Below are 144179 nucleotides of genomic sequence, written 5' to 3' on the forward strand. Positions count from 1 at the left end.
CCACGCTCCTGCCTCCCAGCTGCCCCTCCCTCCCACTGATACTGAGGCTCTGCACGATCGTTGGAAGCGCTGTGACCGTCCTGCCTCCTCAGAAGCGGTCGCTCCTTCACGCTGCTCCCTGCCAGACCAGTGGTATCGTAGCGCTTCTGCCAGACTGCTCATTGCCACTGAATTAATTAATTGCGCACTGCTTACTGCTCATTATTGTGCCTGTAAACTGCTCGCTTTGCATTTTCGTAGCGCTTTACCGCTAGACTGCTGTGCATTCATTTTATATTTGTGCTCTGCTCGCTTTGCCTGATTTAAAGTAATTTAATTATTGGGCCCGTGCATCTGGACAGTTATTAGCGTTTATAAGGCTGTGCCCCCAATCTCGCCCTGTTTCACTTTTGGCTTGCTGCCATCTTGTTGATTGTTGTTGTGCCTTGATCCCAGCCCGACTCTCCCCCACGCTCCCGCCTCCCAGCTGCCCCCCCAGCGGTCACGCCCAATGCGCACCGAAGGTGGGCCAACGGTAAGCCCGTCTACGCCCGTCCGCGCCTGGACCGCGCCCAGCGCCAGACCCCCTGGCCCCCGCAAAATCCAATCCACCCGCATACCGTACGACGCCGCGACCCTCTCAGCCCTTAACCCCGGCCGTCCCCCAGTCTGCTACCAAGCCGCCCCAGGACACACCCATGGACCCTTCACCTGCCACTCCTGCAAGTTTGTATGCATCAGAACCCACACCAAATCCTCAAACTCCAAACAGAGCTCCGACCCTAACCATCTGAGGTGCATCCTGCTCAACACCCGCTGGGTCCACAGGCACGCCACTCAACTTTGGAACCTACTCAACACCACATCGCCGGATGTCGCCTTTCTTACAGAAACATGGGTGAACGCCTCTTCAGAACCCGACATAGCAATAGCCATCCCGGACGACTACAAGATCATCCGTAAGGACCGCATCAACCAAACAGGAGGAGGCATCGCCATCGTACATAAGAACACCATCCGCATCACGACCAGTTCCGATGATAACCTCGCAGCCGCCGAACACCTTCACGTCCAGATCCACACCGACCCCAAGACCACACTCAGAGGCACCCTCATCTACAGGTCAGCAGGACCCCGCACACAATTCTGCGAAGACATCACTGACTTCATCAGCCCACACACCCTCCCCTCCAAGGACTACATTCTACTGGGAGACCTCAACTTCCACCTGGAAAAGAACAACGACAGCAACACCACCACCTTCTGGACAACCTCGCCAATCTCGGACTCAAACAACTTGTTGACACCCCCACCCACTATGCCGGGCACACGCTCGACCCAATCTTCACCTCCAGCAAGCACATCTCCTTCAATCACACCACAGCTCTCCATTGGACGGACCACAGCTGCGTTCACTTCAACTAAAAAAAGACTACAACCCACAACCACCCACAACCAATTCCCCGCAGAAACTGGAACAAAATCACCCCCGACCAACTCTTCACATCACTACACCAAAACCCTCCTCCAAAATCATCTAACCCAAACCTTGCAGCCATCAACCTCTCACAATGGATCACCCACAGCGCTGACGAATTAGCACCCTTGAAAAACCATCAAATCAAACAAGGTAGCAAAAAAGCCCCCTGGTTCAACGATGACCTTAAGAAATCCAAGAAGCTCTGCCGCACCCTCGAGAAAACCTGGAGAAAAAACCCAACAACTGACAACATGACCACCCTCAAGAACGCCACCCGCAAACACCACCAACTGATCCGTTCCACCAAGAAATCAGCATTCAAGGATCGACTCGACAACAACGCCCACAACAGCAAAGAACTATTCAACATCGTCAAAGAATTTACCAACCCCGCCACCGGCACCAACGACATCACTCACTCCCAAGCCCTCTGCGACTCCCTAGCCTCATTCTTCCACAACAAAATCGCTGACATACATAACAGCTTTGAAAACCAGCCCGAAGACCAGTAAACCCCACCCACCTACGAACCAAAATCCCCCTCCAACAATCTTTGCACCTGGAACTCAATAACCACTGAAGACACCATCCGCCTGATGAACTTCATCCACTCAGGAGCACCAACCGGCCCATGTCCCCACCACATTTTCCACAAAGCAGACTCCATTATCGCACCCCATCTTCGAGACGTCATCAACTGCTCCCTCAACTCCGCTACCTTCCCGGAAAGCTGGAAACATGCCAAACTCAGCGCCCTCCTGAAGAAACCCACAGCAGACCCCACTGAACTTAAGAACTACCGCCCCATCTCGCTCCTCCCATTCCCAGCCAAAGTCATTGAGAAAGCAGTCAACAGTCAGCTCGCCGCCTTCCTCGAATCCAACAAATCCCTCGACCCTTCACAGTCCGGCTTCCGAGCCAAACACAGCACTGAGACAGCACTCATCGCAGCAACAGACGAAATTCAAACTCTACTGGACAACGGAGAAACAACCGCCCTTATTCTACTTGACCTCTCCGTAGCCTTCGACACTGTCTGTCATAGCACCCTCATACAACGCCTCAGCAACGTCGGAATACAAGGAAAAGCATTGGACTGGATCATCTCGTTCCTCGCCGGAAGAATCCAGAGTGTCCGCCTCCCCCCTTTTAAATCTGAGGCCACCGAAGTCATCTGTGGCGTACCACAAGGTTCATCACTCAGTCCCACCCTCTTCAACGTATACATGAGCCCCCTCACATCCATCGCGCGCCAACACAACCTCAACATCATTTTCTACGCAGACGACACCCAGCTGATCCTCTCCCTCACCAAAGACCCAAACACCGCCAAAACGAACCTACACAAAGGGATGAAAGAAGTAGCCGAATGGATGAAGAACAGCCGTGTAAAACTGAACTCGGACAAAACGGAAGTCCTCATACTAGGTTCATTCCCCTCCGCCTGGGACGACTCATGGTGGCCACCGGCCCTGGGAAACGCACCCATTCCTATGGACCACGCACATAACCTAGGCTTCATCCTGGACTCCTCCCTCTCGATGACCAGACAAGTTAACGCCGTCTCATCATCATGCTTCAATATCCTACGCATGCTCCAAAACATCTTCCGTTGGATCCCCACCAAAACAAGAAAGACGGTCACCCACGCACTGGTCACAAGCCGATTGGACTACGGAAACACCCTTTACGCCGGAACCACAACCAAACATCAGAAAAAACTTCAACGCATACAAAACGCCTCAGCCAGACTCATACTAGACATCCCCCGCCAAGCTCACATTTCTGGCCACCTGAAAGACCTCCACTGGCTCCCCGTCAACAAGAGAATTACGTTCCGTCTCCTCACCCACGCACACAAAGCCCTCTACGACCTAGGACCTGAATGCCTCAACACACGCCTGTCCTTTTACACCCCCACCCGCCACCTACGTTCGTCCAATCAAGCCCTCGCCGCAATTCCACGCATCCATAGATCCACCATGGGAGGAAGATCCTTCTCCTACTTAGAGGCCAAAACATGGAATTCTCTCCCCGCCCACCTTCGCCTTACACAGAACCACCTCTCCTTCAGAAAACAACTTAAAACTTGGATATTCGATAAGTAAAGCACCCCCCTCCCTCAAGCGCCTTGAGAGCCTCTGGGTGAGTAGTGCGCTATACAAATTCAAAACTTGAACTTGAACTTAAAGAGGAATCACCCCTTTGGTGTAGCCATGGAGACCCAAACAGGAATGGAAGCACCGAAGAAGAGACCCTCTCGCTGCAGGAAGGACGTGGAGACCAGACTAGAATCCAGGTGAGGAAGAAGGCTAACGAGCGCAAGCACAAGTGATTGGGTTTCAACTGTTTTTATGGAGTTCTTGAAGGGTGGGGTTCTTCAGTTGGAGAGGGAAGAGAAACGTGGCTCACATGTTTTAACTGCTTAACCAGACCGGTGCAGATTATGAAAATTAGTTCTTGGCTTGACAGCGTGACCTTTAAACATATGCACCATGAATTTGCATATTAGAAACAAGCACAGGAAAGTGCAATGTTTGTAACCAGACTTTGGTGCAAATGACTGGGGCAACATAAAACAAGCATAAGTAAATACAATGATCCACTTAGCTTTTTAGTACACACAATGGAGCCTTACTGATATTCTACAGATTAATAATTAAACAAAGGCAATTGTAACAACTATTCCACAAAATACACAACCATAGCATGACTATAAGATATTCTTTTGACACAGTGTCAGGCTGAGCTATGTTCCTTGTACAAACCCTAACAGTCGCTCCCCTCAAAGGCCGTCTTACAAGATGGGGTTTCTGTGGAAATCCCAAATTAAACTGTCTCACCAATCTAGGAGCGTGAACGAAAGATGCTGGTTCCCAAGAATTCTCCTCAGCATGATAGCCTTTCCAAGCTATCAGATAATACAGTTTACCTTGAATTCTTTTGGCATTGAAAATACGTTGTACCTCATATTCTAAATATCCATCAATATGGATAGGTGGGTGTGGCGGTTCAGATCTTGTTTCAGGATTGTAAGGTTTTAACAAGGAGACATGAAAGGTGGGATGCATAGAATATTCAGAAAGTAAATCTAGCTGTACCTTAACTGGGTTTATAATTCATTGGGAAATGGTCCAACATAACGTGGTTGTAATTTTCGGGGACCTACCATATTGAAATTTTCGGTAGAAAGCCAAACTTTATTTCCAATTTAATAATCTGTAGCGACATTTCTGTCCTTATCTGCTTGTTTTTTCATTACTTCTTTGTAATTATTTAAATGTCTTGTTGCCTTTTCTTGAATGTCTAATAAGTGATTGAGACGTTCTGTGACAGCTGGTGTAAAAGAAGAAGTTATCATTTTGGGTAACTCTCTTGGATGGTAACCATTTAGAAAATAAAATGGTGTACATTGTGTAGCTCAATTTACATTGTTATTATAAATAAATTCTGCTAGTGGCTATGCTTTATCTCATTCACTGGGAAATTCAGCCATTAAGCAATGTAGTGTTGGTAGTAATGTTTGATTTGTTCTTTCCGTTTGACCATCGGTTTCTGGATGGAAGGCTGTAGAAAGAGCTATGTCCATCTGTAATTTTTTACCCAGATTTATCCAAAATTTAGAAGTAAATTGGCTACCTCTAGCAGACACAATTTTGGTCAGCAAGCCAAGCAAACCCACTATTTCCTTGATAAAGATGCTAGCAAATTCTACTGCAGTTGGGAGTTTGTGTAGAGGTATAAAATGTGCCATTTTAGATAAATAATTCACTACTACCAAAATAGTTGTATACTTATTTGCTGCAGGCAGAATAGAAATAAAATCTAAACTTATAGTATGCCAAGGAGTTGGAGGGGTTGATAAGGATGTATGACATTACAACGCATGCTTTTACCACGCATGCTGTTACAATGCAGTTTTTACAACGCATGCTGTTAAAACGCATAGCGCTTTGGGGTGCTGGATAGTGAATAGTTTAATTTACTAATCCAACTGCAGTCCCCATGGATAGTAGGGAAGGTGTTGGATAGTAAATTAAAACTATTCCCTATCCTAGAGCCCCCCCAAGTGCAATGCGTTGTAATGGTTTTCGTTGTAAAACCTGTGTTGTAAATGTTTTGTTGTAAAGGATGTTTCCCGTTGATAAGGGCTGCAGAAATCCAGTTGCGGCTTTACGTGAAGATTTATTCCTAGCACAAATAGGACAGGCTGTTACATAATTTTGAAAGTCTGTGATTATTGAAGACCACCAAAAATGTTTCTTACAATTTTCTAGAGTTTTCTGATATCCTGGATGACCTGCTAAGGCTGAATCATGATGCCATGCTAACACTGTTTTTTTTGTAATAGTGTGGTTGGTAGATATAATAAAGAGTTATGATAGAATAAAACCTCTTGGATTTAATTTTTTGAAAGTTTTGCCCATTCTTGTGCATTTAACTTAAGATTTTCTGATTTAACTTACGTCATGAAATCGTTTTGTGTAATTAGGGCCAACATTTTCTGTGGAGGAATAATTGAAGGACCTGTTTCATCTTTTTTAGATTCAGTAGTTTAACAGTTGCTTGATAAAATATCTGATTGCACTTGTTGTGACCCTGGCCTATAAGTAATCACAAAATCAAAAGCACTAAAAAAATGTAAACATCGCATTTGATGAGGTGTGAGTGCCTTTACAGAACTAATACATTGTAAGTTCTTATGGTCACTAAATGTGGTTACAGGATATTTTGCTCCCATTACATGATGTCTTCATTCAGTGAAAACTAGCTTAAATGCTAAGAGTTCCCTCTCTGCCACTGTGTAATTCTCCTTGGCGGGGAGTGATTTTTTAGAATAAAATGCTACAGGATGTAACTGTCCATCCTGATAATCTCTTTGTGAGAGAACTCCTCCAACTGCCATTTGTGAAGCATCCGCTTCTACAAAAAAAGGAAGATCCGGATCTGGTTGTCTTAATAAAGGTGCAGAAGTGAATTTCTTCTTTAACTGAGCAAAAGCTTGGGCTGCCTGATCTGTCCAAGAGAATACTTATCCTTTCTGTAAAAGATTAGTAATGAGTACCACTGTCTCTGCAAAATAAGGTATAAATCATCTATAGAAATTTTCGAAGCCCAAAATTTTCTGCACTTCTTTTACTGATATGGGTTCTGGCCAATCCTCTATAGCGCTCACTTTTTTTGGATCCATCATGAATCCTGCTGGGGATAGACAATATCCAAGAAACTCTACAGTGTCTGTATTAAAGATACATTATTCTAATTTTGCAAATAAATGGTTTTCTTAATATTTGGCAAGGACTGCTCTTACTTGATGTGTATGCTCTTCTTTGGTCTTAGAATAGATGAGTATATCATCTATGTAAACTATTACACAGATATATAGGAATTCATTCAATACTTCATTTATAAAATATTAAAAGGCCGCAGGGGCATTACAAAAGCCAAAGGGCATGACAATGTACTCAAACAAACCAAATTTGGTTCAGAAAGCTGTTTTCCACTCATCATGCTCTTTGATTCGGACTAGATGGTAAGCCCCTCGTAAAGCTAACTTGGTGAATATAGTTGAATGGCGTAGTTGGTCAAGGAGAACTGGAATTAATGGCAAAGGATATTTATTTTTAATTGTAGCTTTGTTTAATCCGCGATAGTCTATACATGCGCGCATGCCACCATCATGTTTGGGAATGAAAAATAGTGGCAAAGAAACAGGGTTGTTGAGCGTCAAATGAAACCTGATGCCAATAGTTCATCTAAATAGGTTCTCAAGTATTTTGTTTCTTCTTCTGAAAGAGCATAATTTCTACTGCTAGGTAGTGGAGCCCCAGGTATTAAATCTATACGGCAACCTTATGATCTATGTGGTGATAACGTACAAGCTTTTACTGGGTCAAAGACATCTTGAAATTCTTGATACTCAAGCAGAATTCTAGGAGATGGTGTTATTGTATTGGCACCATCTACAACGGTCATGGAATCATTATGTGCTTCTTGATAACAACATGTTCGACAATGAGAGGAATGTAAAGTTACTGTTCGTAGGGTCCAATTTATTTTAGGATTATGTGTTGTCAACCAAGGTACACCTAAAATAAGACCAAATGTAGGTGTATTAATTAAATCAAAACGTATTATTTCAGTATGACCATTTTGACGTACCATAGTAATAGGACACGTCTTTTTTGTTATCAATCCTGAAGATAATGCTGAACCATCAAGTGCACAAACTGATTCTGGTTGCGTTTTCCACTCTAGGAATATGTAATTTTTGACCTAACTTAATATCCACAAAGTTAACCGTAGCTCCAGAATCCAGTAAGACTGGTACAGAATGTCCCAGTTGAGTACTGATAATTAAAATGAACTGAATAACAAAATGTCGAGGAATACGGGTCACTGTGTTTGCTAGATATTGGGAGATCTGGGACTTTTTATTTCTCGTACAAGCGATCTCCGTTCTTGAATAGTTTTTTTAGTTTTCCTTCTACGGCGGACTCATCACTAAGGGCCATATGTATCAAGCCTTTTTCGATTCGCAAAGGCCGAAATTCGGCGAATTCCGGCCTTTGCGAATCGCTAAAGGCTGTTTCGCATTTTTTGATATGTATTTAACAATCGCATCATAAGGAATCGCATAAATTTGCGATTCCTTATTTTGCTATAGCATTTAAGAAATCCCAATTTTGCAATTCCTTAAATGCTATGTATGAAGCATTTTTCTATAGTGAATTAAGCTTAAGAAATCGCAATTTACCACCAACTTTCAATTGGTGGTAATTTGTAAATTTGTAATTTGTAAAAATGCACAAATTGGCATTTTTGAATGTGGCATGTGACGCACATAAATGCCCATAGGGCATGTATGTGCGCCATATGCACACACATGCTGATTTCAGGGGTGCAGCAGGGTGTCCTTGAGACACCTCTGAACCCTTGAAATCAATCTCATTTTGCAATTAGCAAATTGCGAATCGCAAAATGAAATGCATTTCACAATCATTCCTATGGGCCTCCTGGCGACTCACTTTTGCAATGACCATCAACAAAGCACAAGGACAATCGCTGCAAGTGTGTGGACTACATTTGGAGAATCCGTGCTTATCACATGGACAACTGTATGTGGCCAGCTCACGCATCAGAAAAACTTCTGATTTATTCGTGTACGCACCAGACGGAAAAACAAAAAAAACGTGTATCCACAAGCACTCAAATAAATAAACAGAATTAAAACAACACTTTAAAATGTTTTCCATATTAAAATGAATAAGTTTCAATAAAAATGACACAATGTAAATTGAATGTTATCATAACAAGTTTCCTTAAATTTCCTTTCTTCTTAGATTGCAGCAACGCGTGACCGGTAAGCTAGTTGACTAATAAAACTATTAAACTTGATACTATCTCCAAAGAAACGTTCTGGTGCAGATAAAGGCACAACATTTGGAACTGCTGCTGTGACTTGTACTTGCGATGCAGTTGCTTCCGATGCCATGAACGTATTTGAGGCCTTAATCCTGACTCCTGTTTATGCAGAACTTTTAAAAGCGGAGGGAAAAGGGGCTTCCCATAAAGATTCTCTAGGTTTATATCGCACCACCTCCTGACGCAATGTCAAGTTTTCCTGTTTTAACTTACCTATTTCTAACTGCATTTGTTGTAACATCAAGGTTACTGAATTATTCCTCTCTACATCTTCAACTAGAGCATGTGCCATGGCTTTGGCCATCTATCCTGTCTTCTTCCAAGTCCATATCTCTCAAGGAGAACTTAAATTGTGATGAAGGCTTGCGCTTCTGTTAACCTTCACTCACCTGAAATCCAGGTTGTTCAACTTGAGAGATGAGAAGTTAATTCTCTTCTGCCCCTAAAAACCTATACCCGCCTGACTGAATTTACAGCGCAGTCTGACAAGAATAGATCTCCAGGGGAAGGGGGAAAATGGGACAACATAATAAACAAAAAGAAACACTCCACTGGTTTTAACTTCACTTGACGCCACTCTTTTCTTTTGTTCAGAGTTTCAGGTACTCTTGCGTCTGTGAGCTGACATCTATTTAAATACACAAATGATTCACATTAACTTGTAAACATTTGATATTTAACAATCTAGGCAACCAGTGAACAACAATCAAGAAGGATTTTAATAAGTGGAAGGGAAGTAAGCTACAACATTGATTATTAAATTCGACAATTTATTAAACATTAAAAAGAACAATATCGCATTACAAATTTAATATGTATATTAAAAGGTGTTGTTTTTAGACAATCTAGACTTAAACAACATTGCATCAATCACATTACATGAATCACATTACATATACAAACACATATAGAGTTAAAAAACAAGAGGCGGCAGATTGGTACTCTACGCGCGTTTCGGCGACCAGCGCCTTCTTCTTCTGACCAATTTTGTAAGTACTGCAAGGAAATGAAATTTAAAATATAAATGGTCATTATATTATGACTATTGTGAATAGGAAGGTGATTTTTAAGCTACTGTAGAATCTGTAAACTGTCTTTTAAAAAAAAAAAAAGTTATTTCCAATGTGTGTAATCTTTTCTTTTATGTATATTTACTTTTTTAGAAATTTTTGTGGCTGGTCGCCGAAACGCGCGTAGAGTACCAATCTGCCACCTCTTGTAGTAATAATAGAGATTCAGAGTGACTTAGCACTAAGAGGTTGTTATGTAGCTGGGTCAACATTTGGGGCCCGATGTAGGTCACCCAATACCGGTCGGTAACGGCTGAAAATCGGTAATTTCGTCCGTTACCAACCGGTATCTGGAAAATGAGATGTCGATGTAAAAAATTTACCGAATCGGAAAATATGAATCGGTAAAAATCCGATTCTGTATTTACCGATTTCATATTTCCCGAATCGGTATATACCCATTCCTTATTTACCGAGTCCTTATTTACCGAATCGGTAATTAAGAAACAGTAAAAAAGGCCCATCGAGATGTAGGAAAGGCCAAAAATACAGATTTTCATGAAATTCGGTATTTAATAGTCGGTATTTACCATGGACTGAAAGCAGGTGGTAACCAAGTGCAGGCTATAAAAAAGGGCCCGAAATGCAACAGTGTTGCAAGAATGGCGGCATCCTTTGTGATTGTGAGGCGACAAAGGCTACAGGCAGCAGGAGAGAGGGCCTGGCTAATGGAGGTCTACAGACATAGGATCACCATATTCCAACTGACTGAGCCTGAGATACTGCAGAGGTACAGGCTCCACCCCAGAACCATCCTGGACTTAATTTGGGACCTCCACCCATACCTGGATCACCCAACACCCAGGGCCCATGCCATCCCACCCCATGTGCAGGTGCTGTGTATTCTAAACCTGCTTGCCTCTGGGAGCTACCAGAGTGTGATTGCTGCACTTGGTGGTGTATCCCAGAGCTGCCTGTCCCCTTTATTCAGGAAGTTCCTGGATGCCATGACGCAGAGAATGGAACATTACATCCTGTTCCCTGACACACCTGCGAAACTTGCAAAAACGCAAACTGACTGCTATGGACTGGCACACTTCCCACATGTGATAGGCTGCATAGATGGCACCCATATTCCACTATGCCCACCTGCAGCCACTGAACACATCTACGAAAATTGTAAGTCAACACACTCCATCAATGTGCAGGTGATATGCAATGCTGCCATCATCATCACTGACATAGTGGCCAAATATCCAGGGACTCCTACATATTCCAGAACAGCGGAATACACACATGTCTTGTTGCTGGAGATTTTGGTGATGGATATCTGCTAGGTAAATAAGTGTAACACACCCTGATATGAATGGCAGATGTATGTGTCATGTGTATGTAACTCATGGACCTCTCATTCTCTCCTAGGCGATAGTGCATAAGCCCTGCGTTCCTTTGTGCTCACACCATACCTCAATCCAACTAACAGAGCCGAAAGGCGTTACAATGTGGCATACAGGTCAACTCGCAACGTAGTGGAGCGCACATTTGGACTCCTCAAGAGCAGGTTCCGCAGCCTCCACAAGAGTGGAGGAGCACGACAGTACACCCCATCATGTGTTGCAAGATTATAGTGACCTGTGCCATGTTGCACTATCTTGCCACCAAAGAAGGCACAGAGGTGGAGGTGACACATCACGAGGACATTGATGATGACCAAGAACATGTAGACCCACAAGCAGCAGGAGCAGCAGCCACAGATGGAAGATTGAGACGGACAGAGATTACATGTCGATATTTCTAGGTAATGTATGACACACAGACAGGAATAGTGTTTGACAATTATAGTTTAATATTCACTACATCTGTAACATAATAGAGAAGCCATTGTCCTTAAATGTCCATGTGCACGACTGCGTGTGCTCAGTTGCCGTGACTGTGAGCAGTCCTGTGCATTTCTGGCAATGTTCAATGCTTACGCCCACACACTACATTCTGGGATTGACGTGATAGGGATTACAAATCTTGGCTGGGGCCTGACTCAGCATTGCTGCGCCTGCCGCTCCTGCGCACCTCTGGTACAGGTGTGCTGGAGCCACTCCTGCTGGTGGACCCCTCTGGCTCCTCCACACCTGTGTCACCAGCATTGCCTGTTTGAGTTGTGAGCATCTGTTCCATCGCAGAGGTCACTCTTCCCATGCCCCTTGTCAAGTCTGTGCAGCAGTGCACAATTCCATTCTGCATGGAAATTGAGCGGCGGCACAGTAGGGATGTGGATGTAGCAAATCTGTTTAGTGCCTTGGACTGCTGCCGCATATACTGCCGCTCCCTGCGACGCTCAAGTTGATCCCTGTCCAACTTATCAGACAGTACACCCATGTAGGTAGAGATGTCTGACATCCCCTTGGAAATTGCCTCCAAACTACAGGCAATGTGGCCTATTCCCTTGTCAATGTTTGTCATTTTGTTGCTCATGCTGCGCACCTGCCTATGCACGGCCATCAGTGCCTTGGCCTGCACGCTCTGTACTTTGACCATTGCGGCCTCCAGGCCACAGAATACGCTCCCACCTTACTGCCCATCGCCAGCCTCACGTGCCCTCCTGCCAAGGACACTGGTGCGCACAGCGCCAGCACTAATCTGTGATCTGGCCTTGTCAGCCACAGGTGCAGTTGTCTGATCTACAACATCATCCTCCTCCTCATCAGAGGTTTGCAGGATCCTCTGAGGGGGCACATCAGCCCTACTTGTCCTTTCCTGCATGGTCGACCTGGAAGTTGGTTTGGGTGTAAGTGGTGTGCTTTCCACCTGAGGAGAGCCAAACAATAGAGGTGATAGCGGGACAGGTGTTGAGGCTCGGTCTGGTGTTGAGGCTTCCTGGGTTGTGTTGTTGCCTCCTTCTACAGCGCTATGACCTTTGCTTTGTTTCTCCTTCTCACTTCTCTTAGTTGCTCGTGCCCTCTCCTCCCTTGGTGGTACTGAACTGCGTAAGGACTCTCCTGTGGAATGAAATTGACATAGTGTCAATGTTGTTGTTCACCTGTGTGTACTTCTTAAATAAATACTTTACACACCTTTGCCTAATGTACATTGTGTGTTTGGAGATTTGTGTGGCATGCCTTGCTGAGTCTTGTGGTGTATGCATTGCATGTATGTACTCATGACTACGTCTCCCATGATGCATTGCTGGCCCCATGTATGAGCTGTTCTGCAGTGTCATGACTCTACACAGTGGGGTACGGGTTCAGGGTAATAGTTGTGGATTAGGGTACATGCATCTTACTTTTTTTCTTTGTTGCTCTGGCTGTACTGTCCAGGTCTCCAATCCCATGGATGCATTCTGGCTTCAGGGTTGTTTCAACAAGCTCCTCCATCTCAGAAAGTTTTGGTGCTTTGCTCCTACCACCTCCTGTCACACCAGCATCCTTTTTTTGGGCAGCAATCTTCTTTTTGGTTATGATGCGCAGGTCATACCATCGCTTTTTAATGTCCTCGATCTCCCGGTGTGTCACACCAATGCCATTGACTTTGCCCTGTATGCCAAGCCATATGTTCCTCTTCACAGACTCTGCAACATGCAGAGACTGTCTTCCAAATATTTGGTTGTGGTGACTTACTATTTCTTCTACAGCCACCTGCAGTTCTGCTGGGCTGAACTTTATCTTTCTTTTGCGCTCCCCACCATCCTTTTGCCCTTCCTGGGACTCCATTCTGTAGCACTGATTGGCTCTGGATGCTCAGCTCCTCTCACCTCAGCTCAATTGTTTGTTCAGTTGCTGTGCACCTGCATCGGTGTGGCCACTCCCAGGTACTGGGGAGGGGTGCTTCATTCTGATTGGTTGGATTCTCTGGGCCTTGGTTGTGGGGTGTGTAGGGTGTTCCTGATTGGTTGGCAGGCTCACATGTCAAATTTCAAACTGCCGTTTCGGTATTTTCCGAATCGGTATATTCCGAATCAGTGAATTCCGATTCAGTAAAATCCGAATCTGTAAAACTCATTCATTCCTAGGGGCCTCCTGGCCCATAGGTATGAATGGGTTTTACCGATTCGGAATTTACCGGTTCGGAATTTACCGATTCGGAATATACCGAATTCAGATACCGAGTCATTCCGAATCAGTAAATTTTACTGATATTTTACCTACATACCATTTTCCGATTCTGAATTACCGATTCGGTATGTGTCGGTATTTAAGAATCGGAAAATACAAATTACCTACATCTGGCCCTTGGTCTTTGAAACTAATGACCGTAATACCAGAATGTTTTGCCACATAATGGGTGAATGTTGGTGAAGGACAGTATTATGTGTTACTACGCAGTAATATCCTTTGTTCTTTGTACAATTGATATGGCAATGTGTCCTTTGCTTCACTATTTTGTTTTTCTTGTTACAGATAACGGGTCCCAAAAAATTACTGGTTGTGCCTCCACGGGTAAATCCGTGAGTAAATCACCACTTTTTTTATATTCTCACACTAATATCCTCACGGCTGGGTGCGCATTAGCGCGCGCATTCCATTGGAGGTTCAACATCAAGGTCCTGACGAATGCTGAGCGAATCTAGCTGATTAATAGAAACATGTTGACCATCTTTTTTGAGGACCGGTGTTTTCAATTATAAAACTCAGCCAGGTCCCATCTCACCTGTTTTTAACCCATGCCGGTTGGACTCTTTATAAAGTGATTGGAAGTCACAGCTAGGCATTTTTAAATTTCACACACACTTAATTGGTTTTTCACTGTTATCACACACTAAGAACCAGCTCCACTGTAAACAGGCATAGTAGCACACTGGGGGGATATTCAATCCCTTCAGTGGGAACCCAATGATGGAGCATGTCACCAACCAGGTTGTTGAGTGAGGGTTCTTTTAAAAGATTTTGTTTCTTTTTCACTCGGTTATGTGGTTTTTGTTCTGTGTTCCTCGTTTGATCTCCTTTGGAGGTGAAATGGTAGGAATTTATTGATATTTTTTTGTTCATCACTCTTTTGTTGTTATATGACTGTTGATCCAGGGGGTACAAGAGTGATCGTCTATACCCTGACTCTCTATTTGTTTGAATTAGTATTCGGCAAAGCACAGCTGCGAGAGTATATTTACAAACAGTTCACGCTCCTTGTTTTTACATAATCAACAAAAAATGGAAGACATAGGCCTTTCTTTCTCGAAAGAGGAGGTGGATGCCCTGCTGGGGGATACATCCCTCTTTGCTGATCCTCTATTGGCACAAGCAATTTCACAAACGAGCGACTGGGAGAAACTGGGAGACCTTAAAAGAAGTCGCATAAGAGCCATTCTGCATGGCACTATGTTGAAAGAATATTTGACTAATAATGCTGCACCCAAAGGGTTATTGGTGACTAATGCCCCGAGAATATTCCTGGACGATGCAGTGTTTCGCAAAGAATGGGCGCAGATTGCATAGCACTGCGCCCGGGATTGGGGTATTCTAATCATTAAAACTGAGCTGCGTCTTTCCGAAGCCTTATTATTAGAAATTCAAACAACTGAGGCTCATTTTAAAGCTACCCTCACAGGTTATAAAAAGAGGCTTGACGAACTTAATAAAGAACAAAATGAGTATAAGGAAAACCTAGCTCAATCGAAGGCCCAGAAATTACAGGAAGACCTGAAACGCTGGTCCTATACCCGTGTCTACCCCTATGCTAGTCCTGAATATGTACCACCAACAGTGACTAACTACAATTCAGATTCCTCGGTGGACTCTAATACCAGTGGGTCTAGCGCAGGCAGTACCAACAAAGGTAACAGAGGGAGAGGACGAGGTAGAGGATGTGGTCAACAAGGTTTTCCCTATTTTCAAGGGTGGCAACCACATATCCAACAACAAGGGTTAGCTCCGTATCAACACAATGCTTACCAACCTCCATTTCCCCCAATGATGGGAGGGAACCCAGCATTTGCCCCGCAACCCCATTTCCATCAGAACATGTATCCACAGCCTTTTTTAGGCAGGGGCCGACGAGGCAGGGGGAAACAAAAGGGACCCAACCAGGTCCACTGGGAACAACCGGAAACAGTGGGGGACAATACGAGGAGCAAGACGGCGGAGCAAAGAGCAGGCCCAAGCAATGTGAGAGCCTAGTGACGAATCTGTCCTTATGCATTTTGAGTCCAGCAGAAAAAGCAGTCCTGGAGAAAGGTCTGGGTTTTATACCCACTCCTCGCTTGGACCGGTTCAAATTACAATGTGAACTTAGTGAGTTTTTTCGGAAACTCCGTCTAAAAAGTTTTTTTGAAAATAAGGAGAATGATCAGCCTCATATGAATCAGAGTGATACAGCCTTCAAATTAAAATCATATTACACTCCTCCACCCCATATTATACCACCTGAGATTTTAGCCTTTGAGCAAGCTGCACTCCATGGGGTGGAAGCTCTAGAGGACCCAATCCCATACAAGAACTTGACAGCGAATGAACATCAAGTGATTCATTTATTACAACAGAACACAGAAATCGTGATTAAGAGTGCCGACAAGGGCGGAGGCATAGTGATTCAGGAAAAGGTGGATTATGACCGTGAGTGTCAATGGTTATTGAATAATAAGAAGAACTATGTCCTCCTAAGAGAAGATCCCTCTGACGACCTTCGCAATGAGATCTGCGAATTAATCTCTACAGCTGAAAGGGATGGCCTGATTTCCAAGCGTGAATCTGATTTCCTAATGTCCTCAGATGGGAAAGTACCCTATTTTTACACATTACCAAAAACTCACAAGAATGTTCTTCCTCCTCCAGGACGACCAATAGTTTCGGGTATTGGTTCCTTGTTAGAACCTCTCTTGAAATATTGTGATTTTTTTTCTTAAGCCAATCATACAGTCTACAACGACCTACATAAAGGATACCAAGAGTCTTTTAGCCATGCTACGGACCATCAAGATGCAGGAGGAACCATGTTTCCTGGTTACACTCGATATTGAAAGCCTCTACACCTGTATACCACAAGATGAGACCATAAAGGTGTTAGCAGAAGCCCTAGAGCAGGCCACCTGGAATTTCACGACTACTCGATCATTTGTGGTGAATTGTGCCACTCTGGCACTTAAGCGTAACTTTTTTGGATATGAAGGCAAGATCTATCTTCAAGCAACAGGTACATCGATGGGTAACACATTTGCCCCTTCGGTTGCCGGACTGTATGTTTACAGTTTCGAGAATAAATTCATTCTGGCTCCTGACAACCCTTTTGCATCCCACATCGTTCTATGGCAACGTTACATAGACGATGTGCTCATGGTATGGAAGGGTGAAGAGGATACTCTTTTCCCTTTTTTTGACTGGATCAATACCTGTGATCCCCACCTGAAATTTACATGACATGATCATGCGAAAGACAATATCACCTTTCTGGACGTGACCATCAGTAAACGGGAAAATCTGATTCAAACAAAAACCTTTTATAAACCGACATCTAAGAATAATTTATTGCATTTTTCCAGTTTTCATCCGCGTCCTTTGAGGGAGAACCTTCCTTTTTGACAATATCTCTGCATAAGGAGGAACTGCAGTGAAAAGACTGATTTTAAGATACATGCAGATGACCTGACAAAGAAGCTGGAATTACGAGGGTACCCAAAGAAAATCTTAAATAAAAGCAGAAAGAGAGCCACCAACCAGCATAGGGATGCTCTCCTTGATTCTCATCCTAAAGAACTAACATCAAAGGTACCATTAACATGTGTAACCACCTACAATCCATTATCTAATGCAGGGAGTCGTTGCATCCAAAAACATTGGAAGATCATAACAAGCAATAAACATGAATGGGGAAAACCCCTGTTTTCCTACAAAAGAGCTATGAGTTTGAAAGATTCATTAGTGCACACACGCCCAGTTAAACATCAAAGAAGACAAGAAGCAACTGTACTAAATTCATGGGGGCTCCCAGCAGTAACGGGCCACTTCCCATGTGGGAATTGTAGTGTTTGTCACCTAACTTCACACACTTCACACATGCTTTTCTCCAATCTTGGGAAGGGATCAACGCTTATGCCTTCACTCCATTCACAATGATTCAAAGGCTTCTTCAGAAACTGAGACAAGAACAATCCTCAATTGTTCTAGTAACTCCGTTCTGGCCATCTCAAGCGTGGTTCCCAACAGTTCTGGGACTAATGTACGATTTTCCGTTCCTAATTCCTCCTCTGAAAGATCTTCTCACAGACACAGACGGTCAAATTCACCCTCTTATACAGACAGGGAATTTGAACCTTCTTGCCTGGAAGGTGTCACGAGATCTAACGATCTCGCAAGACTTTCGTCAACAGCTTCACCTCTCCTTGGAGAGTCGTGGGCCCCTGGGACTCATTACAGGTACAACAACATTTGGAAAGTCTGGTCACGTTGGTGCTTGGAAAGGGACTTGGATCCCGTGGAGGCACTTATTGTTGATATAGTCAATTTTCTCGGAGAAGAATTCGATAGAGGATTAAGTTACAGATCTCTCAATTGTTTTAGATCTGCTATTTCTGGTGGACACTCTCTAATAACAATAAAACGGTAGGTACAAATCTTATTATTTGGAGGAATTTTTAAGAGTATTAGACTTAGAAGACCTCCTCGACCTAGATATCAATCTTTATGGGATGTTAATTTAATTCTCTAGCTTTTCTGTAGTTGGCCTGTTAATTCTCTTCTTAGTAGGAAGAATCTTTCAATTAAACTAGCTACTCTTCTTTGTTTAATTTCATGCAGGAGAGTCTCTGATGTTAAAGCTCTTGATATTTCTTACAGATCTTATAATATGTTCGGAGTTAAATTTGAAATACATAGAATAACTAAGACTATGTCTGATTCTATTTTCTATCCTCGCTTTGATAGTTGTACTAAACTCTGTGTTGTTCAATGTATGAAAGAATATGACGTTAGAATGAATTCTCTTCGTCCTTTGGACGTTTCTCAATTACTCATTTCTTTTGTTAAACCCCACAGAGGAATTTCTTCCCCCTTGCTAGATGGGTTAAGACAGTCATGAAGCTTGCTGGAATCAATCTGAATATTTTTAAGCCGCATTCTATTAGAGGCGCAATGGCCAGTAAGTCTTTCTGGTCAGGTGGTAAGATAGATGATATTCTTAAAGCAGCTGATTGGTCTAATTCTAGAACCTTTGCTCATCATTATTGCAAACCTGTGTCTCATATGTCTGATGTTGTGTTACATGGCTACCAACATGCATAATGGTAGCCTCTGGTCTTGTAATGAAATTGCGATTCTCCTATTAACATGACCAGAGAATCTGGGTTTCATTAAAGACACGGAGGCTAACATTATCCCTCCCACCCTTTCCCTGGGTGGTTGACTAAATGATTAAATATGCTCTTTTCTTTACAGGAAAAGTTGGTTATATGCTTATTTATTTTCTGCTGACAATCTTTCCATTCGCAGAAATGTGCTTTCATAATGTTGGGATTTATTAACATCCTTTCTTTCCTTTGCAGATAATCTTTCTGGATGAATTTTCCATCTTTTGGATCAGTCATAGATGGATGATGTTTTCGGTGTATTCTTTCTTCTTCTTCTTCAATTTTGATGTTACTCTGAGTTTATTGGACTTTTCCTTTCCTTTGTCACCACATTTAAAAGAGGCTGATTGCCTAGTGATACATGCTATTGTTGGTTCTTTTGTATTCTAAGTTGGAACTTTTGCTTTGTGACATATGTGGCTATGCTTGGACTGCATTAAAAGTTGTATGCATAATGTTGGCCTCCTTGTCTTTAATGAAATCCAGATTCTCTGGTCATGGTAATAGGAGAATCACAATTCTTCCATGTTTTTAAGAGTAATCGTAACCTGCCACGGTTCGTTACATTTTATCTGTACAGAGCGTGCACTGATACTATAATTATATTGGCTCAGGCATGGGTGTTTTCTTGAGTATATTTATTCACTCAGCCTGAAGATACAAATGCGAGATTCACGTCGCAATAAACTCGCTCCTTAATAATAATAGAGATTCAGAGTGACTTGGCACTAAGAGGTTGTTATGTAGCTGGGTCAACATTTGGACTTTGAAACTAATGACCGTAATACCAGAATGTTTTGCTACTATAATGGGTGAATGTTGGTGAAGGAAAGTAATTTGTGTTACTACGCTGTAATATCCTTTGTTCTTTGTACAATTGATATGGCAATGTGTCCTTTGCTTCACTATTTTGTTTTTCTTGTTACAGATAACGGGCCCCAAAAAATTACTGGTTGTGCCCCCACTAATATCCTCACGGCTGGGTGCGCCTTAGCGCGCGCATACCACCGGAGGATCAACATCAAGGTCCTGGCGAATGCTGAGCGAATCTAGCTCATTAGCAGAAACATGTTGACCATCTTTTTTGAGGACCGGTGTTTTCAATTATAAAACTCAGCTAGGTCCCATCTCACCTGTTTTTAACCTATGCCGGTTGGACTCTTAATAAAGTGATTGGAAGTCACAGCTAGGCATTTTTAAATTTCACACACACTTAATTGGTTTTTCACTGTTATCACACTTTAAGAACCAACTCCGCTGTAAACAGGCGTAGTATCACACTGGGTGGACATTCGGTCCCTTCAGTGGGAACCCTATGATGAAGTATGTCACCAACCAGGTTGGTGAGTGAGGGTTCTTTTAAAATATTTTGATTCTTTTTCACTCGGTTATGTGGTTTTTGTTCTGTGTTCCGCGTTTGATCTCCTTTGTAGGTGAAATGGTAGGAATGTATTTATATTTTTTTGTACATCACTCTTTTGTTGTTATATGACTAGCCTTACTGATATTCTACATATTAACAATTAAACAAAGGCAATTGTAACAACTATTCCACGAAATACACAGCCATAGCATGACTGTAAGATGTTCTTATGACACAGTGTGAGGCTGAGCTATTTTCCTTGTACAAACCCTAACATCCAAATTTGGATAAAGCAGGAAATCCTGAAGATGCAAGGAAGCCACCAACGGAGCCACCACCTTGATGAACACTCACAGCGCAGACCTCAGGCTGAAAGGCAGGACCCCAAACCGAAATGACGCCCCTGAATGCAAAACTTCAGGAACCGACGAGAGCTATGGTGAATTGGGACGTGATAGTAAGCATCCTAGAGATCGAGGGTGCACAGGAAATGGACTGGAAGAACCAACAGAATCACCCGCTGAAGAGTATCCATTCGTAAAGGCAGATGAACCACTCATTTGTTCAAAGCCTTCACATCCAGGACCAGCCTGAACCCCCCCTCCCCCCCCATCACTTTGGGAACCTGGAAAATCAGTAAGTAAAATCCCCCCACATCTCCAGAGGAGGAACATCCTGAATTGCCCCATTTTGCAAGAGAGACTCGACCCCCAAAGACAGATTGGACCTTTTGGCCAAGCAGGAAGGCCAAGGAGTCGGACAAATCCCTGAGTCCAGAGAAGGCTCCGAGAATTCGATGACATGACCCTGATGAATAATCTCCAGCACCCACACGTCTGAACAGGACTGTACCCAAGCCGTCAGGAAGAACCCCAGCTGACTTCTGAACAACAATCCAGGATCCGCAGCCATACAGTCAGGAACGAGGCTTGGGAGGTGGGGACTTAGCCTTCCTGTCCTGACCCCAACCAGAAGAGAAGTTTCCATGGCCCTGGAAAAATGTTAACAGCGGGAGGATGGAAAGAAGAGTTAGGATTAGAGGAAATGGTTGCAGCCGAGGATTGCTTAAAGGAAAAAGAGTGATTTTTCTCTTTAAATAATTTATGCAATTTTCCTTCCAACTCCTCCCCAAACATCATAGTCCCTTGAAAAGGCAAGCGTAAGGCACAAGCCTTTTAAGCGGAGTCAATTTTCTAGTCCTTCAACACTAGATAGCAGCGGACAGCCACACCCGCTCCACTGGAAAGGGCAGAGGCATCCACCATATTGAAGGAGACATCAGAGAGGAACTCCACCTGTCTTTCGATATGCTCCAAAAGCGCAGAACAGTTGAAAGCATCATCCATCGACTGATACAGATCGTTGGTATCGGAAATCAGAGATTGAGCCACATAAGTATCATAAATTCCAGCCCTCAGAGCCAAATGAGAACTAGAGTACACTTTCTTATGGGAAGCACCCACCTTTTTATCGACAGGATCTTTAAGCACTGCATCCTCGGCCAAGGAAGCCCGACTCACAAGACTGCCACAAATGAATCAATAGGAATAGAGTCAGGTAGTTCCTTTGACATATCCGGAACAGGGTAAATTTGCCATAAACCGTGGAAGCATGATACAGTCGGCATCCTTCCATTCCCGCTTCAAGACCTCCCGGATGTAAGTATAGACAGGGAACATTTCAGCAGCAGAACTTTGAAACTGTCATAACAAGGAACCATCGGATGTGCTAGAAGGCTCCTCGTCAGGAAAGCCCAAGTTAGACTTGACATGTTTGAGCAATTTGGACAACATATCCCTGACAATGTACCTTCCTCTTATGCTCCACACCCCCATCCATTCTGCCTCAGAATCAGAAGAATTTGAGGAATGAACTGGCAGAGAACCCTACAACTCTTGCACAGTCTCCTTGATTAAACGTTTGATCCTAGCATCGTCCTGCTGCGCTCAGACCTGGCTGGAGAAGGGGATGAAGAGGAAGAGGAGGCAGGGCCGGCCCTAGGCATGTGCAAAGTGTGCACCTGCACAAGGCCGCCAAACCCCAGGGGCCGCCACGACGAGGATCGGATCGGAATGATCTGATAATCGTGGCAGTGGCTGCCCCCTGGCAGGATTTGGTGGCCTCCGGCTCCGACCCGGCTAGCAATGGCACAGCGTTGTTCAATCTTGTTGTTAGTTTCACTTTGATTTGGGTCCCAGGGCCATCAATCTTAGCCCACTACCAATGACCGTATGACGTGATGGCCCTGGGACAGCCCCCGCGCTGTGTGCAGTGCGGAACTGCACACCTCTGCTGCCGCTCTGACGCGTCATGGTGGGTCACGCTCCCGCGCCAGGGAGAGTGGGATCAGTCATTATCCAGCAATTCGCCCAGTTATAGCGAGCATGTGCCTTCTATTCACGTCAGGAGACAGTCCACAACTCGAATGCATGCTTCGAGGTCATAAGAGACTGCCGGCGCGCATCTCTTCTAGGTCTCACACAAAGTCTACGTCATCGTCTATATTCGGGATGAAGTTAACGATAGCTCCTTCTCCATCTTCATCAAGTGACAGTCTTCGGGTGACGAGTCACCTGAAACCTTTTTCTTGTCTGCTTGCGAGGTAAGAGAGTATCGAGTTGGGGCTGGCAGAGGAGCGCGAGGGAGGATACGTGAGGTAGATATCCGTTTCAAGCTAGGGGATTAGCACACGGGTGCCACTCAACAGCTATACATCTCTAGCTGTGCCACAAAGCCCAGATGGCGCGCGTAAACACAATTACATCACTGCTGAAAATGGAATCTACCTCAGACTTGCTTTCACGGGGAGAGACAAGCCTATATTTAATTTCTAGCCAGCACGAAGGTCGTCATCGCTTGACACGAAGACCACTGTAGATAGATTCCAACGGCGTAGACATTGAGATGCACAGCAAAAAAAAGATAAGTTGTTTGGAGCTGGTGAGGACAAGGTGTTGAAAATGTGCTGGTGATTTATATCCCTTGCAGCAGATATGGTAGCATTGGGAGTATCATTACAAGTGGAGAATTGCAATCTGTTTTCGTAAGAAAAACTAATTGAATAATTAATGCACCTTCCAATAGTTACGAGTGGGTTAAACAAATAAAAGTCTAGAGGTTTGGAGGGATTCCAAAGAGTCTTCAGAGCTTTACCAGACTTCCAAAAGCCAATGGCCAATCAAAAGCCCACTGCTTCCTTAATCAATGTTTCTTTCGCACGGTCTTCCTGACACATAAATATGACGTAATGCCCTCAGTATTCACTGTAAGAAATTAAGTTACCCCAATAATATTTTACATTTTAAATTTATTTTTTTGCTAAATTCCGTAGGCTTGAGGCTTCTATTCAATATTTGGAAATAAGCAGCTAACAGAATGAGCGACAATAATTTTATACTATGCGAAAGGGGATTAGTTGAAGCGAAACTGCCCCCCCCCCAAACACCCACACCCTTTCTTACCCCTTACCTTATGCACAGGTCCCCCTATAAATGTTCAACCTACTTACAGCAGGTGGTAAATGTATGTGGCAAATCCACATGGAATATGGGGTTCCTTGTGATTTAATGGCTGGAAAAAACGACCTCACGCACTGAGGGGCATATCATCTAGAAAGTGAGTTAAAATTATCGCCGCTTTAGCGGCAGAAAACTGTCCCTAAATCGGCAATGATGGGCTTGATAATACGCCCTTGAGAATTCCAATAGAAGCCCATGTTCACAGCAGAACATGGGCTTCTATTGGAATTCTCAAGGGCCTATTATCAAGCCTTTTTATATTATACGGCATTTTATAAAGCGCGAACAGCTACCTCACAAGGAGGCGTCCCGGCGCTAAAGAACAGGTTTGACCACGAGGACTAGGGTAATAGCGCCTAGCACGGTTGGGTGAAAAGCCAGGTCTTTATCATCCGCTTGAAACAGAGCTCGGAGGGGGCTTGCTGAAGCGCTGGGGGCAGGGCGTTCCAGAGTGTCACCACATTAGCCGAGAAAGTTCGCCCTCCTAGCGGAGCCCTTTTGACTCGTGGGACGGCAAGCTGAACGCAGCAATTGGAACTGAGAGAGCGAGCCTGGGTATATCTCGGCAGCCGAGTTTTCAAGTAATTAGGACAGGTGCCATACAGAGATCTAAAGGCCTACGTGAGTGCCTTGAATTTGATTCTGCTGGCTACTGGTAACCAGTGAAGTGACAGAAGATACGGAGAGACCGAATGCTTAAAGGGGATCCGCATTAACAGTCTCGCAGCCGCATTTTGGACCAGTTGTAATCGTTGAATTAGGTATTTTGGTAAGCCCAGATAAAGGCCGTTAGCGTAATCCAGCCTAGATGTCACTGTGGCATGGATTACTGTTTTTCGGAAGCCCTCTGGTAGAAGTCGCAGAATCTTACGCAGATTCCTCAGCTAACTCAAACAGCAACCAACTACTTGCTGGATGTGCGAGGCAAAGGACAAACTGTCATCACACCGCACCCCCAGATTTTTTGCCGTTTGGCTAGGTGAAGGGGCCTGTCCCATCTCCGCTGGCCACCAAAGCTCTGAGGGTAGAGGGGGGCCTTTGCCAAAAAAGATCACTTCCGTTTTGTTTGCGTTGAGTTTTAATTTGTTTGTATTCATCCAGCATGCAACATCTTGGAGACAGCCCTTGAAACTCAAGAAGGACGCCTCCAACACCTCTGAATATGGAAACACCAATTGGGTGTCGTCGGCATATGAGATTGCCTTAACCCCCCAGTTGGCAATCAACGTACAAAGTGGAGCCAGGTAGATATTGAATAAAAGGGGGCTGAGTGCCGACCCCTGAGGGACGCCACAGCTGAGGACTTTGGGTGCTGAAGAGACGGTCCCCAGCGCCACCTTCTGTGTTCTCTGAGTCAGATACGATTGTATCCACCCCACTGCCTGGTCCTGGATGCCTATCTCAGCCAGTCGCATCAAGAGTCTAGCGTGGTCAACCGTATCAAAAGCGGCCGACAGATCCAGGAGCACCAGCATCGCTGAGCTTCCTGAATCCATCGACCACCTCACTGACTCTGCCACCTCAATTAGTGCTGTCTCCGTGCTGAAGCCGAGTCTAAAGCCTGATTGCGTCTCATGCAATATCTTATTATCTTCAATGAATTTACTCAGCTGGCGCTGGATTATTTTCTTAAACATTTTGCCCGGTGCTGCCAGCAGAGAGATCGGACGAAGATTTCTGAAGTCCTTGGGATCCCCATTTGGTTTTTTCTTGAGCGGGAGGAGAGTGGCATGTTTCCATATGTTCGGGAACACCCCGGAGGAGATGGACATATTCCAAATCTGCTGTATTGTGGGGGCCACAAAATCAGCTATGGTGCTCCAGAGTTTAGGTGGACAGGGGTCATCCGGTGACCCTGACTTGCAGCGACTTAGTTCTTGCATGACCACACTCAGGGATATCGCCTGGAATTGTACTAAAGTTTCAAAGCCTCTTATCTCCACTTTAGTTTTCTGAATTTGGAATGGCCTAATTGCGGGCCCTTTTGTTTAGATTTCTTTTTTGGGTGGACAGTGGTGCAACCTGGGGTTGCTGCATTAATCTGAGCAGGGGCAGAGACATGCTGTGGAAGCTGTACTGACCTTGGGTCAGTAAAACCCAGGGGATACTCATGTTAGGCCACAGGCACTACTGCTAGTGTCACTGGGTAGTGGTAACTCAGTTTCATTGTTGAACATTAAAAGAAGGCGACTTCAGGCAGGATAGAATTGGTGCTCACTAGGCAGGTCTTACTTTTGTTCTTGGATCTGACTATGTTGGCAGCACAAACTTCATATCTACAGATGTTGGATTTGTCTTTGTGGATCCTGGCTTGTTTGGCTCATTTATTGTTAAAATTACTTTCACCTCATGATTTGTCCCTCTTGGACATAAAAGATTAACCATTGGTGTTGGCAGCAAGGTAAGCAGGGTCGGCCCTAGGCTGGGGACTGCCTGGTAATGGCATTTTGTTTGCTTTGATACTTGCACACGTGCCACCATTGCCTTTGCCTACGAACGTAACGTTTGTTCTTGTGCTCGAGTGTTAACCATATATTGCTGTATTATACCTCCTCTAATTATACTTTGTTTTCTCTCGAGCAGGCTTCACTTTAAAATAGTTTATTGCAGGGGATTAGACTGTAGACACCTAGATCTTTGTTTACCCAAAAATTCCAAAGCATTGTAGCTGTAAGATAACTTTGGTGGTGAATACACTTGCTGGCGACTGGCGAGATCTGTGTGCAGTCTAGTTACAGGCCGGCCTCAGTCACTCATACAAAGTATAAAGAGACAGAGTTAAATGTGATGTCCCAGCTGCAAAGTGAAGGATGCACCATGCAGGTCACAGATTTGTATTTTACGTAGGAAGCTCAGCGAGTTACTGCTTTCATCATTGCAGACATTCTTTAGTGAGATAGGTCTCAGTTTACCACCTTGTAATATACCTGCTTAATGAATTATGAACCATCTTTAAGGAATTGCATGGATGGTAACTGCAAGGTATAAGTTTAGAAACAGTGCTTTTTCCTCAGTATTTCATTATTCCGGGGCCCCCACCTACGCTCCCTGCACAGGGCCACCATGAGCCTAGAGCCGGCCCTGGAGGAGGAAGAGGAGGAGGAGCGCTCCCTATGGTAGCTCTTTCGTGTATGCTTGGCCATGACAGAAAATCAAGTTCACCAGGTACAAAACAGGACCAGGAACCACAGGTGTCCAGAGCCCGGTAAACCAAAGTGGGAGCCCCTGAGACAACCCGCAGAGACTTCCAAATAGCACTACACGCTTGCAACGGTAAATTGACGGCAATCGAACACCAAGAAACACTAAAAAAGGAATCCAAACAGACCGCAATGTGGACTTACGGAAGCCGGCTCCTAAATGAAATCCCCGATGGAGACCGGCACAGCAGCACCTGACTTCCGGTCCCGCCTGCAACTGAGAAGTCAGGCCTCGCGACCTGGAAGAGGTCCCAGAACCAGCCACCATCCAGTGGGAGAGAAAAGCTCCGCCTCCCGACAAGCCCGGCAACCCGGGAGGCAAGAACCAGGACACCTGCGGCAATACAGCCTGAGGAACTCCTTCAACTCCCCCCAAGCCAGGCAGGGAGGGAGAGGAAGCAGCGCCAGCACGATCTCACTGCCCGGCAGCAAAAACATAAGTCAAAACCCCGGGAACGTCCTAGCTCCTGCATCGTCCCCTAGACAGAGAAAGAAGAACAGGTGGAATGCTGGGATGGGTATGCTTATGTACTCCCAAAGGAAGGGGGTGGGGTAGGGCCAGCATTCCTTTGGTTTTTTTTCTGTCGATGAGATAGGTTATCTCACTTTGAAAATAAATGGGATGAGGACAGGAGGGACTTGAGGTTAATTTGGGGCTTGCTTGTGTCTTACCCTGACAAGGAATGTGGTTTCACCTTGACCAGGGCTCACACCCCAGTCAATTTCTCACAAATATGTTCTGAAAGTATTTGCTTACGCTGATCCCATGGTCAGTCACAAAGGCATCCACATGTGGCCAGACGATGAGAATGATGACGAGAAGCCCCATTTAGCTCTCAAGGACTTAAAAGCCTTGTAGACAGATGCTCGGTTAAAGACCTCAGAATCTTGCTTCTTGTCATCAATCTCGGGGTCCATGCCTTTTTGAATGACCATGGGATCAGTATCAGTATATAATTTCTGAACATATTTGTGAGAAGTTGGCTTACCAATTGACTGGGGTGTGAACTCTGGTCAAGCACCAACCGCAAACACTATAAATATGACAGGACATACCTGGATAATTTTGTTTGTGATTACCTATTGTCATCACAATCCTGTATTAGGAACAGATCCATTCTTATTGTTTATTGGCTCATTATACATGTTCTATTCATTTGCTTGTCCAATTTGATATCCTGATATCATATACTTGCTACAAAGAAATCTCATTTGGAATGTTTTATGTGCATGAATATTTTGTCAATAAATCAGTCTTTTGTGCCACCAAATTAGGTTTTGATTGGATTTACTAAAAGGTGGTTTGTGTTCCAGACATTAATTGAATACTGTTCCAAATATTGGGTTGTCCTGAGTGGGTGTGTGAGTTACATCATATGTGTGCATCTGTTGAAGCCGTTGTAGAATGTACGGATACCGGGTGCCCTTGTGAGAGTTTTTAGACCACTTTTAGGTTGGTCTTTGTGGTTGTGAGGGTTGGAAGGCATCTTTGATTGACGGGAGAACATCGCCTCATTAATGCACTCTGCTTGAGACTATTTATGTCCCGTTCTGTTGGTGCGGCTCTTTGAATTCGTTTTAGTAGGTGACTCGCTCTTTTGGTATTCAAAACCTTTATACTGATTTCGTTTATGGTGATTCATTGCTCAAAAACAGGGTCATGGAGCCTGACAAGACTGAAACAGTTTCCTTTTTATCTGCGAAAGATTACTCTAGTGTGACTGTTGTTGCTTAGCACGATTATTATGATTTGAAATATACTCATTAGTGAATTTTAAAGAAGGATTAAAATTAATTAACAGGAAAAAAGTAGGATATGCAGAGGAACACACACCTACGTCCTACCCGGGCCACTCCAAACCTTTTTAAGAAGTAACCATTGACAAATAACAAGTACTACGCCCTTCTCAAGCGCCAAACCATGTTCCCTCCCACCTTCTCATTCGTATTCTTAAACTAGCGTCGTCAGTGTTCGAAGTGGGTTTGGATCGGAGCTGCACGATGTGCTTCAACTGCAGTGTAAGGCGGGGAGTGTTCTGTGCTGGGAAACATAAGGCGGGCAAACAGCTAAACAAGCCTTCTTGCCAGTGTTCCTGCTTACTTGAAAGAAGTGTAAATATTTACGGGTGAATCTGCCAATGTAAAGGGAGTTCGGATGCCGGTGTTGGCTTCAACTAATGGAATCACTTTACACTTCCTGATGACACAGATTTATTATTTTAGAGTGGTATTGGAAAGGAGTTACCTGCGAAGCTGTGAAGCGTGTTTTATAAAGGCCCGTAATACTTGTGTGTTATTTTATATGTACATACATGAAGATGAAAGACCTAAACAAGTTACAGAATATTTTGATTTTTTTAGCCACCCTTTTAACCCTGCCCCGAAACTTACTCACCCCTCCCCCATTGTGCCCAGCATATAGGGTCCCTTATATTTTTATGCATGTCGACCGCTGAGCGTAATCATCTGGCAGTGAGGAGAGAGGTCCATTTAAGGTAGGTAGTTCAATGCATCTAGTGTATTAATACAGTCCCTTAAATGGCAAGATCCAGTTGTGTTATGAGTTATAGTCTGTATGGCTGCAACACGAGTTATGGGTTGGATGGCTAACCTTAACTGGCCAATTTCAATGTGGTTTCGGTTTTCAGTTATCAGTTGTGCTTTATGACCAACCACAGTAGGTTCTTTTGGTACCGAATATGGGAAGCATATATCTCCCCATCATGGGATGGTTAGAGGATAACATTACACATTTCATGGCCTTGGATTGGGCTCGGCGAAGCATGCGGTGATGAGGGCTTGTTACAATGGAAAAGGTCTGATTAGGATGCGGTGCCCATGGAGGCCTGTAAAATTGTGTTATTAATTAGACTGATCTCGAGCTATGCCTGAGCTGGAATCTTACAGTTGAGAGTTTTTTAGCTCCTGTAAACAAGGTTCATTTAGATGATTTGATGAATATATGTGTATTTTACAAAAGCTGCAAGTATTGAATTTGCCACCAAAATGTAAGTGGTTAACTTATACAATAGCCTTCAATTCCCTTGTGGCCACTGTTCTGGTTGTTGCCAGCAGTTACAGCCTAAAGACAGCTGGAGTCGACAAAGAGAAATATAAGCCCATTTTCTTCAGGTCTACTTTAAATGTTGTACAGACACGAGACACATACACAGGGGATCACATGGGTATGCATTTGTAGTACAAGTACATTTTCAGTCGCATGACAGTTCTGGCTTTGCCAGGCTATGCTGTTCATAATACTGTGTTGCCTGAGACAGAGACAAGGGGTGGTTGTGGTGTATAATCCTTCCCTCAAATGATGGTGCAGATACTCAAGGTTGCTGGAACATAACTTAATTTATTTCGGAGAGGGAGCGCTTATCTCTCGTAGCTCACAGTCCACGATCACCGTCGCGCTAGCCTCTCCCATCAGCCTTAGCGGTACCAGATGGTGCCCCGAACACTAGACTGCGACACCACGCATCTTCCCCCTTAACAACAACAAGGAGGTAACTAAACAGTACATGTAAACTTTACATTTACAATGTGTGACGAACATTGCGTCTACAAATTGCATAGGCCAGGAGGCGCCCCAGCGGCTACTTATCGCAGAAACTGAGGACAGGAGAGAGAGAGAGAGAGATTGAATCACTGTGCAGTGGTTGCTAGGTAGTAAAGAAGGAGGGAGTGGTTACATGTCAAACTTGCTGTACCCTATGGGTAACACCACTGCCCTGCTCATGCAGGTGCGTGTGAGGGGAACCCCTGGTTCGTGTGCTTCCCCTGTGTGGAAACTGGCCTCACTGGTGCTACCCTCCAGGCCCCTGTCATTTGAGGTGGAAGCCTCTTGCGTAATGTCTGGGTTGTGAGTGTTGTTGGTTTCTTGAGGTGGAGTGTGCTGTGTGGCATCAGAATTATTCTTCTCTACTGTGGCACCAGCATCATCCCCTTCTCCCTCTTCACATCACTCCTCGGTGTACCTCTGACCAACCCGTCTATGTCGTTGGCAGGCTCCCACCCAGTATATCAGGTGCTGGTGGCGGGAAGGTCCTTGTTCCATCCGATGACTTTGTTGTACTTGGTCATTCTGCTTTGCGACCACACCTTGCCGGCGCTCAACAAGGCGGAGCGGGAATAAAGTTCTCTGACTTGCAGAGGCTTGCTGAACTTGCTGTCTCCCTTCTTGTCCAGAGTGCCAAGTTTCACCCTGACCTAATCCCCCGTTGCTAGGGAGACTTCTCGCACTTCTTGACTCTTATCATAGTTGTCTTTGTAAACTTTCTGGGCCTTCTTATGTTATGTTATGTTATTTTTACTTATACCGTGCACAGCTGCCCCAGCGAAGGGGCGTCCTGGCGCTTTGACAAGGCAAACACAACACAACACCGACAGAAGGAAAAAGGCCACAGGAATAGCATGAGAGCTAAGCAAATAAGAAGGTCTTGATAGGACGTATAAACTGAAGAAGGTCATCAATGGCCCGAATATGAAGAGGAAGGGAATTCCACCAATTCGCCCCTAGCACTCGAAAAGAGCGGCCACCAACTCTACTCAGCCTAAAGCGCGGAACCACAGCCAGATTCTGACCCAGGGATCTGAGGGTTCGCGGGGGTACATAAGGTGTCAACAGATTCTCCAAAATTTGGGGAGACGTACCCTTAAGGATTTTAAACGCAAGGCAGAGAACCTTGAATTTGATCCTCTGATTTACAGGGAGCCAGTGGAGAGAGTGCAAGGATTTGGAAACCGAGCACCGCCTAGGCAGACCTATCACCACTCTGGCTGCAGCATTTTGAACTCGCTGCAGCCGGATGAGTTCTGACTGATTAATCCCAGCCAGAAGCGAGCTGGCATAGTCCAGCCGGGACAGCACTGATGCTTGAACCACCAGTTGTCTGGTGAGGTTCTTTAATTTTGACTCCATCTTATATTTGTCATCAATTTGTGTTGCCTTTACACAGACTGCTCTATTCATGAAGTATTTCTGCCCTTTAAACTGCAACGTGTAGAAAACCCCCCTCTGTCCTTGCTTTGAAAGCAATCTTAGACACTAGCTGACCTAACTGCATACAGACATGTTCTGCCATTACTGATTGCCTTATAAGTGCTGTAATTGATTGACTTATGGGTTGGGCAGAAACTCGACGTAAGGGGGACATTCTGGTTACATGATGTTTTTCTATTGGCTACTATTTTGCAGATCTTGTATGTCCATATTAGGTATTTTGTATGCTTGCAGAAGCTAGGACTGCCCCTTTCTTTGATGCTGAGTTTGTAATTCTGAACATATAAAAGGCCTCTGTGTTTTGTACTTTTTAGACTGCCTCATTCAATTGCTAAGGCAGTTGGATGACGTGGCCTCACTTATTAAATTTAATAAAGATGTCTTTTGATATTTCAGCTTCTGTGCCAAGTTCTTTTGTATTAGTGAGACCCCTGAGAATGAAGATTTCAGTTCTTCACTGGTGGGGGCATCAAAAAATTTGAGAATAGGTCTGAGTCCTCTGATAATGCCATAGCAGGAGGCCGCCACCTTCTTGGTGTGACAGATGAAACGGAGGGTCGGGTCAAGCCAGACCCCAAGATTTTTTATCTCCGAAACTGGAGAGGGGGTCACACCTAGTTCAGAAGGCCACCACTTGTCACCCCACAGCCCTGCCTGCTTGCCGACCACCATAACCTCAGTCTTCTTGGTATTTAACTGGAGACAGTTGGCGTTCATCCAGTTGGCCACTGCCCGTAAACCGTCACAGAACCTGGGAGCCTCCATATCTGAGTCCCCACTCAGAGTGACCGCCAGCTGCGTGTCATCAGCGTATGAAACCACCGTCAAGCCCCATTGCTTGATGACCGCAGCCAGCGGCCTCACGTAAAGATTAAATAGAGTGGGACTCAACGATGAACCCTGTGGGACCCCCAGGTCTAACGGATAGGATTTGGACTTACCAGGTGGAATCGCAACCTGGAATGACCTTTCTGCAAGAAAAGACCGAAACCAGCATAGGGCAGAGCCCTTGACACCTACTTCCTCAAGTCAACTTCTGCAGGTTGCTTCTGACTACTGCTGGGGACCATTTGCTCTCAAGCTTCAGGTTCATACAAACGTGGTTGTCACAAGTGAACGTTTCTCTTCCTCGTAGGATCTTGAACGGGCTGTATCCAATCAGGGTGGGTGTGATGTTCCTAACTTCTGCTTCCCAGCTCTTACCCGCACTGATGGCTGAACGGAACCCATGATCACCCGGTTAAACCGTTCAGTGAGGCCATTGCTTGTGGGGTGGTACACTGGGGTGTGATTAGCCATGATTCCATTCCTCCTGATGGATGCATTCCACTTCTCCGAAGTAAATTGGGGGCCATTGTCATAACTAACACATATTTGGGTGTCCCCCAAGAGTCCAGAATAGGGCCCAAAATGTCAATTGACAATTCCTCCCTGGGGTTGTTAGGAGTGGAGAATTCTCCCATAGGAGGCCTCAGCAAGGTCACTGACTGGTCTGCGTTGGCACAGTGCTCACATGCTCTTACGTACTTCTCACCATGGTCGCCAATGGCCGGCTACCAGTACGAATGTTTTATTCTTCTCTTGGACTTCACGATTCCCAGGTACCCTTCATGCAGGATGCTGAGAATGCGGTCCCTCAGCTGTATAGTGGGAATGACTTGGTCAACTCTCAGTAAAAATATGGCGTTGTCACTGATGGACAATTCGTCATGCACCTCCCAAAATCTCCTTAGGTTGTCTCCCATGTGCCTCTTCTCAGGCAATCCTTGCACAGCAAAGGTCTTCACTTGTGGGAGTTGAGAATCCTCATCGTAGGCTGTCTCCCACTCTTGTGTACTGATTACGTTCTCTTGGTCTGTCATGAAGGCTACGGGGTACTCGTACCATTCAGTGTGTGTGAGTGCCCCTTCCAGGGCCGCAGAGCGGCTAAGGTAATCCACCACCTTGCTCTCATACCCTGGTAGGTACTCAACGTCATAGACGAAATCCAATAGTCTGAGGGTCATCTTGGCGATGCGATGGATAGCACTGGCATGTTCACTGGATGTGAGGACTTTGATCAACGGTTTATGGTTTGTTCGGAGAGTAAATCAGGAGCCCGAGAGGTACTAGCGAAACTTCTTCATGGCCCAAACGGATGTTATCGTAACAACAAATAATACCTGGGGGTCCTAGAAGTGATAGTAAGTCAGACAGGATGGATCACGAAACCAAAACTACGCAATAGCACCAGTGAGAGTTTCATGCAAGATAGTGACTATAGGCCTAGTAAAGGCTCAAGAGCAAATGGAGAAAAATTTTCCCATCAGAAGCCACACTGTACCGCCCTCTTTCTCATCATTTGGGTTCTCCTTGCCCAGGAGACAAAACGGCCGGTCAGATGTTACCGTGACCGATGAAAGTGGCAAGTGGGTTTGTATGTACAAGAAATAATAGTGGCTACTGAAAAAAGCAGTGTATAGTGATTAGGGTGAAAAGTGAGGGGTAATAATAAAATTAGGTGAATTGGGTAGAGAAACAGAATTTATTAGAATCTCCCAATCCCTAAGATTAAAACGCAGGTGCAAGTGCAGGTTTGAAATAATAACCGCACCAAGTGGTCAACATGTTTCTGCATTACATTGAACAGAGTTTCAAATGCATTCTTCAGGACCTAGTTGGAGTAACACTACTGCTTTATATAAAAAAATGAAACAATATCACCTGAAAGTCCCAGGTGTACTCAACCGTATACCAAATATGAAGGTTGAGAGGCTTCACCCCACCTGGCTGCAGCGCAGGTATAAGGAGCACCGCTCTCTCCGTCGGTGTCTCCTGGCAGTCGTCTGTACTGTCTGGGGAGGCGCCGGCGATTGTCCAAAACGGATGTTAGCCTTTCCTTCTCGATGACGCTGAGTTTCTCCTCGTTAGGAGCAAGAGAACGGGATGTGAAGCTTACGGTGGTTTCCATGCTTTCAGTGGACAGTTGGGACAGGACAGCACCTAAACCTTTCTCACTGGCGTCCGTCATCAAGATGCTGGAAGCCGAGCTGTCGAATCCATGCAGGGGAATTGCATCGCAAATGTCCTTCTTGAATTCCTCATTGGACTCCGGCGTCCAACTGAATGTGCTCTTCTCCTTCAAGATTTGGCATTAATTGTGTGTTTTAGGCACGAAATTCCTGACGAATTTGCTGTAGAATTCTGCTAATCCCAGAAATGAGCAGACTTCGTCCTTGCTTTGTGGCCTGGTTGCGGATCTGATGGCCTCCACATTGGCTTTCTTTGGATCTATCCCAGTGTGACTAATCTCATGCCTCAAATATGTGATGGTAAGTAAACTAAATCTGCATTTATCTAGTTCCGCCGTGAGGCCGTTCGCAGACAGTTTCCGTAACACTGCTTTCAGTTTGTCATTGTGCTCCCGTTTTGGGTTTCCTTATGATAAGTATGTTGTCTTGGAAATATAAGAAGTCGCTGATATCCTTAAACAACTTGTGCATGAGTTTTTGGAAAACTGCCGCTGCTGATGCCAGGCCATAGGGCATTTGCCGGAATCTGGACAGCCAAAGGGAGTGATGAAGGATGTTGACTACCTTCATGAGGGATGGAGCGAGATTTGGTGATACGCCGCTGTGAGATCTATCGTGGAGAATCAATTTACTCCTTTGGTTTGAGCCAACAATTCATTAATTCTGGGCAACGGAAATTTGTCCACGGTTATGTTTTTATTCAGTTCTCTAAGGTCTATGCAAAGACGCACCTTCCCACTTGGTTTCTGTGCCACAACCAAGGGTGCCAACCATTCCGCACTTTCGATAGGTTCTATTATGCCATTCTCCTCCAAGCGCTTCAGTACAACTTGCACTGCTTCTCTGCTATTTAAGGGAATATTCCGGACTTTATGGCTGACTGGTATGGCACTTTCCTTGAGTAATATCTTGTGTGTGAACTTGGAGAGATTTCCAATTGTCCCGCCAAATACTAACGGAAACTCTTCTTTCAGTTTTTCCTCTTCAGACACAGGTGGGTTATCGATCATGAGTACTTGTGTGGCCCCACTGGGGTTGATCTGGATGCCCAACGCCCCCTGGTCAGTACACCGCAGAACAGAGGGTCCCTTTTCTGCAACGTACAGTTTGCCTAAGGAGTCCCTCCCATTGAACTCAAATTTAAGCTGCCAGAACCCAACCATGGGGATTTTCTCTCCCGTGAAGGTGACAGGATGTACCTGTCAAGAACTTCCCGTCGGAAATAGGAATCCGGCACATGGAAAATACGGACTACAAATCCCAGGAGGCTTAGCGGGTAATGTTATGTAAACAAAAGTCCCGTTACATAAATTTCAGTAAACACGCCCTATAAAAGGAGGAACTCAACAGAAGAACACTGTCGGATATTGTGTTTACACCGACGTACCTGCTTCATGGAGAGCAGCGTCCCGAAGAGGTGATTCCGTCAGGCTTGATCGGAGGTAGGTCGAGTCGTTACTCACTGGCCGTGTCTTGCCTGGTATACCCTGTTCTTGTCCCGGAAGCTCTACCGGATACCATTGAGCGTAGCCCTGACTCGGCTGAGTCTAGGTGTCTTGATCCGTGTGTTGGTTGGAGCCGTAGCTCCCAGCACGAACCGTAATCCCGGACTACTACCTGTAACGCACACCAGGAGGTGTTTTCCGCGTTACGGTTTAGAAAGTCCAGAGGATCGATCGAGCGGCTGCTCTCGATCCCGGTGCATACGAGGAAGAGGTCGAGCGGCTGCTCCCTTCAGGTAGAGACCCCGGCTGGGTGTTTCCCTGTCTCCTCTGCACTACATCCCTCTGCGTACCCCTCACAGCATCCCGATTGGCATTTTCGGCCAATTCGTCTCTGCCCTCTGTTGGCTTACGCCGGGACCGGCGTAATTGCAGAGGACGGTTAGGAACAACTGAGCTGTGGGTTGGTAACGTGGAAAGACTGGAGGACTCCAGTAAACCTAACTTTCGTTTCCTTATTTGTATCATTTTACCTTTATTAAATAACTAAAACGTACACAAGTGGTTGCGTCCTCATGTCGTGTCTGTTCACGATCCTGAGACGATCAGGACGTTACAAAATATCCGACCTTTATAACATTAACTGTCTCCTGGTCGAGATACAGACATGGCAACACTTGATGATGTACTTGCTGCCCTAGCTGCGGTGCAAATTGAATTGGCAGCCTCCAGGCAAGAAACAGCTGATGTAAAGGCCAGATTGGATGCCATACAATTGGACCCGCACACACCCAGCGCCACCCTCACCAACCAAAACCCGGCGGTAGTTGTGGAGATGACGGTGGCCATACCCTTGGCTACTCCGGAGAGATACAGTGGGGACCCCAACACGGTACAGGTATTCCTCACTCAAGTGGCACTGCATCTATCGTGTAAACCCAAGGCGTTTCCCACCAGTCAGGCACGGGTGGCTTTCCTTATTTCCTATTTGGCTCGAAACGCAGCTCAGTGGGCCGTGCCTCTGGTGAGCAGAGACGACCCTATCCTATGTGACTGGGGGGCTTTCCGCGAAGAATTTCTGAAGGTCTTTGATCGAAGGGCCGACTCGTATACGGCGGACCGTGAAATGCTTGAGTTGAGACAGGGATCCAACGACCTGGTACAGTATCTCAACGCTTTCTGTAGGTTGGTTGCGGAAACCAAGTGGCCTCTTGCCAAACAAACGGCGGTCTTTCATCAAGGGCTGTGCGATGAGCTCAAAGATGCCGTGGCTCATATTGATCCCCAACCGAAGACGTGCAAAGGACTCATCAACCTAGTCTTACGGTTGGAACATAGGCTAAATGAGAGAAAAGGGGATCATGGAAAAAAGGGAAAGGCTCTTCCATCTTATGTGACAGTGGGAAGCCCCGAACCCTCCTCAGCCTCCAAGGGAGAACCCATGGATATTAGCGCGATACGAGCCAGTCTCACTGCCACATAGAAAGAGTCTCGCCGTAAACAAGGGTTGTGCCTGTATTGTGGCAAAAAAGGCCACTACGTACGTGAATGCCCTGCCAAACCTAAAACCTCACGTTACAGACCCAACCGGTCTGTTTCTGCCGTGGTAGATGTACCGGCGGAAAACTAGAGGACTCCCAGACCAACGAAGGGGCATCTCGGAGTCACGCATCCATCCCTTCACTATCCAACTCTGTCACAAGAGGACAGCGACATCTGTTTCTTACGGTGCACGTGGGAGTGCACGACCAGTGGATACCCGTTGTGGCCATGGTGGATTCAGGGGCCACGGGCCTGTTTATGGACTACAACGAAGCAAGTCATCTAGGACTAGTGCTACTTCCCAAGGATGTACCCGAAGACGTCTATGCTGTAGACGGAAGGCGATTGGTGACGGGGCCCATTGGGCAACACACGGGGGTGTCCCAGTGAAATATGGAAGAACCATTTGGAACAAATCGACTTCAACATCATCCGAGCCCCCCAATATGGTGTCATATTGGGATTGCCGTGGCTACAGAAACACAACCCCTCGGTGGATTGGCCGACACATCGCATTGAGATGACGTCCCCATATTGCATCCTGCATTGTGGAATGCGCCCCGAATCCCCTGCTGTAGAAGTAAACGGGAGACAGACGGTGGCTACAGCTGCTGAGAAAGATGTGGCGCTCCCTCAGCACTATCGAAGTTTCGAGGATGTCTTCGATGAAGTCAAGGCCGAGGTACTCCCGCCGCATAGACTATTCGACTGTCAAATCGACCTGGTGCCCGGAGCGAGCGTTCCCAGTGGCAGGCTGTACGCCCTGACGGAACAAGAAAACGTGCATCTCAGGGGGTACCTGGATAAACTCCTCAAACTAGGGTTCATCCGTCCATCGAAGTCCCCGGCGGCCTCACCCCTCTTTTTTATCCCGAAGACCAACGGTGAACTAAGAGCCTGCGTGGACTTTAGGGCGTTAAACGCCAATACCATAAAAAAAACGATACCCTTTGCCACTCATCAGCGTTCTGTTGGAGCAAGTCAAGAAAGCTCGCATCTACACCAAGTTGGATCTTAAGGGGGCATACCATCTCGTGCGCATGCGAGACGGGGACGAGTGGAAGACCGCCTTTAAGACCAGGTTCGGTCTTTTTGAGTACCTCGTCATGCCCTTCGGCCTTTGCAACGCCCCTGCGGCCTTTCAGTACTTTCTGAATGAGGTGTTTAGAGATGTGCTGGATATATACATGGTCGTCTATATCGACGACATCCTCATCTACTCATCCAACGAGGAGGACACATCCACCACGTCTCTACGGTACTCCAAAAGCTGAGGGACAATATGCTGTTTTGCAAACTCAGCAAGTGTGACTTCCACGTCACATCTGTGGAATTCCTCGGGGTCATGCTGAGTCCGGACGGACAGGAGATGGCGGAACGCAAGATCAGGGCGGTAAAAGAATGGCCGGTGCCTCAAGGTGTCAAAGATGTCCAGAGTTTCATTGGCTTCGCCAACTTTTACAGGCGGTTTATAGATGGCTTTTCCGGGTTGGTGGCCCCGATCACGCAGCTGCTGCGGAAGTCCAAAGACTTTGTCTGGTCCCAAGAAGCTAATGCTGCCTTTGAGGCCCTGAAGAACGCCTTTGGTAAGGCACCTATCTTGGCTTACCCTGATCCGGATCTACCCTACGTGGTGGAGGCCGACGCATCGGATGTGGCACTGGGGGCCATCCTGTCCCAACGAAATCGGGACAGTGGGTTGCTTCATCCAGTGGCGTACATGTCACAAAAACTCAACGACGCCGAACGCAACTACCACATAGCGGAGAAAGAGCTTCTAGCCATTAAAGATGCGTTCACCGAATGGAGACATTGGTTGATGGGGGCCAGGCATGTGGTGACGGTGTATACGGACCATCGGAACCTGCAGTTCATGACAGCGGCAAGACACCTTTCGCCCCGGCAGTTGAGGTGGATGATATTCTTTGCTGGGTTCAATTTCCACATCACGTTTCGGCCGGGTACTGAAAACAGGAAGGCAGACGCCCTGTCGCGCCAATCTGCGGTTAAAGAACCGATGCAGGTTTCCGAACATTCCATCATCCCCCCTCAGATGGTGTTGGGGGTTATCCAGCCAGATACGTTCCTGAGGGGAATCCAGAGAGGGATCCAGTCATTTGCTTGGCGAAGGTGGCTCCTCAGTCACAAAGAATGGCAGGTGAAGGATGGGATACCCCTGAAAGGCAGGTGCCTACTGATATCCACGCCGAGGTTACGGAAACAAGCATTCGTCTGGTGCCATGACTCTCCATGTGCAGGACATTTGGGTTTTGAAAAGACGATGGCTAGCATGGGACGACAATTCTGGTGGCCCTCCATGAGAGCGGATGTCAGGCAATGGGGACAGGCATGTCCTACATGTGCCACCATGAAGACCGATCACGGCAGACCCAAGGGGCTCCTCCGTCCACTTCCGACCCCGGATAGGCCATGGGATAATATATCACTTGACTTCGTGGTAGGGCTACCGGTGGACCAAGGGATGACAACGATCCTGGTGGTTGTGGACTATCTAACGAAGATGGGACACTTCATCCCCTGCAAGAGAGTCCCTACAGCAGGCGAATTGGCGACGCTACTCCTGAAGAATGTGGTACGACTACATGGATTGCCCGGGGTTATAGTGTCAGACACGGGGGTCGCAATTTACGGCGAAGTTTTGGAAAACTTGGTGCACGGCGCTGCACGTCAAAACTGCCCTGTCTACCAGCTACCACCCTCAAACGGATGGACAGACTGAGCGCCTGAATCAAACGCTCAAGCAGTACCTGCGATGCTTTGTGGACCAGGGTAAGGAGGAATGGGTTGACTTGCTATGGGTAGCGGAGATAGCTTACAACAATGCCACTCACAGCTCCACCCAGTCATCTCCTTTCTACAGCAACTATGGCCAGCATCCCAGGTTCTTGCCTTTTCTCCATCCCCTCAAAGAAAGCAGGATTCCCGCCACGGCGGAAAGGGTAGCACGCATTAAGGACGCCCTGATGCGCTCAAAGGCTGTCCTAACTGAGGCCAAGAAAAGGTACAAATCCACGGCCGATAGGAAGAGAAGGCCTGGGCCACTGTACCGTACTGGGGACTACGTCTGGATATCCACAAGGAACATGCGATTTCGGAAGAACAGTGTGTTCCATCCCAAATTCATGGGCCCCTATCGTATTACCAAATGCATCGGTCCTGTGAATGTGAAGGTGTGTTTACCCCAGTCGTTGCGGATACACCCGGTCTTCCACGTTTCCTTAATCAAACCAGCAACCTCCAAACAAACCGAGGCGCCTAGGCCGATAGGTGTGGAATCAGAAATAGAATACGAGGTATCGGGTATTCTAGCATCCAAATGGCGTAGGGGCAAGCTGTGGTACCTGGTGGCTTGGAAAGGCTATGGCCCGGAGGAACAATCGTGGAAGCCGGCTGAAGGTGTCCAAGCCCCACGCCTGGTCGCCTTGTTTCATCGACGGTTCCCTTCCAGCGCTGGCCCCGTGGGGAGCCGCTGAGAGAGGGAGGATGTACTGTCAAGAACTTCCCGTCGGAAATAGGAATCCGGCACATGGAAAATACGGACTACAAATCCCAGGAGGCTTAGCGGGTAATGTTATGTAAACAAAAGTCCCGTTACATAAATTTCAGTAAACACGCCCTAAAAAAGGAGGATCTCAACAGAAGAACACTGTCGGATATTGTGTTTACACCGACGTACCTGCTTCGTGGAGAGCAGCGTCCCGAAGAGGTGATCCCGTCAGGCTTGATCGGAGGTAGGTCGAGTCGTTACTCCCTGGCCATGTCTTGCCTGGTATACCCTGTTCTTGTCCCGGAAGCTCTACCGGATACCATTGAGCGTAGCCCTGACTCGGCTGAGTCTAGGTGTCTTGATCCGTGTGTTGGTTGGAGCCGTAGCTCCCAGCAAGAACCGTAATCCCGGACTACTACCTGTAACGCACACCAGGAGGTGTTTTCCGCGTTACGGTTTAGAAAGTCCAGAGGATCGATTGAGCGGCTGCTCTCGATCCCGGTGCATACGAGGAAGAGGTCGAGCGGCTGCTCCCTTCAGGTAGAGACCCCGGCTGGGTGTTTCCCTGTCTCCTCTGCACTACATCCCTCTGCGTACCCCTCACAGCATCCCGATTGGCATTTTCGGCCAATTCGTCTCTGCCCTCTGTTGGCTTACGCCGGGACCGGCGTAATTGCAGAGGACGGTTAGGAACAACTGAGCTGTGGGTTGGTAACGTGGAAAGACTGGAGGACTCCAGTAAGCCTAACTTTCGTTTCCTTATTTGTATCATTTTACCTTTATTAAATAACTAAAACGTACACAAGTGGTTGCGTCCTCATTTCGTGTCTGTTCACGATCCTGAGACGATCAGGACGTTACAGTACCTTGGTGGGGTGTAAATGTCTCCCTATAGTGTCAGTAAAGTCCCTTTCCCATACATTTCTTTGGATTATATTGTATGGGGAACCAGAGTCCTATACCATAGATACCTGCACACCCCCAATGGTCAACATACAATAGGGCTTTTTACTGCTGTTGCAATCAATACCCATGACATGGTCCGCAATGCATAAAACACAATCATCATCAACATCGTCCTCCCCACCCTCAGCATCCAATTCATACAGGATGCATTTGACCATGGAGTTGCTGGGCTTCCGTCTGCAGACTTTACCAAAGTGTCCCACAACCCCACAAAAGGAGCATTTGACATGGAACGCAGGACATCTTCGGTCTCTGGCTATGTGAGACTGACTCCCACATCTGTAGCAACTACCTCGTTGCTCACTCAAGATTGTGTTGGGTCCTGCAGATTTCTTCTTGGGTTGCCTGTTCCCCACACCAGGAGCAGGTTTGTCACTTGACACTTTTTTGTCACTCACTTTGTACACAGTGTGCTTATTCTTGCTTTCCTTCTTAGCCGCCACCGCACATTTTTTAGACAGTACTGCCTTCTTCACAATTGCGATGGTTTCGTTAAGGGGGCATCCCCACTGACCCACAATTTCTCCTGTACACTGGTATTGACTGTGTGCATTATGTTTTGATCTTGTACTAGATCATCATGAAGGTGGCCAAATTTGCAATTCACTGCCAGTTTTTTAAGCGCCGCCACATAGTCTTCTACTGCTTCTGTGTCATTTTGTTTCCTCTGAAAAAAATGGTATTGGTCTATGGCAGTGCACACAACTGATTGGTAATGACTGTCCAAGTCTTCCCATGCGTGCTGGAATACATCTGCATCCTCCGGGCCTCTGGGTTTTTTGACCATACCCTCGTACACCCTCAAGCCTTCCAACCCAGATTATGCAGCAAGATTTTCTTCCTGCGTTTTCTTGAGGACTCCTCCTCCCCGTCATCCACCAGGACAGGCAGGTAATTGAGGAGGTATCCTTCCAATCAGCCCATTTCATGGCAGGCCCTCTGGGCTTCAGCAGGAACAGCACCAGGTTTGTCAAGGAGAAGGTTTGTGTGCACATCGTGACTGACTGGTTGGCACAGGAGTGGAAGACCCCAGAAAGGAGGAGGCACGGCGATCCGCCATCTGCACTGTAGGAGATGTTGGTGCACAAAGAATGGAGGAAGTCAGAGTACCCTCAGGAAGGCTTGTCACAGGGTTTTGGGGATTGAAGGCAGGCTGTGTGTCACTCAGAGAACATTCCTGCATGACATGTGGTAGGCTAGTAGCCCCGGGTCAGCTACCTGAAGCGTCATGCATGAGCACCTGTAGGCAATATGTCAGTACTGTACTGTGGCGGGAAGGGCTAGTAGGGTGAAGGCCCAGAAGGCCACTGTGTGGAGAGATCCTACACGCGCATCAATGAGGGCCACAGACACATGGCGCACCCCGTGGGACTTTAGAAGTGGGCGCACCCTGACAATGTAGCTGGATGCAGTCCTCGCACTTGAGGACAATAGAGGCTGGTGTATAGTCGCTGAGGGAACCCAATGGATTGTCCATGCAGCCGGCACCAGCGCTGCCACACTCCCTCTACGACTGACCTAGTGGTGGCATTTGGCTTACTTCTGCTCGATGCTGCTAGCGGGGCACCGGCGGTTGCAGAAGGAGGTTCTTCCGCCTCGTAGTGAGTTTGTGGTGTATAATTCTTCCCTCAAGTGATGGCGCAGATACTCAAGGTTGCTGGAACATAATTTATTTCTGAGAGAGAGCGTGTATCTCTCGTAGCTCACAGTCCGCGATCACCATCGCGCCAGCCTCTCCCATCAGGCTTAGCGGTACCACGTGGTGCCCCAAAGACTAGACTGTGACACCACAGTGGTTACTTTACAATGTAAGTGCATGGTCGTTAAACAGGAAATTTACAGGTGTCTTCCAGCAAATAATGCGTGATTAAGAATATAGGATTCGCCAGGCCATGTGACATTAGGTTCAGCAGGTACTGAGCGAAAGAAAACTTACCTCTGTTACAACAATGTCTTAAAATTTCAAATCTAAAAAAGCATTTTCTACAGCTGGGCAGCATATCGTTTCAATTTCATTTCATAGCAAGAATTCAGTGATGCACAAATATTTATTCTTAAGAAAATGCTTCTTAACTTAGAGGTTGTGATAAAGTCAAATCGCCTGTTCTTACAGGAAAAAAATTAACATAAAAAAGCTTAAAAACACAATCTGTTTCATTTATCGACATAGGTACACTCCTACATCTTCCTCCAAGGAATAACTTTCTTTCATATTTTTATTTATAGTGAAAAAACAATTCTCTGAATCAAAGACGTCAGACAGCTTATGATTTAGCTCCATATTTGTTTTTGCCCAAGTCCTGACTGTGACTTGTTTCTCCAAAGAAAAGATTTATGACGGTCCAGGGGGATCATAGAATGTTTGCCCTTACTGCTGCTGTAATAGAGCATCTTCCTTGGAGGTTTGGAATTACTTTTTTCGGAGTGAACTGTCATTTATGGACTGTGTTTATCAAACCTTTTAAAAAAGTCCTTAGGCTTTGTGAGTCAGGAAGTTTTTTTTTCCTACTGTGCTCGCTGCCATGATACACATTATTAATGGTTTGCTTCTGTGGTGTGGAAGTTGCTATATTAGACTACAAATTGTTAACTTTTTTCACACGTTAACATTCTCTGTGTCAACTAGAGAACATGGCTAAAAGTTTTATGATTGATATCTGGTAGGAAGTCTCCAGGGAGAGTGCACCTCTAGGCAGTTAAATCAATGAGTGAGTGCAACAGTACTACACGTTAAAAAGATTGTATGTGCGAGTGAGAACAAAGCCTTATATATCAATGCAGCACGGCTAACTGGATCACCACTAGCTACCTAGAGACTGAACAGAACAGTCAGGTTCTGCCCCTACTGGAACAGAATCAATGTCTAATGGAGTGGATCGCCAAGGTTCACACATTTTTTGTCAATTTTATATATTTCATCTCTTCAAATGCCATTCTCAGACTCAAGGGCATGGTTAATGAATTTCGAAGCTCCAGGGATGTTCCAATGTAATTCTTCCATGAGGTTGTACTTAAAAAGGGTCACACATTCATGCGTCATACAGGGTCCTCTCTTTCGCTGGCACCCAGGATTAGTGATGTGATAGGTTCACGCTTCTTTCTCTTAAAGACACTGAGAAGTGAACTTACATTCCACCCAATTTTTCATAAGGTCATGGCTCTTCATGCAGTTGTGTCTTCTCATCTAGCTTAGATGTCTTCACAGGGTTTTCAATTTAGAGACCTACCTGCTGACAAAAATATGGGGTAATGTCTGCCTCGTTCAGCTGGGCCATCACTGATTGTCTATAGTCAAGCACATCATAGTTTAGGCACATAGCATTGTGCATCTCTCTCTTTCAAATGAAGGCCTCCTCTGCTAATTACTAAGCAGCCATGTTATGTTCTTGTTTTATCTGCTGAAAATAACCTTGTAAAAGTATCAAAGTTCTGAAAGACCTGGAAATGAAGAAACGTAATACTGCACGCAGCTTAGAACACATCTCAAGGCAGATGGGATAGAGCAGTTATCTCTATACAGTAAACTAATCTCTTCGGAGTATATGTGAGATGGAAAATGCAGTCAGTATGACACAATGATTATTCGAAAATTCTCGAATCATTTGCATGCAATGTATCCATCCAGTCACGTGGCACAGAATTAAAGTCCTGTGCACAATGCTCCTTCAAGGATATCTTACCTGAGCCTTAATTTTATTCTTATCAAGTCTTTTCTTCTACCATTATCTTAAAAAACATGAAAGGATCTTAACAAATAAATGCAATTGTTGAGAAAACTCAGTAAGAAACTCAGGTTACCTGGTGAGAGTAGTTTCCTTTCTAGCCTTCATTTTTTACAGACAACTCTCCTTGTGAATTGTTGGGAAGGAAATTGAGCAGACACAGAAGTAGAATTGGTAAGTGGCTTTATTGCAGACAACAGCTCGGAACGATGTTCCCTTGTTGGCCAATATCTAACTGCCCTTCCAGGAACGTTCATCCTCAAACCATAAGGTGGAACCCTGAAAGGCATGATTCCACTAACCACTTAGCATGAGTTATGAACAGGCTTCGCACAAGACACAAAGCACCTAAGCATTATACAATATATCCCCTGTCATTCTGTATAATGACAAAATATAGACCTTTAAATTTAGACAATTCTCTCACCACCCAGCCTGTCTTGATATATACCTAATCACCTTACGCGATCACACCTTAGGAATTCAAATTTTACCTTCTCAAGCCAGGTTTATTCATGCACACCCCCACTACCTAACCATTCTTCTATCCAAGAATGTACCATTTTGGAATCCGGAACTCTTCCCCTCATCAACTCACAGGGCGATTTCAACATAGCCACTTGCTTTGTGGTATGATAGGCCCATGCAAATTCTTCCACCACTCTTATAACATTGTGTTCCGCTACATCAGTCAATCGTATCACACCCTTCAACATCATGTTGGCTCTTTCCACAATACCGTTCTTATGTGGGTTGTGAAAGGTGGCACAATGATGTGTAATATCATGCTGTTGGAGGAATAGGGGGCCCGATTCACAGAACGAACTTAAGACAAAATCCTAAACTTACTACCATTTTGGTATTCACAGAAGGCACTTACTGATTTCGGTATTCACAGAAGTTAGGAGTCCTAACTTTAGGACTCCTAAATGCCTTCTGTGAATACCGAAAGTCTGAAAAGTTAGGATTTTTCTCAATTAAGTAGTAGTAAAGTTAAGACTCCTAACTTTAGGACTCCTAAATTCCTTCTGCGAATACCGAACTCTTAAAATTAGGATTTTTCTCAGTTTAGTAGTAGTAAAGTTAGGACTCCTAACTTTAGAACTCCTAAATGCCTTCTGTGAATACCCAAAGTCTTAAAATTAGGATTTTTCTCAGTTTAGTAGTAGTGAAGTTGCGAAAAATCCTAATTTTAAGACTTTCGGTATTCACAGAAAGCATTTAGGAGTCCTAAAGTTAGGACTCCTAACTTCTGTGAATACCGAAATGAGTAAGTGCCTTCTGTGAATACCAAAATGAGTAAGTGCCTTCTGTGAATACCAAAATGGTAGTAAGTTTAGGAGTTTGTCTTAAGTTAGTTCTGTGAATCGGGCCCATCCTCATTTCATGAGATACCAGCTGTGTGCCATTGTCATTTATGAAAGTGGATGGACCCCCCCCCCCCACCCCTCCTCTAAGAACATCTTTCTTAATGCTCCAATGGTGGCTTCTGTGGTGATTTATTTCAAGAACAACACATTCAACCACCTAGAAAATACATCCACTGCCACCAAAGCAAACCTGCAGTCACTAGTCAAGACAGATATATGACCAATAAAATCAATGAATACACTATGCCAAGCCTGTCCCAGATTGGTTATATGCCCCATTAAAGATCGCTTACTCACTCTTAGTTTCTTCTTGGCTTCCTTGCAAACATAGCATCTCATCACCCATGCAGTGACCTGATTATCTATTCCTGGCCACCAGAATTGCGCTTTGAGACAATGTTGCTTTAAACTCTGCCCCAAATGTCCTTTATGCAGCATATTTATAAGCTTAGTCCTCAAACTGATCAGAGGCACTAACCTATCACCTTTCATCAAAATCTTATCACTTCACATAGTCAGTTCATCCAGAACTTTGACAAAAGGCTGCACTAACCCCGCAACACAACTCTCTCACCTTCTCCCAGGAGCCACCATCCACATAAATTACTTAAGGGTGCCGTCGCCATCTAGTTATTGGCAGCACTCATCCATTGTAAAAGCAACAGCTCTCTCCAACACAGCATCTTCCACCGAGACTATGAGCTCTTCATGTTTGCCATCCCACTCATTTGATCCATCCATCAACTTCCAATCAACCAACTTCCGGGACAGTCAACCTGTGTGTTTCCTCAACCCTGTATATGTTCCAGAACATTTCGAAACTCTCGGAGTATAGCAAACTATCTTGCGAACAGCGCAGAACCTTTGCCTGCACCGCTAGGAAGAAGAACTTTAACGAGTGGCTTATGATCCCAAAGGTGTACGTTCGGAAATAATCTCCACTGCAGTGAGAGCCTCTCTCTCAATCACAGAGAAGTTTCTTTTAGCATTTTTTAATGTCCTCTATAGAAAAGCAACTGTTGTGTTTATATCTAGGACCCTAATTCAATATGCCCGATTTATGCCCTTGTGAGGTTATAATCAATAATATCCTGATAAAGGCATAAGAATCAGATCCATATTCAGTAATAGCCCATGCAGTCCAAAGCACAGCACTGCTAAACCCATCGACTCCTAGAAAGCACAACGCATTCTTTAAACAAACCAAGCCTCCAGCAGCCCCCTGCTTTTGTTTTGATTTGAACAAGAACTCCTGAAGTCCAGAAAGAACTGTTAGTTCTTAGTGACGTCTTATGTCCAACCTTACGTCAAACCCGGTACCTTCCAGGTATAAAATACAAACAGTTGCCTTAAGCAAACACACAGTGGTTTGGAGCAGAGCGGCAATCTACTTGCCCGAGAGCCCAGCTGATGCGAGAAGCCCACTTAAGCCGCCCCTCCCGTTTGACGCACTGAGAGAGACGCTGTCTTTTTCTCCAGCCGAGAAAATCCAGCTCCGGTGTTTTCAGCCTACCCTTGCGGGTTGCTGGAATATCGAGTCCTGAGGAAAGAGATACCAGACCTCCCACATTCTATTACCAAGGTACGGAGCTGACTAAACCCTTAAGAGAATTCTTGATGCAGATTCTTGGCAAAATAATCTTAACCAACTTAACTTAAAACTGCTACTTACTCATCCCCTCCCACGTGTTAGGCTTAGGTCAGGTACACCGGGGTAGGCTTAGTTAGAAGCACCAGTTGAGTACGTTAGTCAATGTATTTATGTATGTATATATTTTATCCATTTTAAAGTATCATATGGCTAAGAAACCATATCAATGCTTTTACAATATTATTTCATAATACTACTTTTACTATGTGCACTTTACTTTACTTTAAGTATTGCAATTGTGGCAATTCATTTCTCTTGCATGAGGAAGAAGACTGCTCAATAAATAGCACCTTTTATTGAAAATGCCCGTCTCTCTATTTCTCTGCATTCTGGTGAAACTAAGTATGCACTGCTGACTGAGTGAAATAGCTGTCTATTGTTTTCACACGACTCTAGAGATACACTCTTATTCTGAGGGAGCAAAGTTGTCATGTTGATGCGGTTGTCGGAAACTGAATCCCTTCTTGTCTGAGCCAGGGAAGTTCATCCCTCCCTATTCATTAAAGAAAGTTTCCAGTGACCTCTGAGCTAGCTGGCGCAAACCTAAATTAAGTTTAACATAGTCAGTAGAGACCTAGATGACCTCAGTCCTACGTCTACACTGCTGTTTATGTTATTCCAATGCACAGAGCCTATTGGGAAAATAGGAACTACACTACACAACAGTCTTTTTACTGCTACCATATCTTTGCAAGAGAATGGCACCCACATCTGTTGCACTCGCATCCACTATTATGATTGACTTGAGCCCAATATCGAATGGCACCAAGATCCCTGCCTCACAAGTTTCCTTCATAATCAAATTAAAACACTCCTCCTTTTCCTGCTTCAAATGAAATTTTGAACCTTCCTTAAAACAATCTCAAGGCTTCTGCTTTATCTGCAAACCTCTTTACAAATGTTGTGTAATACTCTATGAGGCCCATAAAGTACCTCAACTGTTCCTTGTCAAGGGGCCTTGGAGCGAGTTCAATCACTTTTAACAGATTTTCATTTGGCCTAACTCCATCAGCCAACAGTGTATATCCCAAATATTCCAACAAGAAATAACATTTGTCTTTGCGCAAAGTAAGACCCACGTCAATCAGTCTATGTAAGGCTTGTTTCAATACTGTGTTGTGCTCCTTAATGGTCTTTCAAAAAGTAAGCATGTCATCTTGAAAATAGAAGGTAGTGTCCATCCCTTGAAAAACTTCAGAAATCATACTTTGAAAACCAAATGGCATGCGGGTGAACTGTTAAATTCCTTCCATTGTTATAAACGTAGTGAGTGGCTTTGAATCCTCATGGGGATTAATCTGATGATATTTTTTTTCAAGTCCTACTAAGAAAAATAACTCCCCCTTCAACATATGGACCAATTTATCAATATTAGGTAGGGGAAAAGTATCTGATATGATGCTCTGATTCAAAGATCTCAAGTCCACCCAGACCCTCTGATGATCATTAACTTTGTGTGTAATGACCACTCACGATACCCAATTGGAAGCTTCCACTGGTTCGATGATTCTCTCTTGCAACATCTCTTTTATTAACTCTTTTACACCCTCCCTGACAATAACAGAGACTCTCATTAGCTTGTGTTGGACAGGAACAGCTCATTTTTTAGCACAATCTTGTGCAGGTATCCCTTAAACATGCCCAGCTTATTATTAAAAACTTGTTTTGAGTCCAAAATCTCATAAATGGATTCCTCCTCCACCACCATCATCTGTGAAGGTGCCCTATGATTGGCGGGGATATGCAAGTCATATTGATGTATCTACCCTAAAACTGGGGGGTGGGGGATTGCTTTTCCACATATATCTTTCCTTGAATGTGTCTACCTACAAGTTCTATAAACCCCTCAATGTCAACAATCTAGCTCTGATATCCAGCTGGCAGCATATTTTGGGTTGTAATGCAGTACCTCCCCACAGCTGTTCAAATATAGCCTTAGGCACATTGGTGTACATAGAACCTGTGTCCATCATGAGTTGCACCTCACACCCATTTATTTTGAACATTGCTTAATTATTTCTCCTCTGTACCTCATCTAACAATTCATTTTTACTCTTAACATTCAAAATCCGTTCAGGCATCTCAGCTGGTTCTGTGGGAGATTCGGAGACAAATGCTACCTTTCTACAATGTACCACTCTAAAGACCCTTGCAAAGTGACCCAGTCAGCTACATCTTCTGCACTCTCTGTTAAGCGAAACAAAACTTCAAGTCCACGGCATGACTTGCACTTCCACACTGGTTGCCACCCTTGGTAACTTGTTTGGAAGGTCCATAATTCTTCTTCCTTGTATTGCTGGGCTTTACTGCAGTAAGAGACTCAACAAATGCGGACAGGGTTTTTAAGTTGAGGGAAATACTGGGCGCACTGCTCACAGGTAATGCGCAGGAGAAATGGTGTTAAACAGAAGGTGCATGCAGGTGAGGGGCAAATCCCTATAACCTCTCAAAAGCGTGTTTTGAGGACACACCGTATACAATATAAGCAAAAACTGCTGCACACTAAATACAAAGTATAAGCACAAGAGATGTCTCAATGGACATAAAAGTTCAAATTTTCATGGACGAAGAAGGGGACCACCACTACTTCGGCTCCTCTTTTATTGTTCATAGATAGCCAGCCGACACGTGTTTCGTCGCAAGAAAAAACACTATTTCCGCGACTCCTCAGGGCTGTAGGTAGTAAATGTAAAACCACAGGTCGCAGTACCGGTGATAATTCCAACCCGGCTCCGCTCGAGACCGGGTTTAGTCTTCGTCAGATTACGTGTTTTGTAGTTCCGAAGTGGTGCTCTCCAGCGGGTATGTGGAGATGCTTCGATCAGTAGTATTGTTAAATTAAGAAGCCTTCAAGGTAAGTTGCTCGGGATTGTGTCTTTGCCCACGTTTGTGAAGCGCGGGCAGTGTGGAGACTTTTGAGGAATATATCCCCGTAGTGCGGGGAGAAAACGCCGACAATGTGATTGTTCCAGTATTCGGTTCCGGGTGCGGTCCCGCCCGGAAGACCCGGAAGACTAAACCCGGTCTCGAGCGGAGCCGGGTCGGAATTATCACTGGCACTGCGACCTGTGGTTTTACATTTACTACCTGCAGCCCTGAGGAGTCGCGGAAATAGTGTTTTTTCTTGCGACGAAACACGTGTCGGCTGGCTATCTATGAACAATAAAAGAGGAGCCGAAATACTGGTGGTCCCCTTCTTCGTCCATGAAAATTTGAACATTTATGTCCATTGAGACATCTCTTGTGCTTATACTTTGTATTTAGTGTGCAGCAGTTTTTGTTTATATTGCAGTAAGAGACTCACCACCTGATTAACTTACACCTCCTATTTCGGCGACTTCCCTTCCCTGATTCTTTTTCACCAGTTCCCTCGTGCATAAATCTGACTGCTCTAAACCTTTGGCAATGCTTATGGCATCACTCAATGTAGGATTCTTAGCTGTCCACAACATCTCTTGAATTTTATTGTTCTTACATTGTACAATGAGCTCGTCCCTGAAAATTTCGTCTGCCATATTCCCAAAACAACATTTGCTAGACAACTCACGTAACCTAGCTTCAAACTTTGTCTCCTCCACCGTCTGATGTTTTGTATGCAAAGTATACCTTGTCATGACTAGGTTTTCCTCTTTTGCATAACAAATCTCCAATCTGCATCTGGCTTCTTTAAACACATCTTGGATGGCTGACCATTTGTCTCACATGCTTGAGGTAAATATCTATACACACATTGACCCTCCTAACCTAGAGCACTCAATAACAAAACTGTTTTTCACCATCCAAAGTGTCCAGATAGTTGTCAAACATTAAAACCCAATTCTCCCAAGGCATCCAGGTTGCATCAAGAAACATGGTGGTGGAATTACAGAAAAATGGCAAGTGGCTTTATTGCAGACAAGAGCTCAGAGCAGACTCTCCCTTGCTGACTTGTATCTAACTGCCCTTCCATGAATATTTGCCCTCAAACCATAATGTGAAACCCTGGAGTGGCAGGATTCCACTAACCCCATAGCACAAGATATGAACAGACTTAGAGCGACACAAAGCACCTAAACACTATACAACACAATTACAAAATTGAGTATGCAAGCAAATGACCTATGGTAACCATGAGTCTTTTTAGAGTTTTCTCAAGAACTGGAATTATTAATGTTGATCATTAATGCTGTCTTTCCTGTTACTTTAATGTCAAGTTCGTTAAGATCACATTCGCAGAGAGCCCTTTCATTTTGAGTTACACCTCCTAATTTAATACAGAGTCACGTAGTGATATATCTAGTATATGTTGAGAGTATATTATTACATTTCTCATTTATTTGCTCATTATTATCACCAGATATAAGACACTGGTAGGAGCAAGCACAAAATGCAAGTAAATGCTATCTGCTCTCAAGTCTAAATTAGTGTAGCAACAAAAATGCCAACAAAACATCTTGTATATGCTTATGTGACTTTACTAGGTGAATGAATGAAATAATACAATTATATTTTAAAGCACACTGATACCCATCCTGCTCTTGGAGAAATAGTATACTCAGAGGAAGGGAAAAAGCAAAAGAGCCTAAAAGTTGAAAAGCCAAGTTTTGAGAAATTTCCTACGATATGGAGGTTGTCAATCAGCCATCATGTTCTAATTCTTGCCCACAGTAAATTAGAACAATCCACCTCCTTCTCTGGCTAATTTGACTTTTGGAAGAATCAGAAGTTGTTTGTAAATAAATCGTAAGTGTTTCATGGGAACATGTGGGGTGATCTGGTATTTCACAAATGTTGGAGCTTTATCAAAGATAGCTTTGTGTACCAGGCACATTCTTTTAGATTATGCTTGTGCACAGTAGACAGTGCAGAGACTGTAAGTGCTATTGCACAGAAGACTGTTGGACTTGGCCCTCTCTAACCTCAAACTTTTTGCCTTAATCCTCCTAATTGTGAACCCGTTTTTTGTTGACTTTTAGGACTCTGCGCACTTTATCACAGCTAACCAGTGCTAAAGTGCTTGTGCTCTCTTTTTAAAAATTGGTAAAATGGGCTTACACCGAATTGGCAGATTTAATTTATTTACAACTATGTTGCCAACGTGCACACTTTGTATTTATACATTCAAACTCAATGTTCAAAGATGATACTCAATGGTGTTCTTCAACCACCATAGCACCGTGTCCGTAGGAGCCAATATGGTAAATCCTGGCAAGTGTGCAAGAGGGATGGCCCTTCTTGCTAGTAGGAGCACAATTTCATTAAAATGCTAGTGTTATCAACTGGTTCGAATTCACATCTTCAAAAATTCAACTCTTTCAAGCGAGTTTAATCCATAAATTGCATGATTTATTGGTCATTCATTGCATTAAACATCATGCATATTCATCAAATGCAACCATCTGGAATGTTATCCATAGTATGTTCTAATCCATGGGTACTCACAAACTTTCTCTCGGGGCCAAATTTACAGTGTGGTTTGTGGCGGAGGGCCGCACCGGTGGGGGTGGGGTCAGTGGGGAGGGAGGCGAGGCTGGAGCAAAAAAAATACTGTGACCATGAGGTTGAACACAGGCCCTTGCAGGGGATGCCTTCTTCCACTGAGAAAAAACAGCAATGGACCGCACACCGCTAGCCCCTCCTCCGGGTCGCCCCTAAGCACTCTGGTATGTGAAGTGCCTGAAGTCTGAAGAATTACTGAAAGTTCGTAAGTGGTTCACCTATGTAGGTGCAAGTAGATACTTGTTATTACCCCGATCTCTAGACTGGGGACATGGCCCGGGTTTCGGGATATCTTCCCTCATCAGTAGAGAAAGTCAATGGGGGTGGAAGAGAAGGCCGCCTCGTAACCATCACGGGCCTTGTTGCCCAGCACGCAGGTGCGTCGTCCAGAAGCTCGTCAGCTTGGGAAGCTCATGGGAGCCCTTATGTGGAAGAAACAGCAATGGACCGCACACCGCTAGCCCCTCCTCCGGGTCGCCCCTAAGCACTCTGGTATGTGAAGTGCCTGAAGTCTGAAGAATTACTGAAAGTTCGTAAGTGGCTCACCTATTTAGGTGCAAGTAGATACTTGTTATTACCCCGATCTCTAGACCCGGGGCATGGCCCGGGTTTCGGGATATCTTCCCTCATCAGTAGAGAAAGTCAATAGGGGTGGAAGAGAAGGCCGCCTCGTAACCGTCACTGGCCTTGTTGCCCAGCACGCAGGTGCGTCGTCCAGAAACTGGTCAGCTTGGGAGGCTCCTGGGAGCCCTTATGTAGATGAAAACAGCAATGGACCGCACAACGCTAGCCCCTCCTCCGGGTCGCCCCTAAGCACTCTGGTATGTGAAGTGCCTGAAGTACGAAGCATTACTGAAAGTTCATAAGTGGTTCACCTATGTAGGTGCAAGTAGATACTTGTTATTACCCCGATCTCTAGACCCAGGACATGGCCCGGGTTTCAGGATATCTTCCCTCATCAGTAGAGAAAGTCAATAGGGGTGGAAGAGAAGGCCGCCTTGTAACCGTCACGGGCCTTGTTGCCCAGCACGCAGGTGCGTTGTCCAGAAGCTCGTCAGCTTGGGAGGCTCCTGGGAGCCCTTATGTAGAAGAAAACAGCAATGGACCGCACAACGCTAGCCCCTCCTCCGGGTCGCCCCTAGGCACCCTGGTATGTGAAGTGCCTGAATTCCGAAGAATTACTGAAAGTTCGTAAGTGTTTCACCTATGTAGGTGCAAGTAGATACTTGTTATTACCCCGATCTCTAGACCCGGGGCCCGCGTTTCGGGATATCTTCCCTCATCAGTAGAGAAAGTCAATAGGGGTGGAAGAGAAGGTCGCCTCGTAACCATCACGGGCCTTGTTGCCCAGCACGCACGCCTTCTTCCACCAAGCCACCAGACCCAGCATACACACATCTCTCTCTTTCTCTCTCTCTCTCTCTCTCTCTCTCTCTCTCTCTCTTGTAGCAGGGATTCCGTTCTCCTACAGAACTGTGCATAGAGATCTAGAACCTCAGTTACTTAGGGTGACCCAAAACTCACCTCAGTATCCAAAATCCCCTTACCGAACTAGCTACAGTGTCTCATTGGTTATAACAAACTCCCAATGACTTAGACAAACCAGAACATGAACTTAGGTTACCTCAGGTATCGTGGAACACATGAATACTCTTTCGCTCGTTGATCATTTCAAACCAGACCTTGGAGTAAATGAGGACACGTGCACATTTGAAATATTTATTAATCAATGCAATGTTCTCAAACGCAGTATCTTGTATAATACTAACAAACAGATTATAAGAATCAAAGTTATCAGCATAGTTACTAGTCCATAGTAAGCAAACGGTGATAGCATATTATAATGCTGAAATGAATAGGAATTTACAACACCTATTTCTCACCTCCCTATTTAGCATATTATATTATATCTATGAAGGTCTCTTTTGGGTTTTAGCAGGGCGGGCCCATACCTCTAAATGTCAGGAGGAGAGGATCACATCATCTGCCACCAGCTCTCTGCATGCGAAGCATCATCAATTGTGTTCTTGCATTCCCTGTAACTCTATCTTAAACCCGCTTAGAGCCCAATGTTGGCAGCAACTGTATTTATGTTATGTCTAATGTGGTGCGAAGATCAGACCTCCCAGCAACCTTGTATCGAGTTATTCTTAGAGGGTTCAGCACTCACTGTTCAGACAGTGTACCAAGCAAAACTGAAATCAGAGTAATAACATACTATTCTCAAATAAATCACATCGCTCTTCTAGGTTGAAAGCTACAACAACAAGTATGTGTAGTGTGCAAACTGAAGCCGAAGGAAAAATGTCATTTAAACATGTAATAAGCTCATGCTAACTTAACACAGTATGTATAAAGAAATATCTATATGGCACTCTCTCTCTCTCTCTCTCTCTGTCTCCCTCTGTCTCTCTGTCTCCCTCTGTCACTCTCTGTCTGTCTCCCTCTGTCTGTCTCCCTCTGTCTGTCTCTCTCCCTCTCTCTTCATCTCCCACCCTCTGTCTCCCTCTCTCACTGTCTCCCTCCCTCTCTCTCTCGCTTTCTGTCTCCCTCAGTCTACCTCCCTCCGTCTGTCGCCCTTTGTTCCCTCCCTCTGTCTCCCTCTCTGTCCATCTCCCTTCCTCTTTCTCACTCCCTCTGTCTCCCTCTCTCTCTGTCTCCCTCCACCTGTCTCTCTGTCTGTCTCCCTCTCTGTCACTCTCTGTCTCTCTCCCTCTATCTCCCTCCCTCTGTCTGTCTCCTTCTGTATGTCTCCCTCTCTCTCCCTTCCTCTCTGTCTCCCTCTGTCTGTCCCCCTCTGTCTGTCACCCTCTGTCTGTCCCCCTCTGTCTCCCTCCCTCTGTCTGTCTCCCTCTCTCTGTCTCCCTCTGTCTCCCTCCCTCTCTGTCTCCCTCTCTCTCTGTCTCCCTCTCTCTCTGTCCCCCTCTGTCTGTCACTCTCTGTCTCCCTCCCTCTGTCTCCCTCTCTCTCTCTCTCCCTCTCCCTCTATCTCCCTTTCTCTCTCCCTCTGTCTGTCTCCCTCTGTCTGTCGCCCTCTGTCTCCCTCTGTCTGTCTCACTCTGTCTCACTCTGTCTCCCTCACTCTGTCTCCTCCCTCTGTCTCACTCCCTCTGTATGTCTCCCTCTGCCTGTCTCCCTCTGTCTCCCTCTCTCTCCTTCTCTCTGTCTGCCTCTCTCTGTCTCCCTCTGTCATCTCACCCATCTCTCACTCCCTGCTGCCCTCAATCACCTCACCTGGCTCTCACTCCCTGTTGCCCTCTGTCACCTCACAGGGCTCTCACACCATGCTGTCCTCTGTCACTCTCTGTCACCTCACCCAGTGTGTGTGGCAGCCCGGGTTGAGACAGCTTCCCAGGCACACACACAGCTGCACCCAAGTACTTCACAGGTCTTTAAAAGAACATTTACATGTTAATGAGGCTTTGTTGTATTTGACCTCTTCTTAGCGCCCCTGCATCTCCACTCTGACTATCGCTGGAATTGCCTGGCCCCCATAGAACAGAGTCTCTCGGCAACCGTGTTTGCTGCCACTCCAAAATAATCGAATAAACACAGGTACCATTTTTGCGCGGTCCACGGACCACCTAGGAAGGCTTGCCGGGCCGCACTATGAGTACCTGTGTTCTAATCCTTATATTTTCCAAAACCCAATGCATTTCGGGTCAGATCATAACCCTTGGTCAGGAGTCTTTCAATGAAGTGCTACAAATGCAAAGAAAACAGAAGGCGGTACATCTTACAGTCCATCATAATACTTTAAAAAGCTAACAGTGTGTACAGTCTTGAGCGAAACCGTGTGCTTAATACGGAACCACATGAAGGGTTATCATGCCACAGGTCAAAGCTGAAAAAAGAAGAAGAACCCAGGAAAGTTCTTGCCAGTGATCTGTAGTGAAAAGACAATTTTATAATCCAGCGAACTGCGAAAAAGTGCGGCAACATAAACGATAAAAAGAATCAGTGTTAAACGTGCCTCATGATTCAATTTAAATGGTGGGTTCCACAAAAATAAAACGTGGTATACATACATTTAATCACACTGGGTGAAACGTGATATCAGTTAAACGAGGTCAACATGTGCTCGAAACATCCCCGCGGAAACCTGCTGTGTTAACCCGCAAGTAACGGAAATTTAATGGTGTGCCATGACCGTGTTGAGTACACGAACATTACCACGGACATGGAAATTAATCCGGCCTTCTTATAGTACTGATACGTGACTGTGGCTAAAACATACAAAAAAACAAAGTGCTTGAAGTGTTACTGGAATTCTCTCCTGTGTTTGCCTAACTACGCACAGAAGATAGGTGACGCAGTGTAATGTGCAAATTTAAACATCATGGTTACGTCTTAGAGAGGCAGTGAAATAATGTACTGAAACTGAAGGTACAATAAAGTTAAAGTTGAAAAAGCTGGGAAGTATACAGGATTGGATATTGTCTGTTTACCCTGCTAGTCGATCGTGCTTTATGTTTAAAACGTATAACTGACTGCATTAGAGGTTGTGGTGCAATGAATTACCATGAAACAGAAAAGAGGGAATTCTGTGGATCACCATGTACATGTCATCACATATGACTGTCTAAATCTGATCAATTAAAATACTTAAAATAACAGAATTACAAGAAACAATTAAATTAAATTTTGTCATTCATTCCTAAAGACTGTAAGGATTGGGGCATATTACCAAGCAATAGCGATAATTATCGCTGTTGCTTGGTTAGAGACAAAACTTTACCGCTGAGCTGCGGCGATTTTTATCGCAGATAAACCTTGGTATTACCAAGGTTTATCGCAAATGCGATAAAAATCGGCCGCAATGCATGAATATCGCTGAAAAGTCCGCGATATTCATGCATTACCGAGCTAATGCTCTTAGCCATGTTATCCACCTCCCATTGGATAACATGGCTAAGAACTGCTCAGAGGCAGGTGTTAGCTTTTGGAGATATTCGCGCTTAGCGCAAATATCTCCAAAAGTTGATAATAGGAGATAGCGATGTTAGCAACTGTTTCCAGTCACTAACATCTTGGCACGCCCACTTTGCATGTCATTAGTGATAAATATCACTGACATGCAAAGAGGGGCCCAAGATGGTCGTTATCACCTACTAGCTGTCGCTAACTGGTGTTAGCGACAGCTAGGTAACAGGGAGATTATTTTATCTCCGCTTTCTTGGCTTTTAAAGCCAAAAAAGCGGAGATAAACCCCCTTGATAATATGCTCCGCAGTTTTTTAGTCCAATAGAATTCAGATCTGGCTAGCGGTTTTTGGGGGTCCATGTCCTGTCGCAGATTATGCACCACTGGTATAGTGAAGCGTAATTGCGCTACATTGTGCCTGGCTTCCATCCAACGGATTACAGCAGTCGATCTCTCATTTTTATTATGTATGTTGCTTTTGTGTTCTCCTATGCGCAATTTGACTTTCCTTTCCATTCTTCCCACCGAAAATTTTCCCACAGGGGCATTTTGATGCGTAAATAACATTTGCAGTGACACAGGTGCTTGAATGTCTTAATCTGATTGTGATGCCCTTAGTGGGATGAATAAAACGATCACCATCCGTAACATTATTACAATGCACACAATTCATAATTTTTTTCATGCGTTTAAATGCTGTAGTTGTTGACACTGTCTCTCTTGTTAGAAGTTCTTTTAAGTTGTTGGATCGCTGAATTGCAAAGGTTGGTCGTTGAAGGAATAAAGATTTTAAACCTGGTTCTGTGTAAATGATTGTCCAATGCTTTATAATTATAGATGTTATCACATCATCTTGTATAGAGTAGTTCAGAACGCAAACTAAGAGGTTAGATTGTTTGCGAATGGTGCGACATAATAAACAAGCCCGGTCTACGTTTGCAATCTTTTGACTGCCTTCTCCAGGACATGTTTAGGGTACCCTCGTTGTTGAAATTTATCCATGAATTTGTGTGTGATGGCCTTGGTTTCTTCAGGATCAGATGTGATTATTTTTAATCTGATGAATTGCGAGTATGGCAGATGTTCTTTAAGCGCAGTTTGGTGAAAACTGTCAAAGTGAAGGGAGTTGTTCCTATCAGTAGGTATTATGAATACACTTGTTCTTTTGGTACCCTAATCTATTTGAATGAGTACATCCCAAAAATGTATACACGTTCTTTCAATTTGGTGAGTAAATTTAATCCGATTATGGATCTGAGCACGGATGCTATTTCCCAAATGGTTCAAATTCCCTTTACAAATAATTAGAATGTCATCAATGTAGCATTTGAAGAGGATTAAATGTTGGGTCCATTCTTGATTGTGGAGGATGTATTCAGATTCCGATTTAGCCATAAAAATGTTCGCATATGAAGGGGCTACGGTATGATCGGGGGAAAGATGGCGGCCGTCTGGGCGGCCGAGTGAGCTGACCATTTACTCTCTCCTGCTAAGACCTATTCCTATTACTATTTTGAACACCGCTTTTGTGAGCGAGGCAACCAGACTCATGAAGAAATAGACATTGTTAGACATTGTTTATTATTTACATCTCCCGCCAACCCTGTGTCCTGTGACCGTGTGGATGATCTGGAGATCATGGCTCTGGCTGTGGGGAGTCCCGCTCCCTTGTCGACTGGCGTCCCGCAGTCTCTTTAGCCTGGCAATAGTATCACCTTCCTCGGCTACATTCACGGAGGATACCATAGCAATGCAGCCGAAGACAAGCAGCAAGGGGCTCAGGGGGCGCGGAATGCCGGCCGGCCCGGATAACACTGGAAAATCCACTCTTGTCTGTAATGTCGGTCCCGCAAATGGAGGAAGCTCTTAACCCACAAATCGCCGATCCGTGGCTGAGATGTCGGCCTCTGGCAAGCAGCAAAAGCTGGCTAAGAATAGAACCGTTACTCGCGGTAAGTAAACTGCGCAAACTGTACTGGCGCTGTTTAAAGCACAGTCTGTCAGAAGTAAAGCGGCAGGTGATGCCGCTGGTGGCACCGATTCATCTCCCTCAGGAAAAACAAAAGTCTCAGCTCTCTCGGCACAGGTGGAAATGGTTGCGCAGGTAGCTTTGATCCAGGATGCCAGTACTGATGGAGCAGTGGCTGCAGTTGGAGGGATCTTGATCCAAGGGGGGTTGAGCTGGAGGCAGTCAGACTCCCTGATACAACTGCTGACAAATCTGCTGAGTCTGGTGACATTACAAAGTCTCTCCCCTCTGCAATAATAGACTACTCAATCCTTACACAGCAATCCCAATGCATTATGGGAACTGGAGTCCTCTCATTCGATGGTCTGGAAACTGGGGCTGTAGACACAGCTCAACACACTAATATGGCCACCCAGACAGAAGGCAATGAATCTACCTGCAAGGAGGAGGATGCTGTTGATACATTTTTCTCTCTATCAGATCACTCTAACTCTTCTAAAAACGATAGCTGTGATAAAGATTGGGCAAGTGAAGGGAATGACACAAGCAGCTTAAATTGGGAAGAAGAGAGTGATAGATCTTTGTATAATCCTGGAACGGTAAAGAAACTTCCCGCCTTTCCTACACTACCCGAGGGAGCTGAGGGGGCCACCGGCAGCATGACTTGCGTACTCCTTCTCGCCAAATTTGGGGGAAAAGAGAATGAAGGAAAGGGAGAGATATCTGCAGAACCTGGTACCATGTCCAATTGCACCGAAGAAATAACACACTCTACGATATATCAAGTAATCATGGCCCATCGGGAGGAAACAAGGGCTGGGAGCTCTTGGACCCAAGATGCTTGCAGAAAATTGCAAAATTCTATTTGTAGGATCACTAAGACATGCTCGGACTTTGCAACTAGAATTGGAGAGGCAGAAGCCAGGATTTCCCAACTGGAAGATGAGCTAACCACGCAGAAGAAGAACACTGAACCAATGCCATCTATAGGAGACGATACCTTGCTGGAACTGGTTGATCTTGAAAATCGGGCCAGAAGAAGCAATTTGCGAATTCTGGGCATTCCTGAGGGAAAAGAAGGGTCAGATACCCGTCAATTCGTGATCGAGCTATTCGAAGAGGCCTTCCCAGATTTGATGCAATGGGACAGGAAGACTCACATTCAAAGGGCCCACCGTTTCCCTTTCAATCAGCGCAGAGCAGGAGGGCAATCTGATAATCGCCCACGCGCTATTTTGATTTCTCTCAACAACTTCTTGGCCAGGGAATCCCTATATGATTTTTCCAGACCAGATCGGAAAAGGACGGGAAGGGATGCGATTTCTTTGTTTGATCTGATTTTTTGCCAAAAGACAGTTGAAAAGCACTGGCTCTTCGTCAATTAATTCCGGAATTTCAGGCAAAAGGGGCTCAGGCCTTTCTCATTAATCCTGCGCAACTGAAGGTGGTCTCTCAGGACTTACACAGTATTTTCAACCAGAAATTCAGGCCAAAGAATTCTTATTGTCATTGAATCCTTCTTAAAATTGTTAGAATGTCATGTCTTTTTCCCATTGTTTAGCTGTGATGAACCTGAATTTGGTTGTCTTTGCCATTTCCATTGGTTGTAAACCTCAGCCCACGTATAGACCTCACCCAGTTTGTAATCAATGGTATCCCGACTGAATTTCTAGATTTTTCGTTCATGTATTTCTTTAGCGTACTTGTCAAGCTTAGCGGTGAGGTCTTATAAAAGGTCGTCCCAATTATCAGTGGTCTTTTTTGATAGTTCTTCTTTGATGGTAAGTATCTCCTCTTCTAAAGATTTTAATACGTGGTATAATTCCTCAAAAATTAGAAGAGTAAGGTCCAAAGAACATTTATTTAGAAGGTTTGAACAGAGGCATGATAACGCTTCACGTGGTTCCGTATTTAGCACAAGGTTTCGTTCGAGACTGTACAGATTGTAAGATTGTTAAAGAATTATGATGGACTGTAAGATGTACCGCCTTCTGTTTTCTTTGCATTTGTAGCACTTCATTGAATGACCCCTGATTAAGGGTCATGTTCTGACCCGAAATGCATTGGGTTTTGGAAAATATAATGGATTAGAAAATACTATGGATAAAATACCGGAGGGTTACAGTTGATGAATATGCATGATATTTAATGGATTGAATGCCCAATAAATCATCCAATTTATGTATTAAACTCGCTTGAAAAAGTTGAATTTTTGAAGATGTTAATCCAAACCTGTTGATAACACTTGCATGTTAATGAAATTGTGCTCCCACATTTAATTTATTTGTAAGTCCCTAGTAAAGTGGTACTGCATGTACCCAGAACCTGTAAATTAAACATTACTAGTGGGCCTGCAGCACTGATTGTGCCACCCAATTAAGAAGCCCTCTAAACCTGTCTCAAACCTGTCAGAGCAGCCTGTGCCTTCAGTTTTAAACTACCATTTCGACTTGGCAAACTAAACCTTTTGCCAGGCCTAAACCAACCTTTAAATACATATATGTCACCCCTAGGGTAAGCCATAAACAGCCCAGCGATCAGGGTGATGTGAATTTCAAAAGATGGACATGTACTTTTAACTTGTACATGTTCTGGTAGTAAAAAACCCTTAAATTCATGTTGCACTACTGCAGGGCCTATCTCTCTCATAGGATAACTTGGGTTGCCTTATTAGATTTAATAAGTAATAACTTTAAATTTGGAGCAGGTAGGAATCTCAAGTTAGGCGTCTAAAGAATTGTAATTGAAAACTCGGTTTGATGGTAAAGTCGAATTTTAAGTCACAATTACACTTTTAGAAAGTTGGCATTCTCTTGACCCAACCATGTGGTGCCTGCAGTCTGTTTCCTGTGTCACATGACTAGGTGTAGCTGGCAGCTGGTCATTGTGTATTGCTCCCAAATAGTGAGACAAAGGAACATAGGGTTTGGTAAGAAAGGCTATCTCTGACTTGATGAGGAGGAGGAGCTGTCACCTATCAAACGTGCACCTCACAAAGTCTCTGCTTGAGCACACTCACAAAGGGTTTGACACTGGTCTATTGTAACCACAGACAAGCAGGGGCCAAGACGTGAAGGCAGGAAATTCAAAACACCTCTGGGAGTGGAAACATCTAGAACCTTCTCCTGCATCAAAGTTGGCACCAGATGTAAATGCTGGACACTCAGACTCAACTCTTCAGTAGACATCTGGATCTGTGGAAGACTCAGAAGGACTGCTGCGCAGCTCTGCAAGATGGAATGCTACTCTGTTGCCCTGCTGGCTAAGTGAAAGGGCTGGACATGCATCTTGATCCCAGGACTATCAAAGTGACACCAAGGGCTAGTTGACTTGCCTCCGGATCAGGGCCTCCGAGACAGAAAAGGCTCCAACCGCGATGAACCCAGCACTTCGACTCAGGCTGCTTTGAGTTTTTGCCCCCAAGTGATGCCACCGCAGTCTTTGGAACCTTGGAATTGGGCCTGAAGGTGCTCTGCCAGCCCTCTGGGCAGAACCGACACAGCGCGGCTCATCTCCTCACAGCTCAGCTTCGGAAATTCGCAGCATGACGCCTCTTTGACACAGGACTTTGCATCGCAAGCCCCTCATCAATGGCATACTCAAATGGGGGAGCATGATTCTGCATTGCAGCCCTGTAGCTTCTTCAGAACTACTGAGGTACAGTGCTTCTTTAGTGCAGAACTTCGCATCACAAACCTCTCATCAACAGCATCCTCAACGACAACACAAGACCTTGCATTGCAGTCTCACAGCTCCTCAGAACCGCCGCTCTGCAACACATTCTCAACACAAGATCTCTCGACGCTCAGCAACAAGGATTTAAGGCACTTTGTTCGGTGGGCCTAATCTGGTCCCTGTATATGGCCTGTGCTCCATCACAGTTGGCTTGAACTTGCGACTTTGTCCTGGTCCGACATGACCAGATAACCACACTTTGCACTTTGTGAAATAGTTGTGTTTTCACTTTATTACTGTTTGCAGTGCTGCATACATAATTTACACATTGCCTCTAAGTTAAGCCTGGCTGCTTTTCAAACTCTGTTTTGTCACTGTTGAGTTTTAGACAGTTTAGGTCCGTCCAGTTTACCACCTTACCCAAATACTGGCCGATTTTGTTCTTGGTATGATCCTTGTCCTTGGAGATGTACACCACAATCTGAGAATCATCAGCATAAAAGATTATAATAAAGCCAAATGATCTTACAAGAGAAGCCAGGGGTGCAACATAGATAGTGGAAAAATAGAGTGGGGCTCAAAGATGAGCCCTGAGGCACTGCACATTATAGACTGGAGATAAAAGGTGAAATGCACACAATTTGCTGTCTATTAGTATGGTATGAAAGTATCCACTTACGTACATTTTTATGGGTTTCAAAATCTGCAACAACATTAGCAGTTTTGAATGGGAGACTGTGAAACGCTATGCTAAGGTATAGGAAGAGCAGAGCTGCTTCTCCACCTTAAACTATAATAAATTGAAGGTAATCTGAGACTGCCAAGAGGGCGGACTCAGTTCTCTGTGTTGGTCTAAAACCAAATGCAACAAACCTAGGAGAATATTTTCTTCCAGGTAAGTGGGGATTTGTCTATTGACTTATTTTTCTAGAATTTTGTCCAGGAGCAGAAGAAGAGAGAATGGTCTGAAATTAGAGAATTGTTGAGCAGACAGCTTTTTAGTATGGGTGTAATCATGGCTGTTTTTCATGTAGTAGATAAATGGGTGTTTTAAAGGAAAGATTACAAAATTCTAATCATAGGTCCTACAACCTCAGGAACGATAAGGAGACCCTCTTGACTTGCATTTCTTCTTTAGTGCCCACTAGGTGCTATAGGTTCTGTTCTAAAAAAATGGGAAAATGCTGCAGAAGCAATACTTCATACAAAATCACATTGTTTTATTTTTTCTCATGTTTTGTTCATTTTAAGCAGCACATATCTTTAATACGTCTACATGTACATTTTTTATATTCTTTCCATGTTTCCATGTACTCTGACAAGATGATGATATCGCTCATAGAAATATTATTTAACATTCATAAAAGATTTTAGAACACACCCATAAATTATTAAACAGAGTTATTACAAAGATTCCCCCACAAGAACCATTCATTCACTCTGGCATGCATACAAAATCAAAATCACCCTGCTCAACATTCATACCTCATTCCAGCATACCAAACATACAAAACACAAACAACAACAGCATAAATCTTATAGTAATGTCCGATGACTGGTTGTGGGCTGCATCACTTTTTCAAAAAAATGGTCAACGTACTTTTCGGTGTGGGCATGAAATTCAACCAACCACCTTCTTCAGAACCACACAACTATGAACTAACTCTAATGGGAGGTAATAGGGGGGATTAAGGTAGCATAAACTCAGCTATTATACAGAAGCATTCAATAAAAGATGTGTCTGGGGGTATGGCCTCAGTCCTCCTCTGATAGGGGTATAATCAGAGAGCCGTTATATCCAAATTACTGAGTCACCTGCAATCTTGCCCGGTAGCGAAAGAAGAGAGATGGGTCTAAAATTTGAGAATTGTTGTGCATCAGCAGACAGCTTTTTAGTATGGGCGTAATCATGGCTGTTTTTCATGTAGTGGGTAAATAGGCGTTTTAAAGGAAAGATTACAAAATTCTAATCATAGGCCCTACTACCTCGGGAACCAGATGGAATATCTGAGTAGGAGCCAGATCTAATGAAGAGAAGAAGATCTGTGACCAGAGGTGTGTTTTAACTTAGAGAAATCTTCAAAGTTGGTTCCTTTAGCCATGACTTAGATGCATTCTCTGCCAGGATCTAGAACCAAGTGCATCGTACTTACGATGTTGGCGGTAACTAGTCAAAATATTAAGTTTTTAATTTCGACTAGACATAATATCGAGGTAAAAATATAGAATAGACATAATATCGATAAGACATAATATAGACTACAAAAATATCGACTAGAAAAATTTAATATTGACTAGAATAGCAATAATATCGATTCAAAAATATAGAATGGACATAATATCGACTAGATAGAATATAGACAACAAAAATATCGAATTTAAGGTAAGTTAATTTTAATATTTAATTTTTGTGTAATATAATTCTGTAGCGGGTTGTGGGTTTATAGGGGAATAGGGTGGCAAGTAATTTAATTATCATAAAATAAATATGTTATTTTAGTTATTGGTATTTATGTAGAATTATTTGTTAATTAATTAAAAATTGGCAATTAAATAAAATATAATTGGTAATTAATTTTAATAGATTAATTGATAAATATGTTAATGTTATTAATTTTTTTCTGTAGCCGGTTGTGGGTTTATAGGGGAATAGGGTGGGAAGTAATTTTAATATGATTAATTAAATATGTAATTTAATTTGTGGTTATTTATTTAGACTTAATTGATCATTAATTATTGATTGGCAAGTAATTAAAATATAATTGGTAGTTAAATGTAATTGATTAATTGATAAATATGTTAATTTTAGTAATTTATTTTCTGTAGCGGGTTGTGGGTTTATAGGGGAATAGGGTGGGAAGTAATTTCATTATAATTATTTAAATATGTTATTTTAATTATTGGTATTTATTTAGAATAATTGTAAATTAATTATTAATTTGTAATTAATTAAAATATATTTTGTAATTTATTGTAATTGATTACTTGATAATTATGTTACTTTTATTAAATTAATTTCTGTAGTGGGTTGTGTGTTTTAGGGGAATAGCTTGTGAAGTAATTTAATTGTAAGTTATTAAATTTTTGAATAAAACATTTATTGACTTAATTTTTGAAAATACTTTTAAATTGTTAATTATTTCATTATTAATAGGTAAATAATTAGCATTAGTAGGTAATTTTTATTATTAAATCATTTTTATTTGTATTTTAAATTGATTATTTAATATATTTAACACAATTGTAAAATATTTTTATTAATTTGTCATTGGTGTTACTATTTATATTATTTATATTTAAATAAGAAGTATTTACTTGCCCTACTATTGCTCTCACTGTAGTTGGAATAGTAATGTTACCCCTAAGCTATCCAACGCTTTCCCTACTGTTGCAGTCACTGGAGTTGGAATAGTAATTTTTACCCCTACACTATCCAATGCTTTGCCTACTGTGGCACTCACTGGAGTGGGAATAGTAATTTTTACCCCTACGCTATCCAACCCTTTCCCTACTGTTCCACTCTCTGGAGTGGGAATAGTAATTTTTACCCCTACGCTATCCAACGCTTACCCTACTGTTACACTCACTGGAGTTGGAATAGTAATTTAAACCCCTACGCTATCCAACGCTTTTCCTACTGTTGCACTCTCTGGAGTGGTAATAGTAATTTTTACCCCTACGCTATCCAATGTTTTCCCTACTGTTGCACTCTCTGGAGTTGGAATAGTAATTTTTATCCCTACGCTATCCAACGCTTACCCTACTGTTACACTCACTGGAGTTGGAATAGTAATTTAAACCCCTACACTATCCAACGCTTTCCCTACTGTTGCACTCACTGGAGTGGGAATAGTAATTTTTACCCCTACGCTATCCAACGCTTTCCCTACTGTTGCACTCTCTGGAGTGGTAATAGTAATTTTTACCCCTACGCTATCCAATGTTTTCCCTACTGTTGCACTCGCTGGAGTGGGAATGGTAATTTTTACCCCTACGCTATCCAACGTTTTCCCTACTGTTGCACTCTCTGGAGTTGGAATAGTAATTTTTACCCCTACGCTATCCAACGCTTTCCCTACTGTTGCACTCACTGTAGTTGGAATATTAATTTTAACCCCTACGCTATCCAACGCTTTCCCTACTGTTGCACTCACTGGAGTGGGAATAGTAATTTTTATCCCTACGCTATCCAACGCTTTTCCTACTGTTGCACTCTTCGGAGTAGGAATAGTAATTTTTACCCCTACGTTATCCAACGCTTTCCCTACTGTTGCACTCTCTGGAGTGGGAATAGTAATTTTTACACCTACGCTATCCAACACTTTACCTACTGTTGCACTCTCTGGAGTGGCAATAGTAATTGTTACCCCTACGCTAGCCAACGCTTTCCCTACAGTTGCACTCTCTGGAGTGGGAATAGTCATTTTTACCCCTATGCTATCCAACGCTTTCCCTACTGTGCACTCGCTGGAGTGGAAATAGTAATTTTTACCCCTACGCTATCCAACGCTTTCCCTACTGTTGCACTCACTGTAGTTGGAATATTAATTTTAACCCCTACGCTATCCAATGCTTTCCCTACTGTTGCACTCACTGGAGTGGGAATAGTAATTTTTATCCCTACGCTATCCAACGCTTTCCCTACTGTTGCACTCTTCGGAGTAGGAATAGTAATTTTTACCCCTACGTTATCCAACGCTTTCCCTACTGTTGCCCTCTCTGGAGTGGGAATAGTAATTTTTACACCTACGCTATCCAACACTTTACCTACTGTTGCACTCTCTGGAGTGGCAATAGTAATTGTTACCCCTACGCTAGCCAACGCTTTCCCTACAGTTGCACTCTCTGGAGTGGGAATAGTCATTTTTACCCCTATGCTATCTAACGCTTTCCCTACTGTTGCACACGCTGGAGTGGAAATAGTAATTTTTACCCCTACGCTATCCAATGCTTTCCCTACTGTTGCACACACTGGAGTCGTTACAGTAAATTGAACCCTTTCGCTATTCTACGGTAAAAATATTGTATATGTTTTGTAAATAATATGTATATATATATATATATATATATATATATATATATATATATATATATATGTATTTAAAATATATATATTTTTTAGTTACATTAATTATTTTTCAATTTTACGTTTATATTACTTTTAATTTACTTTTAAGACATTTAAAAAATTCGATCTTTTGACAGTCTATATTTTTTACACTCGATATTTTGGAGTCGATATTTTTGTACTTACCTGTTTGAAGATAGGAAGTCGATATTCTTGCAGTCGATATTTTTACCTCAATATTTTGTCCTCTCAATATTTTGACTGTCGATGTTCTGTCAGTGATCCGATGTTGGCATAGAGTTTTTGAATTTTATTTTTAAAAAAAGGTGGCAAGATTGTCACAGAAATTGAGAAGGAATGATCTTACTCTTTCTAACAATGGGGACGCTAAGTTGATTTACAAGATGAAAAAGATCCCTTGATGAATTTTAGAATGAATTATCAAGGTTGAGTTGTAGGCAACCTTGGCAACCTTAATTGGAAATGATGGTTCCATATTGAGATTTATCCTGATCCTCATATTTACTCCTCCACAGCCGTACAAGCTTTTTACAATTGCATTTGGCTTTGTGAAGGTCTGTAGTATACCATGGTGCTGCAGGAGAGATGCAGGTGGATTTTATCATTTTGATGGGAGCTACTGGCTCTAAAACAGTATCGACTCAGTTGTTAAATTGAAAGGCCATGGTGTATGGATCCTCTCCTGTTATGCCAACACTGTTAGTAAATACTTTGCCAAGGATCTTGTCCAGGGCTCTACTGAAATGGTCGACCGTGGTCCATTGCTTGGATCTTCTTGTCTGGGATATTCCTGCACAATCATGAGCGATATGGGTATGGATAAAAAAATGGATTAACCACATGCCAGTTCAAATCAGTTCAAGAAGCTTACTAATGTGCAAAGAATCAAGATTATTTAAAATAACGTTCTAAACTGAATTGTAGGGTTAGAGACTGCCATTGAAAGGCTCCGCATCCTAGCCATCATTATTCCCCTTTGTCAATCCCATGTAATGAATTATTGTATAGTTTATGGTATCAGCCAACCCACTCAACAAACTTATCTTGAGCCAAATTCTGTACGTTTACAGGCTGTCTTGATGGAAAATACTAGAGTTTTGTTATTAATTGCCTTGTGACAAGGCGCCTAAATTAATAAATGAACAGTATGCTTGCTTATACAGGACTCAAGCACCCCTCCCACCCCTGTGAAATTAAGTCAATGTCAAGTTTGTTTCTGGAAAAGCTATAATAAAACCTCATTAAGTACAACTCACATCACAGACATAACCAAATACTAAAATACCTATATATTCTAGATAATGACGAAATATATGAAGTGCACAATACTTAATGAGGAATCATTTCCAGATCATCAATAAAACAAGAGCATTAGTATGTTATTTTGATAGTTCAAAGAAGTCATAACCCTGTTTACCAATCAATATGTCACTATTCCTAATCATTCTGAAACTAGACAAAATCACAGCATAGGGCTCTTCATAACTCCTAGAGCTAAGTAAAAAAAATGAATAGAACAATAGCAGTTTCAATATCTCCCATCTCTATGCTATGTTGATGCACATAGCTGTTTTGCATAAGATACATGAATGATGAGAGTACAGGACAGATTCTATCGTCTCCTTATGATTCCTTATGTTTAAATATCTCCTAATTTGGTGTCTAGCAATTTTTCTGCACTTATTGATATCAAGGACATATCTACTTGAAACTAACAAGACCCTTGTGTCTATAACGTACAAATAGACCCATAACAAGCACATCAGTACTTTATTTCTCGAAAAGATATTGTTAAATAAAAGTGGTAACTTTCCTAATCATGCACGAGGAAGAATTCTGTAAGTCATCAGTATTGACCATCAAGTAAGGTTCCAATTCATTTGCTATCACACAAGAGATACAGTCATTAAATTACTTTTTTCTAGATTTATTTTCAAATTCACACAATTGCAATAATCGTGTATTGGATCCTTTGAAATACTTGGGGTGTCTTTCACTGTCACGGACACTCAGAAGATCTCTAAAGGGGGTACTCCTAAAGTTGAACCACCCTCATTTGCTGGCAGCCTCCACCACCAAAGTAAGGGCATGGAGGTCACTACATATGACTGGATTAAGCCTTGGCAAATGTTTTCTTAATGAGTCTGTATTCTGTATTGATGATTTATTAGCTGGTCAAAAATAAGTTATATGACATGCCTCAGTGGAAATACGTGCATTGGTGCACTTGCTAAGCACATCCTCATATATCCAGAACCATCTAGAAACTTCAGGAAACGTCTAGCGAAGACTTGTAAAGAACATTCTGAATCTCCAGAATCATCTAGAAACTTCCACAAACGTTTAGCAAAGTCCAGAATCTTCTAAAAAATGTCCAGCACAGTCTCTCTAGGCGACTGATGCAGCCTATAAAAGGCATGCACAGTCAGGCCCTCCCTGCTTGGCAATCCCCAATTTCGAGGAAGAAGCAAGCAGTGGCTGTACCACCAAACGTACCTGAAATTCCTTTGTCTTTCCACAGCGATCCCCTCGGCCTCCTTGCTGTCTTTAAGGAGTTTCAACTCAACTTTAATCGCAGCTTACCCCCGAACCTGCAAGAGAAAAGAAGTTCGAATACAGGATTGTTTTGGTCGAATTCAATTTCGGGGCTGCTTATTTTGATATTTGATATATTGATATCAGTTACCAAGTTAAAGACCGAACCCCGTGACAGTCGTGACACTTGTTTAATCTGTTTTAAAAAGAGACTTTATTTCCCAAGACAAGTCTCGAAACTGGCAACAATTTATTTTAGAAAAAATTAAGTAGGGTATGTGTGTTAGTAAAATTAGCTTGGGCCCCATGTGCAAAGGTAAAATGAGACGAAAGTCTAACTTTACGACTTTCGGTAGTCACAAAGGGCATTTACTTAAATGCCCTTTGTGAATACCAAAAGCCATAAAGTTAGGCTTTTGTCTCTGTTTACTTTTGTGAATTGGGCCCACTATGTTTAGTCCGATAATTTAATTAGGAGGAGCATATTATCAGTTAGTCCATAGCCAGTTGTGTATAACTGTTTTTCAGAATTCGTGAGTAAAATCTCAAAAATGGAAGAGAAGCCAAAAGAACCAGAATAGGTTTGACGGAATGCTATAGAGAGGCGCTGTGTGCTGATATACTCGGGTTGAAAGAGCATCTCTCTACTTTTCATTCTCATTCCATTCGTCCCTTCCCCTCTGCAGTCATCTCGGGTTGAGTGTCTCACTCTGGAAGGCCGCAGTCAGTCATTAGCGGTCTAGCAACCAGCATGGCTTCCACTGGACTGAGCAATCACAGATCAGTCAATCTGGGTACCTGTTTTCTAACCTGTGCTTGACTTTCGCTATGGCAGCAATGGTATCAAAGCTAATTATATTTAATGTAGACATGGTTTCTTTCAATACCATAAACCGTGGGTTTTTGCATAAATGGCTGATTGATACCAATTCTTGAATTACTTTTTTGAGTCAGGCAAGGCGAAGACTGTGTCCACAATTGTATCCAATATAAACTGAAAGGATATCCAAATTATTATTATTTAAAGGACGCACCCCTAATTCTCTATTAACTATGTTGTTTAAAGTATTTTGTGGAAGGCACAGCATATTTGTCATGAATTTATTGTGGATATATCCATTGGTTATTCAAGATTGAAACCCATGATTAATGCCCTATATTTAGCTTTAGGCCTCGTAAACTCTTGGCAGAGCTGGTGTCGAGCATCCTTGATTCCATAGTGCTCTTATTTAGATAATCATCCCATGTGAGTGATGAGGAAAATCAGATTCCTAGATGACCATAGTAGATCCCCCTTTGTATGGTTGTATTTTCAAGGTGCACTAAGTCCATTTTAGACTTTTTTCTTCCAAAATTAAATGGTTTAGATTTGTAGACTTCTTTTTTTACATTTGTGTGTATTATTATGTGTAACGACTCCCTACTCTTCAAATACTAGCATTTGGGGGTATCCTTGAGTTTTGTCCAGTATAGCAGATTTACTTTTAAATAAAAGAATTGTGGATTGTTTAGCTCATATCCAGGATACAACAGTTTCTCCTATCCAAGGGTAATTGGCAAGCTCCTTAATCTAGCGAAGACAAAAGTGAGGAGAAACTACACACCGTGTCTCACCGCCTTCTCTATTGTAAAATACACTTCAAAGTATGCCAAGCTTTGAAAGGATTTCCACAAAACTCTTATGTTCACCTTGTCAAAAGCTGTTTTTAGATCCATTAATGCAACCTACAGATGTTCTGTTTGACTCCTTAGCAACCTTGACACAATGAGATTTAAAGTCATACAATGGTCTACTATTGAGATGCTCACCTAAAAAATATATTAGTATTGATAACTTTTCTAATTTTCATCTATCAATTCACACATCCAGTCATGAATAATTTTTCCAAAAACCCAAGTGTCATTTAAAGAAACTAGGCAATGAAAAACGGGATACTTTCAGCTATCCTTCCTAATAATTGGAACTAAACGCGCCCTTTTTCATGAACCAGGTATGGTTATTTTTTAATGCAGTATTTAATACTCTAATTAAAACTGAGAACCCGAGGATTTCACCACACTTGGGTCTGAAAGAATCTTATGTGACCTGGTACTTTCCTAGACTTTTTGACTTTTCATGAAGTGTAAGTTTCACCCCATGAAGTCATAATAACATCGTTTGTGAACTGTAACGATAACTATTCAATATCTAGGATATTCAGTTGGCCCAATTTGGTTCCCTTATAGATGTCTTCTTTAAACATTGGTTCAAAAATATATATACACATTTGTGTTGTCATAATTTTGTCTTGCAATTTAGTCATATGAAACCCTACTCAAATAGAAACCACAATCCTGGTCAGGGGGTAGTCACAAGCAAACCCCAAATTAACCGGGGGGTTGATCCTCTGGTAGCTGGGCACACAGCAGTCGGATTTAACATAGAGGCAGTATGTAAGGTATTTAAGCAGCACTTCAAACAGTAATAAAGTGAAGCACAACACAAGAAAATCCCACTCCAATTTAGAAAACAAGAGTAAATTAAAATAAAAAAATCAAGACCAAAAATGACAAACATCCAATCAGTTGAACCAGAGATATGCAATTTTAATGATTTCACTGAATGTAGGTCTAAAAAGCACAACTCTCCAACTGTGGATATCTGGTCGCTCTAGACCAATACAAAGTCACAAGTTTAGGCTGACCGCAATGGAGCATGGACCGGCTACAAAGACCTAGCTAAGCTCCCGAAACAAGAGTACCTTAAATCTTGGTTGCAAAGAGTTGCAGAGTCCCGCGCTGAGGATGCGGCACACAGCCCAGGTGATGTGAGGTCCTGGTAGGAGACCTGTTGTGCGGCGTTGTCTTCAAAGAGCTGCGAGGCTGCGATGCAAGGTCCTGCATCGTCACCGAGAAGGCCATCGATGAGGGGGCTTGCGATGTAAAGTCTTGCATCTAGAATGCGTCTGTAGTATTTTGAAATGAATTAAATGAAGAATTGAAGTAAAATAAAGTTAGGTTTATTCCATGAGAAAGAGCACATCTATGCAGATCTTCTGCAAGCATCAACAGAGAGTAACTGTCCTCACAGCGATTACATCATGGAACTTAGAACACAGATAATGGAATGAATGCAAGCAAGTTTAAGGGGAAATGCATAACATGTAATAGAAACAAAGCAGGATACTACATATCCTCCCTTTTCCAAAAACAAAAACATTAAACACAACTCTTCCTTTCTCTTAAAAAAATAAAAAATAACAAATAATAACTCCATAAAAATCGTTGACCACATCTAAATCATATAAAACATTTCATTCTTGTACATTCAACTAGGATTATCTTCAGGAAAGGTACATGTACACAAAACTACTTTACAACTGTAAGGAGCAGCGCAGAGCGCAGCGCGCTCATAGGGACGCTATTACTGGAGCGATTGCAAGCATATTTTTAAAACCCCCGATTTGTCATTTTGGTTCGTGCTAATTTTGACCTTTTACCCTGCTTTTATATTGGCCACAGACTTGCACTATAATAATTTGAAATACACCGTGTTTGGTGCGGGTCCTTTTTTCCCTCGAGTAGCACTGCGGCGGACATCTTGGGTGGGGGGTGAATGGCCCAGAAGCTTCGCACGGTCTATCCGTCACAAGGACGCTAGACCGGTACTTAAACCGGGTAAATCAGGCGGCCTGTCACTGGAAACTATTCTACAACGGTAAAACTACTTTACAACTGTAAGGAGCAGCGCAGAGCGTAGCGCGCTCATAGGGACGCTATTACTGGAGCGATTGCAAGCATATTTTTAAAATCCCCGTTTTGTCATTTTGGTTCATGCTAATTTTGACCTTTTACCCTGCTTTTATATTGGCCACAGACTTGCACTATAATAATTTGAAATACACCGTGTTTGGTGCGGGTCCTTTTTTCCCTCGAGTAGCACTGCGGCGGACATCTTGGGTGGGGGGTGAATGGCCCAGAAGCTTCGCATGGTCTAGTCGTCACAAGGACGCTAGACCGGTACTTAAACCGGTCATGCTGACGCGCAGCGGTCACGCGCTGCGGGCCCGCCGGAGCATCGCCGGAGTCACGCCAGAGTCCAGCCCGCCTGCGCCCGTCCGCGCATATATGGGCCCCGGGGCCAGAACTTCTGGCCACCGGCTAGTTTACTCGTCGGAGGAACTGTTCCATTTTGATAATGGTGAGCAGCTATCAGACCCTGTAGTTCTGGCAAAGCTGAATAAGTATACCATTAAATACCCCACAACGGTAAGCCTAGAGCCCATCCCTCTCTGTTAAAGTTAGCCAGCCTAAATACTAGGTCGCTCCACAAACATTATGTGGAGATTTTTACCTTGCTTCAGGATAACGATATTGATGTCCTAACTTTAACAGAGACCTGGATGAACGATAATTCCAAGCCAGACATTATTGCGGCTCTCCCAATTAATTATGACGCGATATGGCATAACCGCGCAGGAGGTGCACGGGGGGGTAGCGATCCTATTTAAAAAGAATTTGTCAGTAGAAAGACTAGTGTCAGAAACAGTGGATCTATCCGACCTGTTAGGGGTAAAGATTACCTTGAATATTTCTTGTTTGGTAGTCTTGTCGGTCTACCGACCACCTAATTCTACCCCACTATTTAATGACCTATTTGCCCACATTATATCGGACCTTTGCACGAGATATAAAAAAATTGTGGTAGCTGGAGATTTTAACCTACATTGGGAAAATCCTCATAAGGATCTGGCCACACGCCAATTGGATATCACAATGTCCTCTTTGAGCTTTAAACAACTTGTGAAAGTACCCACACACATCAAGGGTCATACCCTTGATCTTGTGTGGACCTCAGACCCAAATGTGATTCTCAGAGATGTTCTACCATGCATATGGACCGACCATTATCTATTGAACTGTGAAGTCCATATTGATGACCATTTAAGTCATCCATCTCGGGGAGTCAGAAAAATCCGTAAATGGAATGAGGTTGATTTAAAAACCCTGACTGAGACCTTTCCCGAAGTAGCCCGACCTTTTGGTGCTGGAAGCAACTTGGACCTGGAATACACGGATTTAATGTGGAGCTTGCGTCAAGCTATCGATCAGATAGCACCTGAACGGACGCAACTCATTAAAGGACCAGGCAAAGGAGCTCCATGGTTCACCCCGCTCCTGAGGGAGCATAAACGGAAACTTCGGGCTTTGGAGATATCCTGGAGGAAAGCTAAACATGTCATAGCTAGGGATCAGTATAAAACCTTCCTTCATACGTACAAAAAACGTATATTGCAAACAAAGGCGGAGCATTATGAGTCGCGCTTAAAGAAAGCTGGGAATACCCAGAAAGAGACTTTTAAAATTCTATCCAAGTTGAGCAAAAAAACGGAAAACCCAGAAATTACTATAAATTGCAATACCTTTCAGGGATATTTCCTAGAAAAAGTGGAGAATATCATCTCGGAAATAAAAAGTAACATGGTGAATGAGCCTGTCCTACACCTTGATCCCCATAATGCTACTGGCTGTACTATCGAGGAGTTCCCAGAGATAGTTGTGCTGAGTTTGGAGCAATTGATGGGCAGTACTAAATCTGGCTCCCCAGCTGACCCGTGCCCCCCTAGTGTATTTCGTGTGGCACGCCCCATTTTGGAGGAACGTATTATTTTTCTCCTTAATAGATCACCTGAAACGGGGTATCTACCCGCGGAATTTAAGGAAGCGCGAGTTAGGCCCTTGTTGAAGAAACCTGGTGCGGATCCCGCGGCCTTGAAGAACTATAGACCAATCTCCCAGTTGCCCTTTCTTTCTAAGATCTTAGAACAGCATGTCCTGAAGTTTCTATCTCTTCACGTGGAGTCTCATTGTTTACTCCACGAGCGACTGGCAGGGTTTCGAGCAAATCACAGCACCGAGTTGGTGATGCTCTTGGTGCTGGATGATTTAAGAGGCATGGCTGACATCAAGAAACCGAGCGCCCTGATCCTTTTAGACCTGTCAGCGGCATTCGATACTGTCAGCCATGCCCTGCTCCTGGAAAGACTGGATGACTTCGGGGTCAAGGGCGTGGCCTTTAACTGGCTGAAGTCCTTTCTTCTGGGAAGGACACAGAGGATACAGCTGGGGGACTTGATTTCAGATGTGGGGACTTTAGAGTGTGGGGTGCCTCAGGGCTTCGCATTGTCCCCACTACTTTTTAATCTTTACCTTCAACCTCTGATTGCATCTCTGGCCAGTATGGGCTGTAGAGTTTTTAACTACGCTGATGATACTCAGCTTGTGCTGAGTATCGATAACACTGAGGCCGCGCAATTCCAAGCGCAGAACATCTTGAGGTATACGGTCGGGTGGATGACTGAAAATCTGCTGAAGATCAACCCGGATAAGACCGAGGTATTGGTAATTCCATCTACCACCTCACCCTGGAGCGATCTCTACTGGCCACAGGAGTTAGGGTCAACTCCAAAGCCGAGTGCAAATGTAAAGAGTCTGGGGATTAAACTGGACTGTGATTTGTCAATGTAAAGCCAAATCTCCTCTGTTGTTGGAAGCTGCACGAATATCATCAGGAAGTTACGTAAGCTAGCCCCTGTTCTTTCTCAGTCCATGTTGCGAACAGTTGTAGCGGTGACCATTATCTCAAGAATAGATTATGGGAATGCCCTTTATCTAGGTCTCCCTAAATCTCTGACTAACAGGTTGCAGGTCGTGATGAACGATGCGGCGCGACTGATTTTTAGACTCCCCAGAAGGACCAAGGCTTTTCCCTTGTTACAGAGCCTACATTGGCTCCCTATAAAGGAGAGGGTAGAGTTCAAGAGTCTATGCACGGCCCATAAGGCAATTTATGGCCATGCACCTGTCTATATCAGAGACCGTCTGGAACTGTATAGCCCAAAAAGAACACTCAGATCTTCTGATTCTCAGTTGCTAATCTGTCCTTGCCAACCAAGGGAGGGAGAGCCTTCTCTGTGTTGGTCCCTCAACTCTGGAATAAGCTACCCGAGGTGCTACGCAGAGAGGTGAATATCCTGCGATTTAGAAAGTCTTTAAAGACACTGCTGTTTGGAAGGGTTTTGGGTATAGTGTAGGTTGGCTGCTGCATTATTTCTTTGTGTTGTATGTAGTTATTGTATAAATTCCATCGATTTCCGAGTGCCTAGAGACCTGTAGGTGAATTGGCGCGTTATAAATCCAACATAGCAATAACAACAGCATCTCATAAAATAAATGGACTTTAACCCACAGAAAGCTTTTTAGAAAAGTCCCCTATGTGGAAATCCTTTGAATTTACAAATCTTACCTGAGAAAACGTTGGAAGACCATTTTAAGACCCAAAACATTATTCCTTCACAAACTTCAGTAGTTAAAATTAGTTCTGGACTGTTGAAGTTAAGAATAACATGTAAAGATTTTTCCACACGAGAATATACTGACCACCAGCAATGAAATACAATAAGCAGAACACAGTACTATTTCTAAATAAAAATATTAAATAATGGTACCACAACAGTTCTATATAATTACAAGTATAACCTTTTTTTTTAAATGTAAGCAAACACAAGTCCGCAGCAACCTGTAAAGAAATTCTGCCAAACTAAACATACCCCAAAGGTTAAATTTTACTATTTTCATCAACATTGACATCAGAATCAGAATCAGAAGAATCAGAATCAGTAATACAAGCAACTCTAGGTCGTTGAGATGAACTCCTATTGCAAACTTTAGCATAATGTCCCAAAATTCCACAATTAGAACATTTACCAGATGTTGCAGGACATTCTTCACATCCAGCGTTGTGATTCTTGTCACCACAACGAAAACAAGCAAAAAAAGATTCATTTCTATTAAAAGATTGTTTATAAGACGGTTTCTGGTAAAAAAGAATTCCTGTTACTCCTTTTTATAGATGTGTCCTTACAATTTCTGTTGACAGAAACCTTATTAACAATAGGAGTAGAAGTAGTAGTGGTAGACTCTGATTGCTCTGACAAGGCTTTCGAACTTCTATCAGAAAGTTCAGCTTTTTTTAATAAAGCAAGAACATCCTTCAGAGAAGATTCACCTTCAATCCAAAGTCTATCTTGAATGCTTTTTTTTCTTGAGCAAACTACAACTTGATCCCGAATAAGTTCATCATGCAATACTCCAAATTTGCAATGCATAGCTAACAACTTTAATTGAGAAACGTACTCTTCTACAGATTCATTTTCTAATTGTTTCCTTTTGAAGAAAGCATGTCTGGTAACCCCAATACACACTGTAGGAGAATAATGTTCAGTTAAATCCAAAATTGCAGTCTTGAAAATATCTAAATCTCCTGGCCTATCTGGTTTTGTCATTTGATTATACACTCTTAAACCTTCCGGGCCAAGACTATGTAAAAGCATCCTAATATTACGCTCAGGTGTTAAAGTTCCAACATTGTCCTCAAGAGTAGCGATATAATTAAGAAAATACTCCTTCCACTCAGGCCATTTGATGATAGGTTCACCAGGAGATATTAAGAATTCCTTTGGAGTACTAATATTGGTATTAATACATGAAGCAGATTTAGCATTAACAGAAGGAGTACTTGTAGAAGCAGGATTAACACTAGGATAAGTGTTACTCATGTTACTTGTGAACGTGAGTTATTTGAAAATCAAAATTTGTTATGAATTAATAGTCAAGAAGAAAATCATTGTAAATAACCTTACACTGAGGTTTCAAAATTGCAGAAAGCAGAGTGAAGAATCACGAAGAAAGTACTTAAACTCTGTCTTTAAATTGTAGAAACAGTGTGTGAAAACACAAAGAAAGTACTTACACTGTGGCTTAAAATTGTAGAAAACGATGAAGCATGAAGAAGGAAGTATAAAGATGTGCTCTTGAATTCATTTGTAACTTTTCCCAAACTACGTGAGAATAAAAACGAAGTTCTGACTAGTTCCGATGTTTAGAAATATAAATAAACACTTTGCTGAAATTTAAAATGGAGGCACGTACAATGCGCAGCTTGCGTGACGTGGCCTTTGAAGTTGTAATCCTTGCGCAATCCTCGCGCTCTGTAGCTACCAGTTGCTAAGCATGCAAGCGCTGGATCTGTACGCGAGCGCTGTTGTCATCAGTTGCCAAGCAACCCTTTGAGCGTGTAGCAACCTTTTTGGCGTGTGACGTGCAAGCGCTGGATCCGTGCGCGAGCGCTGTTGTCACCAGTTGCTAAGCAACCCTTTCAACGTGATACGTGCGAGTGCTGGATCCATGCACACAGTGCACTGTAGAGTCTGTGAACGCTCGAGGGTGAAGAACAGTCGAAGACGTTTCAAAGGTAAACAATTGTAAAACAATTGTGTAATTTCTTTGAAGAATGAAGCAGAAATAACAAATTCTTCAATCTACTCACTGTTAGAAGAATATAATCACGCAGGAAAAGTAGTCAGCCAGTGAAGTTTATCAAGTAATAAAAAAAAAATTGTCAAAGTAGATAAAAATAAATCTTGAGGTTTTCCAGAAGAACCTTGGTTCGAAATCCCGATCGTCGCCAATTTTGTAGTATCTTGAAATGAATTAAATGAAGAATGGAAGTAAAATAAAGTTAGGTTTATTCCATGAGAAAGAGCACATCCATGCAGATCTTCTGCCAGCATCAACAGAGAGTAACTGTCCTCACAGCGATTACATCATGGAACTTAGAACACAGATAATGAAATGAATACAAGCAAGTTAACGGGGAAATGCATAACATATAATAGAAACAAAGCAGGATACTACAGCGTCGCACACCAGATGGTTCCAAAGACGTTACAGGGATTGTAATGCAGAGTCCTGCATCGTCGTCGAGGCTGCTAGCAAGAAAAGCTTGTGAATTGAGGGCCTGCACAGGGGATGAGTCACGCAGCGTTGAATCCGACAATGTTAAGATGCAAAGTATTTGCCCCGGGAAAGGTTTCAGCGCTCCATCCATCATCTCCCTGCATTTGCTTTGGGAAAATCCCTGCAGCAGAGGCAATGTGTCGGTTTTGCAGAGGGTTTCGCCGTGTAGGCGGGGAGATGCGTTGATTCTGCTGGATCCACAGATGGACTGGCAGAACACCTTCAGGCCCACTTCCAAGGGTCCAGGACTTGGTTGGCACCACAGAAGGGTTGAACTCACAGATGGTAGAGTCAAGGTGCTGGGTTCAAAGTTGTGGGAGCCTGTCCCTGAGGCTTTAGTCAGGAGGCCATCCAACTAGGCCTTGAGTCATTTTGTGATCCTGGGTTCAACAGATGCAAATCCAGTCCTTCTCACCCAGGCAAGAAGGCAGCAGGTCAGCACAGCAGGGCACCAGTCCTTCAGAGCAACAGTCCAACAGAATGGCAGTCCTTTTAGCAGCACAGCAGTCCTTACGAGCAGAGTCCACAGGTCCAGATGTTTCTGAAGAATTGGGATCTGCAGTCCAACATGTATACCTGGTGCCCACTTTGAATTGGAGGAACCTTCACGAGGTTTCCACCTCCCAGCATTGTCAGGCATCCCCTTTCACCCAGTCCTAGCCCCAGCTTGTCTGAGGTCACAATAGACCAGTGTCAAACCCTTCGTGAGAGTGCTCCGGCAGGGCCTTTGTGGTGTGGTAGGTGACTGCTCCTCCCCCTCGTTAACTCAGAGTAGCCCACCCTGCCAACATCTATATTTCTTTTATCTCACTGTCTGGGAGTAATACACAAATACCAACTGCCAGCTACACCTAGTCATGTAACTTAGAATCAGGCTGCATGCACAATATGGTTAGGACAAGAAAATGACAACTTCCTAAAAGTGGCATCTTCAGAACCGTGGCCCTCTTTCCTTAATTGAATTGAGTCATCCTGGGGGGTGGAGTCCATAGAACCTAACAAGGTTTGGGGAGGAGGGCCACAGGCCCCCTTCCCCCTTATTTTTAGTAAAGGGCTTAACTATGCTCTGGGAAAGGGCCTGCGCCACCCCAGCCCCTTTATTTTTAGCAATGGCAATAGCGGATGGGGTCGCGGGGACTTAACAAGACTCAGGGAGGATGCCATGCGGCTCACTCCCCTTTAAAACAAATAAGGGCCTGTGAATGGGGCCCCTATGAAGTAGTGTGGCTCACTGGTTAGAGGCGGCAGACCCGAGAGCAGAGAACGGCCCGGGACCAGGGTTCGATTCCCGGCGCGGCAGGTTTCTGGACCAGGGTCAGCGGACTCGATAATTCTCTCGCCTCGGTGCCCACTCTGATCCGCGATCACACTCGGCAAATCTGGGCATTAGCTTGCCTCATCTTCACTAACGGCCCCACCAGACCGCCGGGGATGCCTGGTCTCACCCTGGAGATACCCATTAAGGGACCATCTCTCAGGGAAGCCAGGAAGGGTTTCGCAGCGGTCGAAGAGCCTTGGGACCCTACGGGTAAGTAGTGCGCTATATAAATGCCTATACATACATACATACATACCTTTGGCCAAACAAAACTCCGGTGGAGGCCATGCTGCCCCCTTCCCTTTAAAATATATATGGCTCTGGGGAATGGTGTCCCCAAGGTCTAATGAGGCCACGCAGCCCCCTCCAATTTAATGTAAATATAACCCTAGGGTCTTTGGTCCCCAGTGCCATAATAGATTTGGCTAAAAGGGGCCACACGGCCCCCTCCCCCCCAAAAAAGGCCCTAGAAGATGGGGTCCCCAGGCCAAAGGCAGAGTGCAGTGTGGGGTTGGCTGCCTTTAGGGGGGGTTGGCCACAGGGCCTGGTGGCAGGCCAGGCCCTATGGGCAAAGACACACCGTGCAGGATCAAAAGCCCTGCACAGTGTGGGGTTGGCTGCCTTCATGGAGATTGACTATGGCGCCTGGTTGCAGGCCAGGCCTTGTAGCCGCCCCCAGCTGAACACGGCCAAAGGTTGGATTTACATATGGTAGTTAAATAGAACTTTTATGTTAGAAAAACCCTAGAAAATTACTGAAAAATATAAAGGTTAAAGTAACGTTATTGTTAGGGGAATATGCAGTGACAACATTAATGTTTTGAACTAAACTGCTTATGACCTCACATATTACATCACTCATGACATGTTCTATGACATCATTTATGAAATCACTGATGATATCTCAAATGACATAATTGATTACAACCCCACCCCAGGACACAGTAGTATCTATGTCTGCACCAGCACGGGCAGGGCAACATGTGTGTGCTCCCATCTGGCGTGAGCATTTTAAAATCTCCCACCAGACAGGAGCAAACATGGAAGCCTGCTCCCCGGTGGCAGGGATTTAAACATGCTCCCACTGGCTGGGAGCAGACTGGTGTTCTGTTTCCCAACCTGCGGAAACAGAACACATATTGATCCAGCCCGGAGGGAACATGCAAAAACAGCTGCTCCTTCCAGGCAGGAGCAATGCCAGCTCCTGCACCTTGCTGATAGCTGGCTTAGACGGCGGGTGCCTCAGCCCACCTCGCATCCCTCAACATGGTAGTTGATGGGTGTCTGGGTGAGCACTGGGACATTCACCTATAATTAATGTACATCCTGGGGGATGGGTCCCTAGGGCCAAAATAGGCTCAGCGAGGGGGGTCATGCAGTCCTCTCCCCTTTTTTATTATATTTTTCCCCAGGGTGTGGGGTCGCTGAAGCAGAGAAGGCTCAGGGAGGGTGGCTGTATAGCCCCCTTCCCTTTTTTATACAATTGGCCCCAGAAGATGGGATCCCTGGTACCTTCACAGGTGCTGGAGGGGGGCCACACAGCCCCCTCCTTTTTTAAATGAAGGCCCAAGGGATGGGGTCCCCTGCCCTTTACAATAACATGCAGCCCCAGGGTATGGGGTGTCAGGGTCCTGATATGGCTCGGGGAGTAGGGCTGCAGCCAACCTTTTTAGGTTTCATCTGCACAGAGCTTGCGCTGTGCTTGTGAAATCTATTGAATTTAATATACATATGAAAAGGGGCCTACATTCTGCCCTTACTTTTCATTGGTTTGAGTGTTTATCGCTTACTTTTCTTCGTTTCTATTGGCTGTAGTATTCTGTTTCCTATTGTTCCACGTGTGTTTTCTCTTATCAGTGTCCAGTGTGCCAAGTACTGTTTTCATCCGCTTTGGTGAAACTTCTTCACAACGCACACCCACCAGTCACCCCCGGCGAAGTAGAGACCCACTCTAGTTTGGTTTTGCAGCTGCATGTCTGTGGGGAAGTTCTTCAGACTCTTTAGAGCCAGGGCGCTGTATTATGATTATAAGTGGCTTCCTGGGATCTACATCCTCTTTGCTGTGCCGCTCGACCCGCTGCCCAAATGCTGTGCAGTGTTTGGGAGAATGACTTACTCTTATGAGGGCTACATTGGCACCATGCTGCAGACTCTTTATGGCCCGGGCACTCCATTCTGTTTGTAAGCGGCTACGTAGTGTCTGCGTCCTCTTTCCTGAGCTGCATGGCACCATGCTGCAGACTCTTTATGGCCCGGGCACTCCATTCTGTTTGTAAGCGGCTACGTAGTGTCTGCGTCCTCTTTCCTGAGCTGCAGCTCATGCACTGCTGACTATACTGGCGGTTACCCGGGGTGCTGCATTTTTCTGTTTAGGGCTCCTAAGGAATCGCAAACATTCTAATTGCAGTTACTTGCAGGGCAGCCATGATGCTGCATTCTTCTGATCGTGGCTACCAGAGTGCCCTGCTGCTTTTCCTGTGTGCAGCTGCTTGTTTTTCCTTTCCTGCAGTCCCTCTCTCTCACTTCTAGATGCACACTAGAAGAGCGCATGTGTCTGTCTACCTCTGCTGCGTTGCTTGTTCCCACTCACCCTCATCCCACTATCCACTGTGGTTTATGTCCCTGCTATCCCCTCATCAGTTGCCCTCCGATCTTATCTCCGACAGGTGCACTCCATGAAATCATGGATTGTTGTTTCTTTTTAGTATTGCACTCCGTCAGAGTGCATGTTGCACTCCCTCTCTACCGCTCACAGTACCTCTCACGCCATCCTTGTTTCATTTCTACGCCGTTTCTAGTGGGTGTCAGTGCAGCGTCAGCCATCGCGTTGTGCAACGAGTGACCTGCTGCCAGCATTTTTGCTTTCAGATGGCTTTCCCCACACAGGAAGGTGTTAAATCCAACAAAACTCGTTCATCTAGGGAACAGATATTACATTTATTACACACGGTGCAGTACCCTGCCTAAAGTTGGCAGCATCAACTCCTCTGTCCCAGGATTTCTGGAACAGAATATTCTTTACTGTACACGTGGCGCATGCCACAATCAAACAAACACATTTATTAAAGGAGGTCAAACCAGGATATAACACATCTCCCTTCCTAACAAACATATCAAAAGGAAGAAACAAAAACTATATGGAGGAAGCATAAGAGAAGCATTTTAAATATTCAATGACATTTTCAAAAACCGGTTATACATATTCAACAAGCCTTAGGATTAGAGGAACTCGTCTAGGACGAGCTGCGTTTTTCACCCTAGATGCTACAGTCACATCTTGACCATCCTTGTCATAGAATATGCGACTATGCCCTAAAACTAGTCTCACTCAATGCCTTCTCAGGAGGAGGAAGCAGCACATACATCCGATTACAATGCAACACATTGGGGATTAATGAACAACACAAATGTAACCTCCAAAATATAGACCAACTCTAACAGCTTTCCAATTACTGTTGGGGGAAGGTGAAGTGCAGCAGCATTCCCTTAAGTCCCCCCCCCCCCCGTCCCCCGCACCCACCCTCCCCCCGCACCTCAGGAATTGTTGCTCCTGCTTCGCTGAGATATTTGGAATGAAAAACAAGGGTGATTTTAAATTTTAAATGGCATCGTGCAAAGCTAAAAAATGTTTTATAAAACTTTATATAAAGAATTATTCACTGACTTGAGGAGGGAAAAAGATGTGGAGTAACAGCCAGAGTTGCTGACTTTGTTGTTGTGGAACTACGTTCTAATCTCGGAGTCGAGTCAACATCCCGTGTTTCTTGTCAAATCGGGATGGTGTGGTATACAAAACTGCATACCATCATATATGCACACACATAGATTAACATGCCCATTTACACATAGATAGATATATACATGCATACATAGACATACTGACACATGTAGACAGATGTGCATACATGCAGAGACATACTGCTTAATACATTAAGAAAGAGCAGCATACGAGACAGGCACATATTTTTTTGTTTAAATCTTTTTATTATATGTCTTTTAGTTCAAGAAAACATTAACCAGTTTATTAATTGCATTTATCCTTCACATACACTAGATCACATTCAGTACTCTAAATCGAACAGAACACCCACTATTCTGGCAAAAAATATATTAATAGACCAAACAATATGAAAGCATCAGTACTATGCATATAAAGTATCAAACTGTAGTGCAACCTACAACAAAACCAGACCCTTTACGATTACTTAGTGAGAAAACATAAATTAAAAATGTAAAGTAATTAAATAATAAACGTTGCAGCATTGCTAGGTAACATGTTGTTAATTAACTAATCTTTGGGGTGCTTTTATATGGCTCCATCAACACCCAAAGGTACCGGAGGGCTCTCTATTACCACCAGTTACCTTATACAAACACACATTTAAGCCTGCTTTTCACAATTTTATTTTAGGGTCAGTTTCATATAGCACCAACATCACCCGGATGTACAGGAGGGCTTTATATTACCACCAGTTACTTTTATGAAGTTTCTTTAACTTTACCTTATATTGCACAACAGCCCACCAAGCTAAAACTTACAAAAAAGAACAACTTGTTATTGATCCCTTAGGTGAAACCTATTGCATTTGCCAAAGCCTGTTTATTATATTTGGCTCCAGGAGGTGGGCTCCACAGAGCCTGATAAGACTTGAGGATGAGTGCCATGCAGCTTGCCTCCCCTGTTTAATTGAATTTCGCCCCGGGGAAGGGGTTCCCAGGGCCTTTTACATCTATATAATGGGGGGGAGGTGAGGGTCATAAATAGAAGGTGGGGAGTGGGGTCCCTGGGGCCCGGAGGCCAATTGTATGCAGCACACGCAAATGTTGTGAGCAGCATGGGGTTGACAGCAGGTCAAGCCCTGTGGCGAACCCCACGCCATGCATGACCAAAGACCATGCGCATTGTCCCACAGGATAAACAAAGGTCATGGGCAGCGTGGGGTTGGATGTCTGCAGGGAGTTGGATTTAGGGCCCGACTTCATGCCAGGTCTTGTGACCAACCCCACGCCACTCACGACTAAAGGTCATATGCGGTGTGGGGTTGACTGTCTCGGGTGGCTGTCTGCAGGGAGTTGGACGCAGGACCTGGCAATGAGCCAAGCCTTCCGGCCAAACACATGCTGCAGATGTAATGACACAAGATTAAGTGCCATTACAGCCCCTCCCATTTGTCTATTGCAGTTTGGTCTTCCATCCAGTGCTTTCATAAGACCTTTTGCCTAGAATGAAGACAAAACGATAAACAACTGCCTGACATTCCGAAAATACATTTTATTGAACTTTCATCACTAGTATGTACTCTATCATGTATAAGCATATCTCAGTGGGACGTCTGTAATGATCAACCTTCAGCTAGAGGTTCTCTCCTTCAGTGTTTGTTGAACTTTCTGTTACATTACTCCTTGCGATATTTTCGGTTTTTTTAGGCTTCACCATTTTCTTTTCTTTCTTTGTCCCATTGTAGCAAGGAAGACAGTGTACAGATGGTCTCACTGGTTGCTTTCCAAAACAGCCCTGTGGTAACATATGTGAGCTTTAAATTAAAATAGCTTTTTTCAGAAGTATGAAAAGCAACTACCAGTGCCTGTGACTCATTGCTAGCAGGGGCGTAGCTATCCATGGTACAGCCAGTGCAGCGGAGCAGGACACAGAGGTCAAAGCGGCCCATTGTATCCTAATGAGTTATAGTGATTTACTACCAAACCATGGGGTGGGGGGCCCAATTTCCACGCTTGCATTAGGGCTCACATCGCCCTTGCTATGCCACAGGCTGCTAGGGCAGGAGTCGCTTTTAAAACCTTGCAATCCTGTTTGTACTTCAGGTGTTGTCTATCCTGGGGAAGCTGGGCGCATGCAGGATTCCAACCCTCTGGTTGAAAAAAACAGAAATTGTTGTGCTTCACTTGAAGAGGGAGCTGCACCGTGCCACTGTGGGAAGGGTGTGCACATGTGAATCTCCTTTCTGCTCTACCCAGAACCTTTGTGCAAGGTGGAGTCTGAAAGCAGAAGTAGTGCTCTGGGTTTACTAAACCCAGCAAGGCCCAGCAGTGATGCCAGATTTACCAAGTATTGAAGACCTCTAGGATTCAATACACAAAAGAGAGGGGGCAGAACAGAGCTAGTGAAGTGACGACAGAATGGACAGGGCTCCTAAGCTAAAAAAAGTTCCAAAGGGGGTTATATTCAACTTTGAACTCTGGTAGCAACAACAGCATGACTGCTCTTTTTCCATGTGCTCTTTTCCCCCGCGCCAGCTAAGTAAAACAGTATAGGGCCCAGGAACTGATGGCTCTGCACAAGAAAGGAAGGCCAATGCCACGCAACAGGTTGACATTGTAATGAACAGCCTTGCTACAGTCACTCTTACCACGCATCATTCTTGAGGGACACATTTGGAAAGGTGGTGGCCCTTCTTGTCAGCCAGGTTATCCTGTAATTAATAGATAAGTGAAAGCTGAGCTTGTGGAATGCTCACCTGAGCACAGTTTCTTAATAGTCAAAATATATGATTCTTGTTTTATTTTGATTATGACTAATTTTGTGTTTATGTTTTTATACTGTTTTAAAACAGTATGTGGTCTGTGGGGAATACTAAGGAAAAATAAAGGACATCTGGTATTAGTCAAGGCTGGTCAGGCTTTTTATTCCCAGCCCTGTCAAGATTCCGATGCGTAATGTGCTGCTCTAGTCCAGGTTGCTTTTTTTAATTCTGGGACTTGCAGTTATGTTTATTATATTATAAAGCAGAACTGCAAGTCCCAGAATTCAAAGGAAACCACCTGGAGTGGAGCAGCACATCATGCATAGACCTGGGAAACTTGAAGGTCTTGTATTCCACTAGGCATTTCCCCACAGCCCTGTCAAGTACCACACATCGGGGGTTAGACTTATGGAAGTTGGCGCTGATGTCTGCATCACCAACCTGAAATTAATTGGTCACACATTAAAGAGCCCCAGCAACCACTGCCTGGCTGCATTTCACAAAAGTATCCAGTGTGCTGTTGGCTTAGAGTGCTGAGCTGTTGGCTGCTGGGCCGCGGGGCCCTCGGCTAGTGCCAAGCCACCCAAACAAATTCTGTCACATTTGAGCCATGCCTGGCCTGTATGTTAGTGACTTTACATTCAGGTTTTGCAACAGTTTCAATATTTTTTTAGAGCTTCTGGTGTAGTTTCTGATAATTATATGTTTCCATTTACTTCATTACTGGGGTTTACTTGCGAAAAAGTGGCACTCTAAGAGTCACACCTTTGGTTAATAAAGGTCACTCATAAGTACACAGAAATCATGGAACTGTCACACATAAGCAATTTGAAAACGTGGCCGATGCACATGTTCATATTTGTAAGGAGTAAGGCTTGAGTCTCTTTTGTGTCAGCATTCCTTCTGTCTTATCAAGATTTGCCATCCATGCAAAGTCTTGCGGTCGGTAGATTTAACAGCCAACCCTCTGGACAACCTCCATGAAAGCACTGGGTCTGCCTCCTTCACTGAAGAGACGCCCCTGGCTGGCGGATCCTGGACAGAACACTCGTGCGTGTTCATTCTTAGCAGGGACTGGGAACGGCGCGAGGATCTCCGCTTCCACCCGGTGGCTACGTGACAGGAGTCTCGTTTGCAGGCGACGGAGACGCGTTCGCGCCCGCCCACTGGCGGGAAAAATATCGTGATGAGGAGAGGCGTGCGTCGTTGTTTCTGGACTCTGGGGAGGGCGGCTGAGGGGGAACACGGAAGAGAGATGCAGGCGGGAGGAGCATCAGGGCGCAGACGAAGAGACCTTTGTTCACCAGCCTCACAAAATGAACATTAAAGAGAGCAGGGTGTGTTTTAATAGCAACTCTGGTGTTAGATGGTGAAAAGTTGTAACAAGTAAATTAATCGAGCCTGACAAATTGCCCGCCAGGTAATCAGAGTACCAACTCTGTGGTGACCGCAGCTTTCCCGTTTTAGTACCTCTGTGCAGATTGTTTCTCCATTGTGGCTTGTTCCCCCTGTCTCCCAAAATTATACACTTTTACATTACAGAGGGCTGGAGACAGGGATATTATTTATTATACCTGAAATTCCAGTTCTTACGTAATCCATCGCGTAGAGCACAGGAAGGGATAAGGAAATGATAAAAAAAAATGTGCAGAAAGTCACCTCCCTTCACGTCGCCAGGTGAACATTTCACATGATAAATGCAGAAGAATGAATGTGCAGAAATCCTGCTCACGCATGTTATTCCCCATTCCGAATTGAGGTAACGCAGTTACTTGAATTTGGTATGACCGCGAATCGCCTTCATAGTCTAAATTACAAAAGTGCTGGTTCGTGTCCCCTAATTTCAATCTCTAGCATGAAAGTGCCACGACTCTGCCTTTCAGATAAAATAAGCAATATTCAGAGCGTGGCAATCGTGGCTGTTTGAGCAGAGGCTCCTGGAGCAACGTTTTGCCTTACCACCAAATAAAAGTGTCTACATTGAAACATATTTTCTCCATGAATGTTGTAAAATTTGTTGTTGTCATTATTTACTGAGTAAAGAGTTAACAGTTTCAGTCACAGTTCATATGGCCGAGATACCCGCCACCCCCTCTCAACACAATCCCCAAGAATTGGGAAACCGAAAACAGTTCTTGAACTTTTGGAAGGCGGGAAGGGAGTCACCCTTCCCGGCCGTATTTATTAAAATATGAAACAAAAGAAAACATTAAAATAACAGTTTCATATAATGTACAATTTCATTTCCACATTACGATGTTGGCTAACCTTAACAGATCTCTAATACAAAGGTTCTCCTAGCCGATCTAACATCCTACAAAACATTTGACTTGAAATTGTACATCCTAACGTTAAGGGCCAACGGCAAGGTCGTAACCGGTGTCAGATCCCTAAACCAGAACTACTCCCCTCACTTGTGAGAGGGGCGACCGCACCGGGACGTACCTCAAGTGCATCTACCAATTTCCCTTTGTACTTGACGGGGGCCCCAATAAACTCGACGCCATTTAACGGTCGTTCGAGGGCTCGTGTGAGGTGTCTAAAAGGTAGCGTAAACCCCCTCCCGCACCCCACACAACTTACCCATCTGCCGTCGCAGATGTCCTGGCCCCGGGAAATTCCCCAGGAGGGGCCGTAGCCCCTCCTATCCAGGAAGGGGCCTTGACCACCTTTCCTTTCCTTCCGGCGGCCTCTCCTTAGACAGGACCGCCTCCCCGTTGAGGGGCCAATTGGCCACCTCCCCCGCGCGCTCCCATCCGTAATGGGTGACGCCCCCTCATAGGGATCTTCCAATTACTGCTCACCGATCATGACCTTACCGCCCGACCAAAATAAATACGACAGTTCTACCTAAGTTACTAAGATTTACAAAGCAAAACAACATTTATTATTAGGCGAAAATGCTGATCAATCCTCTGTTCAAAATTACTTTATTTGCAAAACATACTGAAAATAACCAATCTTTATTGCATCGTTAAGAAATTTCACGACGATCATCACAACCTGTAAGAAAACAGATAAAACCAAAGATACTATATCAACTGTATTTCCAACGAATTGCCGTCCTCTGGGGCTGGTGGGTGGGTCCAAATTGCTCTTCGTTCCGTCTCGAGCTCACGTGCAGCGGGGAGGTGCAGCTTCAGAGCACAGGAACAAGAGGATGCTTTCTTGGCTTCCGCTCCTTTTATCCGTCTTCAGGGTGGGCGTGAACCCGCCCCCGCCTGCCTCCGAGGGCGTGGCCGGCCGCGTTGGTGTCTAGGCCAGCCCACTCTAGGGCGGGAAAAAGGCGCGCCCCGGCTACGCCGCTTCGGGCATACCAGCCGAGACCCGCCTCCCGCCCAAGATGGCTTCCCGGGGGGATCGTGGTACTCCACCATACGTTCGGGGGGACCGATTGGTCGCCCCTTTCCATATGGCCGAGATACCCGCCACCCCCTCTCAACACAATCCCCAAGAATTGGGAAACCGAAAACAGTTCTTGAACTTTTGGAAGGCGGGAAGGGAGTCACCCTTCCCGGCCGTATTTATTAAAATATGAAACAAAAGAAAACATTAAAATAACAGTTTCATATAATGTACAATTTCATTTCCACATTACGATGTTGGCTAACCTTAACAGATCTCTAATACAAAGGTTCTCCTAGCCGATCTAACATCCTACAAAACATTTGACTTGAAATTGTACATCCTAACGTTAAGGGCCAACGGCAAGGTCGTAACCGGTGTCAGATCCCTAAACCAGAACTACCCCCCTCACTTGTGAGAGGGGCGACCGCACCGGGACGTACCTCAAGTGCATCTACCAATTTCCCTTTGTACTTGACGGGGGCCCCAATAAACTCGACGCCATTTAACGGTCGTTCGAGGGCTCGTGTGAGGTGTCTAAAAGGTAGCGTAAACCCCCTCCCGCACCCCACACAACTTACCCATCTGCCGTCGCAGATGTCCTGGCCCCGGGAAATTCCCCAGGAGGGGCCGTAGCCCCTCCTATCCAGGAAGGGGCCTTGACCACCTTTCCTTTCCTTCCGGCGGCCTCTCCTTAGACAGGACCGCCTCCCCGTTGAGGGGCCAATTGGCCACCTCCCCCGCGCGCTCCCATCCGTAATGGGTGACGCCCCCTCATAGGGATCTTCCAATTACTGCTCACCGATCATGACCTTACCGCCACAGGCCGGATAGTTGACCGGCTATCCGGACCCCCCACAACACTCCTACCTAAAGGTCATGCTATAAACTCCTTAACCATGCTATGAAGTCTCCTATGAGTAATTCGTTCCCCACCCGGGACAAATGAACCCCGTCCCCCAGATACATACTGTCCCCTTTAATACAACCATGCGAAACAGAATGCAGTGTACTTGAACGAAACAATCTACTCATTTTATTATTAATTTTCCTTACTGAATGATTCAGCGCAGAAACAGAAATAGCCCCCCGCCACACTTTCCGTGGGATCATATGGGACCATGCAATTGTGCACCCTGGAACTCTTCTCGCCAACCAACTTACCGTGGAAAGCATCGCCTCAAGAAGAAGTCGTCTACCAGTGGTCACCAAATCATTGCCCCCAAGATGTACTATGACTACAGACGGCGGTGACCTTGTCCGCCCTAACAAACCCTCGAAAAATGAGCGAAACTGGTCAATACAGAGCCCTCCCCTTCCGTAGAAGGACACACTGTACCCGTATTCCCCAGCCACGTGAATCATGTCACCTGCTTTGAATACGTCCGCGGCACGCCTCACGTATGAGTGGCCCACGACCCACACCTCCTTTTTCACAGCCGGCAATGTCTGACCGCTGGCCCCCTGGTGTCGGGTCGACTGGACAGTCCGCCCCGCCTCGTAGGCTTGCGCAACTGAAAACCAAACAAAAACAAGAAGCGTGAGTACATCATAACAGCTTCACAACATGTGCAACCGCACATACCTCTTATAACAGTTCGAGGACCAACGGCCCACACGTTTTACTTGTTCAACGTTCAGACCCCTGGCTGTCGCTTCTGTGGCAGCCCCTATCCGAAAGGAATGGGTCCCAAAGTCGCCGGGGTTCAAGCCCGCGGCAGAAATCGACATCGCAAGCACCCGCTGAAACTGAAACCTCGTCAGTGGGGTGGCGTCAGCGTGTCCTAATAAGGTCCCCCCCCATGCTGCCACCCTCTGTGCTAAATATTCCTCTACGCACCCCACAGGGCACATGGCAGACCCAGGGATCCTCTGGATGATTACGCAGTCCCCGATCGCATCCTGATCGGATTTGGACCTGACAAACGAGACCGTCATTGTCTCCTCCCTGACCTGAATGTGTTCCCGGCACAGTCCCCCCATCGTATCCTGCTTGTTCCTTGCCACTAATTCGCTGACCCGCATAGCCCCATGGAATGCTAATGCAAATGCGGCTCGGAACAACACTGCTTCGTACTGGGATGAACATGTTACCGGTAGCACGGATAAGAACAGGGCCAACCTATCCAAACCTATCGGGTGCCTATCGTCTACTCTGCGACCCTCAAGGCGTTGCCACCCACGTAGCGCTTTTTGCACAACGAAAGACGCTGTCGGGTCCTGGATCCCATGAGCCCTTGCCATGAAGGAAATGGCGGCCCGATGCCTCTGGGCCGTAGCTACTGACTTGCCTGCGTGACGTAAAGAGAGCAGGAATCTTACTACACATTCTTCCAGACCCCAAAGCTCCCTCCCGGCAATACCCAAAAAGGCCCAATAGGAACGGAACGCCCCTTCATATGCCTTCCTCGTCCGGGGTGCTAAACTCTCTCCCACGAGGTCTTGTAGTTCGGGGCACCGAGAGACCAGAGAGCTTCGGGAAAGGGTGCTGCCACCGGGTCCGCTGTGGGCAGAAAACCCCAGAAGGCCTGCATACGGAAACGAGAGAGCGCATCAGCCGCTTGGTTCATTACCCCCGGCACGTGTCGCGCCCTAAACAGTACATTCAGTTGCATGCACAGCAACACAATTTCTTTGAGCAGCCTCAGAATCAATTTGCAACGTGCTGCCTGACTATTGATACACTCAACCACGGTCATGTTATCCGACCAGAACACCACAGAGTGATCCCTAAACCCTTCTGGCCATGTTTTCAAGGCTACCAGAATAGGAAATAGTTCGAGAAAAGCAATGTTACTCGTCAACCCGCACTCATGCCACCATGACGGCCATCTTTGAGCCGACCATTGTGTACCCAATATGGCGCCAAAACCCACGCTCCCCGCCGAGTCTGTCCACAGCCCCAGCTCCTCGGAAGACACTGCCGGTTTATTCCAGACAATTCGACCATTGAAATCCGCCAGGAATGCAATCCAAATGCGCATGTCCTGGCGAACCTCTGCCGAGAGTTTCGTACGGTGATGTCCTTCCCTCAAGCCGACCATGGACTGTGCAATCGAGCGGGAAAAGGGGCGTGCCATCGGCATTACTCTTAGGGCAAAATTCAACTGACCAACCACCTGTTGTAATTGATGCAAGTTCACTTTCGTTGCACGAATACATGTCTCAAGGGATAACCTGAATTTTAACACTTTTTCTTTAGGTAAACGAAAACAACCCTCCACCGAGTCGAGCTCGATCCCCAGAAACTCAATCAAGGTCGAGGGACCCACCGTCTTACCTGGCGCCAATGGCACACCGAATTGATTCATTAGGACACAAAATTCATATAAGGCCTGTCCACACTCAGAATCCCCGGCTGCCCCCAGAAACAAAAAGTCATCGAGATAGTGCATAACATGTTGAAAACCTGTCTTTCTCGTGAAAACCCACTGCAGAAAACAACTGAATTTCTCGAAATAAGCACATGAAATCGAGCATCCCATTGGCATACATTTATCCATGTAAAAGCGACCCTGAAACTGAAAACCAAGGAGACGCTGATCGTCTGGGTGTACCGGGAGCAACCGGAACGCTGACTCGATGTCCGATTTGGCCATCAGCGTCCCGGGCCCCAGGCGATTCAACATGGCTACGGCCTCATCGAAAGATGCGTACCGCACCGAACATACTTCCGGGTCTATCGCGTCATTCACGGAAAGACCATGTGGGGCTGACAAATTGTGTATCAGCCGAAACTCACCCGGGTCCTTCTTGGGAACCATCCCTAGCGGAGAACACACGAAATTAGGAACTGGTGGCAAATCGAATGGACCGGCGACACGACCTCGAGCCACCTCTTTCCCAATCTTTACCTGCACCACTGCCGTGTGCTGTAAGACCGACAATTGATTCTTACAGTTCGGTACCCTCTGAAAATCCCCCACTGGGATGCGGAAACCATATGAAAACCCGTTCCGTAACACCCCAGCGGAGGCATAATCTGGGTATTCGCTGAGCCAAGGAATCATCGCCATGGTATCAATCGGAGTCGGTAAAGGCGCCCCTCGGACTATATTAGACCTGTTTGGCGCCTCCCTTACCACCGTTATCACCCGTTTTGGCTCTGCACATGGACTCAGGATGGGATGGCTGCCCGCACCCCCCACACTCATGTCTAAATTTGCATGACCCCTGGGGCCTGGTACATTTGCCCCTGTTAAAATTCCAACAGATCCCCCTTTTACCTGTGTTGCCATTCGGCTTCGTGTGGAACTCGTTACCTGTACCCGTCCGAAAGGGCGTCCCAGAGTTTTGGCGGGAGGATTCCCCCCCCGTTACTCCCCACCAATGGTACCTTCAACATCCCTGTACTCTCCATTTTTTGCCAAGACACAGAGTCGTAACAATCCCAAGACAACAACGGGTTGTGTTCTTTAGCTTTTCTAAACAGATTATCATAGCAGAACCACTGATTGCCCCCATATGCCACAGAATACTCCATAATACGTGACTGATAAATGGGTAACTCGGTCAACAACTCAGGTCTGCGCTCCCCCATGATGGAAGTAAAAATTCCCCATGCTCTGCCCCAAGTACCAATGGTCTCGTCCACCTTAAAGGCGGCCATTTTTGCGCGCCAAACACTCGGATGCATGAGCTCCTTTTGACTCCTTACATGCTCAATCTCGTAATGGTCGGTAAGCAATGAAAACATGTTAACATATTTATACGCCCAAATCAATTCCTTGACTTCTAGTGGAACGTGCTGGGCAATCTTCTCCTTTCGAGAAGGTGCAGAGTCCCCCCCCGCAATCGGCAATGGCCGCTTACCTGAAGTAGACCCCCCGCTTGTCGCCGAACTTGGGCCCGCTGTACTCCCCACCGCCGGGACCTGCGGGGGAACAGGAGATGGAGTCTTCACAGCCTCCCTAGATTCCCGCAGTTGCCTCATCACTGCCCGGGCGTCGTCAGCCGTGGCGCCCTCGCTATCGTTTCCCAACCACGCTGCCAATTGCGCCGCTAACTCGGGGGGCATATCCTTCCTGTTCGCAGGGGTGACTACCACAGGGATTGGATTCCCCTCCTTTGGCGCCGGGGTTGGCTCCTCTCGTGGCGCTTCGGGAACCGGGGTCTCCCCACCAAGTGCTCCCCTTCTGGGCCTCTTGCTCTTTCCACCGGGGATTGTTCCCTGTAAAGGCCGTTTCGGTCCACCCTCCCCGTCCTTAGCCTCCACCTTTCTCTTCAGATCGGCTATCTCCTTCATGAGTATGCGGAGCATCTCCTCGGTACCGACCCGCTTTCCTACTTTCTTGGGCATTCTCAGACGGGATATCTATAAGACAAAAAGAGAGATTACAACGCTCCAAATTGCTCTTCGTTCCGTCTCGAGCTCACGTGCAGCGGGGAGGTGCAGCTTCAGAGCACAGGAACAAGAGGATGCTTTCTTGGCTTCCGCTCCTTTTATCCGTCTTCAGGGTGGGCGTGAACCCGCCCCCGCCTGCCTCCGAGGGCGTGGCCGGCCGCGTTGGTGTCTAGGCCAGCCCACTCTAGGGCGGGAAAAAGGCGCGCCCCGGCTACGCCGCTTCGGGCATACCAGCCGAGACCCGCCTCCCGCCCAAGATGGCTTCCCGGGGGGATCGTGGTACTCCACCATACGTTCGAGGGACCGATTGGTCACCCCTTTCCATTCATCTGGGCAGGTCCAGAGCTCACAATACCAAAGCTGCTTAAGATTGCAGCAGCATCAATCAATCAATCTCTCCTTATTGGGCAATGAAGTGAAGCCCTCAAAGGCTTTTCATTTCACAGTGTGCACTAGATGGAAAGTTTGCTGGTATGTTTTCACTGTAGTACAGCAGGGTGTTTGAAATTATAAGCTATTCTGCTGACAGCGTTTTTTTAATTGAGAAGCTTACTTTGCTGTGTCTTGTAATTCTTTGCTTTCAGGAGGACTCCTGTCCACTATACTTCCTTGCCATCTCCAGAATCTCTGCTCACACTCTCCTCACTCTTCGGGGACACATTTGGTATGGTGGTGTACAAAATCTAAGGGCGTATGTACAAGAGAATGGCGTTAAGCAAAACTTGCTAACGCCCTGTTCCGCCATTCTGAAAACGCAGCATGCATTTTGCAGCACACATAGAAGTTGCAAATGGTCATTTTTTAATGATTGTTTATGTGCAGGTACGGACACCTCCATGGCATTTTGCGGTTTCTATCAGCACACAGAAACAGCAAAACGTGGAGAAGTAAAGCATTTCTCCTCGTTTTTCCATGTTAAAAGCAGGTTTTCCCTGGTCCTAATTTTGGTCCTGGCCCATGTTTGGCACTGCCCCATATTTATGCCACTTTTGGAAATATGGGGCAGAATCAACATCAGTGGCTGTTACGGTGGAATGCCCACTGCAACACCCTTTGCCCACCCCAACACCCATTGCCCCCCCCCCTTCCCGCTAAGTATAACGGGAAAGAGTGCCTTATTTAAAAGTCAGCGTTAAGCTACATTAAGGGGTTAAAACTGCCTTGTAAATAAGACAAAGCTCATATTGCCACAGGAACATCATAAAAAGTTACATTAATGTGGTGATAGGGGCTTGTATATATGTAACCCCATGGACTGAGCAGATGAATCATATAGGGAGAAACAAACCACTCTTTATTTTGTGATTATTTAAGGGGATTTAAATATACACCTTTGCACAAGGAATCAGAATTTGCCTAGCCTTGGTGCTGGTAAGTTCCAATTCTATTAAGGACTCGGAGGCAAGGATTATGCCATTCTTTCATCGCTTTATTCTCCAGAGCAGCAAGAAAAAATATATCACAAACTACTTTTCCCATGAATATTCGGGAAAAAAATAAAGTCAAACATGAGTCCTATCACAGTGTCCATGCACCGGTGGCTCCCATCATGCTCCGCTGTTCTTGCCTCCTCCTCTTTCTTCGCGCGAAGCCTCAACACTAGTCCAATCACGCACCTTGTTTTGAATTGTCCGTACCTGCAATAGAACACACCATCAGATCTATCCCGTACATCCATTAGAGGAACATAAACGCTTTCCTTACTATGCATACGGGGAGGGTCCACTTCAAGGAAGTCACTGGGGGGGATAATCCTCGCCTCCGAGTCCTTAATAGAATTGGAATTTACCAGCACCAAGGCTAGGCAAATTCTCTGGCTTCGGATTATGCCAGTTCAAAGCTTATCGACCACCAGCCGAGCCACTTCGATAACTGGCTTGAAATAGAACCTCTTGAACGTGGAGTCCAAGGACCAATCAGCCGCTCTCATCAAATCCTCCAGTCGAGCCCCAAGGGCAAAAGCTTTAGAGGCCATGGCTCCTCTCGCGAGTGAGCCCCAAATTGCTTGGTATCAATCCCCGCCTCCTGCATCACCCAACGCACCCAGCGGGCGATCGTTGGCGAAGTAACTGCCTTATACGGTTTCTGTAGGGCAATAAGCAGTTGCCGCTCACCCGGAGGGTGAGTATCTTCAGTCATATCTTCATAAGCACGGAGGCACTGCACCACACACAGTTTGGGGGAGTCCTGAAAGGCCGGGTAGGAAATAACCCTAGTAAGGGTCTTGGTCCGCCTGCTGACGGTAAAAGAAACTCCCTCTGGAGAAAAAACCCTGGCCGTGATATCCAGCGCTCGCACGTCCGAGACTCGCCTGCATGAGACAAGGCACAACAACATGGCCAATTTAGCCGTCAACTCTTTACGAGATAAGAACCTGTTCGGCTGCCAAGAAAGGAACAAATTCAGCACCCTGTTCACGTCCCACAGGACGGAATACCGACGTTCCGGCGGCAAGGAAAGCTGTATACCTCTCAAAAGCCTGCAAACAAAAGGGTGCTCACCAACCGGGGAACCCTGAACCAGGTCATGTCCCGCCGAGATGGCAGACCTGAAAGTATTGATCGATCGATAAGCTAGTCCTTGGTGAGCCAGGTCGGCCAAGAAATTCAGGACATGTACTACAGCTGCCCCCATGGGATCAAAACCCTGTCGCACACACCAACGGCTCCACCTATGCCATGCTGATCGGTAGCGTTTGGTCGTGCTGTCAGCCCAAGCCTTGGAAAGCAAGTCCTCTGCTTTTTCCGAAAGGCCAGGCAGCGTCCAGCGACGCCTGAGAGCCTCCACTCCATCAGGCGCAGCGAGCCCTCTTGGACTAACCTAACCTGTGGGGAGCTCCTTCTGGATTCAGCAAAATGTGAGGAGACTGGGGGAGTAGGATTGGAGAATCCCAAGAAAGTTCCAGTAGAACCGGAAACCAAACTTGTGACCTCCACCACGGAGTGATCATCACCACCTGCGCCAACTGACGGCGCAGCAACGCCGACACGCGCGTTATCATCGAGAACGGTGGAAAAGCATACCCCTGCACGCCCGACCAGTCCTGGAGGAACGCATCGGTCGCCTCTGCCAGAGGGTCGGGGCGCCAGCTGAAATATCTCGGGAGTTGGTGATCCAGGCGGGATGCGAAGAGGTCCACCGAGAACGGACCCCACCGGTCCGAGAGTCTGGAGAACGGAAGAGGGTCCAGCTTCCAAACGCTGGCGTCCATAACATTCCTCGAGTGCCAATCGGCCACCTCGTTCTGGCGTCCCGGCAAATATTCTGCCGTGACCGACACCAGATGGTCCAGGCAAAGGTGCCAAAAGTCCCTGGCGAGGTCCGCCAGCATCTTGGACCTGGTGCCGCCCAGATGGTTGATGTACCGGACCGCCGACACGTTGTCCATCCTGAGAAGGACGCAAGATTGTACTCTGTTCTTGGTCCAACACTGCACCGCGAAGAAGCCCGCTAGCAACTCCAAGCAGTTGATATGTAAGGATTGCTCGAAAGCGGACCAGGCGCCGCCCGTGGAAAAATCTCCGCATCTGGCACCCCAGCCAAAAACGACTGGCGTCCGACTCTATTATAATGTCGGGAGCCGAGCAGAAAATCGCACGGTCATTCCAAGCTTCCATGTGCGTGAGCCACCACCTCATCTCGTCCCTCACATCGTCCGATAAAGGAATCAACTGCGAGTACGTTAGTCCCCTCCGGAGATGGTACGCCTTCAAGCGTTGCATGGCGCGATAATAGCCTGAATCTAAGACGACAACAGGCCCACTAACCGCGCCAGGTGACGCAAGGATATCAACTGTTTCGCCAGGGTTTGGCGCAACTCGTGTCTGATCCTCGACATCTTCCTGGCCGGCAGACTCAAGGTGGAAGACACCGAGTCTATGTTGAAGCCGAGAAAAGTCGCGCACTGCGCGGGAACCAGAAGAGACTTTTTCTCGTTGATCACGAACCCTAAGCCTTGCAGAAGGTTGACCGCTGACTGCAACTGAGACTGCAGCCGCCTGGGGCATTGGTCCATGAGCAGCATGTCATCTAGGTATACTATCATTCTGACACCTTGGGCCCTCAAGGCCTCCACCGCCGGACGCAGCACTTTTGTGAAGCACCATGGCGCCGAGGATAGCCCGAAAGGTAGAGTGGTGAACTCGTAGACCCGATCGTCCCACCTGAACTGGAGGAAACGCCGGTGCGGAGGGAAGATCGGGACCGCCAAGTAGGCATCCTTTAAGTCGAGCCTGACCATCCAATCGGATGGACGTAAAACATCCCGCAAGAGATGAATCCTCTCCATCTTGAAATGGCGATACACCAGCCATTCGTTGAACTCCCTCAAATTGATCACTAGGCGCCTGCCCCCGTCGACCTTGTCTACCAAGAAGAGATTGCTGATGAAACCAGAGGGGTGTTCGCAAGCACAACAAATCGCCCCTTTTTGGAGGAGGGCCGCGACCTCTTCGCTCACCAAAGCCACATCGCGCTGGGAAAAGGAAATGGGGCGAGGACGTTGAGGCTGACACGGACGGCCATGGAACTCCAATTGGAAGCCCTGCACCGTCTGCAGCACCCAAGCATCGCTGGTAAGGGAGGCCCATGCTGGAAAGAACTGCGCCAGCCGCCCTCCCACTCGCAAGCTCGCGTAAGGCAGCACACACACCTCGACCACCGCCTTGTTGTTGGCCTCTCTGACCACCACGTCCTCCAAACTTCTGCCCTCTTGTGGGGTAGAAATTGTTGAATCGGGCCGCGTCCGGAGCCCTGTCCTCTGTCTGAGCTGTTGCCCCGACCGAACGAGCGGCCCCTGCCTCGTCCGGTCTTGTCAAAACACGAGGTGCGAAAACATTCTTGATGTTTGACTGAGCACGGTCTAGGGAAGTGAAGGTAGCTACGAATTTCCCGAGCTCCTTAATGAACGGGTCACCAAACAAGCCCCCTTGGGCCACTGCTCCCGCCTCCGACGAGGCGAGATCACCGTTTGGGGTCCACCTTGATCAGGAGAGAACGCCTCCTCTCCGTAGAGAGGGCGCAGTTGGCGTTGCCCAAGAAAATAATGGCCCTCTGGGCCCAGTTGGACAGCACTTCCGGGGAGATCACGTCGCCCGACACCTTGACCTCCTCCGCCATATCCAAGATTTTTGTCAAGGGGCCAATAGCGTCCAAAAGCTTGTCCTGGCATGTACGCCAGGACCTGTCGATCCCTTTCCGGGGATCTTTGACGAACTTCTGGAGGAAGGTCGCCATCTTCGGGTCGATATCCGGGGTCATGGCCACTTTACCTTCCAACGAGGGCCGGGGGCACTACATAACACTCCCCTCGCAGGCGGCTCCGGGCATCCTTATCCACCGGCTTCCTCAGGCGATTCGCGATGTATTGGGCCACCTTGTCGCATGGGACCCACTCGGAGGACCTGGGGTGGACGATGTCGTCCGGGTCCAGCATGTCGGACGGACCCGCGGAGGAGGAGGGTTGTGACGGCAGCCACGACCGGGAAGAACAGGCTTCCTCCTCCGAGTCCGGAGAGTCGTCGTCCTGCTGCGGGTCCGGGGACATAGTACGGGGTGAAGGAGGAGGAACTTCCGAAGGAAGAGGTTGAGGAGGTTGCGAGTCCTCTAAGGCCTTCAAGGCGCTCTTCACCCGTGCGAAAGCCGCCGAGTCAACCCCCTCAGTGCAAGGCTTCTTCGGAGGAGGGGGGGAGGGGATGCGACCGGGCCGGAGGTCGGAGCAGGTGCAGGAATAAGGGCGGCAAGCTTAGCGTAAGCCTCATCCAGGCGCGCCGAGAGCCGCGGTTCAAGGGGGACCATGGCCTGGTCCACCGCGCGGTAGATCGAGTCATCGACCGCCTGGTAAAAATCATCGTCCAAGGGGACGTAATTCAGAGGGTCCTCCTCTGGGTACTGGTCCGTATCCCTCTGCATGGTGAGGTCAATTAGGCTCAGAGCAGAGAGGACTTCGGAAACCTAAATGACAGGGCACTCTATGGTCTGGGGGGGTCCCAGCGATATGGGTGGCCAAAGGCACACAATTAACGGGCTTGGCCCTGGAAACGCTACAGCCCTCAGCGTCCTGGGGCGCCCCCCGGCAAAGCGTTCCCACGCCGAACAACGGCACAATTACGACCCCGAAGGGTGTTCAAGAGCACAATACAACCCAGAGGGCGTCAAGAAAACAAGGGAAGACCTAATTGCGACCCCAAAGGAGGCTGGGCACGGGCTACCCGCTGATGACAGGACCGCGCCAGAACACTCTGGAAAGCACCTGGGAACGGCCTTTCAGCAGACGAGACACCGGCCCCTAGCGGCAAAACTACCGCACCGCACACTACTGGGCACCAAAATCGCGTAAGGAGCGCACTAGGCGTCCTGCGACCGAAGAAGGGAATCTGTGAAGAAATAACAGAACCGGCACTTGGCCAAAGGCCGAAGCGCACCACACAGAACCGGAAAACCCAGGAGAGAAAGGAAAAAAACAATTTAACTTGCTGCGAGCAGCGAAGAAAGAGGAGGAGGCAAGAACAGCGGAGCATGATGGGAGCCACCGGTGCATGGACACTGTGATAGGACTCATGTTTGACTTCGTTTTTTTCCCGAATGTTCATGGGAAAAGTAGTTTGTGATATATTTTTTCTTGCTGCTGTGGAGAATAAAGCGATGAAAGAATGGCATAATCCGAAGCCTCCGGTCCTGCCATAGAATTGCCATGTTACTGATAATCTTGGCCCCGAAAATTGCTAAAATGTGAGCAATACACAGCAAGGAGGGTTTCTTCAGGTTATTTTGGCTGAGTTCGGCCTATCACATCCAAATATCAATAAAGGTGAGGATAGTATCCCCTCCTTTAAGGGAAGATGCTTGAACTCCACAACTGACTAGATTTTTATTACTACAGATCTGTTACCCCAGGTTGTATCCTATGCTGCCCAATGGTCACATTTAAGTGATCATACTCCCATACATTTTATGTTGAGCGTGAATGCCAGGGTAATACCAAAATTGGGGGAGGCCATTACTGGTCCAAATGTAAAGGTAAAAGTTCAGGCCTGTAGGCCCCAATGGAGAAAGGTAGTCCCGGAACATTTTCTTAATGATTTACTTTAAAACCCAAGGGAAGAGATTGGATTCTGCCTAGAGTGCATGAAGAAGGGGGTAGAAACCCTTACAGCCTTTGAAAAGATTTATAAACAGGTGGTTGGGCTCTCTCACAACCAATGAGGAAAATCATCATGGAAGGAGGAGAGAGGTGGTTCGATCAGAAATGTACTGATGCCCACCAAAAGCTACTTTTTGCTCTACAGATAGAACCCCAAAATAAAGCTCTAATAGCTGTACTTAGTAAAACGTATAAGCATGCTTTAGGAAGACGTAAAGCAAAAATTTAACAAGCAGCCTGGAATAATCTACTGTCTTTGGATGTCATTAGGAATAGTACTAGGTTTTGGGAGACTGTCAATTAACCTTTTTAAGGGCTCGGTGACGTCACCACTTCGTCAGAAGTGGGGCGGAGCTGCGAGCCGTATTGTTAAGGGGTTTCTGGATCGTGCAGGAAAAATTCCTTAGTGCACGAGATTTTTTAGTAGTTTGTTTTACTATCTGCATGGTAATTGGTCCTTGCGGTGCCGGCGTTCTAGTACCCTTAACTCAATAGACCATGTGTATTTCTCAATGTCCACTTCCTGCATATTGTGTTCGGACACGCGCAGAAGAATACATAAATCCTCAATTACCAGCTGTCCGAGGTGCCGGTAATTGAAGGCAGATGGTGCTGGGAGCGTGTGCACTGCTGTGTTTTTTTTCCCTTCAGCTCTGTGTGCGCGCATGAACAGTCGGCCAGCAATTTAGAGAATCACATGCATCAGATCTGGAGTGTGCCGCATGCGTGCTGCTGCTGTGAAGGGAACCAGGCTTCAGTGCCAGGCAGCGGCTGCTTGCAGACCCAAGAATGATGAAGAGACAGAGCAGCCCTGCAGATTAGATCAGCACAGATAGGCAGTGCCACGTGTGCGTGTCTGCCGTGCTTCTGTGAAGGGAACTAGGCTTCAGTAGCAGGCAGCGGCTGCCTGCAGACCCAAGAAGGATGATGAGACAGAGCAGCCCTGCAGATTAGATCAGATGAGTAACGACTGCCCCCTACTCCCTGTCACCGTCCGGCACCCACTGTGTGCGCCTCGCCCAATGCGGCTATCATGGCTAGGAATGATTAGGCTTTACTCAGTCCTGATGATGATCCCTGTAACTATGTAATGGGATCGAAACGCCGTCGACAACTTCTACACCATATACTCTGTTGTGTATCTGTTACTATATTTCAAGTAATGGTGTAAATGTGAATTCTGTTATTGTTATATGCACAGAAAACAATAGCTTTTGCCTAAAAACCTCTCTCTACCTTCTATCCACTCCGCTAACCATGACAATTTGTAAACGTCTGGGCACAGGCTTGTGCCCATCTCCAAGAAATTGTTGAAGGTATCTCCGAATATTGTGGCTCTAAATTAAATATTAGACTTCTGCCCGGCTGGGCAAGTCAATTTACAATATAGTTTCCATTGTGTCTATATTTACCTTTTGACTATATCCCTCCTTGCATAGGACCGCTGTTGTCTTTACTCATATGTTCCCCAAGGTCCTGTGCTGACTCGATTGGGTGCCTTTGTTGTTTTTTATAATTTGACTGCAGATTAGATCAGCACAGATCGGCAGTGCCGCGTGTGCACGTCTGCCGTGCTGCTGCTGCTGACATTATAAAGTGGTAATGCTGACAGAGCGGTAAACACTGTATGAGGCTGGCCGACCAAAGACAACCTTGGCATCCATTAACCAAATACCACCACAGCCTGGCACTGTGCCAGTGGCACATGTACACTGCGTTTCTTGAAGAAGGCGCAAGCCATGCTTCTAGAGATCTGCCACTGCAGCCTTTGCAGATCACTTGAGGCCAGAGGCTTCTGGGACAAACAGAAATCTGAGTTGGCACCCGTCTCCAAGAACCACCGTTTGAAAACATCAGAAGCGCCCGAATAAAGAAAACAATGGAAACCGCTGCAGGCATAAGAATAACATGGGCAACAAGTAAGAATATATTGAGGATTGATCAATGTACAGACCCTAGTTTGCTTATTTTCACTCGCAGCTGTATGGCGTTCTTTATAGAGGATAAGTTATTCTGGGCACCAATTGCTTTATCATCAAATATCTCAAAAGCATAACACTCATGTAAAACTGTTCATCCACCTTAGAAAAGCAATGTTGTTTCTATATATCATAAGAAATGTGTTTCATTTGCGATTTATGTAAATTCAGTCTACATATGTACAATCATGTTCGGAAATGCATCGTAATTGTCATTATTGATGCACAACAATATACACCTGTAAACCTTTTCCACTCCACTAGGCTGAATCTCCCATGCAGTATCCCAGCAACATACCTTTTATTGGTAATCAGAGACATACTGTCCTAATATGAGTCACTCCTGACATTACTGTGCTTCTGAAATGCTGGCAGACTAACAGTGAGTGCAGAGTGAGTGCACAGTGACAGTGACTGCGACAGTGACAGTGAGTGCAGAGTGAGTGCAGAGACAGTGAGTGCAGAGTGACAGCGAGTGCAGAGTGAGTGCAGAGTGACAGTGAGTGCAGAGTGAATGCAGAGACAGTGAGTGCAGAGTGTGTGCAGAGTGACAGTGAGTGCAGAGTGAGTGCAGAGTGAGTGAAGAGACAGTGAGTGCAGAGTGACAGTGAGTGCAGACTGAGTGCAGAGTGACAGTGAGTGCAGAGACAGTGAGTGCAGAGAGAGCGCAGAGACAGTGAGTGCAGAGTGAGTAGAGTGACAGTGAGTGCAAAGTGAGTGCAGAGTGACAGTGAGTGCAGAGTGAGTGCAGAGTGACAGTGAGTGCAGAGTGAGTGCAGAGTGACAGTGAATGCAGAGTGAGTGCAGATTGACAGTGAGTGCAGAGTGAGTGCATTGTGACAGTGACTGCAGAGTGACAGTGAGTGCAGAGTGAGTGCAGAGACAGTGAGTGCAGAGAGAGTGCAGAGATAGTAAGTGCAGAGTGAGTAGAGTGACAGTGAGTGCAGAGTGAGTGCAGAGTGACAGTGAGTGCAGAGTGAGTGCAGAGTGAGTGCAGAGACAGTGCAGAGATAGTGAGTGCAGAGTGAGTAGAGTGACAGTGAGTGCAGAGTGCTTGTAGAGTGACAGTGAGTGCAGAGTGACAGTGAGTGCAGAGTGAGTGCAGAGTGACAGTGAGAGCAGAGTGACAGTGAGTGCAGAGTGCGTGCAGAGTGACAGTGAGTGCAGAGTGAGTGCAGAGACAGTGAGTGCAGAGTGAGTGCAGAGTGACAGTGAGTGCAGAGACAGTGAGTGCAGAGTGAGTGCAGAGACAGTGAGTGTAGAGTAAGTGCAGAGTGACAGTGAGTGCAGAGTGAGTGCAGAGACAGTGAGTGCAGAGACAGTGAGTGCAGAGACAGTGAGTGCAGAGACAGTGAGTGCAGAGTGACAGTGAGTGCAGAGTGAGTGCACTGCAGGCAAAAGAATAACATGGGCAACAAGTAAGAATATATTGAGGATTGATCAATGTACAGACCCTAGTTTGCTTATTTTCACTCGCAGCTGTATGGCGTTCTTTATAGAGGATAAGTTATTCTGGGCACCAATTGCTTTATCATCAAATATCTCAAAAGCATAACACTCATGTAAAACTGTTCATCCACCTTAGAAAAGCCATGTTGTTTCTACATATCATAAGAAATGTGTTTCATTTGCGATTTATGTAAATTCAGTCTACATATGTACAATCATGTTCGGAAATGCATCGTAATTGTCATTATTGATGCACAACAATATACACCTGTAAACCTTTTCCACTCCACTAGGCTGAATCTCCCATGCAGTATCCCAGCAACATACCTTTTATTGGTAATCAGAGACATACTGTCCTAATATGAGTCACTCCTGACATTACTGTGCTTCTGAAATGCTGGTAGGGCTGGGAAGAGTCAGCCATATGTTAGGCAACCTCATTATAAATGGATTATGCTACGATCCCGACAACTTGGCTTGTTCTAGGCAAGGAAAACACAGATCAACTTTTATACCCGGCATGCAAACAGTGCGAATATAAAGCACATTTTAGTCATCAATGACATTACCATGTAGACATAAGGAGACAAGTACAGCTGGAAAAACAGAGTGGTTTGTCAAGAGGATTGTTGCTTGATGGAGAAGGTGGTGGTAAGATTGCTCAGTGTGTTGGCCACCTGTTGTTGCGGTTTGTGTACAGCCAACACATCACACTTGTAAATCCACTTGGGCCGACTCATCTTTCTTTTTTTGGAGGATGATATAAATTCGTATCTGTGAGTCGGGTGTTACAGATACCCAATGTACAGAGTCACACAGTGTCCAATCGGTAGGCGCTATACAAAAATAGAGCATTACATCTGAAGCACCCGTATGCTAAGCGGATTGGGCAGCTTGAGACAGTTTTACAGAGCATATAACCTCGAGGTCACGGCTGTCCACCTCGAGGTCACAGGCTTTGACCTCTATGCCACAGCCTTTGACCTCTGTGTCACGGTAATCTGACACAGATCAGAGGGGATACAAGTTCATTACAATCTGGTGGTGTGTGCAGCAGGATGAGGGACACAAGTGGCTCTGTGCAGTGCTCACTGCCAAATGTCCCTTTAAGTGTGAAAACCGCATCTCAGCTCCTGATCCCTCAGTCCATGGCTACATGCTGGTGCAGCTAAAGCTTACACTGTGCCAACCCTCTCTCTTGACCGAGGCTCACAGATCAGCCAGATTTCGGAAAGGGAGGGGGTGGAGGGGTGTATTTAAGTGGCACTTGAAGGCGAATATTACGATTAGAGTTTTTGCTGTTGGAGTCTATGACCCCTCTCCTTGTGGTACGATTTGTCATCTCAGAGAGCACTGATGTACAGAGTGACAGTAAGTGCAGATTGAGTGCAGAGTGACAGTGAGTGCAGAGTGAGTGCATTGTGACAGTGAGTGCAGAGTGAGTGCAGAGTGACAGTGAGTGCAGAGTGAGTGCAGAGACAGTGAGTGTAGAGTACGTGCAGAGTGCCAGTGAGTGCAGAGTGAGTGCAGAGACAGTGATTGTAGAGTAAGTGGAGAGTGACAGTGAGTGCAGAGTGAGTGCAGAGACAGTGAGTGTAGAGTAAGTGCAGTGACAGTGAGTGCAGAGTGAGTGCAGAGACAGTGAGTGTAGAGTTAGTGCAGAGTGAAAGTGAGTGCAGAGTGAGTGCAGAGTGACAGTGAGTGTAGAGTGACAGTGAGTGCAGAGTGAGTGCAGAGTTATAGTGAGTGCAGAGTGAATGCAGAGACAGTGAGTGCAGACTGAGTGCAGAGTGACAGTGAGTGCAGAGTGAGTGCAGATTGACAGTGAGTGCAGAGTGAGTGCATTGTGACAGTGAGTGCAGAGTGACAGTGAGTGCAGAGTGAGTGCAGGGACAGTGAGTGCAGAGACAGTGAGTGCAGAGTGAGTGCAGAGTGACAGTGAGTGCAGAATGAGTGCAAAGTGACAGTGAGTGCAGAGTGACAGTGAGTGCAGAGTGACAGTGAGTGCAGAGTGAGTGCAGATTGACAGTGAGTGCAGAGTGAGTGCATTGTGACAGTGAGTGCAGAGTGAGAGCAGAGTGACAGTGAGTGCAGAGTGAGTGCAGAGACAGTGAGTGCAGTGTGAGTGCAGAGTGACAATGAGTACAGAGACAGTGAGTGCAGAGTGAGTGCAGAGACAGTGAGTGTAGAGTAAGTGCAGAGTGACAGTGAGAGCAGAGTGAGTGCAGAGACAGTGAGTGCAGAGACAGTGAGTGCAGAGACAGTGAGTGCAGAGACAGTTAGTGCAGAGTGAGTGCAGAGTGACAGTGAGTGCAGAGTGAGTGCACAGTGACAGTGACTGCGACAGTGACAGTGAGTGCAGAGTGAGTGCAGAGACAGTGAGTGCAGAGTGACAGCGAGTGCAGAGTGAGTGCAGAGTGACAGTGAGTGCAGAGTTGATGCAGAGACAGTGAGTGCAGAGTGTGTGCAGAGTGACAGTGAGTGCAGAGTGAGTGCAGAGTGAGTGAAGAGACAGTGAGTGCAGAGTGACAGTGAGTGCAGACTGAGTGCAGAGTGACAGTGAGTGCAGAGTGAGTGCAGAGACAGTGAGTGCAGAGAGAGCGCAGAGACAGTGAGTGCAGAGTGAGTAGAGTGACAGTGAGTGCAAAGTGAGTGCAGAGTGACAGTGAGTGCAGAGTGAGTGCAGAGACAGTGAGTGCAGAGTGACAGTGAGTGCAGAGTGACAGTGAGTGCAGAGTGAGTGCAGAGTGACAGTGAGTGCAGAGTGAGTGCAGATTGACAGTGAGTGCAGAGTGAGTGCATTGTGACAGTGACTGCAGAGTGACAGTGAGTGCAGAGTGAGTGCAGGGAGAGTGCAGAGATAGTGAGTGCAGAGTGAGTAGAGTGACAGTGAGTGCAGAGTGAGTGCAGAGTGACAGTGAGTGCAGAGTGAGTGCAGAGTGAGTGCAGAGACAGTGCAGAGATAGTGGGTGCAGAGTGAGTAGAGTGACAGTGAGTGCAGAGTGCTTGTAGAGTGACAGTGAGTGCAGAGTGACAGTGAGTGCAGAGTGACAGTGAGTGCAGAGTGACAGTGAGTGCAGAGTGAGTGCAGAGTGACAGTGAGTGCAGAGTGAGTGCAGAGACAGTGAGTGCAGAGTGAGTGCAGAGTGACAGTGAGTGCAGAGACAGTGAGTGCAGAGTGAGTGCAGAGACAGTGAGTGTAGAGTAAGTGCAGAGTGACAGTGAGTACAGAGTGAGTGCAGAGACAGTGAGTGCAGAGACAGTGAGTGCAGAGACAGTGAGTGCAGAGACAGTGAGTGCAGAGTGACAGTGAGTGCAGAGTGAGTGCACAGTGACAGTGACTGCGACAGTGACAGTGAGTGCAGAGTGAGTGCAGAGACAGTGAGTGCAGAGTGACAGTGAGTGCAGAGTGAGTGCAGAGTGACAGTGAGTCCAGAGTGAATGCAGAGACAGTGAGTGCAGAGTGTGTGCAGAGTGACAGTGAGTGCAGAGTGAGTGCAGAGTGAGTGAAGAGACAGTGAGTGCAGAGTGACAGTGAGTGCAGACTGAGTGCAGAGTGAGGGCAGATTGACAGTGAGTGCAGAGTGAGTGCGTTGTGATTGTGAGTGCAGAGTGACAGTACGTGCAGAGTGAGTGCAAAGACAGTGAGTGCAGAGAGAGTGCAGAGACAGTGAGTGCAGAGTGAGTGCAGAGTGCCAGTGACTGCAGTGTGTGAGTGTGCAGGGTGAACAGTGTGTAAGTGTGCAGGGTGCACATTGTGTGAGTGTGCAGGATGATTGTGCAGGATGAACAGTGTGTGACTATGCAGGGTGAACAGTGTGAGTGTACAGGGTGAGCAGTGTGTGAATGTGTAGGGGCAGTGTGTGAGTGTGCAGGAAACAAACACTCAAACTAAGTCCACCACACACATACATAACACCACACACACTATACACACACATACACCACACACACATACCACACACACACAAACCATATACACAGCACACACACATACACCACACACACATACCACACACACACCACACACACACTACTCTCTCACCACCACACACTCATCACTACTCACCACAACACACTCACTACCACACACTCACCCCCACAGACTCACCCCCACAGACTCACCCCCACAGACTCACCCCCATACACTCACCACCACACACTCACCACTACACACTCACCACTACATACACAACCACACACACAACAACACACCACCAGCCGTCAGTGCACGCTTTCACCAGGGCAAAACACCACCAGTCATCAATGCACGCTTTCACCAAGCGCAAACACCACCAGGCGTACAACACCAGCCGTCAGTGCATCCTTTTACAAGGCGCACTCACCAGCAACCGTCAGTGCACGCTTTCACCAAACACACACACCATCAGTCATCTGTGCACGCTTTTACCAACCACACACCCACCAGCCGTCAGTGCACCCTTCCACCAGGCACACACACCTCCAGCCGGCAGTGCACTCTTTTACCAAGCACACACACCTCCAGCCATCAGTGCACAATTTCTACAGGCAGGCACACACACCACCAGCCATCAGTGCACGCATCAATTGTTAACGCATCCACAATTAACTATTGTAGCAATCTCAGTATGGTACACTTTACTTTTAAACATATTCATCTAAAGCACAGCATGCCACCATTGCTACAATTCCAATCTAACCCACATAATTCCACTACACACCACATGCACACACTCCATAACACATGGCGAAAAGTCATTGCCATTTACAATGCCATTACCTCAAACTCAAATAAATCCGAGCCGATTGCATTTCCAATGCTTGTTTCTCTGGTGCTAGTAACTGCTCAGTGAAAGGTAATATGCCAGAGGATCAGTGGTTTAGCCATTTATATGGTGATCAGGACGATGAGGGAAACTTATGTGCCCTGCCTTCGGACGTGGATATATACAGTCTTGTTTTTAATGAAGAAGAAGCAGAGGAGGCAATAACACAAATGACAAGTAATAAAGCCCCCCTACCGGACGGTGTCCGGATGATCTTTTTAAGTTAAACGTGACACTCTGGTCTAAAATATTAACACATGTGTTCAATGTGGCTTGTCTGTTATGGTCTGTAGAGGTCTTGGTCTCAATCTACTATCATACCAGTTTTTAAGAAGGGGCCAAGAGGAGACCCACGATGATATAGGCCCATATTGCTGATTGATTCAGCAGTCAAAGTAATGGGGAGAGTGCTCCTTAGAAAACTAACAAATTATTTGAAAAAGTGTAATGTACTATCAAACCTGCAGTGTGGCTTCAGCAAAGGTAGGGGTACCACGGATCAGTGCCTAAACTTACATTTAATAGCTGGGAAATATACTATTGCCAAGAAAGGGACACTACACCTGGCCTTTATGGTCCTGTCCTCGTGATTTGACAGATCCAAATGATGCGTTTTATTACTTGAAATGGGAATGGACCGGATATGCGTTTTATTACTTGAAATGGAAATGGACCGGAAAAGTGTCAATATTTTGTCGGATTTGCATAGGGACTTCTGCCGCAGTGAGATAGGATCAAAGAGGTAACCATACATAACGTATCCGTATCACAGGCGGAGTCAGACAGGGATGTATTCTAGCACCCCTACTGTTTACTTTCTATATTAATAACTCCTTATGGCCAACCTGTAAATATATCCCCGAGCAGGGGACTGGTTAATCCCTGCACTTTTATATGCAGATGATGCAGTTTTATTAACGTGTACAGCTGTTAGGCTCCACTGTCTCCTAAGTTCCTTTGCAGATTTGATGAGATTGTTGAATCTAAGTGTTTATTTTTCTAAATCACCCACTATGATTATGGGCCCTAGACCCAAAAAAACAAAAACGTATCTCTGTGAAGGAAATTATATATCAAGGGTGACCACATTCTCGTACCTATGGGTATTGTTTGATGAAAGAGGCACATGGGAACCGCAAAAGAAAGCAGAAAGAAATGCTATGGCAAGATCAACAGTAGCGGTTCTTCATTTTGTGCGGAGGCTAGGGGCCAAGCTGGTTCAAGCCATGCTAAATATATGCAGAGCCAAATGTTTTGCTATCTCTAACTATGGGTCTGAAATTTGGGGATATAAGGAGCCTCAGGAACTACAAAGAGTGGAGACTAAGTTTCTTAGAAATTTGCTCTCAGTCCCGCAATCAACACCTTCTTATATCATTCATCAAGAATTAGGTATTGGTTTTGTGTCAGATTTGATTTGAGTGACCCCACTAGCAAGATGGATAATCATCTGGACCAACCCAGAATTAGAGCAATCGTGAGATTGTCCTGGAATGTTTATCCCTGGATAGAGCAAGTAGTATTTTTTGGCTAGGTTATGCTAAGAATTTAACAAAGAAATGAGGGTGCCTCGAGTTGTTTGATTTTCCAAACAAGCTGATGAAGGAGGACTTACTGTGGGTTAAAAACACTTCCTATGTATGATGCAAATTGGAATAGAGCCCAGAGAGTTAATGAAACCAATGGTACAAGCCTATGGACGTCTAAAAACAGCCCCAGCGATAGATCCCTATTTAAATGAAATAACAAAGCCCTACCACCGCTTTCTTTTAACAAGATATAGTTTGAACCACCTGCACCTTCTCTTGGCAGAAACTCAGAGGTGGCAAAAGTTAAATGATTTGGGTCCCTGTGTTAAAGATTGCAGGGATCTGTTAGCATGAGCTGAAAGCCATTTTGTACTTGGCAGTTATTTTAGTTAGCCGTGTGCTCGCCATGTGCGGTTTCCCTCTTCCAGAGCCTTGCACATGCTCGGAGGGGCCTAGCCAGTAAAATGCATCTGCTCTTAGATTATAACTGTCAGGCTATTCTTGCTGATGTAAGGAGAAATAACCCTCCTCCCACTTTGTTGAGCAAGCAAATCTTGTATACCCATATTAGTCATTTTGCATGCTGGCACATGCCAGGACCTCCCCTTGGTTTTATGCTGACTATTGTAACCTAAGCATATATAAGGCCCCTGTTTTCTGAACCCCTGAGAACGCTTCTATTTTCTACAAATGGCGCCTCAACATGGACCTCATCAGAGAAGCGGCTATCCAAGAGAGTGGTCTTGACAGGAGACAGGACTCTACTGAGGAGGACAGGACAGGAATCTATTAAGAAGGTACCCTGCGCACTGAGATTCTCTGCCTCTGCAGCTCAGTATATTTCTGGTCTTCTTGATTTTGATCCTCCGAATGTTTACCGCTCGTGACTGAGAACCTTTTTGGCGTGAGTATTCTAAAAACGACCATTAGGTCATTCAGAACTTGGCAGTGAGAGGTTGGAGATTTGTGATAAAAGTGATATAAAGTGAGATATAAAGTGATATAAAGTGAGATATAAAAGTGATATAAAGTGAGATATAAAAGTGATATAAAGTGAGATATAAAAGTGATATAAAGTGAGATATACATCAAGTGATATAACATGATACAGTGATACAAAGTGATAAAGTGATAAAGTGATATGGAAATTGAAATTGGCCAATATGTGATGGGAATGTGAGAAAATATATATATTGCAGTTTGTGTAGGCAGGTAAAGAAGAGACTTTTCTCAACTTTTTATAAAATTTGAACGGCACATTACTTAAGTGCAACTTTGCATATAATATTGTACATATTGGGAGGTGTGGAGTGCAAAAAAAATGGATTTAGGCCCAGGTCTCGGTACTGGGGTGAATGTATGACACTGTTCTGCATTCTGTCCATCAACTGTTGTTTTTGCATTTGTCACGCCGAGTGGGACGGGTATGCTCAGACGTGAGTCCCGTGCTCGCCACACCACTGAAGTCAAGCTATCCTGGCTGTTGACGACTGATAGCCAGAAACCGGTCCTAGGATGCTTGATTCCAGTCCAGCGAAGACATGGCTTGGTAGTTCGGGCTGGACTGTTCCCATGAGGCACAGGGTCAAGGCTGATTTACATATGGCCATGTCTGAACTGGGCAGGGTCAAGGCTGATTTTCATATGGCCATGTCTGAACTGAGGTGGTGTGGAGTGCAACAAAACGATGGATTTAGGCCCAGATCTCTGTACTGGGTTGAATGTATGACATTGTTCTGCATTCTGTCCATCAACTGTTGTTTTTGCATTTGTCACCCCACGTGGGACGGGTATGCTCAGACGTGAGTCCCGTGCTCTCCACACCACTAGAGTCAAGCTATCCTGGCTGATGACGGCTGAAAGCCAGAAACCGGCCCATGGATGCTTGATTCCGGTCCAGGAAAGACATGGCTTGGCAGTTCGGGCTGGACTGTTCCCAAGAGGCTCAGGGTCAAGGCTGATTTGCATATAGCCATGTCTGAACTGGGGTGGTGTGGAGGGCAAAAAAATTATGGATTTAGGCCCATATCTCTGTACTGGGGTGAATGTATGACATTGTTCTGCATTATGTCCCTCAACTGTTGTTTATGACTAATGTAACCTAAGCATATATACGTCCCCTGTTTTCTGTACTCCTCAGAAAACCTCCTACAGTTCCTGAGGGTACTGTGTGACATAGTCTCCCTCATCTGAGCTTAATAAAGATGTCTTTTAGATTACAGCTTCTATGGCAATCTCTTCTTTTTTGGTTTAAAAGAACCAGGCAAATCAGTGAGACCCCTGAGAAGGTTTCTGTTTTCTACAAATGGCGCCTCAACATGGACCTCATCAGAGAAGCGGCAATCCAAGGGAGTGGCCTTGACAGGAGACAGGGCTCTACTGAGGAGGACAGGAATCTATTAAGGAGGTACCCTGCGCACTGAGATTCTCTGCCTCTGCAGCTCAGTATATTTCTGGTCTTCCTGATTTTGATCCTCCAAATATTTACAGCTCCTGGCTGAGAACCTTTTTGGCATGAGTATTCTAAAAGCGACCATTAGGTCATTCAGAACTTGGCAGTGAGAGGTTGGAGATTTGTGATAAAAGTGGTATAAAGTGAGATATAAAGTGATATAAAGTGAGATATAAAAGTGATATAAAGTGAGATATAAAAGTGGTATAAAGTGAGATTTAAAAGTGATATAAAGTGAGATATACATCAAGCGATATAACGTGATACAGTGATACAAAGTGATAAAGTGATACAAAGCGATATGGAAATTGAAATTGGCCAATATGTGATGGGAATGTGAGGAAATATATAAATTGCAATTTGTGTAGGCAGGTAATGAAGACTTTTCTCTACCTTTTATAAAATGTGAACGTCACATTACTTAAGTGCAACTTTCCATATAGTATTGTATATATTGCAATATTTTTGGCATGCCTGTTTCAAACGCACATCAAAGAATGTGTTGCTTTTTGACGGTACCATAATGTGATATGAATAGAATCAGCTGGCTCCCATAGAGGGGATACCTAAATAGGTTTTAGGTATAAAAAACGTATTTCTTCCTTGATGACACAGTACCCCATGGAATTCAAATATGTACATAAAAAGGATCATATTCTGCGCACTTTTATAAATGGAGATATGCAGAGCATGTTTTTGGTGTTCTCCCAGCCAAAACTAGTGAATTTGATGTATTTTAGCTTCTTCAAAATGGAACAGTCTTTGGGCTTGTGCAGTCTTTTGGGCTACTATTGAGAAGCTCTTCTTGTAAATATGACTTGCAACTAGTATTTACAAATGGTTTGATTTAAGTACAGTATGTGGGCTGTCCTTTGTTTCTGTCCTAAGTGTTGATCTGTGGGTTAAATGTGTGTTCAAATGTCTATGTGGTTTGTGGTTTGACATTGATGGTACTTGTGTGAGTAAATAGCGATTGCGCTCTTTGTGTAAGAATGGCTAGCTTTAAGCGCGCTGTATTGTGTGTTCTGAATGTATGACCCTCTTATGTCTGGAATGAGCTCAATGTGTTTGTTTGTTTTTGCTGTCATCATTCTGTTATGCAAAATGCAATTTAATTAATATTAAATAAAAATCCAGAAATGAATTATATAACATATGCTAAATAGCTACATGTTACTATTAAATTGACAGAGTAAGACCCTATACATGTGTGCAAATTGCCACGATGCTAAAGATAAAATTAGAATTCCCATTTAATTGGAATAAAATAGGCCTAAAAAAAGTGTGTGTTTTGCAATAAATAAACTAAAATACAAAATGTTACAGCATTTTCCTTAGATACATTGTATTAGATATATGTGTGAATTTGGTTGTTGCTGAACTAAACACACATTATAGAACGATCGATTTGACTTCATTGAACTGCCTCAGTTTTAAATAGACTGTCACTGTGCTTACATTTCGACACTAACAAAGAAGCTTTCCAACAGCTGGGTTTTAACTGTCACTGAGAAGCAGCTGTCTTTTTGACTGTAGACCACAGAGAGAAAGGGATGCTGAGTCAGCTAGGATTTTAAGTCAGTGTCAACCTGGTATAGAGGCTTGCATGCTTTTAAACAGTTATAAAAAATCAGGTTCATTATTTTCGATAAACAGGGAAAAATTGAACATAGGAATTTCCTTTCTTAATGACTTTTTATATAAGCACAGTTGTGGGTTTTGATGTATCCATTTATAACCCTAAGCACAGAAGTTTAACTTGAAACATGAAAAATCTGCGCCACTTTTTTAAGGACAGTTATTATAAGGCCCCTGTTTTCTGTACTCCTCAGAATACCTCCTACAGTTCCTGAGGGTACTGTGTGACATAGTCTCTCTCTTCTGAGGTTAATACAGATGTCCTTTATATTACAGCTTCTGTGCCAATCTCTTCTTTGTTGGTTTAAAAGAACCTGGTGTATCAGTGAGACCCCTGAGAAAGTTTCTGTTTTTTACACCTGCTCCTATGGTAATTTCTCTACCCAAGACACTTTCCACTTCATTATGTTCTACAATAATTACCTTCATATCTGCAAACGCTTTTTAGTACCTTTCTTAAAGGGTAAAGGCTTTATGCAGGTAAGGACTGCAACAGTACATCTACAGATGCTGAGTAATACATGGGAGCGTTTTAACATTGCTTGTTTTTTAGTTGTAATGTAAATTGATACTTATATAGCGCACTACTCACCCGCAAGGGTCTCAAGGCGCTTGTACGAATACCGCTGTGGAACCCATCCTGGCTTTCCCTGTGAGGCGTCCACTCCTGGGCACCCCCAAGGTGGAGGCCAGGCATCCTTAGCGTTGTGGGGGCCGTTGTGGAGATTAAGCAAGCTATTGCCCAGAGTTGCAGAGTGGGACTCCATGATTGGAATAGGCACCGAGGCGAGAATTATCAGGTCCGTGAAATGTTTCAGCCCAAGACGCGCCGAGGCGGGGAATTGAACCCTGGTCCCGGGCTAGACCTCTGCATCAGGGTCTGCCGCTCTAACCATTGAGCCACACTTTTCCAGTTGAGGCAGTCAAAGGAAAAGAAGGGCCTTTATGATATGGTATATTTAGCTTTTTTACAACTATAATGAAATGGTTGTTTATCTGGATTTTTATGTGCATAAGATTAATTTTAAAAGGAATCAGCATAAGGCTCATTTCTCATATTCTAAAGATGGGGATGTTTTTATTTTGATACTTTATGGTGTATAAGATTATCCTGAATGAATTTTGAATATGTTTTGTTGTTGTTTTTATAAGATTTTTTGTAGTGTACTTTTATGGTTTTTATGAACCGAATGAAGTGATTATGATTGACTGACATTAACCATTCTCTTTTGAATAATGATGTATGTGAAGAATTAAGAAAACGAAATGTAAATTAGATAACACTATGAACGTTTATTGGAGAGTTTTGTTTTTAACACTATTTTTGCTCATGTTAAAGTGTGCACCACGCAAGAAAAGAAAAATGGTGCTGCACGTCTATGCTAATTCCAGTTTCACTAAAACTTTCAGAGAATTATCTTCATACATGTACCAAGGAGAATCACTAGAAACAATCTAGTTACTTCATACTTTAAAATAGTTTTATACATAGGCACTTTTGAAATGTATATATGTGCCATTGTTACATGTGCTAATTGCAATGAAACTAAATTGCTTTATAAGTGACATAAATTGAAGAAAGAATATAAGGTCTTTGAAACTTTAGAATGCAAATATGTATTTCCATTAACTTGTAGCGTGTATTTTATGAACTAAAATTCTATTTAGGCCTGCATTTTCTTTCTCTCGCTCGATTTTGTTCTCATGAGAAGGCCTCATACACTTGCAATGTGGGATGAAACTATGTTTCATAGAAACAGTTCACATGCACATACCAGGACTACTCGCAAATATTTTGTTGCTTTGGGGACTTCTGCTGTGAGAAACTGTCCTCTTCAACTGATTCATGTACCTTAGCTAAAAGACGATTGTTCTTAATTCTACTCTTAAATAGTTCGATAGCTTACGTAATGATCTCAACCTTTTTCCCGATAAAATGTGTCTACTTTATGCCGCATGATAATCACCCTATATGAACTGACTAATGGACTGAGTGGTCTGACCAAATGAAGTGACCCAGGAAGTGCCTAATTTGAGCCGGAGCTTTCCGGTGCCGAGCACCGGCACTTAATTGGTTTCCGGTAATCGGCACAGCACCTAATTATCAACACCATACTTAGGGCAGTCTGCCACAAGGTGTCGTTGCTCATGTAATTTAGAGATCAGCAGTATAACAGTTGCTTAGGAAAACAATATACATTAAAAAATATTGATACCTGCCTCCCTAGCCATTCCTTTAGCTTTGGGGACCTGGAATAATCTGAACTGTTGCATTTAAATGTGAGAGAGATGGTTAGTAGCTGTTTGGCAGCGATGACAAGGACGATGGGTGGTACAAACGGCAGTGGCCTCCTGTTCGGAGCCCTGGCACTTAATATTTTACAAATTAAGCACTGGACCCAGGAGGTGTCATCCCGGAACTTGGGAAATTATACCATACATTGGATTGACACTTTGTCACCTTTCCACTGAGGATTGAGGCATCTTTTATTTCTTGCGGACTCTACTGGCTTTCCTTGGTCTGACACATATGCTGTGTGCCCTATTCCCGGACTCCTTGCCCTCCACGGGAGAGAACGTTTGAGCTGATAAGGTTCATGTCCCTTACTGAACTATTCCTCTTGAGCATTGGTAATTCATGGCCCGAAATATTAATTTGATTATTCTGTACTCATAAGAATGATGTATTAACTTTACTTAGCTCACTGATGAAAGCTAACCATTCCTTCATTCTGTTTCCTTCTTTCTATGATTTGTTTAATGCATTCCAATAGAGTATCAATGAGGGGTGTGAATTCTAGAAGAGAGGTCTCTAGTCAACGTATTCTAATGTTATTATTTTGCCCAGCTTTAACTGAATTATTGGTTTGTATGATGCTAGTCCGACTGAATTTCTTCTGGAGATTTGGTCTAGCTGTAATAATCATGTATTTGTACAATAAAGTTTTAAGAGTTATATACATGTATCTAATTAGCACCCTGTAGGTCAGTTATCCAATTCCTGGTCTCATTGGATACTGGTTTGGATCCCATATAAGCGAACCCTCGCTGCACGGTTCAAAATCCATCGGCGGACCAAGTAAAGGACTCTGAGGTGTAGTGCTAGGAAATACCAAGACCAAAAGTAAATGGGCCCAGTCACGCTACAGCACTACCAAGCATCTCTTTCCGTGAAAATAATTGTGTTCATAATACTCTCAACTAAAAGAAAAATGCTGCTAACAGAATATTCAATGCACAATGTTATGTATAGATGAATAGCTTAAGGACACCTGAACAAAACATGCCAAAACTACATTGGTGTCATGACTGCTGTGAGCTTGGAAGCCGCGACTCTGAACAAGTTACTCATGATGCTGTCTAGTTTTGCTTGTGTGCACTTGTGGGGTGTGCAGCGGCCGGGCATGCCCACTCTGAAAGATGCCAGACCTCGTGGTTTCGGCGTCCTGCTCAAGAGGATAAAGTGTGAGCATGGTGCTATTTACAGAATGTTTACTGTACTTACCCATATTCTTACCTGAAATACTTAACAAAGGTTCCTAGTTTTGTTATCCCAGCATTACTGTCGTCTTGAGGACTGAGCTGATGGCACTCTGGGTTCAGTTTTTTTTCTTGCTGCTAGTTACTTACCTTGGATGAGCATTGGAATGCGTAGGTTTATTTCTGACATTGACTACTCCATGTTTGGTAGTAAGAACCTGGTAAAAAGAAAAAGGAAAGAAATTAGCAGTTATTACCAGAAGAACAATTCAGTACTTTGGAACAAGAAGGCATATATAATTACTGTGTGGCTCATTTAAGAAAGAACGCCATGTTTATTGCTTGCTTGGGAAAATTGGGAAAATTGGAAATGTAGTTCATGAACTCTGTGAAGCAAACCTGACAATCGAGACAAACAAGGGCGAGATTGGACAGAATTCTCTGTCTGGGTCCCTCGAGGGGTGTTGTAATGTTGAATATACTTACAATGTAAAATGAGAGCATGCAAAAGAAATGCTGCATATTGCATTGCGCCCCAGTTGTAACAAAGTGCACTATCCTTTTCTGAATTTTCACCTTAAGGTATTGCTATCCTGTAAGAGTGAGAAGCAAATCTCCCAGCACTACCCAACCACTGTATCCGCCCGACTACTATGTAAAGAATCCAGGACAAAACAGCGTTCAGGGGAAAGGGGAAGTGGATAATAAAGAAAAGAAAATCAGTGTGCTCTGCTAACATACACTCCATATGGGCATCTCTGCACTAGACACTTTGGTTTGATCTGGTTTACATATATGAAAGGTGAGGGAGACAGAAAAATGACAACTCCTGAACGCACAAGAGTATTAGTTCTTTAATTATGGTGTATATAGTGCTTACCAATTAACTTCATTCCTTCCTTTTGCTTAATTATGAACTGCATGTGAGTGAATGCCACAAAACCTACAAACATACAAGGAAAGAAAGCACATTAAATGTAAAGCCTAAGAAAGTGAGCTGATGTAAAGCCCCCTAAGATTCCCAGTTACCTACAGACACTGTAAGGAGGACCAAAATTGGGAAAATGCCTTGCTTCTGACTTCATAATAAAAGTCTCACAAAGTCAAAAATGAAAGTAAGAAAAATGCCAAACCAAATGCTTTGGGATCAAGTATCATAATTAGTAGAAAAAGGTATACAAAGTAACTTGAATTTTAATACAGTCTCTCAACTGTTCCAATCTCAGGATATTCAGAGTTTCTCAGAAAAAAAATTATTTCCAGCCAGCAAAGTTCCATGAAGAGTATGCACTTCATTGTCATTTTAATCATTCAGTTGCAATCACTGATGAATGGGGTGGTGGATTGTGGTATTCTTTAAACTTAACTGCATAATTTCAAAGTGAAAGTGCTGGAGAATGCAGACTGATCTTTTTTGCCCCTTTTAAAAAAATGTCAATTTTCATTTATGAAGTGAGATGTGCCTGATTATGTGAGGAGTGATGCAGGGTCTAGGTGACAAGGTGCAGCTTTTTCCTCTTTCACACGTCTTCAGTTCCTCAGTTCTCCTTCTTTAATAAAGTGGTAATAGTAAGGAATAATAATAAAACCTATTACTTATCTATAGTTATTCTCCTGACCCAGAACACAGTTGAGGTGTATTAAAAAATGCCTGCCTTTTAATTTTGTAATGGCAGCTAATAGCCAATTACATACTGCCTTGCCATCGGCATGTACCCCAGTAAATCACAAAGTTATAGCAGTATACTATGGCACAATATATTACTAAGGCTCCCGGTTTTAAGTTTTTACAGATTTTTACAAATAAATACAGACTGAAAACATTGTGTTTTATGTCTGCATTATTTTTAAAAGTGGATAAATATAGAAAACTGGGCTTATTTTAAGTGACTCTCCATGCTGCCTTTCATGAGTAATAGCCCAACAGCTGAGCAGATGGACAGCATAACATTTGAATAACAGGATATGTCAACATAAAGTTGCGGTATAATTATAATATTTTCCAGTGGATGTATTGTTATGTACAATTTGGCAGCTTAAATAGCTATAACATGACAGACCTCAAAGTATGAGTGTGAATCGATCAGTAAATACATATGGAAATGTACAGTTTTCCAACTTCACTTATCCACAAAACACAAAATAGATATGGATAAATACAGATAAAATGGCCCAAAAAAGAAATATGGATCAATACAGATGGAAATGTTTTAAAAAAGCATAAAACCAGAAGCCTTATGTATAACTACGGGCCAGATCTATTATTGTATTGTGTTACCCATCTGCACCCAATGGGCAATGCAATACTTAAGTTACATTTACAAAGTATCATAAGGCCACCATCCTTGACCCTGCGTTGCTTGGTAAATCTGGAGAAACGTAAGGCAGTACAAATCACTGTCTTGTGGTAAACTGCACACCATATTGTGCATTCCTGACTAAATTAATGTACATCGATATGCCACTCCACTCTACGCCACTCTGGTCGTTGACTCTCCATTGTAGTCCACTCCACTGTATGCTACTCCACTCAAAGCTATTCCACTGTATACCACTCCACTCTATGCCACTCTACTCTACGCTAGTCCACTCTATGCCAATCCACTCTACACGGTTCTGTTGTATGCCACTCTAGTGTATGATTCTCCACTCTATGACACGCCATTGTACGCCACTCCACTATATGCTATTCCACTGTACGCCACTCCACTCTACTTCACTACACACCAATCCACTATATGCTATTCCACTCTATCCTGTTCTACTCTACGAAACACCGCTCTACACTTCTCCACTCTATGACACTCCACGCCACTTCACTCTATGCTATTCCTCTGTTCCCACTCAGCTATACCCCACTCCAATCTACACCACTCTACTGTATGCTATTCCACTGTATGCCACTCCAATGTACGCTACTACACTCTTTGTCACTCTACTGTACACCACTCCACATCCCTCCACTGTACGCCACTCCACTCTATGCCACTCAACTGTACACTAATACAACCTACTCCAATTCACTTTACATTATTCCACTGTAGGCAACTCCACTCTACTCCGCTCTGCTCTATGCTATTCCACTATAACCCCACTCCAGTGTATTCCACTCAAGTCTAGGCGATTCCACTATACGTCACTGCACTGCTAATTCACTGTACCCTACTCCTCTCTGTGCTGTTCCACTGGATGCTTCTCCAGTGTGCGCTACTCCAGTATATGCTCTTCTACTGTACACCACTATACTCTATGCCACTCCACTTTATTCTGTTCCACTGCATGCCACTCCAGTGTACGCGGGTGGCATACAGTGGCATACACGGGTGCGTGTGGTATCTTTCTCTGTGTCTATTACCCGGAAGTGCTTCCGGGTAATAGACGCCAGTGAAGCGAGGGCGATTCGGCCACAGAGAAAGATACCACACGCACCTGTGTGTTCTTGAAGGATTTCAAATTGGCTGTAAATAATGGATTTTCTGAATATTGGAATGCGTAAATTTGCGGATTAACTGGCGTTTTTTGGATTATTTTAAACAGATATCGGTGATTACTATACCGCTCTCACCACACAACGAGGTTACCCTTCCGGGTTGGAAGTATCACCGGAATCGGGCCTAACTATTGAGGATTCAGCCATTGAGCCCTGAAGAGTTGTAGTAACTGTGTATGTACAGTCCTAAAACGAAACACGTGTCGGCTGGCTGTAAGTTAGCAATGATCTGATGACCAAATAAAAGGAGATATACATGAAACTCCAAGAACCGACGTTGGACAGATTTCTTTTCGATTTTGTATATTATCCCCTTCCTGTTTATACGTTGTTTGAGTGTGCAGTTCCTAGATCCAGACAATCAAGTCCCATGTTTAAGATCAAGCAGGGTTATACATTTTTGAACGCACCCATCAGATGGAGTCACCGGGTAGTGAGATCATTTGCAGACATATAGCTAACCCAAGCAAGACTCCCTTAGCATATTCCCAACATGGAGGACGCACATTGTAGGTTAGCGTTCTAGTGTACATACTGTTCCATTTACAGACTAAGCTGTATCGTGCAAGCGTTCCTGAAACTCAGCGCACTTCAACGTAGTTTTTCTCCTGAAGAGACGTGGCTCCCTTCAGTGCCACAGAAAATCTTGTTCCAGTTCACGAAGGTGTTGTTTTACGCTCGCATATTTCAGAGTTCTTTAGCGAGGATTTTCGGCTGGCAAAGCTTGGAAGCAGGTATCACTCGTGACACTTCTTTTGAGCAATTCCTGATTTCAGAGCCAGCGTCTTCATACCAGGTATTTCCGTTCTTTTTAAAACATTTCTCAGTCCTTGGGGAGCGCTTGGAAAATAACCTCTGCACTATTTCAAGTTGTACATAACACTGGCATTCAGCAACTTTATTATTTAAGGACAAAGACTTGGTTTGTATGCTGGTGACAATTCGAGAAATATCCAAGGCGCTACTAACTCATGCATGCGCAACCACTGAATCTGAGACTACCAATTAACTGCGCTGTCAGAGCTAAGGACAATTACAAGGATTGTTTGTGACATAATCCCTACTGCAATTATTCATTCTTTTGACTCAACTAGTAAATAGGAATATATATATAGTTTTACTTACCAACATGTTCAGCTGCATCTTCAGAACTGACAGGAGTTTTTTCTGAAAAAAATATAAGAAAACATTGTTTATCATTTTGCGTCATATTCATCCTGAGAAAAGAAGTTTACGTTTCGTTATTTGATTAGAATACATTAATACACAATATATTTCAACCAGCATATAGAGAGGCTAATTCCACACACATTAAGGTAATTAATGTTTTAGGTAGGGAATACAGGGGGTTCATTTGGAGCTCCGAACTGTAGTAATTCTATGCTTATTGTTACAGGTCCAGGTTATTCCCTCTGGTAGAATCCAGTGAAGACACCAGTGTGGCAGTCTCACTTTCATCTCCATTCACCTTTCCCCCTCGTTTCTGAGATCAGATAGAGTTTTTTGGTTAGAGATGTAGGGTTATTGGGAAATACTCATCGAGGTCGGACTTCAGCCATTCAGCTCCTGTGGAAGCACTAGATCAGGTACAGAAGCTTGACAGATTGAAGTGCCCTCTATCAAGACTTCTACCTGAGCAGAATGGCTAAAGGTTTTGACGTCAAGGCTTTGGCACCAATCTTAGAAGGGTTACAGAAGCAATTAAGTGAGACTAGGGAGGAGGTGAGAAAATCAAATCAGGAGGCTAGTTATCTGCGACAAAGGATAGATGAGCTTACTATTAGTCCTAGTCCCAGTTTTAGAGAGCAGAAATCTCAAGCCTTTTCCCCTTCTCCTTCGTCATCTGAATTAACCGCTCAAGTAATCCATGCCATGTCTCCAATTATTCAATTAGCCCCTCCAGAAAGGTTTCAGTGAGATCCACACAAGGCTCAGATATTTTTCATGCAGTGTTCCTTACACTTTTTATGTAAGCCCATTATATATAAGGAAGATCAATCCAAGGTGGCGTTCATGCTGTCTTACCTGAGTGAAGATGTTGCAGCTTGGTCCATGCCTCTAGTGACTACAAATGATCCTGTTCTGTATAATTTTGAAGAGCTTAAATCAGAATTTTTACGAATGTGTGATTGCAGAACCATTTTGAACACCACAGATAATGAGCTGTTGGATTTGAAACAGGGGAATCATTAGTTGGTGGCTTATTTAGCACAGTTTAACAAACTAATTATGGAAACTAACTGACCAGAGGCTAAAAGAGCAGCTATTTTTTACAGGGACCTCAGAGATGAATTGAAGGATGGACTGGCTCAGATTCTGAAAAGACCCACCGAAGTATCTGAGTTAATTGATCTAGTTCTGCAGATTAATCAACGTCAATTTAAAAGAAGAAATGAACGTCGGAAAGAAACACTGCAAATTCCACACCAATTTGATAGGATCAGAACCGCAGTACCTAAGACAAACGAAGCTAGAATGAGTGAGGAGCCCATGCAAATTGGTACAGTACGAGTTCCCCTTAGTAAGGAGGAACCAGACAAAAGGCGATTGGGCAAGTTGTGCATGTATTATAGTGGATCTGGCCATTTCGTCAAAGAATGCCCAAAGAAACCTAAGAAATACCCATGGGTAAAAGACAGGCTCCACCAGTAGAAGGAGTTGCTTTGGTGGGAGCTGCTGAAGAGACAACTCCAAACGCTCAGCTTTTAGTGAACACCCTGCAGTCGTCAGACCCTCATTTAATAATTCCCATTCCCGTAATGATTGATTCGGGTGCTACTGGAAATTTTTGTGACATTCAATTTGCTAAGACTTTGGGACTTTGTTTTGTTAAAAAGAAAAGCCAGAACCAGTTAGAGCAGTGGATGGCACCAACATCTCTTCTGGTCCCATCACCTATGATACCGAACAGATGACGTTGATCGGTCCTGGAAAGCAAAGAAGTTTTATAAGTTTCAATCTTATTGATGCCCCTCAATTCCAGTTGATCTTGGGTTTGCCTTGGCTTACAGAACACAAACCGGAAATTGATTGGGCGAAAATAACAATTGAATTGCACTCAGAATTTTGTTTTGAACAGGGTTTTCATCTTGACAAGATTGAACCTCGATCATCTCCTTCATCTTGCTTGGCGAAACAGATGCGAATGATTTGTACCGTGGAAGTTCAAAGTATTCCTGAAGAGAATCAATGATCCGGAGTCGGTTTTCAATGAGAAAAGAGGTAATTCAATTGTTTCACGACAATCCATTGGCAGGCCACAAAGGTGTCAAGAAGACTCTGGAACTTTTGAAGTGATCATTTCGTTGGTCAGGCATGGAAGCTCAGGTGAGACAGTATGTAGCCACTTGTGAGCAGTGTGTAAAGGGAAAAGTGGTTCAACAGACACCACAAGGACTCCTAATGCCATTGCCAGTAGCTCCTTATCCATGGTATACTGTTTCCATGGATTTCATTGTTGATCTACCTTCTATTCAGGTTTATCCTGTAATTTGGGTTGTAGTGGATCATTTTTCTCAGATGAGTCACTTTATTCCTTTTAACAGCCCTTCCAAATGCTTCTCAATTGGCCGTGTTGTTCACTCAGCATATTGTAAAACTTCATGGAATCCCAAAAATTGTGATTTCAGATTGAGGGCAGCAATTTGCGTCTAGATTTTGGAAATCTTTCTTAAGAGGTTTAGGAATAGATTCTCGTTTGTCCACCAGTTTTCACCCTGAGACTGATGGGCAGACGGAGAGAGTGAATCAGGACCTTAAGGCATACTTGCGTCTGTATTTAATGGATCAAGAGGGAGAGTGGCCAGCTTTGCTTGGTACTGCAGAATTTGCTTACAACAATTTGGTTCATTCCTCTACAGGTTACTCACCTTTCTATTTAAATTCAGGCAGACACCCAAACATGTTAATCAGGAAGGTCAAGGTGGCTGTTCCGGCTGCTGGGGAAGTCGTACAGCAATTGCAGGAAGCATATCAAATAGCTTCAGAGAATCTTATTAAAGCCAAAGATTCTTACAAGAGACAGGCAAACAGGAGTCGAAGGGAAAGTCCTATTTTTTAGCCAGGAGATCAGGTCTGGATTTCCACCCGACTTATGTGGTTGAGAGGACATAGGACATTCCAACCTAGATTTGTGGGTCCTTATCCTGTGGTTAGGATGGTAAATCCAGTAAGTGTTAAAGTTAAACTTCCTAGTAAGTGTAAAGTGCACCCTACTTTCCACGTCTCTCTGATAAAGTGAAACCCTCCAGATCTAAGACAGGTTTTGCCTCCAGGTCCAATTCAAATGCAATCTGAAGAGGAATTTGAAGTTAAGAGAATTATTGATTCCAAGTTCAAGAGAGGTTGTCTATTCTATTTGGTAGATTGGAAAGGGTTTGGTTCTGAGGAAAGGTCCTGGGAACCTAGTACTAATGTTCACGCCCCAAGGTTGGTGAAGGGATTCCACAAGACCCATCCACAGAAGCCTAGAGAGGGGGTTTTAGTGGGGGGTACTGTCAGGCTTGAACAGACACTCCCCCTTTCCCCCTCTTTTCTGAGATCAGAGAGAGTTTTCTGGTTTAAAAATGCAGGGGAATTGGGAAATACTCATCGAGGTAGGACTTCAGCCATTCAGGTCCTGTGGAAGCTCTAGATCAGGTGCAGAAGCTTGACAATATGAGTCATCACTCCCCTGTAAAGCATGCCACTCCAGTCTACGATACGCCACTCCACTATACCACACGCACGCCACTCCACTGTATAAAAATTTTGCTGCACTATACACAAAGCCTCTCCACTCTATTCCAGTCTACAATGCTAAACTCAATGGCAATAGACTGTATGACACTGTCCTTCACTTTATTCTACGATGCTGCACTTAACAACACTCAGTAGAATGACATTCAAAATTGCAATTTGAAATACTTTTTTATTTGAAAAATAAAAACCATTTAAATTCAATGAAAAAACAAAGGTTAAGGATAAGTTATAATTAGGAAATCTTTATTCTTTCTACACAAACACAACTTAAACTTTACAAACATTAGAAATTCTAAAGTTATAATTACAACTTAAATTTATAATTTACGCACCGCCTTTAATTTACTATAAGTTGTGTACCTCTGTACATAGTCTTGTCACCTCACTCGCCACACTACATTAACTATAACAAGCCCGTGCTTTGTTCACTGGTTATACCCTTGCATATTATATGAATTATAGTATTTGAAATCAGAGCATTCATTACACCAGTTCTGACATCTGAAATGACATCATTTCTGAGAACACGCAGGGTCAAATGGCAAGGTATAGTTAGTGTAGTTTGGCGAGTGAGTTGACAAAGCTGTGTACGGAGGTGTGTGACATAGTAAATTGAAGGTGGTGCATAAATGATAAATTTAAGTTATAACTGGTAGTGCAAAAAATATAAATTTATGATAAGGGCATGAGTTATAGAAAGATGTAAATTAAGTTATACCTACCTTACATATGCTTTCCATGCATGGTAAAGTCATGGGTCGTAAAGGCATTTGTGGCAAAGGCATCTGCATGACAAAGGATCCGTGCTAAAGGCATGAATGGTAGCATTATATATTTGTGGTGGAATACATTATGATATAAGCTTATGAACGCAAGTAAAAATGGAACATTAAAAACACATTTAAATAAACATTGTGTGCCTTGAGTGTATGCAATCAAAGCACACACTTTGGCAGAACCTACCCATGCCTCACCTAACAAACATAAGTGATGAATGGGATACATGGAATTTAATCTTTAAAAAGAAAAGTACTTAGCAACACTGAATGTTTGCAGTAGTAAATGCACACATAGCATACTGACAAAACACAAAATTAAATTGGTGTGGTCAAAGATGACATCTTGGTGAATTATGAATTTGCACAACAGAGTGCAACAAATGTAGTTTCATGTTCACATTCATTATTTGTCAGACTGTTCAATGTTTGTCAACATTGCATTAAAGAAATAGACACTCACACACCTATAAACACAGACACCCAAAATACACAAAACAGATACCCCACCATCAATACAAACCACTTACATGCACAACACCACAGATGAACATTTGGAATTTAAATTTTGGTATAACAGATTTGCTCTATTGCATGCGTTTTATGAACACTTTACACAAAAGACAGACACACAGATACACAAGAAATACAGCACAAATCCCATCACCAGTACAAATCCCCGCAAATGCATAAAATCATATGTAGCCTGATATAGAAAAGTACATCTTTGAGTGAAGAGCTATGTGCATTTAAATGTATACCTATGCTTGAGTGTAAATCTCTGCCGAAATGTAATTCGGTATCTCAGGGTGGAGATTTATGTCTAGTTGAAGGAATACTTGTTCCCAACCTCTTACCTGTGGTGGTGGAAATAAGTACAATTCAAAAGACAACCATAAACCTATGAGTAGTAACTTTACAGATGTATTTTTGAGTATAAATCAGCCAAATGTAATTGTACATAGCATAGGTTGAGATCTCTCCTGCACTATGAAGAAATATGAACTGAATAGCATAGGGAAACTGGCATCGCCTGAGAAAAAGTATACGCACCCAACAACAATAACAAGAGGAAGGGGGCGTGGCCAACAGCATGGCCGGCTAGGACGTGCCTCTGCAGAGCTCCCGATGAGCTGTTTCAAGATTCGGCGTTTTATATAGCCCTGGTATCCTATCATTATGGAGGTGGATATGCAGAGGTCCAAGACCCTATAGAAACAGGAAAACCGCGGAATTTCTGTGATCCAGCAGAGAAATCTGACTCGTAAAAACCTGATTGTGAGACCCGACTGCACCAAGATGGCTGCCGCCTGTGCCGGGACGGGCCGAGCAAGGTAGTGCCCCGATCCTTGCCCCGCCATCCACAGCGCTCTAAGGGTAAAAATTGTTTGGGGCAGAGCGAAGCGCCTCCGCAACCTGTACTGACCCGGAGGCAGGCCCCTTAAGGAGGTTGCGCGCCTGGCAGCTCGAGAGGACTATACCAAGATGGCGGCCGGAACCGCCGCAAAGAGCCGAGTGAGGTAAAGGACTGATCCCGGTCCCCGACCTGACGGCGTCTGGAGGGTGGCACAGATAAGCGGTGCGGCGGAGCGCTGCCACAGAGAAGATAGACCCGGAGCAGCACCCTCTGAAAAGCTAATGAGCCCCCTGGTGGTGTGGGCTCCATAGGAAGTGCCTGGGCCTGCCTGGAACCCCAAGCAACCTGCACACCAAGCTGGGGGAGGGCCGTGGCCTATCTCCTACCAGAGACCAGGGCAAGACCAGCTCTTGGCAGTCCGTGGGGGCCGGAGAGTGCCCGGCGGAACGCACCCGTCCACGTCGGGACTGCCATCGCCAGAAGGGAGGTGGGCAAGGCCCCAGGGCCCACGAAGGGGGCACAGTGACAGAACGGGCCTACTCCTGAGGGTTTGGATACTGGAGTACTGCAACAGCCTGGGAGGAGAGACCAGACGGTGGCGTAAGAAGGGTGGTTTCAGCAATGCAGAGCGGCTGGCTGCCCCCCCTTCGCCACGCTGCGCCTACCCTGGGAAAACGACCGGGAGCAGAGAGAGCGACGTGGAGGCCAAAGAGGGCGTCATCAGTCCCTCATAATGATGCCAATCACCAGGACACCCCAAGAAGACAACAAAAGAAGATGCGGTAAGAAGCCACATAGGGGAGCAGAGTGCCAGCGCCACGAGGTCAGTAGGCGGCGGCAGGGTGTCTCGGTGGCACGGGAGACCCAGAAGCGCAGGGGAGACGCGAGGTGCCCTACTAGAAGAGGAGCACCTGCTTAACCTGAGCCTGCAAGCTAATGGAGACTAGTAGGTCGGCAGACTGCGAAAGGAACAACGTCAAGACTGGGATATTACAATAGGGACAAGGCCAGGACCCAGACAGCGGAATCAAGGCGGGAAGACTGAGGGGTCGGGTGCCACCACCACGCTACACCACCACCGTGACAGGGGTCGGTGAGGGTCGATGTGCCCGCTACACCTCTTCTCTCCAGCGACAGCCGCCCATCTGGTAAGAAGTACGCGAGAGACCCATCTAGAGGAGAGGGGACCTAAAGGAGGATGAGATGGGGAAAAGAGACCCGGTACTTAAGCCGGTGCGGCAGGAGACCATGGATAACTATGCCACGGCTGTTTACAGAAAGAGGGAGTCCCCGTGACCTCTGGTGCACGTTCGGACACTGCAATGCCGCTGGAGGCGATACAAGCGTCTAGAACGGACATACAAGACTCGAGGGCAGCCTTGGAGGTCAAAATAGACGAAGTGGGCTCGGAGGTGCTGCTCCTGCGCCAGGATTTCCGAAAACTAACGGAGAGGGTGACCACAGCGGAGACACGGATAGGAGAGGCAGAAGACTCCCTCAGCACTCTACGGAAGGACATGGCGGAGCTCCAAGCATCACACCGGCAACTGCTCTGGAAAGTGGATGATGCGGAAAACAAAGCGCGACGCAACAACCTCTGCTTCGTGGGCTTTAGAGAAGGTATCGAGGGGGCGGACATGGTGACTTATCTACACTCCTGGCTGAAGAAGACGTTCCCGCAAGCACAATTCTCGAACTGTTTCATCATTGAGCGGGCAAATAGAGTGCTACTGGCGAAGCCACTGGAAGGAGCGATGCCACGACCAGTCATGTCACGTTTCTTGAACTTTGCAGACAGAGACCTAATACTCCGAGAGGCCAGGAAGTTGGGAGAGATACGACTGGAAAATACAAACATAATGATCTTTCCAGATTATAGCCAGGAGTTCCAGAAACAAAGACACTCTTTCGATACAGTAAAAGCAAAGTTGAGAGACCTAGACATAACGTACATGTTGCTCTTCCCAGTGAAATTAAAAGTAATATTTGAGGGTAAGACACACTTCTTTACCCGACCGGAAGAGGCATGGCAGTGGCTCGAGGAACGTCCAATACGCCGAAGAGCTACAGACGACGGTCGCCGAATAAGGGATGAGATGGCAGCCGCTAACCTTAGGAGCAACCCCCCTAAGGCTCAAAGACTCAAAAAGCAACGGACAAAGAGACGTACGCAGACCACACCATATCCAGGAGCCAACATCTCGGGACGGAGAAGACGGAACATGACATCCTCTACGGGGAAAGCTGCAGCGTCCAGGTCTAGATTTAGCTGCCTGGCCAATCCCGAGGGTTCAGAAGAGGAAGAAGAATCGGAAGGCCGAACATCGGAAGTGGAGGAAGCAGAAGGACGTTCCTTACATCCCCTAGAGAGTGCCACCCGGGAGCTCGAGAAAGAAACGCCCGGCTAGGTGGAAGATCTGGGCAATGGGACACAGGACTCGCATTCCTGATGGGGACAGGACTGGTACCAGGGAAAGCAGCTCATCGTTGAGGGGGCACACAAGTTACAAACACCCCTTTTCACCTATTGTTTGTTATTTGTTCCTATGCTATGTTCTTTCTTCTTTCAGGCTGATCAGGCGGGGGCAGGAAGCTCAACCGCTACGTAAGGTCCAACTCTAGGTTGAGTGGGGGGGACCCAGGGGAGGGCGACAGACCTACTCCGTCAGCAGTCTTGGTTCTGCGGAAGTTGGGACTGAAGGGGGGGAGGTTGGGAGGGGGGCACGGGGGGCAACTATGGGTGTTTCCAGTTGGAGGGGGTTGAGGGACAGGAGTCCAGTTGGGGGATGAGCAGGGTGGAGGGAGGGGGGAGTTAGGAAGGGGAGGGGGGGACAATCATGTTATGGTCGCCGCACACTTCAGTACTCCAAACGACACCTCCACACAGGCGACCAACTATACTATGTGACACACACTCCAAACTGGCGGGTGAGCACGTGAGACAATGCAGAGACCAAAGGGGATTCAGTGTCCTGACATGGAACATTAATGGGCTTGGCAGCAAGATTAAGAGGGGGTTGGTGAATTCTTACATTAAAAGACTGAAGCCCGACATAACGCTGTTGCAGGAAACCCACCTTAAAGGGACTAACTGTGCCTTTCTAGCGAGGGGACAGTACAATGTATTGGCACACGCAGGATACACCACGGACTCAAGAGTGGTGGCAATTATTGTAAAAAATACCACACCGTTTTGTATAGCTCAAACATAGACAGATCCACAGGGGACGTATGTAGGAGTTAAGGGGACTTGGAACACATGGGAGTACACTATACTCTCAGTTTATGCCCCTCCAAAACCACAGGCCAACACGCTCAAGAAGGTGGCAGATATACTTCTGGATACAGCTGACACCACACAGATTCTTGGGGGAGATTTCAATGATGTGATGGACATAGGGCTGGACCGGACGGGAACGGCGTCCAGAGATCGGAACCGGACTCCCCATCCCAAAGAGTAAGTAAGTAAGTAAGTAAAACCTTTACAATATTGTTAGCATAAAAAAGAAAAAACACATGATTTAAAACTATAATGTATAAGCTGACGGATCATTAAAAAAGAAAACTTTCTGTAATGTCTGAGTGCATGATATATAAATTATTGACAACATGGGGGTTACAGAAGTCTGGAGGTGGCTACATCCCTATCAGAAGGCCTACTCCTTTTTCTCGGGCTCGCATAAAGTGTATTCGAGATTGGACTACATGTTTATGTCCTGGCAAAACTTGACAGTAGACGACACAGCGGAATACAAAGCGAGAGGGATCTCTGATCAGTCCCCATTACTAGCAAGGGTGGGAATGGGACGGAATAAGAGTAGAGGTTCCTGCAGACTGACGGCATGGGACCTACAGAATGCAAATGTTTTGAAGGGCCTGAGAGCAGACGTGAAGGTATATATTGCTGAAAATGAAGGGATGGTCCCCTCCGGGGTGACATTCTGGGAGGCATTAAAGACAGTAATGCGAGACAGGGCACAGAACAGACTGGCAGAGGAGAGGAGAAAGCTCCACGCTGAAACAGTTGCGCTGGAAGTGACCATCCTAGACCTAGAGAGGGAATACCAGACTTCGAAGGATACTGAGACACTCAGGAGACGGACAGACCAACAGAAACAATATAGAGAGCTGGTCACAGGAGAGGCCAGAACCCAGGCCTTAGCTACCCTGCACCGCCTCTATGATGTGGGGGATAAGTTGGGCAAATTGATGGCGTGGCTAAGTAAAATGGAGCGCGCAGCCAGATGGATGGAGCAACTCAGAGACCCTGAGGGATTGCTCATTAGATCTGATGCTCAAATTACAGAGGCATTTGCTGACCACTACGAACTCTTCTACAGGGCCAGGGACCTGGAAACTTGTGAGGAGGCCCTACTGTACATGTAACAAATAGCCGACCCTGACCCCTGAGGCTCATCAAGGCCTAGAGTCTGACATTACTTCAGACGACATCACGGGAGCCCTGGCCAGGCTGAGACCGGGTAAAACCCCGGGCCCAAACGGGTTCCCAGCGGAGTTCTTTAAGTGCACGCCGGACCTCCTGACACAACATCTGAAGGGACTCTTTGAGGGGGCATTGCAAGAAGGGAGACTCTCCCCAGACCTGAGCATGGCAATAATAATCCCAATACATAAGTAAGGGAAACCGCAAGAGGATTATACGCCATATCACCCCATTTCTCTCTTGAATACAGAGGCGAAACTATTGGCAACGATCCTAGTGTTACGGCTCAGATCAGTGATATCGGATCTAGTACACTTAGATCAAACGGGATTCCTCCCGGATAGGGCCACAAGGTTAAATCTCCGACGCACCCATAACTGGCTGCAGGAGGTACAAGGGAGGGAGGACCCACATTGGTTTCTATCCGTTGATGCCGAGAAAGCCTTCGATGCTGTCCATTGGCCGTTTCTTGAGGATGTCCTGCAGAAATTCAGGTTTGGCCCCAAATATCGGAAGTGGGTCCAGCTGCTGTACACTGAACCTAGAGCTAAGGTAAGGGTGAACTGTGTTTTGTCACGAGAGTTCCAAGTCCGGAGGGGGACCCGACAGGGTTGCCCGTTGTCCCCCCTCCTTTTGCGCTTACCATAGAGGTGCTAGCGGCTAAGATACATCAGAATGTAGCCATTAGGGGTTTCAGAAGGGGAGAGATGGATTCCGCAGAAGAGAGAATATCGTTGTACGCGGATGACATCCTATTGTACATCACACACCCAGAGACAACGATACCGGAAATGTTCTTGGAACTGGAACGCTATGGAAAGTACGCGGGTTACCAGATCAACTGGCACAAATCGATCCTCTATGATCCTAAGGGGCGGGGAAGGTGGCCGGACCTTCCAGGACGACTGTTGACGACAGAAGAGGGCTTTAAGAATCTTGGAGTGTATGTCACCCTGGATCGACAGCTGTCCTATCGACAGAACCTAGAATGAATCATATTGAATTTCATAGCGGACACGACCCGCTTGAAGCAGCTCCCACTCACACTTTTGGGTCGGGCAGCTATGTTCAAGATGATCACATTGCCCAAGTTTTTATACGCCCTGCAGAACGAGTATTATCCACTCCCACAAAAAGTGTTCACGAGAATACATGCTGAGCTGAGGTCCTTCCTCTGGCTGGGTAAACAACCCAGAGTGGCACTGAACACTCTTCAGAGACATCAGTACAGCAGAGGGATTTCATTTCTGAATCTGGAAGCATACTACTGGGCGGAAACATAGCCCCGATTAACAACTGGCTACACGCGCAGGCAGACCACCCCACTTATGCCCTTGAAAAACATAGGATGTCACCCGGACCGTGGATGTACTACATATAGGGCACCAGGCGGGGGCAGCTCCTCCCGGCTATGGGAGTTACTCTGCAACTCTGGAATAAGGCGATGAAACGCACGGGATGGGGGATGAAACCCACACGACAGACGCCGATCTGGCACTGTACGTGGCTGGCAGAACTGAACAAATTAAAAAGCTTCCAGAGGTGGGATGATATAGGTATCTCCACCTTGGGGGACATAGTGGCTAAGGGGGAACTGAAATCATTCATGGATCTGAGGTCGGATTTTGGATTGCATCGTACGCAGTTCTTCAAATACGCGCAGCTGAGACATGCTTGGCGAGCCCAAAAAATCCAGTCAGATCAGCTCCCGGACTATGCACCACTAGAGGGACGGCTCCTACAGGAGCAAATCCAGGAAAAAGCGGTCTCACTTACATATAAAACTTTAACAAATAACATGTCCGGTGACTTGGCCAAGCTTAGGAGGACATGGGAGACTGAGGTGGGAGATATGGAGGATATCGACTGGGACATGGTGTTAATGCATCCCAGGGAGGTGGCAATTAAGTCCCGGCTGCGACTCATTCAATTTAACGTGCTACACAGAACCTACTACGACAGAGTGCGGCTCCACAAAATAGGGAGGACGGAGGACACAAGGTGCCTTAGATGCAGAGACATGAAAGGGGACTTTTATCACATCATATGGGCATGCAGCAAGGTTCAAGATTATTGGAGTAAAGTTTTTGAAGAATTGGGTGAGGTGCTGGAGACCCCTCTCCGACCTGAGCCCAGGCTGACCCTCCTAGGCATGACAAATGATGTAGACCTAGCACGTCCCCTACTGATCTTTCTGGTGCTGGCACTAGTGGTGGTAAAAAGAGACATAGCTAAGTAATGGGGAGCACCGGAACCGCCAGGGTTGGATGAATGGAGGAAAGGGTTAGACCTATACATGGCAGCTGAGAGGGTCACAAACAAAGCGAGGGGATGCCCGAAGAAGTTCCGCAAGGTCTGGGGCAAATGGATACACTACCACGGATTAGATGGGGGACTCTGAGGGAGCTTTGAAAAGTAGTAAGATAAGTGCCTGTATGAGTACATAACGGAGGCCTCACTGTCTGAAAATAAGAGACTATTGCACCACGGCACTTTGGACTTTGGGTCGGATCGACATGGAACTTATTAGAGGTGTAATGTGGGGAGGGTGGTGGGTGGGAGTCAAGGGTGTGCGAAATGCCGATTACATGATTGTATTGTTGAGTTACCATAAAATGCAAATAAAAATGTTTTTTAAAAAAACAATGACAAGAGGAAGCACATAAATACAACCCAAAACCCTGGGACTTGCCCTCTTCCTCTTGTTCTGTGAGTTATTGTAGAGCCACATGTCAGCTGAAGCAGTGTTGTGCGTCATTGTGTATGTGTGTGCTTTTAGCACACACCAAATGTTATAATGTTCCTTTGAGTGTGTGTAGTGTAGTGTTAGCAATTGATGCTAAATTGAGGCAAAACTGATGCAAAAAAGCATGGTGACAATTCTGACATGTTCAAAAGTGCTGAATTACTTGAGCTGAAACACAGTTGCAAACATGACAGGTGTTCAGTTGCTTTTGAACCCTTTTGTCAAACTTGATGTTCCTCATGGGTGACGTTGATCTCTTGTTGTCGTAAACACTTGGGAATAACAATTTGTGTACCTCACAGAATGAGGCCTTCGTGAGTCACTGACGCGGTCGGCGTAGCTGGTTGCAGGTGGGAGGAGCTTGACCGAACAAGTGGAGCAAGCGAGGTTCTGTCGGTGCCGGTCCCATATTAAGCTACCGGGATCAGGACTAGGGATTGCCGCGGACTTGGTGACCAGGGGCCCGAGGCGGAACGAGGCGACGGCAGCGGCGGTGCGGTGCAAAGAAGCCAAATCCAAGTAAGTCGAGGGGTGGTGAGCGGTGTTGTAACGCAGCCATGGGTAGGTAGTGAACCAAGCCCAGGCTGAGTTCAAGACCCCACTCCCGCCTGGTCCGCATGGTGCTTCGCCCTGCCCGTTAGCCCTGTTAGCCCTAAACTGCCCTAACTCCCTTATCCAGTCCCCGAGTCACCCCCTTTGGGGTACTGTTGGCGGCATTTCTCAAGCCCTGGTCGGCTTAAGGGATACCAGCTCTGCTCTGTTTTGCTCGGCGCGGTCTCCCCCCACGCCCGCCGCCTATTTCCCGCTGGGTTGGTTGCCTAGGGCGCATTTGGAGAATCCCCCTCGCTCTCCAGCTTTGCCTCCACCCCTTCTGCTCTCTTTGCTCCCTCCCCATTGACCCCCCAGGCTCGTGGGCACCCAGTCGGCTTCACCGCCCGTCGGAGACCAGGCCGTAAGGGCTCATGCATCCCCCTCCACGGTGGGTTGAGGTTTGTATCTGGGGGGGACGTGCCTCTGAACCAAGCACAGTACCTGGGTCTTCGGTGTGGTTGGTTCAGTGAACGGGGGACTACGAGCAGGTCGGCTGGGGCGGAGGGCAGGGGGTCGCCTCCACGCACGCCACAGTAACAGCAGTAGCAGCAGTAGCAGCAGCACCTGATACTTGACTCCTGAAACCCGCCCTCCCTGTTCTACAGACAAGCTAAGACAGGAATATACGCCAGGGAGACATACTCCCCCCCCACCCCCCCTGAGCTCAAGATCTGGTCAGAACCTAGCAGAAACATCTAAGTGCAGGCCCGGAAGAAGGTCCCAGTGCTCTGGACCCTATACCAGCGGCTTCCTGCAACCACGTAATTTAACAGAAGCAATGAGATCGGGGAGAGTTAGAAAAACCACCATTACAACAAAAAGGAAGAAGTCAATACAGGCGTCAATCGACGAAGTGTCCACCATGTCTACTCAAACGAACCCTCGGGCCCCCCAGGACACATTGAAGTTTCCAAATTCGCCCTCATATGGAAGACAACATCTTAGCAATAGCAGCACGCGCCTCTCCCAGGCACCAGCTTCAAATGGCCTAAAACCCCGGTCTCTACTGGACTACTTCAAAAAAGCCCCGGACATGTTAAAGTCCACTTTTCCTCCACAACCCTTTGAGGCTACCAGTTCATGCTCCCAAGAACAATCAGTAAAGTCAAGCACACAATCATCGCCATGGTTCCTCACAACAATCAAAAACCCTGCGTCCGCTTCGGAAGTCTACATCTTTGGGTCTGCATCTAACAACCACATAACAGCCTGGGAGGGCTGCGGAAGGAGGTCTCAAGATCTCGATCCAAGTCACCAACCGTTACTGAGCCAGTCTCATCAACCCTATGTCACCAACAAGCAAGAGGTCTGCTTTACCCAACCCCCTTCAGTGACCCCCATTCACGATTTACACCCCCCAGCACTTCAACCATCTAAGTGAGAGATCCTATCATCAACGCCTCCGCAACACACCGCTGTGCCAAAGGAGGTTACCCCAGCACATCACCTTCGACTAATCTTTCCACAAATTCATGCTCAAAATTATCATGCCATTAATAATGACACACTTAGCTCCCCCTTATCACACATCCCCAGTTCGCCAAGGGAAAGTCCGGACCAGACTAGCCATCAACAATGTTTACCCTCTCCACTAACAGCAACAATAACCTTAAAAAAAATCACCCAAAAAATCTGTTTCAAATGATCAACTTTTAGCAGACCTGTCCCTCTTTTTTAAAGACCCCCAAAACACCCCCAACCCTATCCCGAAAGAGAACCAAAAGCAAGAATCCCCTACAATATCGAATATTTGGCCTCAACTACTCCAAACCTTCCAATTGACTGTCACCGCTTTAAATTACCACTCTGACAAATTAGACACGCAGGTCGACCTACTGAATACTCTAGCAGTATTTACAGCAGGGATTGACAACAAGCTGGAGAAATTGAACAACTTAATCATTGAAGCACAATCATCTTCAAAACTAGTACAGTCCGTTTGCTGCTGCTCACCCATTATCGACTCACTCTCCTCATTGCCAGGTTTTCTATCCACTGTAATAAATGAGGTTAAGCAGCTGAAGGGAGGTGGTCGACCAAAAACCCTCTGCAAGCAATCGCAAACCCCTCCAAATCCGATTGCAGAATCAGTCATGCCTCCGATATC

General features: G+C 45.2%; 1 protein-coding gene across 1 annotated transcript; it reads left to right on the forward strand.

The window, feature by feature from the left end:
* The first annotated feature begins 39522 nt into the window (after nt 1–39522).
* Nucleotides 39523–88412, forward strand: LOC147726902 (uncharacterized). Its single transcript, XM_086963535.1, has 4 exons — nt 39523–40427; nt 41868–41992; nt 77712–79058; nt 88282–88412. Exons 1-4 carry the CDS (start codon nt 39523–39525, stop codon nt 88410–88412), a joined length of 2508 nt encoding a protein of 835 aa, XP_086819661.1.
* The last annotated feature ends 55767 nt before the right edge of the window (nt 88413–144179 follow it).

The sequence above is a fragment of the Lissotriton vulgaris genome, chromosome 3_1 (genome assembly GCF_964263255.1).
Source record: "Lissotriton vulgaris chromosome 3_1, aLisVul1.2, whole genome shotgun sequence".
In the NCBI taxonomy this organism is placed as follows: Eukaryota; Metazoa; Chordata; class Amphibia; order Caudata; family Salamandridae; genus Lissotriton; species Lissotriton vulgaris.

What these genes read in the sequence shown, in the direction of transcription:
- LOC147726902 (XM_086963535.1), top strand. Translation starts at nt 39,523, where the DNA reads ATGCTGTTTTGCAAACTCAGCAAGTGTGACTTCCACGTCACATCTGTG. An exon ending in GGGATACCCCTGAAAGGCAG is followed by an intron (nt 40,428 to 41,867) that starts GTGCCTACTGAT and finishes CATAAATTTCAG; the next exon opens with TAAACACGCCCTAAAAAAGG. An exon ending in CCCGTCAGGCTTGATCGGAG is followed by an intron (nt 41,993 to 77,711) that starts GTAGGTCGAGTC and finishes CTTGTTTGGTAG; the next exon opens with TCTTGTCGGTCTACCGACCA.